The following is a 119,012-nucleotide window of genomic DNA, read 5'->3' as shown; positions in this document are numbered from 1 at the left end:
GAGCTGTACCCAAAAGGACAAGTTCTTTAAGGACGAGTACATCTTTCGATATTGATAAAATTGAACTGAAGTTTGTCCTATGAAGCTTTCCAAAGAAAATATTTATTTTTTTCATAAGTTGGCCACTTCTAAATCCTTAACCAAATATTAGTATTGGAACGATCCTTTTAAGAAACCAAAGCCTTATAAGCAAATTTAATTGAGAAATTTTTATCAGAGGAAGGTCTCCAAACAAGAACATTTTCATCCCCATGAGGGTTGGGAGGTTGAATAAGCACAATATGCCTTAACATCTCATGGTGAAGGTAACGACTTACGATGTTAAAATTCCATCCTCCTAAGGGATTACAAAAATATGAAACAATTGCATGAAGAATAGACTCAACACTAGGAAAAGCATATTTAACAAGTAGTTCTAAAAGAAGGGACCATTATTGTACTGGAAAGAAATTTTGTCTCCCTTACCAACTTTCCAACCAACATACATTATAAAATCATCCCAAACTCTACACATACTACTCCAAGTATAAGAGAAGGAACTAGGTTTGCAGACTATAGGAATAGTGGGATTAAGACATTTATATTTATCCTTAAGGATCCTAACCTATAGGCGATTAGGTTGAGTGATAAGACCCTAACAAACCTTTATGATGTAGACAATATTTTGAGACTTGAGATTTTTAATCCTGAGGACCAATAAATTTTTTCCTTAGTAACACAATCCCACGAAAAAGATAAGGTTTTTTATGACTATAAGAAGTATTCTAAAGAAAGTTTCTAGATTTTTTTTCCAGATCAGCCTAGACTTTGTTAGGAAGCAACATAGTCGGCATGGTGTAGCTAGGAATGGCTAAAAGAACAGAATTGATCAAGGTAGCTTTTCCTGCGATATTGAGAAAGTGGCTTCTCCAATTAGTAAGCCAAGAGCAAGTTTTCTCGAGTAAATGAGTAAAAGTAAACTCGAAAGCCTTATCATAGATAAGTGAAATTTCAAGATATTTGCCAAGATTTTCAGTTAGTGGAACTCCTAATTCTTCACTAATTTGAGTAGCTCCATTGATGTTGACATTTCTAAAATAAAAGAGCTTGGATTTCCTCATGTTGACTTTTTGTCTCGAGGCATTACAAAAATCAAAGAGGCACTGTTACATAATCATAGCTTGGTTGAGGGATGCTTTTGTAAAAAGTAATAGATCATCATCAAAAAAATAAATAAGAAATTAGAGGACCATGAGATGTTAATCTAATAGGCTTCCATTCATTTTTATCTATAAAGCTGAGAATACAATGACTAAGGCATTCAATATAAAGGATAAATAAATAAGGAGATAGAGGATCTCTCTGTCTAATTTCACAAGAAATGGTAAATTCATTAGTCGATTCACCATTCCAAAGAACCCTCATACATGATATGGAGATGGCAGTTCTAATTAATATACGAAAATGATTATTTAGATCGACGGAGAGAAGAGTATCATCAATGAAGTCCCATGAGAGTGTATTAAAAGCTTTCTCAAAATCAATCTTAAGAGGTACAAAGCCTTTAATTTAGTCTTGCTTCTCATGGTGTGAATAATTTCTCGAGCAATAATGATGCTGTCACTACTTTGCCGACCCTGGATGAAGCTGCACTGAGAATCCCTAATAATGTTGTTCACACATTGATGAAACTGATTGGAGAGAATTTTGGTAATGATCTTATAACTGACATTACAAAGGGATCTAGGCTAGAAGTCCTTCATGCAAGTCAGGTTATCAATTTTAGGAATAAAGGTAATGAAAGTATCATTACTCTCGCTAATGGTATCTAAGTTTATGAAGACCATTTTGATAAGATCAAATATGCTAGTTTTAAGGTTGTTTCAATATGTGTGTATTAATCCGGCATTGATACCATCAGGACCCAAAGCTTTAAAGGCACCAATATCAAAAGTAGCAATCTTAATTTCCTCTTCAGTCACCTCCTTATGGAGGGATTGAAGTTGAGTAGTGGAAAGGGGTGGAAAGCTCCTATTTGTAATGAATTTGGGTTTAACATGGGCATCTTCCTTAAATAGGTTATCAAAGTAAGAAGCAGCTATATTTTTTAAGATATTTTGATCTTGAATCCATGATTGATCACTCAAAACCTTTGGTCTCTACCCAGACCTGATAAAAAAAAATAGGATCACTTCTTATGGACTCGTTGAGAATGATTCTGATCTAGTTCATGGTCAGTCTTCAAGCCTCACTCAATTTCCTTTATATGTTGATGGCCAGTTCATTCCTATTTTCTAAAAGAATCTAGGATCTTAATTATTTAGAATACGAATACTACCAGCCTTATCCAAGACCGGATAAGCCATAAAATAGAGGGGTAAAGGTCAGAAAGCCTTGCATCCCTTGCTGGGTTACTATAATAGGTATTCCATCTCAAAAAATAAAAAGCAAAAATACCATCCTTTACTTAATCAGTCTCGATTCAAACCAAACTCGATAAGTCCTATTTGTAGAAGAGCATTTAATCGAACTGTTGACATGTATCATCATCCGCTTTGAGAGATAGGATTTGGTTTCTTTTCCTTTTGATGATAGAGGTTGCGTAAAAATATTTTATGTTTCAGTTTCAACCATTTGCATCTAGATTTTTGGAACCAAATCAGCTCCTCCTGTAAAATAACCTTATTAAATTCTTCCCTTTAGAAATTAATTATCACTTTGATTCCTTTGGTGATCAATTCCATCCAATCCATGAATGATCCTTGTCTTTTTAGAGGGTATGCTGCCAATATTGTTCTTATTCCACAAGGTAGCAGAGTTGGCAAATTTAATCTTGCCCTCATTCCAGTTATTGTTCTACCAAGATTCCTTGATTATCAGATGGAAAGAATCTTCAAGCATCCAAGATGCATGGCATTTAAAGGTTCTATGATATTGGCAATGGCGATCCCTATTTTTAAGAAGAATTCTGATTGGGTGATGATCAAAGTCGTATTCGAGTAAATAGTAGGTATTTGCTTAATCAAATTTGAGTCTCCACTCCATATTACAAAAGGACAATCCAGTCTTTCTTTAAAATTAAAAAACAAGCATTATGTGATGTAATTAGTAAATGGTAGGTATTTCCTTTCCCTTAAGTGAATCTGTCACCTAAAAAATTATGATCAAGAAGATTGGAAGAATAAGTGCAATCTCTGAATTGTTTCATAGCTCTCCAATTGTGCCTATAGCCTCTACATTTATCTTCGCAGGAAAGGTAGGTATTAAAATCACTTACAATGAGGTAGGGATCAAATATATTATTTGCAAGGGATGTGATGGTATTCTAAAGAAGAGTACGATCATACGGCTTAGGGTCACCATAAACACAGGATAAAAGATAGAAAATGTTATTAGATATAACATTAACCTCACAATAAAGAATTTGAACATTAAAGTGAATATAATTAATATTAACAGTGTCATTGTTCCAAAGGATCAAATACCATTAGCATAACTGGTAGCTTCAACATGGATTCAATCAGAGAAACCTAATTTCTTAATAATCTTATTGACTCTAGGTCCACTAGCTCTAGTTCCAATTAAAATAAGAATATGAGGATTATAAATATTTCTAATTTCTCTAATACGATCAGAAAAGTTTTTACCACAAGTATCTCTACAATTTTAGCTAATAATATCCATGAAAGAAAGAAAAGGAAGAGATAAACCTGGAAAGGGCAGATTATGTTTCCGTATGGGAGGTTAAATCCTCAGCCTCATCGATACTAAACTTATCATCTTCTAGATCATTATTGACGTGAGGATTATTATAATCTTCATCTGAAAGATCAATGGCGGAGTGGAGTAACGGACTAGCATAAGCCATGAATCTTTAAATTTTCAATATTTTATCAAGGGAAAAGTAATATATTTGTTTTTTAGATTTTATTGATTTCGAATTAGGCCCCTGTAATTTTATATTTCAATCAACACTTTACAACTTGATCAATTAAATATAGTAGTTTTTAAAAATTAAAATTATTAATAAATGATTTATTTTCCTAAAACAAAAACACTTTTAAAATTTATATAAAGATTGATTTAATACTTTTAACCAACAAGCAAAAAGAAAATTTGATTTAATATAATGTTTACATTTTTATTAATTTTCATGAAAATCATATATATATGTAAGTCATTCGAAAAACATAATCTAATTATATAAATACTCAGCTATAAAAATTATAGAATTAATTTTAAAGCTATATCATATTTTAATAAAAATATAAAAGTTTTTAATTTTATTTTTTAAGAAAAAATTCAAGAGTTTATTCTTTAAGAATTACTCAATTGAACTATAAAAGTTTGATTAAAATAAAATAAACTATAAAAATTTAACTTAAAATTGATGAAAACTAAAAGAAAATGCAGATTGATTTACTTTTCATCAATAACATAATAACGTAATGTTATATATTTCCCCTAAAATCCGTGTAAATATTTTATTATATATGCTTTTTACTCGTGTAATTTATAATATTTAAGAAAAATAAATTGAACGCCTGGTACGACGCGATTTACACATGTAATTTCACAGATAAATAGGGCGCACGGTATGTGACTTTCTTGGCACATTGATGTGAAATAAATAAAATATTTGTCCCCGCATAATCTGTGGCTCCGAAGGAGAAGATATATTAAAAAAAAAACAAAAAACAAAGGAACGCTAGAACCTAGAGCTATCAATGCTAAAGTGTTGACGAAAGTTTCATTTCTATTTTCACCTGCTTCCACTTTCTTATGAATGGGTCTAGGAATTGGCCTTTGCCTGGTACTATAATTCTCCGATTAATTCAAGCTGTCTTTTTATCAAAATAATGTTGATGAAGTAACTTGATCTCCATATCTGCAGTGCATTATTTTAATAACTCGTGTCTCAATTTTATTCATTAAAAAAATACTAATCTGGATTTGGATCCACTTGATTGAGACAGGCTCCAACCACGAACCCGCTATTTCAAATTTTCAACCGTCTATATTGCCGGTAAGAGAAAGTACATGTTGCTCATTCACACCGTGGGTTTAGATTCATTTGATATTTTATTGCGTTTAAAATTAGAAAATAATAAAATTTCAATTATTGGAAATAGGGGCCGATTATTCCAGGCTCCGGTCCTCGGCATTGCATTAAATTATACACGCACACAAAACACAAGCACATTGGACCGGAGAGTTGGGTGATTGTATTGCTACAATGAGGCTCACGGAAATGGATCTCGTGAGCTGTATCCTCTTGTCTGTCTTCAGCTACATCTTCATCCAAGCTCTTCGTTCGTTACATGGAAGAAGCAGCAGAGTAAACCACCAACTGCCTCCCGGACCTCCTCCTCTCCCCGTCATTGGAAACTTGCTTGAACTTGGGGACAAGCCTCACAAGTGTTTGGCCAAGCTTGCCAAAACTTACGGCCCAATCATGAGTTTACAGCTCGGCCAAGTCACCACCGTCGTCGTCTCTTCCGCCGATATGGCCAAAGGGGTCCTCCTGACACATGATCAGTTCCTGTCAAATCGAACCATTCCCGACGCTATGAGAGCCGTCAACCACCATGAATATAGCTTGCCCTTCCTTCCCGTTTCCCCTCGCTGGCGATCCTTGAGGAAGTTGTGCAACAACCAGTTATTCGGCAACAAGGTTCTCGACGCTAGCCAAGATCTCAGGCGTAGCAAGGTGCAACAACTCCTCCAGGAGGTCGAGCAAAGCAGTGTGGCAGGCGAAGCTGTGGATATCGGAAAAGCTGCTTTCAAAACTACAATCAATTTGCTGTCCAATACTATATTCTCCGTGGATCTGGTTCAATCTGTAAGTACAGCGGGGGAGTTCAAGGAGGCGGTGGCCGGTATCATGAAAGAGGTTGGAACGCCCAACGTGGCCGACTATTTTCCTGCACTCAAGAAGCTCGATCCTCAAGGTGTCAGAAGGCGCACCGCCATTCATTTTAGCCAGATCCTAGATATCTTCCACCGCTTGGTTACTCAACGCTTGAAGCTCAGAGAAACCACAGGTTCACTCACCAACAACGACATGTTAGATGTCCTGCTTTCAGAAGAGAACAGGCAAGAGATGGAAGGAGAGAGAATCCAGCGCTTATCACTGGCACGTACCATATATGATATAATTCTTGTGTTGATAATTAATCTGCTTTTGTCATTGCAGTATAGTAATCATGTACATGGTTATAATGAATGTAGGATCTATTTGCGGCAGGAAGTGATACAACAACATCTACGCTAGAATGGGGAATGGCTGAGCTACTCCGGAACCCAAAGGCAATGTCAAAAGTAAAAGCAGAGCTGGAAGAAAGCACTAGGAAAGGAAAACCAGTGGAAGAATCAGATATAGGTAGACTGCCATACTTGCAAGCAGTGTTGAAGGAGACGTTCCGGCTTCACCCAGCAGTTCCATTTTTGCTGCCGAGGAAAGCAGAGATAGATGTTGAACTGGGGGGCTACATAATCCCAAAGCGTGCACAAGTTTTAGTAAATGTTTGGGCTATCGGAAGGGATCCGAGCAGATGGGAGAATCCAGAAGAGTTTTCACCGGAGAGGTTCTTGGGCTCGGAAATCGACGCCAAAGGCCGGAATTTTGAGCTGATTCCTTTCGGTGCCGGGCGGCGATTGTGTCCTGGATATCCATTGGGGATGAGAATGTTGCTGCTCATGTTGGGATCTCTGGTAAACTGTTTTGATTGGAAGCTGGAAGGTGGAAAGAAAGCAGAGGAAATGGACATGGATGATAAATTTGGCATCACCTTAGCGAAGGCTCAGTCCGTGCTCGCGATTCCGTTTAGAGCCTGCTAATCATCGATGTTACAAATGAAAACCCAAATAACTGGAGTGTATGGACTGTGGAGGTCAAGTAATTGGATATGTGACATCATTATCTTGGAGATCCGTCGCCAGAAAATCGGTTTATAAGGCATTTTTAAATGTACTTGACATGACAGCGCAAAGTTTTAAGATGTAAGATTGGAATTCGGAACCTACAAATAAAAGCCATTTCCAAACCTCCAAATGATTTTTTGGTCAAAAAAAACACCTCCAAATGATTTTATTATTTTAAAGTTCTTGTATCTTTACTCCCGTTGTGAATGCACAGGATCCGACGTTACCGGACAACTTCATCATGTGTCCCGTCCTTGGAGGGAGGGGAAAAAGACGGGGCTGGATTTTAATCGTGTCACGTCTTGTCTCAAGTGGGGTCTCATCTTATTTTGGATTGGGACAAAATTTGAAAATCCCGGATTTTCTTAGTACAAGTGGCTATCTTCCTAATTTCTCTTACCGGCGTTTTTAAAAACCTTTAATTAAATTTTACATTATAATGAATCAATTAATTATCTTTAAAATTATGAAATTTTTTATTTTTTATTTATTAATTGTACTCTTAATTAAGAGTATTTTTGAAAAATTTTATTAATTGCGTACTCCTCCATTCCTTTTTATAAATTATTTTTATCAATCTTATTAATATCAATTTAAAAAAAATACAAAGAATAAAAGCATGTAGAATTTTAAATATATCCCTAAATAATAAATTTAAAAAATATTATTATATTATTTTTTCTCTCTCATAAAAAAATAATTTTAAAAATATTTTTTAAATATTACTTAAAAATCACGTCATAACTTATGAAGAGGACTAAATAAACTTTACAAAATAAATTTTATAAATAAAATGGGAGGGAGTATTAAAAAACTTAAAATATCTTGTATGTTTTAATATGATACTTTTAAAAAGAGAAACAAAAACTTGTATAATTAGTCTTACATGCTTATAATTTTTGTTTTCAATTAAATCAAAACATTTAAATTTTTTATAAATTATTTATTCTTCAACAAACTCATGTTATTAATATTATTAATATATTAAAATTTACTTGTTTTGATTTAATTGGATAAAAATATATTAACTATAGGGTAAATGTGTATTTTTATTCTTAAATTATTTCTTGATGAGCACATAACACCCTAACATTTTTATTAAAATAATTTTATTATTAAAATTATTAAAATAAAGTATTTTTGTCCTTTCTATCAAATTTTCTAACAAATAACATTGAAATTTTGATAGAAAAAGCAAAAAATTTCTTTTTACTAACTTTAAGAGCAAACGTGCTCTAATAAAAATGTTAGAATGTTGGGTGCTTTTTGAAAATTATTTTAAGGACAAAAATATATCTTAACCTTGAACTATAAAAGCCTAAATATAATCTTATCCTTGAAAATACCTTATGGAAGTAATAAATGAAGGGAGTATGATTTTTAGGCCTTGGCATTTTTAACTTTAATTTAAAATAACTAGAACAACCTCTTGCATGCATTAAGATTTAAGAGGGGATTTTGAGTTTATTTTAAATGCCAAAGATACAGAAAAAATTATTGATGAAAAAACACAAAGCCCAGTGTGTATGCAGTAACGTGAAAATTACAACATCAAATAACCCAACTTTTAATATAAATAAATAAATAAATAATTAGATAAATATAGATATAGATTGGAATACACTACGGTCGCTCTGGTACATTAATCTCTGAAGATTATTTGGCCAAAAAAAAAATCTCTGAAGATTAAATTTTTTAATAATTGATTAACTTACCAAAAAAAATACTTTTAATAATTGATTAACTATTGGCCCAAAAAAGCTTGATTTAATCTATATTTACATTTTTATAAAAAAATTATATGAATAAAAAATATTTAAAAGACATAACCTAATTATATAAATTTTGAGTTATAAAAATTATATAATTATACATTATATAACTAGCTCTAAAGTTATATAATTTTTTAATAAAAATATTTTATATTATATTTTATTTTTTTAAAAGGGGAAAAATTTAAGAATTTTATGTTTTTAGATGAACAAATCTAATGGATTATACCATGGTTTATAAAATGGAACCGGACTGGTCAGACCAATAAACCAGCAAATCGGCCGTGCGACCAGTATGGAATATCATTTAACCAGGTCTTCTGTTGTCCCGGATAACTTGATAGTAACTTAGTTAAAACCATGTAACTCTGTAAGTTAATTAGACTGGAAAAGATACAAAAAGAGGGGACGGACAAAAGAGAAAAAGAAGAGAAAAGAAAGCCCGAAGAAGACTAATGAAGATGGAAGACAAAGAAGATCACAAACTAAGAAGAAAGCCGAAAAAGAAGAAGAACGAAAAGACCAGAGAGGGAGAGAGAGATTACCGAGTGAAGAGTTTTTATGAGATCGATACGAGGCATATTGACTTTCATGTTATAAAAAAAAAATATTTTTTATAATATTGCATTTTTAATAATATTTATCTAAATATTATAAATTTAAAATTTAGTCTGATTAATACTGACTTTTAAATTTTTTTTATAAAAAATGTACATAAAAGTTCTATTTAACAATTAAAAAAATTTGTCTTATCATCTCTGTCTCAACTAATTTTTTTTTTTTTATCAGATATAGAACTTGGCTTGATAGAAGCCAAGTTCTATTTAATTTAAAAAAAATTAAATATATATCTCATCATCTCTCTCTTCAGTCAAGTTTTAATTAATTATTTAGATAAAATTTAAATCATACAATCATTATTTTAATATCATTAACTTCATTAAAAAATAAATAATTAATTGAAATTTCCAAAAACTCAAACTATATCAAACCTTAAGTTTTCTATCATCAAGAAATCAAAAATCAAAGAAAGTATGTAATTAAGAAAATATTTAAAATACTTATATAGTCTAAAAGAGTTTGAAATCATATTCAAGGTATCTATTATGGAGCCTTATTTTTAAAATTTTGCTCACTTTCTATCTTAGTTTCTCATTGTGCACCGAGCAAGAGGATGACGGAAAGAAAAAAAGAGGAAGTGATGCATGCAAAAGAAGAAATGGGATTGAAAATAATAAAATAAGTCAGTTGACCCTATATTTTAATATCCATTTTCTCTTTCCTCTTTGTTTTTTTTAAATCTTTTTCCTTCTTTTCTTTTCAAAAATTAATAATCTATAAACCCTCCCCTCACACACGTATTATGTAATTTTTATAGCACTTTCTTAACATCTTAAAAACTCTACTAGTGTATTTTGTTAAACACAATTTCTTTAATATTTATATGATTATAAATTTTTTATTTAGATTTGAGGAGTAAAAATAGAGATGTTAGAATGACTCAGTGTCATTCATGATATCCCGATTGATAATTTTAGAGATTCATGATAAATTAGTATCACTCACGGTATAATCTAAAATATGTTAATAATTTTATTATTTTTACTTATGATGACTTAGTATCACTCATAATATTTTATTTGATGATTTTAGAAATTTATGATGATTTATTTGATTAATTCAAGTGTCTAATGTTGTCTTAGATATTAAGATTTTAATTTTAATTGATTAAAAATTTTAATTAATTATTTAATTTTTAATGAAGTTAATGATGGTGAACAAGAGAGAAAAGACAGTCTTGAACAAGAGAGAGAATGAAAATGAATAGAACACGTTGAGAAAAGACAAGAAAGAAAGCGGAGAAAGTTGGAAGCGAATATTCCGCGAGCGAGGGAAAAAGATGAAACGAAAAGATGGAGGGGAAGTAAATTGCTTCCATGTGCGACTATATAGAATATATATGAATAATTAATATATAAAAATTATAAAAAATTAATAATAAATTAAACCTTTTAAGTTAAAATTTTTTTTATACCTTTTATAAAATTCTATTTTAAAAATATAAAATTAACTCTTTAAATCCATATTAAAATCTGTATATTCTGAATCTAATCATTGTCATAAATGTCATGTTATCCATCAGATTGGTGAGCAATATATAGGCTACCTTTTTTTAACACGTTTTAAAATGAAATTTAAGTTTTCACTTGAATTTCAAATTGGATGATAATTTCAGTTTTATTATCATTTTATCATAATTTTTTAAATGTCATTCATTGTCTTTTAAAAGATCATACTAAATGTATTAATTTTTAAATACTTTAATTCTTTAAATCCATATTTTTTATTTAATATTAACATGAAATTATAAATAAGTAGTGCACATACCTAAATAAATATTATATAAGTTACTTACATCATCTAGGATTAATATTTTTGTTAATGATTATTATTTTAAGTGCATGATTTAAAATACATTATTTTAATCATGATATCTTTGATTGAATTGAACTACTAACCCTTGAACCACTGTTTCAAGTAATTTAATAACCAATCTAATTTTTAATATTTTGAGTTTAATATATGTAGAGTTGGTAAGCAAATAGGCTTGGCATATGAGCTCGATCCTTATGAGCTCATGTCTAAATGATCATTTGTAACATCTTGAATTTTGGCCTAGAAGCTTGAGAATATGTTAGAATTTCATAAGCTACTAAGTTCAAGTAATCAAGAGTCCCTAAGATGCCCTGATAGGATAGAATGGTTTATAGGGATCAAATAATAATTTTAAAGTCTTTCTTGGGTATAAGCATAATGTTTTTACAGACTTTAAAAAAGTGTCCAAAACTAAAAAATAAGCAAGTTGAAGTCTAAAAGTATCCAGGATAGGCTAAAAAGGAATAAATAATGTCTATGAGGGCAACAGAGGTATTTAAGATTAGTTTTAGAGAATAATCAGTAAAGTTGTAGGACTAAATAAAGGTGGTGTTATTTGAAAACTTTATCCTTATGTCCTGAGTCTTCTACATAGGTATCGCAGTTAGATTCTAAAAATCATAATAGATCCAAAAAGGCTCAATGAGATCCCAATTAGATCTTATAGTCACAATAGACTGAGTAGAAAATTACTGAGCCATAATGTATGCGACAATTCTCTAGGAAAATGATGGTTTAGGATGAGTTTTGTAATCTCCTCCTATATCCACTCAATATAGAAGAAGATTATGGTATTACCACTATCTCACATCATTTACAATAATTAAATTTCATTTCAAAAGCTTTGGCTGAAGATTTGTTTCATAAAATTGATTAGTTCACAGTACAATCAGAGAAAAACACAGTGAGAGTAATTCACACACCTCAATTATCTAGTGGACATAACACACCAGCATTCCTATCTCAAATTGCATGCAATTCGGCACACAAATAAAACTGAATTTTGGTCCGTGCACTATGGCAGATGGTCAGTATGCCGCGACATGTGGCATAGAGCCACATGTTCGCCCTTTCTGTGTCGTGCACCATGGCATGTGTTACCATGCGCCACGGCGCGCCTGTCCGTTTTTCTGTTGTCATTTTGACAATAAAAATGATGAAATTTTGGTGTACGCCATTTTCTCATACGACATCCGATCGGAGTGATTCAAGCGCCCACACAAAGCTTAGCTTATATACTAACTAATGAGATAGGTTTGGACACAATTTAATAGTTCGATCAAAATTTAGACACCCGGGTGTAAAAATTCACTTTTTTTAAAAATTTTGCACACCCAAGCGCTCAATCGATCCCTTTCTCTCATCAGACCATACTAGGCCTTAAACCAAGTCCAAAAGGATCTAATATACTTGATTGACCACAATTAATCACAATCATGCTCATATATCAAAATTTGACCCTTCTACGGCCAATTTTCACAATTCACTAACTTAACATACTATGCCATTTCTCGACATAACTTAGCCCATTTGGCTATTTCTCAACTCATACATATGCAATTATATTCACAATACAATCTTAGCCTTCAAATTACTCATTTTATCATAATTTATCCTTTGACTTAAGATTCACCAACACATACAACCATTTTAACATAAACATATTCAAATCAAAGCCCTTTTGTCTCAAACAATACATATACACATAATTGGGCTTGATTTCACAAAAACTCAATTCAGTACAAGCATGCAATCCTATGGCAACTCATATACACTTATATATATAATGTTTCAATTCAGTTCATTACACAACCTCAGAGTACACGGCTTCACAACTCAGGCTAGTCCAAACTCTTTTCCCTTAGCCTGATCACTTCATGATCCTATAAACATGTAACTATGGGGGTGAGATAAAAATCTCAGTAATAGAATAACTCACTCCTATTGACTATCACATGCAACAATATGAAAATAAACATAGTACATCATTAAACCTCATAAAATAGTATTTACATCACATATCACATTTCATTTTCAACTTTTCATCATATCGCATAAAATACTAGCATGATCTCTACCAACCAGACCTCTAAATCACCCTGACACGAAACCATAGGCTCATCTCAAACCAATGTACACTTTTATTCATCTGCAGTGATAAAATCACCCTATCAAAGATGTTCTAACACATAATACAAACTATGATTTTTCCCCAATACACACAATGGGGCGTCGTTGACTCCAACCCGTATCACAAAGATACTAAGAAATCTCTCATCTCCAACACAGTACCTTAATAGGCACTAAGGAGATATTCTCTAATACTATAACTTTTAAGACACTAAGGAGAATTGTTTTGAACACCACACCCTAATAGGGTACTGAGAAAACCTTGCCATATAGTCTTTATCATCTCCTATATTCTCGGGTGAACTCCTACCCCTAAGATCATGTTTTCTTAAACCATTTAAGGTTCCTTTTTTACCATTTAACACTTTCTTATACATAACATATGATACTTTTCATTACAAACCACATTCCGGTGCTTATTTCAATCAAAAGCCATTTCATACACAACAATCACTCAATGTTATAATACATGCTCAATTCGAAATGATTTCATGCATTACATAGCATATTAACATACAATTATAGTAAACAGTCAAACAAAGGAAGTTATTCAGTTACCTCAACTCTTCTGTCACTAGAAAGGTTACTCGTAGATTTCTACTATCACTCAAGCTTATCTCAAGCTTACTTTCTCTACTCACACATTTAATATACAAATCTGAATACATTTGGCACATTTTAATCATTTAGTCAATTTTGACCAAAAACTCATTTTTACTACTTAGGGCTTTATTTATCGGTAAAATCTTTTTCATTTATCCATTCTAAATTCATGACTACCCAATTACTACTTTGCATCACCTCAATTGTCTTATTTTACTTAAGTCAGATTTTTGCCCTAACTTTCTCTCTCTAAAGGCTAAAATTGAGCCTCCAGGTTCAAAGCTCTATCGTTCAGCTCCAAACCAATCACAAAGCTCTAATTTAACTTTTGAGAATCTTTTTATTACTATTGAGCAAGAATCAAATCCCTCAAATTCCACCGATTCAGTTTTCCTATAACTTATTTTTAGAAAAATTTGTGTAGAATGGAAGGTAAGAGTTATATGTAACCTACCTGGTAAGTTACCGATCCAAATCACCTTTCACTACTCCAAAATGACTTAACGTAGCTTTTCAGCCCTTCTCTTAATCACTCTATCTCGTGTAGTTCTCAAATTCTCTCCTTTGACATTTCTAAAATTTCACAACTTATTAGGAAAAATTTTAGTCCATGCGCTGCGGCATATGCAACATAAGCCGTGGCATGTGGCATAATGAGATTTATTCTCACCACACGCACTTACTTCGACTCAAAATGCACTCCTATCACCCATATTTGTTTATACAACATACAAACAAGTCTAAATACCAATTAATCATCTAAATTTTTAATCTCACTTTAATTTTCACTTCACCCTTGATTAACTTCTAAATTTAAGATTAAGAAATTCAGGATATTACAAGTTTAAAATAGCAAGAGCTCTTAAATTTAGCTAGCTATTACAGAGAGGGTATTCTCAATTTTTTTCTTAGATAGCTCAAATACTAGCTAGGCTTAGAAAGGAAAAAGAAAAAAAGCGAGTAAGAGAAATAGTCTATCCAGGACTAGCACTAAGCAAACGAGTCACGGGCCAATTTGTAGGCTAGCCCATGTTGGTTAGGTTGGGCCAGCCCCCAACATAAAATAGGCTGAAAACCCCAAGCCAACCTATTTTCTGGTAGGCTGGCCTACAAAAATGTACTAATTTTTTTTAATAATTTAAAATTTATATAATATAAATATATACATTTATTCTACATTTAAAAAAAATTAGTAATTAAAGAACTTGTAAATAAATAAAAAAACCATAGATCTCGTGAGATTAACAAATAATATAAACCCATATATTTCTCACTAAGAAATAAAATTTAAATATAAACTCATATTATTTTTCTCAATGAATTTATATTTATGATTTCAATCAATAGATCCTATTAGATTAAAAAATAATATATATTTAAAATATTTTTATAAAAACTAATAAATTATTAATTTAGAAATTATAATAAAAATTTTCTTTGCAATATGTAAGAAATATTTACATTATCTTTCAAATGTAAAGAACATATTTGGGAGTCATAAATTATAGATTAGAAAAATATTATTATTATTGTAGATTTATAAGAAGATATATTATAATTAAAAAATAAAAAATATTTTTTTAAATATGCTAACTCATGGGCCAGCTTGTTTAACCTGCAAGCTAGCTCATTTTAGCTCGCTAATTTTATGAGTTGGGCTAGCCCAACCCATTTTTAAAAATAGATTAAATTTTTTAACCCAACTCGTCAAATTTGGTGAGTTAAATGAGCTAACCTGTGGGTTCAACCAGTTTTCTTGGCTCTGTTTATGACTTGATGCTAATTAGTAATGTTAAGAGATAATTATATGCAATTAAATATAATGAGATTATGAGAAAGTACCCAAAGTTAAATAAGAGTGAATATTAGTCTAGAAATATCAAGCTCAACCAAAGTCAAAGTATAATTTTTGAGGGTTTTAGGTTTAAAAATGTAATTATAAGAAATTACCAAAATTTAGGAAAAATTAAAGAAAATTAGCATACCAAATGAATAAATATTTGGAGGAATTATTTCAATTTTATTGGTTGGGAATTTTTCAAAGAATCAATTATAGAATTTATATCCAATTTAGTTAAGGAAAATATTCCAAAATTCATGCCTGATATTAAAAAGACAGTGAGAGGCTAGAGCCGGGAATAAGGGCTGGGCCTGAAAGCCCTGTTTAAATAAGAGTTTGGGCTTTAAAATTTTTTTAAAGTAACCGAGCTTGAAAGCTTGGCTCTGATAAGCCCTATAAAAAAGGGCTCGGGCTCGGAGAAGCCCTCTAAGCCCGGTTAATTTTTTTTAAGTGATATAAAATAATAATGTAAAAGGAAAATGTGAATTTTTTTTATCCAGTCCAATTCCAAACTTGCCAAGTGCCAGCAAAGCATGTGCATGTCTTACACTCTTACTTGGTCAGTCGGTCTAAAGTCCAAATTAAATTATCTCAGCCGCGTGCCTCACAGGTCACAGCCTCACTCGGTGTCTCGGTCAATCTCAGTCCTCAGTCCTCACACAGTGACACAGACACAGGCACACAACTCTCACAATCTCACTCGCCACTTGATCTCAACCTCACACAGTGAACCCTAAGACTTCTCACGCCGTCACCTCACACAGCTCTCAGCTCGGAGCTTCTCCCTTAGCCTCAAGCTGACGCCAGATCCCTCATCCTCGCCCTCGCTCCTCTGCCTCACAGAGTCACAGTCACACCTCTTGTTCTTGTCCACCTGAATCTGCTCGGATTTCCTTCTCTCCTTCTTCTCCGTCTCAGCTCATCGGCCATCGCAGCTCCCTTGATCGTCTGAATCTCCATCTCCTTCTTTTCCATCTTGCTCGTCTCCTTCCTCTCGTCCATACTCTACTCTCCTTTACTCCTTCAAACCTTCACGCCTCACGTCTCTGGCGCTCTGCTTCCTGAATCTTGTTTGTCCCTCTCGCGCCTCTTGGCTTTCACAGGTTAATTAATTTCTAACATATCATAGTTTTTTTAATTACACATAACCATGACTTAATTAGTTAATCACCCACTTGATTAACTTTGTTTAATTTTTTAACTTGGATTATATCATAGCAAATAATTTATTCACCTGATTAAATAACAATACTGTCTATTTTTGTTTTGATATTGTGTCCTGATTTTTTGTAAAATGATGATATGATGCTGTTGGTCTGAGACTCTGAGTTTTGATGCGTGATTTTTAATTTTGATAATGTGGTTTATGCTTCTTTGCACAGTATGTCATCCTCTAGTGCCAAGAGTAATGAAACTAGTAAGAAATCAGTTGAAGGGGATGGTAAAAGAGAATCAACTGCCACCTAATTTACTACATGTGGTCTAAAACCACCTAAGAAAGCAAAAGGTTTGACTTCACATGTTTGAAAATCTTTTTCTAGGGTGGTTAATGAAGAGGGGGTAGCAAAGGCCAAGTGTAATGGTTGTGGCACTTTATTAGCATGTGGTGGAAATTATGGCACTTCACATTTGATTTGTACTCGAAATTGGTTACATGGTTTTGTTCCACCATTATGTGGTAATTTTTATTTTGTGAAATGTTGTCTTGTGATATATGTGATTGTGTATGTTTAATAATAACACAATTTTGTTCATTTTTATTGTAGGTGAGGAAGAAGTGGTTAAAGAGTATATTGATATTGAAGCCCCTCCACCTTCAACAAGTGGACCTACTTCTGAGAGTTCTAATGTTTTATTTATAAATGATGAGGATGAGGAGGATTTATGTTTTGATTGATGAATATGTATTGTTTGGATTTTTAAATATGTTGTTTAATTTTTAAAAGATTGTGAGAACTTTAATTGTTTTTAATTTTATAATATTTTAATTAATTTTTGATTTTTGATTTTATTTTAATTTTTTAGATCAGGGCTTTCGAGCCCGGCCCTGAGCTCTGAACATAAGGGCTGGGTTTTAGAAAAGAGGTTGAAAATGAAGAACCGAGCTTAAGGGCCAGGCCCTTGAGGGCCGAGCCCGCCTATTTTCCTAGCTCTATGAAAGGCCGCTTAAGCCCATTTTGAGAACATGAATGGCATCAATTTGGACCAGAATGAAGGAAGGATTTTGACGACTTTTCTTAGTCCAAATTGATTAAAATTAACCATTGAAATAAGTGAGAAATAAAGATTTTAGATTTCAAATATCATAAAATTTGGTTTAAACCTCCACTACAATCAATGACACTTCCTCTTTCCATATGCTCATTTTCAGTGGTCAAATTGCAAAAATAGAGAGAGAGTGCATGAGCTTCTTTCGTGGAAGTTTAGAGAGAGAAAAGGAAAAGTAAGCAAAATCTCTATCAAAACCACATTTCTACCTTAAGGTCCCTTCACAAAAGTTGTTCTTCTTATCAAGAGGAACATTTTTATGGTTTTAGTCTTTCAAGAGGATGAGTTTGAAGTGGTGTAGATGGAGGAAGTAGTGAAGAAAGCAAGAATAAGCTTATGCATTGAGAAGAGGTATGGAAGAGCTTTTTTTAAGCTATTTTTTATAATTTTTGCTTGAGTATTCATGATGATGATGAGATGTTGCCCTATTTTTTAGAGATAATAAGGATTGATATTTTGATAATTAAATGGCAGGAAAGTGCATATAAATGGCCATATAGTTGTTACTTATTGATTATCAATTAATGGTAGCTTGAATTCAAGGTTGATGTAATTTTTGGATAGCCAATTTTTAAGGGAAAATGGTGCCTAATTTTCAAAAGAATTAAGCAATGATTAATTAAGCATTTAAGTTTATGGAATATGATTTAAAACCTAGCCTTGAGACATGTATACATGAAGCATGAAAATAGCTTGGAACCAACCATAATCTAGGTCTCAAATACTTATAGTTATTATCAAGGCTGGTTCAATAGAAAGGAGTTAGAATTTGTCAAATTTGAGTTTAAAAATAAGTTTCTTATGAAAAATTGAGTGGTAAAATGATTGTAAAAGAATTTTCATGCTAAGGAAAGTTCATATGAAATCTTGACACAAAGAAAGTAAGAATTAAATAAAAAATAAAGTTGTCATGTATTGATAATGTGATTATTGACTCTAACAATTGTCATAAATATTCTATGGCAAATATTTAGGGCCAATGAGTGTCATGGACAAGGAATTAGAGGTTTGATCATAAGGGATCAAATGGAAGCAAAAAAAAAAAAAAACAAAGAAGAAATACTAAAGTCAAAAGCTGATAAATTTACCTTTCATCGCATGCTTGGTATTTATGCCTGCATGATGATATGCATGATTTGTTTTCTTGATTTTATGAATCATGAATTAATGTTTAAAGCTCTGTTTTTAAGTGTTTCATGGTCCATGTAAGATGTATGAGCATGTAACATATCAATATGTTAGTTATGAAATCATGTAAAACAAGTATAAGTTATGTATGAAACTTTTGCCTTGCGTGCTTGAATGGTATTATTTACTATTAAAGTTCTCTCAAATCTCACCCCTAATGACTGACCATGCTAAATTATAAGCTTCTAGAGGAAGGGCTAGAGTAAGAAGTAAAGGTAAGTGGACTAGGAGATAATTTTTTCTATGGCATTACTTTTATAGAGATGAAAAATGTATAACTAAATCCATAAGCTATGAAAATTTATGATGAGGCTTTGGTATGTATGAGTGTATGTGTTGATGTAGATAGCCAATTTGGAGTTCTAATCTAGCCTTGAAATCATGATTTTAATATGTATGATTAGGATTGTCTAACTTAGGCCCTCTACAAAGGAGGGTTATTGTTTCATTGTGTAAAGTATAGTAACCTATATCCAATGATCATGAAAATTTTTATTGTAAAACTAAACACATAAAGCTTTCTAAAACGTCCTAAACCAGATCATTTGGATATGTAAATCTCAAGTTATGAATTTTTCAAGCTATGGCACAGATTCTATATGAAAAACATGGCAGCTTTGGAAAAATGAATAAACTATGCTATTTGGAACCAAAAAAGATTTAAAATGTATTTTTATCACTTAAATGACTCTAATAGCCTTGAAGATAATTGTAGAGCATCCTCATAAGAATTTTCTAGATTTAGTTATGAACTTTTAAAATTCAACAAAAATTTTGGACTTACTAAATGAGAAGTAACCCAATGATTAATTTGTGAATTTTAATTTATGGGCTTTAATTTTCATTTCACCTAAATCATATAGCTTCCAGTTGCACAAGAAAAGTTTTAAAAATCAGGATTTGACACAGTTACCTTAAAATTAATTTTTTTAAAGCTTGTCTTGGAAGCCTTTTTAATTTATTTGTATTTTTAATTTTTTTTAAATTCTAGGATTTTAATTTTTATGTTATAATATTATATATTCATCCTCTAAACACACAAAACAAAATATTCAAAAATTAATAATAATGTATGCAAATCATAACTTTAAAGTACAAACACATATTTTAAATCCAAAATTAATGTAAAAATTTAAAATATTTCACTCTTTGAGATTAATAATAAACGGGCTGAGCTTAGAAATATTTTTATATAAAATTATCCAGATTTTCAAAGTCCAAAGCTTAGAACGAGTAAGTCGATATGGTAGATGAATATTCCATAATTTGTCTAATTCCAACATCTGTTCGGGACGAGTAGGGCAGGATATTTTCGAGGGGAGCTTCTCTATTAATGGCTACTCTCACGCACTCACATCTTGGGGGGTGGAGCCACTAAACAAGTCTTAAGTTTTTGCTTGCAGCGGGTGGCCCAGGGTCTTCTCACAAAAATAGATTTTCCATGTCACATACTTTTGCTTATCTTCGCCTGCGTCTTCATCCCATTTTTGCGTTTGCCACATCGAGGAAGCAGAAGATGAAACCACAAGTTTCTCTCATATTTCAAGATCATTACTCTCTTTTTAAAAAATTAACTTATTGAGATATACAACGCACCTATTTATATAGTTAGAACTCTCTTTAAGTCTATTTAATATAAGACACAATGCCCTCGTCATGAGTGACCGACCTGAGGGACCCGACAACTAGGTAAACTCAAGTATAGCTTTGATATCACTTTGTTATGAGGCCATTACCCCCTCTTCAAAAAGTTAATTTATTAAGGTGTATAGCACACCCACTTATATAACCTGAACCCTTCCTAAAACTCTTTGATGTGAGATATGACATCCAGCTCCTCCTTTTCCCACAATCAAAAACCTACTCCAACTAAGGAACAAGCTTCATGTCACATTCTAATTTAAAATTTAAGAGTCAAATAAAGTTAGCATAAACAATAAAGAACATTTAAAAAAAAAACTTACCTTAGGATATAATTTGAAGTTATGATTTTTTAAATAAATAAATAAATATTGTTTTTAAAAAATATAATGAGTGAATATATATATATAAATTAATATTAAATTGGATCATTCATATAAAATCTGTGTTATCCAAATTAGTGATTAATAAGCTTATTAAAAATATTATATTTTTTTATAAATTTTTATTTTAAATAAAACGTCATTGTGTACATGTAAATGAGGAACTTTTTTATGTAGTCATTTTTCACCAGCTATTAAATAAAAATTTATGATTGGGATTTTCTACTTTCATCTATTGCATGGTTTTTCACTGCATATCATCCGTATTCGGCGAAGAATACTCAACTGCACTTCAGATGGTGCAAACATTCATGCACCTGACACAACTGCACCATTGCTGCATTGCACCTTATCCAATTGATGCTGCTCCCTTAGCCTATTTCCTTCATAATTTTAATTTTATTCTATTCTCTCCTTATTTAATGAGTGCTTCCTTTTTTTTTTTTCATTATTATCATTTTAGCCCTACCCACCCAAATCCTTGGAATTGTTGGGTCTTGGAAGGTATGCACTTGAATTGGTCACAGTTAATCTCTGTTCAAGGAGGAGGGGGATTCAAAGAATGATCTCACTTAAATAAGCCTAATTAATTACATGAGTTGAAACTGTGTTTGCATCTTTATTTACTATAACAATTATATATATATATTTATATATGTCAAAGGAAAAGTAACAAATTTTTTTATAATAAAATATGCTAGCTAAATGTTAGGTCAGGCACTTATCAAAAGTAATGTGTGATAGCAAAAAATGTTCGAGCATGATATATTATGATTTCAACCCGACCCTCATTAGACTTTGCCAAGGGATGATATTGGCCACCCAGTAACAATTCCCCTAGCAATCTTTTGACACGTCGTTTCTGCAAACTGCCTTCGAAAAATAAAAATAAAATCTATTACCATGACTTGAATCCATATTCATTACGAGTCAAACACTGGCCATCAAATATTAAAATCAGTGGGTTAAGATGCAACACTGGTTTACGTAACGATATTGATTCAAACACCATGTGTTTTAGACATATTAATTATCAAACCCTATCAAAACAAGATATGTTGACCATCCAACAAAATCAAGACAAGCATGGACATTAATGGGTATCGTAGAATAACAAACGTATGATAGCGAAGATAGATTTTTTTTTTTTTCGTTAACCCACCAATGACTACCAAAATAATCTTCAAAAGTAGACCATCTACAACTTTGAACAGCAAACGAGCATTAGAATACAATCCCTACATAATAATAAAAAATAGAGGATAGGAATCGAATATCAAAAAAGGGTTGGGGGAAAAACAATAACCCAAAACAGAGAACAGAAAAATTAAAGATATATAAAATGCCATATATACCTGACTGGTGAACAACAAACTTGAAGACAAAGAACAAGAAGATGGACCCACTAAAGACGCTAAGTCAGTCTCGCAGAAAGAAAGAGTCACACAATTGTTTCACCAACATTGATTCGATTCAACAGCCATGATTTAGTTTCAGCCACATAGAAAATTAGAGAAGACAGTAAAATGAGTTGAGAGCCACAAACTGTGAGTTTGTGACTGAAAATTGAAAGTTAAGGTTTGGAGAGTGACAATTAGAGACTGAAGAGGGAGATGATAGAAACTTGAGGAAGTAATGGAGTGAAAATAAGAAGGCGAGGTTCAGCAGGAAAATGAAAGGGGTTGTGAGTATTTTTTTTTCATTTTTATAAAAAAAGAAAATGTAAAAGCAATTATTATTAACAAAAAAATAAAGAAAACACTTTTTGTCACCATTGTAATAATTCCTCATTAAATTTTTAAAAAAATACTGGCAGAATTTTGTGACCCCTTAAAATCCCCCACTAAATTTGTAAAATTTTTAAGAAAACATTATATTTTTTACTATCTGTCACTAATTTGAATGACTAGTGAGTGATAGAGTACTACCCGTCACAAATTATCCATCTCTAATAATGATTTTTCTAATGGTGGAAGAGAAGTTGTAAGAGATAATTTATTAATAAAGTCACAAGATAATCATTTTTTAATTTGTGATCAATGATGGTTATTGTTATTTGTGTGATTATTAATATAATATTATGGGATGTTGAGAAATTATATTGATATGTTTATTGAAAAATTAGGGAGTTGTGAATGTATATATTTTAAAATGTTTTTTGCCAAATGGGATGTTATATTGTAATATTATTAAAAATGAAAAAATTGTGAAGATTGTAATGTTGTATATTTGTTTATTATTGATATGTAATTGCTTGACTCTTATGGAAGGTGTTATGAGACTTCTTATTGTTATTGTATCTTGTGCCATGTGATATGCCTCTATTGGAAGCTCAATAGGTGGCTTGTAAAAGTTCGAGTCAGTATACCTTTGACTGAGTGATTTAATATCGAGTAAAGACTACATTTGATGTTAGTGGAGGGAGATAAAGTTGATTGTTTGTCATATATTACAATATCTCTTATTTTTCTATTTGAATTAAAATGTTGTTGTTTCCCCACTTAACAAGCATATCTTATCATGAATTAGTATTGGTCATTGAGACTTTTAAATCTTATTATATGGTTAACAATTTTTAGAAGATGAGCCAACTGTGGCTCGTGGATAAGCTCTTAAGGCTTATTGTTGTGTACCCACTACCTTTTATGGATATTGTAATATACGATTTTAATGATATTATATTGCCAATACTATGACTTTTTGTTTATTGATAATTGTATAAATGTAATGGTGTGATCATGTCCTTAAACTATTTCTACCTTTGGTACACTTTAAATGATTGTAACTTTCAAGTTTAATTTATTTTGGATGGTTTGAAATGGCATAATTATAGAGTCATATAATTGGCTTGTTTTGGAAATGGATTGAGTTGTCTGTTTTGGTTGTTGGTTCATGATTTGCACTTGTTGGAAGCATATATTATAAGGTTGGAAAAATGAAATTTTGACCAAATGGCATATAGAAGGTTAAAATTTATTTAAGATATTATATTTGCAAACCTAAGCCAAATATTAAATATTTTTATATTGATTTTATTAATATAAATTGTATTGGGTGACTATAACCCAATTATAATTGTAAATGGATATGAGGATTGTGTTATTTGAAAAGATTGTTAGGTGGTTATGAGATTTTAAAATAAATAATTATTTCTATTTTTTTCTATTCTATTTTTTTATTATATTTTGGATTAATGAGTAAATAAAATCTTAAATTATTGCTCAAAAATCATCCTGAATTTTGAACTCTTAAAATATACAAAATAAATTTTAAAATTTTAAATTCATAGCAAAATAAATCATAACTATTAAATTTTTTAATATCATTAATATCCACATGGGTACTATAACAATTAGGGTTAAATTTATAAAAAAAATAAACCATAAACAGTTCATTTATTAGACTGATAGTTTATTTTGTATGAATAAACTATCACTCTAATAATGTTTTAAATTCATATTATTCAATTATTTTATTATTTTTGATTTAATTGTTCGGTTCATTTTTCAAAATATTATTAGAACGATAGTTTATTTATACAAAATAATATGAATTCAATTTACTCTTTAATAAATGTGTTTTTATTTTTTATGGCCACCCGTGACCCTCGTCTGCGAACAAAAAGCCTTAGACATGCATTAATGGCGAAGCCACAAATGGACAGGCGCGCAGCATGTACATCCCCTCAACCAAAAAAAAAAAAAGAAAAACATGTATTAGGAGCATAGGTTTTTACTATAGGACTTTATTTTTTGAAAAAATTTCACTAAAAACCCCTTAATCATAAATAATGAAAAAGAAGACTCTAAGATTTCTGATATCTTATTACAAGGCTTGAAACCTGATTTGATATTAAATTTTAAAGTCAAATGATAATATTGCTCCTAATTGTAAAAAATGAAAAGAAAAGTTGAAGTTGAATGAAGGCAGTGGAAGAGGCAAACAGAAGCACAAGAATACTCTCTCCCTCTCATCCCCTTTTTGCTTCTTTTGAGCACTGACAACTTGTTTAGCTTTGTCTAACACATCAACTTTATTCTCCAAAGTGTTTTTACTCATTCTTTTTCTTTTTATAATGAGATTACAAACATTATGAAAGTCATTTGAACTATTTCCTTGATTAGTGAGTGATTTTTTTATAGTTTTTACTCGAGTCATCTTCTTCAATGAATTGGACTTAGGATTAGATTGAATCATAAATTTAAGAGGTTTGCTAATAGATTAGGTTGAGGGTTTTGGGTTGAGAAAGTGCTTAAAAGATAATCACAGAGAAAATTTAGTTTTAGTGAAAAGATGGTGAAAATCGAGCGAGAGAATCTAAGTTTCCTACCAATAGTATAGGTAAGAATGAGATAGAAGCACCTCTTATAACACAGAGTCATGCCGAAATGTTACCAATTTATCGATGTGAAAAAGTAGTTGTTGGAAGTAAATTTTAAATGAACATATGAGATTAAAAGATCAAGACAGAGAAACCGTACCTATCATATTGGTATGTCTCTAATATATCGGTATGTGTAGTTCAAACTGGTATGTACTGGTTCCATCAATATGAGCTTGGGTTTCTGTAACAAATTCTATCATATCAATATATTGTGTTGATTCTGGTATGAATTATTCACAGTGGTATATAATAGTTCTACCAATATGAGTTTTACCTAACTTAAAAAATTTCAAGTGACTTGTTCGTCACCCTGCTATGTGTGGTTCATCACCCTATAATATCTTGTTAATTTCCTTACATCACTTCTTCACTAAAATTATGGGTTTCTATAACATCTTCTCTCATACCAATATGTTGTGTTAACATTGATATGAGCTTGTGTTTCACCTAACTTCAAAATTTACAAGTAACTTGTTCGTTACCTACTCACCCTACGGCATCTTGTTAATTTTCCGACCTTACTTGTTTATTACGATTGTAGGTTTCTATGATAGCCTTTGTCATACCAGCATGTTGTGTTGATACCATTATGAGTTATTCATACTGGTATGTACCGGTTCTATTGATATGAATTTGGGTTTCACCTAACTTGAAAAATTCTAAGTGACTTGTTTGTTGCCCTACTGTGTATGGTTCATCACTCTATGATATCTTGTTCATTTCTCTACCTCACTTGTTGGTTACAATTGTGGTTTTCTATAACAACTTTGGTCATATTGGTATGTTGTGTTGACATCGATATGAGTTATTCATACCGATATGTAATAGTTCTACCAATATGAGTTGGATTTGGATTTGATGACTGTACTTAGTACAGTGCCTGTACCATCTAAGTAGTTGAAATTTAGATCAAGATCAACATTTCAAATAAACTCACTCATTCATTAATCTCAAATGGAGTATAAACTCATAACTATTAATCTAGATTTTAACGGTTCAGATGTACTAAGTATGATCACTAAATCCAAATATGTATGAGTTTAGGTTTCACCTAACTTAAAAAATTCTAAGTGACTTGTTTCTCACCTACTGTGTGTGGTTCATCACCCTGTGGCATCTTGTTAGTTTCTTTACCTCATTTGTTCGTTATAACACTGATTTGAAAGAATTTCAAGTGTGTGTTAGTTTTGTGTTTGAATGATTTATTTGTCACTCTATTGTGTGTAGTTTATTACCCTACAAAATGTTGTTAATTTCCTTACCTAACGTGTTTATTACAACAGTTTGAATTGACATAAAACTACATTTTTATAGTTTATTTTTCCTGTTAAATACAGTTGCAAATGAGCGTGAATGACTAATTCATTCTTCTCTAATGACTTGTTTATGTATTCACAAAAAGAAAAATTCCAAGGTACTTCACGATAATAATAACATGCAAAAAGATATAACATTGATATTGTTAATAATTGGAACAAGTAATTTAACTTCACCTCTTATTGGCATTGTCAGTTGCAAGAAATTGCAACATGGCATCATGTTTGAAGTTCTTTTTGTGGTTCCCATCCAATAAAGTTGTAAATTGCATGTGAGTTTCTCTTTTTAAGGTTGACTTTATCATTAACTTGCTACTTTGTCAACTCCTTCATTGCTTCTGCTTCAGAAAATCTGACAATGAGGTTAGAGGCAATGGCCAACCTGTAATGACTTATTCAACCAGGATTCTTAGGTAAAAAGCTCGACAACAAAGGTTTCATGGCTAAACTTTGAGAACCTCACTATTTGCCTTGTCTTCTACGTGCTTGCAAGACCTCTTTTCCTCCTTGACGATTTTTCACAATGAGAGTAACTTTATCATTTCATTTCACAATTAATATCAAAGCAGGTCCCAAGTCTTGCAGTGAAATATCAAAAATCTTAAAGTTCTATTTTTCATTATCTTTGGAAAAGGATCTTGAATGAAATTTTCCCTTTATTTTTTTCATATACTGTACCCTCTATATATATATATATATATATATATTACATTTTATTTTAATATTTTAAATTTTAAATTCATTTTATGTTATTTTTAAACATGTCCAAGAGTAAAATTTTTTAATTCAACCAAGTAAATTTTAACCCACAATTTCATCATACCTAAATACAAGTATTATTTTATAAAAAAATCGTTTATAAAATAATTTATTATTATTTTTTAATTGTTAATATGTAAATGAATTTGTTGCCTGCCCAGGTCGACACTGCATGCACAACCTTGATAAATACGAACCAGAAATAAAATCCATTACACTCCATTCCCTCCCCCCTCCCCCTCCAATTCATTCTCTTCATTCTTTGGTTGCCCGTGTCACTTGAATTAGCAGAAGATTTTTGTTCTTCGCTAATTTTAGACCTTTCAAGCCGGTATGCGTCCAAATTCGGAGGTCTATTTCATTGTGACAAATTCGGTTAGATATTTTCAAAGAATTTAAACACCCATGTGCATCTCTTCAATTTATTCAATTACACCTGCCTTCCTGCTTGCCGCGTGTGGCCAGAGTCTCTCGCAGAAATGGATTTTCCTTTTTTGGTAGATAAGGCTAGCAAAAGTTAGAAACAGTAACTAAACAAGGAGAAAATTAACTACCGTGGGACATGCCCCTACTTTTATCAAACGAAAGGAGAGGGTTACATCCTCTAGGAGCTTCATCAATATAAATCCAACCACAGGAGAGATCTTCGGCTAATTTAGCCAGGTAATCCGCGCAGCTCATGGCCTCTCTTGGAGCATATAGGAGCTTGTAGTCCTTGTGTACAAAGAACATTCCTTATACTTCAGCTATGTCATCATAAAAAGGAAGGCAGAAGCAGAAATGGATTTTCTAATTTACATACTTTTGCTAATTATCTTCCTCTGCGTTTTCATCCAGTTTCTGCCTCTGCCACATGGAAGAAGCAACAGAGGAAACTGCAAGCTTCCTCCAGGTCCTCCTCCTTTTCCCATAATCGGAAACCTGCTCGAACTTGGGGACAAGCCGCACAAGCGTTTGGCCGAGCTAGCCAACGTTTACGGCCCAGTCATGAGTCTCCAGCTTGGCCAGGTCACCGCCATCGTCATCACTTCCGCTGATATGGCCAAAAGTGTTCTCCTAACCCATGACCAGTTCTTCTCGAATCGGACCGTTCCCGACGCCATGACAGCTCTCAACCATCATGAATATAGCTTGCCCTTCCTTCCCGTTTCCCCTCGCTGGCGAGCCCTAAGGAAGATATGCAACAATCAGCTATTCGGCAACAAGGTTCTTGATGCCAGCCAAGATCTCAGGCGTCACAAGGTGCAGCAACTTCTCCAAGAGGTCCATGAAAGCAGTGAGGTCGCTGAAGCTGTGGATATCGGGAGAGCGGCTTTCAAAACTACAATCAATTTGTTGTCCAATACTTTTTTCTCTGTGGATTTGGTTCACTCTGTTGGCACAGCCGGGGAGTTCAAGGATACAGTGGTTAATATCGTGAAAGAGATTGGAAAACCCAATGTGGCCGATTATTTTCCTGTACTCAGGAAGCTTGATCCACTGGGGGTCAGAAGTCGCACCGCTATTCATTTCGGCAAGATGCTAGATGTCTTCCACTGCTTGGTTACTCAACGCTTGAAGCTCAGAGAAGCCACCGGTTCACTCCCCAGCAACGACATACTAGACTCCCTGCTTTCTGATGAAGAGAACAGGCAAGAGATGGACGGAGAGAGGATTCAACGCTTATCACTGGTATTTAATATGTTGGTATTTAATCTGATTTTTATTATTGCAGTGAAATAATTAGTATGTCTGGTTATGCAGGACCTATTTGTGGCTGGGAGTGACACGACATCATCTACGCTAGAATGGGGCATGGCTGAGCTGCTCAGGAACCCAGAGGCAATGTCAAAAGCAAAAGTAGAGCTGCAGGAAACCATCGGTAAAGGAAAACCGGTGGAGGAATCAGATATAGGTAAGCTCTCTTACTTGCAAGCAGTAGTGAAAGAGACGCTCCGATTGCACCCTCCGGCTCCACTTTTACTTCCTAGGAAAGCTGAGATCGACGTGGAACTGGGGGCCTATACAATCCCAAAGGACGCACAGGTTCTGGTTAATGTTTGGGCTCTTGGAAGGGATCCAAGAATGTGGAAGAATCCAGAGGAGTTTTCACCGGAGAGGTTCTTGGGTTCAGAAATTGACGTCAAAGGCCGAAATTTTGAGCTGATTCCGTTTGGTGCCGGCCGGAGGATCTGTCCTGGCCAAAATTTGGCTCTGAGAATGGTGTTCCTGGTGTTGGGTTCTCTGATAAATTGTTTCGAGTGGAAGCTGGAAGGTGGAAAGAAACCAGAGGATATGGACATGGATGATAAATTTGGACTTACCTTGCAGAAGGCTCAGCCGGTGCTGGCGGTACCGTATAGAGCCAACGATCTTTGTCGCTAATCCAAAAATATACAGATTTGCCTGCCTATGCATGTTCGGAGATCGAAAGATGTTAGCCACGAAAAAGGAATCTTTATCAACTGTATTTGGAGTTGGAGATATCTTATAAGACAACCTATGAATACGGCGTTTGGAGATGGATTCGGTTCGTTGGAGAGAGTCCTTGTGTTACATGGCGTCTATATACTAAATTATGTAAAAAATCACTTGAGTCCAATATTATTTATAAAATATCACCGTTGAACTCAGTCTTGGACTTCGTATCAGATTTAGACTAAATTTTCTTTGTCATTTTTTTTTTAAGCAAAAATTGTTTCCGTCATTTCATTTTTTTTTTGAGCAAAAATTTTCATTGTCATTTCAAATTCAAACTTTTTCTTTGCTTACATTTAAAATATTTTTAAATTTGATGTTTTTAATTTTATATATCACATGCAACGTATGGCTCAAATTTTTTGTTATTATAATAATAGAGCTAGCAAAACTAGCCAAACCCATTTAACTAACCTGTGTAAACTTTAAAATAACTAAAGTTTGATTGTTGAATTAAAGAGTATAAATGAATTTCTGGTTAAAAGCGCTAGCCTTAATAGATTTAGAAATAAAAACGTTAGCTCTTTTATGTTTGATTATTTTTTTAAAAGAATTCAAGTTAAAATAAAAAAAAAATCTAATGTTTATCATACTTCATATCTTTTATCAACAACAACAATCACTTTTGATAATACATTTTATGTATATTTTAAATACTTCATCAATTAAATTTTTTATTTTCTAATCTTATTTTATTTTATTAGTATTTAAGTGATATTTCTTTAATCCTTTACAAATTATAATGTATGATTATCAAGACAATTATATGAGCATGTATGATTTTTTTTTTAATGGAGTATGAACTAGCAAATTATTTAAGTAAATCAATACTAAGTCTCATAATTATATTTGAAAGAATTACATAAGAACAATTAACATTAATTTTCAATTATTTCAAAGATAACTGTTGACATTCTTAGTATTCCAATCACTATTATAGCTAATGAATTATTTTTTAGTATTGATTTTCATATTTTGGCAAAATATTAAAGTTCTCTTCTTTCAAATAATGTTAAGCTTATTATTTATACTCATAATTGGTTACATAATTTTGATAACATTGTTATGATGTTAAATTAAATGTTTAAAATTTATAGATTTGTTGTAGATTTACTTAGATTCATTTTTAAACTTAATTTTATGTGTAACATCATTTTTTGAAATTACAAGTATATTTATCAGGGTTTTAAATTTAAAAAAAATATATTAGGGTTGAGGTCCGCATGGCCAGCCCTACAATCCTAAAAGCTGAGATCGGGCTTCAAAATCAAGAATTCTAAGACAATTGCAACTTGTTGGGCCAAGCCCTTTCAAGTTTTGGCGTTTCAATGGTTGGTGCTTTAGAGTTGGGCTGATCTTCTTTATGCAACCGTTTATAGTTTATGAAAATACAAAATATCATAAATTCAACTTATTTCGCAATAAAAGTGTTATTCATTCTCTAATCAGCTCAGGTCAAGCTCGTGCGTGCGTGCGAAAGGCATCGTCCATGTGTCGGCCTTATAAAAATAAATCAGATTTCTTCCGATGATATAGCGGGAAAATGAGAAGTGAATCTAAAAAGATCTCATTCGGCGGGGATCTTTTGTCCGTGATTGACAGGAGAGTTTCAGGACTTCAGATGATTTGGTTTTGAATTGATTAACAAGTAAAATTTGATGCTGAATGGTTATTATACAAAAATAATAATATTAATTTTTGTTGCAATAACTATCTGACATATTTTTTATAAATTACACATATTGAGAAAATGTGTAAAGAGCTATAATATTTGATTTTGATCAATTTACAATTCATGACAACTTAAACTTACTATTTCGGTTCAGTGTTAAATTGGAAGAATTCTTTTAAAAGCATCATGTTAAAAGTTAGAAGGTATTTTATATATTTTAAAATACAATTGATACATTTTTTGAAAAAAAAACAAGAATATAATTAATAAGATTTTTTAATTGAAAAAACATGCTAAGTAGAATGAACATGAAAAGAATAAATGATAGGAAAAATGATAAAAAATTCTTTTGAAACATGTGATTGGCAATGAAACCTCATAGAATGTCATAATGCTTTTTAAATTCCTCTAGACCTTTATGGTATTAAGGGTTTTCAGTGAAATGATTAAAATACCTTGGTTTAAAATAAAATTAATAATAGCTCTAATCCAAAAAAATAATAATCAATAATTACTTTATTTTAGGCACTGACAACTCTTCTTTTACCAATAATTATAATAAAACAAGTAATTACAACTTTAATCTTCTATGCAAATTTCTTTAGCGAAATAAAAAATTGTATAGAAAACGTTATAATTGATTGTTCTGTTTTAGTTATTACTATAAAAAAAGTAGTCATTTACTTAAACTAAGGTACATAGTTTAGTATATTTAATAGTTACGTATATTTATAACACTTTACTTTCAATGAAACAAAAAACTGCATAGGAGAATGTATAATTACTAATTCTATTTTCATTATTAATGATAAAAAATAGTCATTGTTTAAATAAAAATTATAACTAACATTTAGCTACTTAGACTTTATTGAATGAAAAATTTATATAAAAAAATTATAATTATTTATTTCATTTTAGTAGTCTTCTTATATTGTAAAATCCGTTGAGGGTACTGTAGATTTACAGTTGTTTGAATAGTAAAGTTCCTTTCTTGCCTTCTATTTTCATTTTTCATTTTTTATTTTTTATTTTTCATGAGCTATCCTTCCCAATTATTGGCCCTTCACCTTCCCTCATGTTCTTTTTTGCGTCCACGGCCTTCTTCGCCCACTTTGCTTCTTCTCCATCTTTTGTTATTTCTTCTTTATGATCTAAATTCTTTTCTTTTTCTTAAATTATTTATATTCAGTTAACATTAAATAACAATTAAGTTATCACACGGGTTGAATTCTAGTTGTTAAGAAAAAAAATTCATTATTTAAATTAAAATAATTAATATTTATAGTGCTTGAATTTCAATGAATAAAAAAATTACACATAAAAAGTTATGATTATTTGTTTCCTTTAGCCACATATATTTGAGGGGTGCATTTTGGAAGAAATTACATGAAAGTGGTACAAATTTTGATATTTTACTCCCTCTAGTCATAGGATTTTGTACCCCAATGAATCTCGATCATTTTTATTTGTATATTTTAACTAATTCAATAATACTTGATAACTTATTTTTGATTTTTATTGTTGATATGTACAACGATATTTAATCTAAAAGATATATTTATCTATTAGTTTTATTTTTTCTAACGTTAACAATGATTTTACATATTATCATTGGAATGGTTAAAAAAATCTCTTATTTTTTGCTCCAAAGATTGTAAAAAGTAGGCGGCACTATTAAAATAATAATTTAGCATGGTTATATTTAATGGAATACTTTTAATAACATCAACAATAAAATTGTTATATACTTATTACAAAGGAAAAAAAAAACTCAATTAAAAAATAACTATAAAATATGTGTTTTTAATTTAAAATTATTATTTTTGAGTTTTAAATGTTAAAAAACATACCGTACCCCCAGACTCAAGGTCTTAGTTTTGCTACTGCTTTCGTTCTAGTCATTGTAAACAAAAAATCATTATTTAAATTAAAATAGTCATTGATGTTTACTTTTTGACACTAGAGCAACTACTTTTCTATTTTAAATTAGCGGTATTTTTATAAATTTATCAAAAATCATTAATGTTGAAAGGGTCTACAAGGGCTTGAGAAAAATTGTAGTATTTCATAGGATCTTATTGTCATGCACATGCTTAAAAAGATTTTTTTTATGTCTTTTTCCCTAATGATTTAAATTAACTAATTCATTGGGTAACATAAATTAGCTAAAAGTATTTTTAAATGAACGGATGGATTATAATATATAAGAAAACATACATGTGAAATATAAGTAGTACATACATAAGTTAAGAGACATTTGATTCAGTTGATTGAGGAAATTACATCATTTTATTTTGAAGTCTCGAATTCAAGCCTCAAAATATATAATTATATTATATAAATAGGCCAAATACATTTTAGCTGTACTCATGAAATCATTGCTATCAATAAGAGTCCCATACAACAAAGTTTCAAGTTAGTTTGACGATAATACCTTCAGGTTTTAAGGATGCCAAATGATACAATAGAAAAAATAATAGATACATTTATGCATATAATATGTTTGCTTTGCATGAAAATAGGACCAAGAAATGGAAAAGGAAAGGGGAAATGAATTTTCCTTTGCTTGCTTGACACCAAACTTGATTCCAAGGAAGCTATTTTCAAGGAGAAGGCAATAATTTGGATTCTTGAGGTAGAGCCAAGGAAACTTTGAACCCAAAATTTAGGACTATTATGTCCTTATTAAAATTTCACAATTCCAAACATGCCCTTGTAAAATAAACCCAATCCTTTGACCATTTTTCACTTTGTACTATCTAGGAGGGGAGCTACAAAGCGGACGTTGACACAACAGAGTAAAGATATAGGCCAGCTATAAGGTGGACATCATCTTGACAGAGGTCTAAAGACCTATTTGAGTTATACAGCGAACGTTTAATGTGATAGTGATAAAGAAGGTGAGAAGTTGGGTGAATTGTGATTCAATTGTGAAGAGATCAAAAGTTCATCTTCATCTTAAACCAAGATTAAGATTGCAAATTGTGAAGAAGAAATTAAGGCATATTGTGATTCAGATCAAAGGTTCGAAAGTCATTATAACCTATATTTAAAGGTTTAAAGATTCTATAGTTTGTGCTCCATCAATTCAACTTATTTTTTTAATATTTTTAACTTGCATAAGATCTTGAGGTAGAGCCAAGGAAACTATGAACCCAAACTTTAGGACCATTATGTCCTTATTAAAATTTCACAATTTCAAATATACCCTTCTAAAATAAACCTAATCCTTCAACCATTTTTCACTTTGCTCTATCTAAGAGGGGAGCCACAGAGAGAACATCAGCATGATAGAGGAAAGATGTAGGCAAGCTATGAGGTGGACATCATCATGATAGAGGTTTAAAGACCTATTTGAGCTATACAGTGAATGTTTAACGTGATGGCAATGAAGAAGACAAGAAGTTGGGTAAACTGTGATTCAATTGTGACAAGATTAAAAGTTCATCTTCATCTTAAACTTTGATTAAGATTGCAAATTGTGGAGAAGATGAGCAATTAAGGCATATTGTGATCCAAATCGAACGTTTGAAAGTCACAACAACTTATAATTGAAGGTTTAAAGATTTTGTAGTTTTTACTCCATCAATTCTACATTTTTTTTATGTTTTCAACTTGTATTAGATCTAATGTGCATTGCAGATCTCACGTCTAAGGGCTGTTCTTGTTCATGCTTTTAAAATCTATTTGTTGTATTAGCCTTCTATAATTCAGATTTTTTTTGTTAGATAACTTGAATTTTTAGGTTGAGTTCTAGTAAATTTTTGCCTCGAAAAGCTGGGAGAACAAGGGGGAGGAATGAGGAGGTGAAGAAGATGATGACATTGTTGACTTTTTATATTGAGTTAATGATTATTTTTACTCCTAAATTATACATAAAAGATTATAAATGACTTTAAACTTAATTATAGGTCAATTCTACTTATTAATTTTAAAGATTCACTTTTTCATCATCTTGTTATTTTTTTAACGTTAATTGACTATTAGTTAGCACCACATTATATTTTTTTAATATTTTTTATTATAAAATATTTAAATTAAAGATGCTCATTGACTTTTCGAATAAAAGTTGAGAGACAAAAATATTTTTTAATCAGATAAAAATATTTAAAAAATGGTGGGACTCACTAATGACTAATGGATGTTAGGTGTTTTTAATGTCAGGGTGATGGCAGAATGAATCTTTAATGTTGAAAGACAAAGTTGACTTATAGTTAAGTTTAGAAGTTTAACCTTTTTGTATTATAAGACATAAATAAAATAAAAATAACATGATGATTCCATGCATTTCTTTCTATCATGCCAAATGAAGTTTAAAATATATTTTCACATATTTTCTAATTCCGCTTGCTATTCAATATCCAGCTCCATTTCTCTTAAATGGTTCTAATGAACCAAACAGGGACTAAGGTACTAAATAGTGTATTAATTATATTTTTTTAAGTATTATTCTCATTTAAATTCATGAACTATAAAAGTATACTCTATCTAATGCAAAATTTTTAAAAAAACTCAATAAAGATTAAATTAAAAATTTATTACCAAATCAATGAATTGATCATCTCTCTAATTTTAGAGAAATAGTTAAAGGAAAAATTTTAGGTGGGGAACCTTGACCCAATATAATGAAAAAGAGGATCCCAGAATTTTTAAAATTTCACTAAAAGACCTCGTATGAAATTTCTTCTGAATTTATAATAGAAATGATAAAATTATCCTCATTTAAATGAATAACATAAATGACTTGTTCATTTTCATACTATATATTATTTATTTACATATGAAATATTGTCTATTTTTTCTACTTCACTTGCTTATGACTCTTGAAATGAAATCAAGTAAAAGTATACTTATAAACAAGTGAAGTACAAAAACGAATAATATTCAGTAAATAAATGAGTAGCATATAATAGAAACGAATAAATTATTTATACTGTTTATTTAAATAAAGATAATTTTATTATTTTTTCATAAATTTAAAAGAAATTTCGTACGAATCCCTCAATAAAATTTTAAAAATTTTGAAATTTTTTAATATTATTTTGAATTAATGGTCTCCTGAAATTTTCCCATAGTCAAAAAGTCTCTTGTAATATGATATCTACATAACGTCCGAGGTGGATGGTCAAAAGAAACCTCCTGTTAATGCAATTGGAACTGTTCAATGCTTCTTCTCACCATTAATGCACATTAAATGAATTACGAAGTGTGTGCCAATGTAGATTTAATGCAAAGACTCCACAGCAAAAAGGAAAATTAATACAGAGACCCACGTCAATTAAAGTTTAAAAACATGACAGTGACACCGATATTGGCATACAGCCAAGCCACGGCAACCATATAACAGGAGACCCTTATTCCTGTGAGTTCGAGCTTCATCGAGTCGGTAAAGAAGATGGAGTTAGTATATGTCCTCTTAATCCTCCTACTGGTATTCTCCTGCACCATGGTTCAAGCCCTTCGTCCTAAAAGAAACGAGAGAGCAAAGTGCAAGCTTCCACCGGGCCCTACTCCGTTGCCGATCATCGGAAACATCCTCCAACTCGGCGAACAGCCACACAAGTCCTTGGCCACACTCGCTGCGATTCATGGCCCCATCATGAGCTTAAAACTCGGCCTAATGACCACCATTATCGTCTCTTCCGCAGAAATCGCCAAACAAGTCTTGCAAACCCATGATCACCTCTTGTCTAACCGTACCATTCCCCATGCTATAACGGGTCAAAACCACCACGAGTTCAGTCTGCCTTTCATGCCCACCACACCTCGTTGGCGATTCCTGAGGAAAATATGCAACAATCTCTTATTCTCCAGTAAGATTCTCGACACCACTCAGAAACGAAGGAGCTGGAAAGTGCAGGAGTTGCTCACTCGTATCCATCAGAGCAGCCTAACTGGTGAAGCAATAGAGATAGGAAGATCTACTTTCATGACTGTAGTCAATATGTTGTCGAACTCCGTTTGTTCTCTGGATTTGGTTCACGCTGACACAGTGAACGAGTTCAAAGAGTTAGAGTCGGATGTCATGAAAGAGGTTGGAAGACCAAACGTGGCAGATTACTTTCCTATTCTAAAGATGGTGGATCCACTGGGCATCAAAAGGCGCATGCATGTTTACTTCGGGAAGGTGTTGAAGATAATTCATGACCTGGTTGACCATAGGTTACAGTTGAGACAAGAAACAAGTAATGTCACTGACAACGACATGTTGGACGGCCTCCTCCGTATTTCTGAAGATGACACCCGCCAACTGAACACAACCATGATCGAACGTTTGTTAATGGTATGTCACCTTTAACTGGAATATATTATGCTAGTTAATCTTTATTGTTACATTGGAGACATTTACCACGAGTAACTTTGGTTTTGGACAGGATCTATTTCTCGCAGGATCAGATACAACTACATCTACATTAGAATGGGCAATGACCGAGTTAATAAGAAACCCGGAAGCCATGTCAAAGGCAAAAGCAGAGCTAGAGCTTACAGTAGGCAAAGGAAACCCGGTAGAAGAAAATGACATGGATAGACTCCCATACTTGCTAGCAGTATTAAAGGAGACCTTTCGTTTACACCCTGTAGTTCCACTTTTACTCCCTCGGAGAGCAGAGGAAGACGTAGAGCTATGCGGATACGTTATCCCGAAGGGAGCACAAGTTCTGGTGAATATTTGGGCTATTGGGAGGGATCCGAGCATATGGAACGAACCAGATGTGTTTAACGCAGAGAGGTTTTTGGGGTCAGAAATTGATGTTAAAGGTCGACACTTTGAGCTCGCACCATTTGGTGCTGGGCGACGAATATGTCCTGGCTTGCCCTTGGCCATGAAGATGCTGGTGCTCATCTTGGGCTCGCTTATTAACTCGTTTGACTGGGAGCTTGAAGATGGCATGACCCCTGAGGATAAGGATATGGAAGATAAATTTGGCATTGTCATGGAAAAGGCTAAACCCCTGCGAGCTGTTCCTGTTAGATTAAGCAAGTAGCGCAGTGACGTGTCTCCGTTCGTGCCTCTGAAACATGTTGACTCCCCTGAGAGATCGGAACAATGAAGTAATGAATGTTATATAATAAATTCCCTTTGGAACGAAAAGTTGGTTAAGATCAAAGTGAGATTGCATTGGAACATGATAGGATGGCGACAATATAGATCATTCACCCGCAAGACATATTCGTCCTGGGGGAGAATTGCACCTAAATCCTACGTGAAAAAATTTATTAATAAGAGGTCCTATGATATTAATAAAATATTTTTAAATTTTAAATTTTAATGCATTTATAATTTGATTAAGAATATTTATAATATTTTCTACTTTTAAATTTTATGCATTTACAATTTTAATTAAAAATATTTATAACTTAGCAACGGAGCATTTACAACTTATTATTTTTCTTTGTAAGTTGTAATTATTAATTGCTCAGTTATAAATATCTTTAATCAAATTGTAACTTGTACATAATTTAGGATTTGAGAATATTTTATAATTTTTATGAACCTCTTGATAATACATTTCTTTTTGTATGACCTAAATATAATTTTGCCAAAAAAATTGCACGGCATGGTATATAAATTTATTTATTTATTTATATCTCTGTTATAAAGTAACAAGATCAATTTAAAAAATTGGCTTGTGTTGGAAATTCTATTCTATTCCATGGAAATATTTATAATGTTTAATATATTTATTTAATAATTACTTGATGAGAAATATTTGAATGTTATTATTTTGGGAGAATCACATCCAACTATTTTTAAAAAGAAATATTCATAGATAAAAATCAATATCAAAATTATTTGTTATTAAAATGTTAATAATAATTTGTTTTTTTTAAATGGTAACTTAGTTGTTAATTATTATTTATGAATAATTCTCATAAAAGATCTTTGAATGTGAGCCCCTCCATTATTTTAGTTAAAGACGAGTATGAAATTTTATATTGAAAAAAATATTTTTCACATCATCACGTTTTGTTTCATTCTTTCTCTGTCCTATTATATTGCGTGTTTTTACCAGGGAGCGTGGCCCCAACTACCATTTAAATATATCGCGGACGAAGCTAGACTTAATTGCCTTTTTGCTGACCTGTTAGCTAGATTTTCTTCCTATATTGAGAGTAATTTTCGTCTTTTTTATCATCCTCGACCTGTGCTCTTGGAGGTGGTGGGTGATGATGGAGATTAATTGCCTTTTGACTCTTGTTATTGTTAGTGAAGTTCCAGTTTCTTTTTTTTTTAAAAAAACCTTATAATTGTTGAAAGAGGCTTTGTTTGTTTGAACCATGTAAAAGTAGGCTTTGTAAAAAGTGGTAGAAACATCGCAATCTTGGGACTTTGGTTTTAAGCCCATGACCAAGTGGGGCGCTTCGCTTTCCGAGGCCCAAATGATGGAAAGAGAAGAATGCGATCAGCAGGGCCGGCTGACAGCTCACTGTTGGGGACTAGACATTTACAAGATCCAAAGAAACGCATCAAACGGTTATGATAAAATAAAATACAAAAACGAATGCAAGAAAAATGAATAGATCCAAATCACAAGAAAAGATTTCCTGTGTTTGCAAGAAAACTCACATGGACGGAAGCAAGCGACGCTTGTTTATTACTACAATGCGTGGCGACCAGAGTCAAAGGTGGTGGATTGTGAAAACAAGAACGAGAGTAAGGTAGAATGTAGTCAGAATAGGCACTTACGATGCCACAAAAAGGGTAATACTAATACCCACATTGACAGCAATAACGCGATAAAGATTGTCCATTGGAGGACACCGACACAGTCTTTCCCCACCTTGGTGCCTCTCCCTTGGACAACGGTCCCCATTCTGTGTTGTTAATTAATTCATTTCCCATCCAACGCATCTGCTTCGGTCAGCCACGCCAATTCCAAAGCCTCGCCCTTGGATCTCAAGCGCCTTCTTTATTCCTCCTTCCTTTATCTGCATATCATTATTTATTCGTCCCTCTCCCCTCCCCACCACTCCTCTCTCACCTCTCTGCGTCTTAGATCTGAAGTCTTCTGCACCTCCTCCTCCTTCCCTCTCTCTCTCTCTCCCCGCCCGCCTGCTCGGGCATAGGATTTTTTGGAGAGAGCACATCGGGATTATTTGGTTTCTCTTGTTTGTCCATTGGCGATGGTGGAGGCTCAGACATGGACTACCAGGAGAATGAGCAATCCCAGGTTGCTGGATACGGCGGCGACTGACCAGCTCCTCGACATTCCGGCCACCCCTCCTGGAGATGTTCGCAACAACGCTTACAGTTTCGGATCCCGCCTCTCCCCTAATCTATCCACTGCACTCATCATTGCTTCTTGGTATTTCTCCAACATCGGTGTTCTCCTTCTCAACAAGTACCTCCTCAGCTTCTATGGCTATCGTTACCCCATCTTCCTCACAATGCTTCACATGTTATCCTGCGCCGCTTTCAGCTACCTCGCTATTCATTTCCTTGAACTTGTTCCTCTCCAGCAAATCCACTCCAAGAAACAATTTCTCAAGATCTTTGCTTTGAGTGCCATTTTTTGCTTTTCTGTTGTCTGTGGCAATACTTCATTGAGGTACCTTCCGGTTTCTTTCAACCAAGCTATTGGTGCTACTACTCCCTTCTTCACAGCTATATTCGCATTCTTGATTACTTGCAAGAAAGAATCTGGTGGGGTTTACTTGGCCCTCGTGCCTGTAGTTTTTGGGATTGTTTTAGCCAGTAACAGCGAGCCTTTGTTTCATTTATTTGGATTCTTGGTGTGTATTGGTTCCACTGCTGGGCGTGCCTTGAAATCTGTGGTTCAGGGCATTTTGTTGACCTCTGAGGCAGAGAAGCTTCACTCCATGAATTTGCTTCTCTACATGGCTCCGCTTGCAGCCTTGATATTGCTTCCCTTCACTCTCTACATTGAAGGAAATGTCGCGGCGGTGACGCTTGAAAAGGCTAGAGGTGATCCATTCATCCTGTTCTTGTTGATTGGGAATGCGACTGTGGCTTATCTGGTGAATCTGACGAATTTTCTGGTGACGAAACACACCAGCGCGTTGACGCTGCAAGTTCTGGGAAATGCCAAGGCAGCTGTGGCGGCCGTTGTTTCGGTTTTGATATTCAGAAATCCTGTCACAGTAATGGGAATGACGGGATTCGCCATTACCATCATGGGCGTGGTGCTTTACAGCGAGGCAAAGAAGAGATCCAAAGCTATGGCTCATTGACAATGATTCTCAACATTCTTTTGTTTATTTCCATAAACACGGTGCGCTTATTTTTATTTTTATATTGCACAATTTACCTCTGGTTTAACTCGATTTCTGTGAAAGATAGAAGGAATTGGATCAAATGACAGCAATTGGACTGTATAGGAAGAAGGTGAAAGGCATAGAATAATGTTCTTTTTCTCTATATTTGTTGTGGTTTAATATTCTTGGTAAAAGTGGTGAAGAGAACCCAAATTCTGTCTCTCTTTGCCGTGTGTAACTTTGTAATATGCTCGTTATCCATGGGCAACACACATAGAGGATTCAAAGACGAAAATCTTAAAAGTTCTATTTTTTTTCAATCTCGTACATATTCTGTTATTCTACGATTTGGAGCTTTTGCATATCTATATTCTTCGTATTTTGGCTTGTTTACAAGCTTGCAGGTGGTTTTGCTATAATATATTTAATCAAACAGCCTTCATTGTAATCTATCAAATTGTCACTTTGTTTGCTTCTGGAGGCTTGTTGTGGTCATCCTTGATCACAAGCTCATTTCTATGTTTGTTTATAAATGCAAAATCATTATGAAGCGAAATGTAAACTTGGTAATCTTGATGAACCCCAAAATCGTTTGTAGAAAATATAGCTTGGTTAATGCTAGACAAATGATCAAAATTAGGCACGCCTCAAATGGCCAGCGCAAGGTACTGGTTCTGCGTTCCAGATAAGCTTGTTGAGCACGTATATTGGTATTTGTATGTGTGCAGAGTGGCTTATGATAAAGGTAAGCTCGATGATTGATTTCTGGTCCTGTGGGTCAAAGCCTTTTTAAGTCTGATTATGCCTGTGCTTGAGGAACCATTAGTAATGATCAACTTCGAATGAGTGCATGAATAAGCTTTTACTTTTAGCTGTAAGAAAATTGTAATATTTGTTCTGTTGAAATCCTTAACTTGGAGGTGGAATATTATTATTAGCTGAATTAGCGAGAATGAATCTCACTTACATTCTTTGCTATTCCGGTTCAGTTCTACTGTGAATTTGTGATGGAGTTGAACCGAGCATGGAAAAAAGAAGCTTATCCTGAAGTCAAGGGAGCTTAAGTTAAGAGAATCTAGGTTGATTTTATGATATTTTTATCAACCACACAACATTTACGTGCTTTTTTACCTGATTTGTTGAGGAAAATGACAGTTGGAACTAGCACACGGTGAGGTCATTGTCCTTTTTTTTTTTTACTTACATTTCAAGTATGAGAAATACATTAAAGTCATATCATTTTCATTTTGGCAAAGATTATGATGTGTTGCCAAATGTGAATGGTTATAACGCTCACCAGTTTCTCCTGATCTCTGGTGTGTTTGACCCAATCTATTGACATTTCATTGGGTTTACTAGCATGCTATCTGCGTCAAGGCTGTTCATTGTTGAGAGAGGGGGGGGGGGGGGAAGAAAAGTGTTAGGCATCTGGTAGAATTGGAGTAGAACCTCACTCTTGTTTGAATTTTTCATCACTTTCAATTGTCAAAGTGCTAAAAGGTAGGGAATTAACCTACCCAACCCAAAGCAGGGGTGTTTGGCGGCTGGATGTGACTTTGATCAAGTTAATTGTGAAAGTTTTTAGCATGAGATACGAAATTTTTGTTGGATTCATGTGAATTATGACAAGAAAAAAGGTAAATATATATTTGGGAAAACTACACTCAAGTCTCTTTACAATAGGTTTAATTAAATAATATAAGATTCATTGATAACTCAAAAAAATGATTAATTTAACTGTAGTATTTAAATGTGTTGCTATTTTCATTGGGATCGACTAGTTAGTACAAGCAGCTGAACAATGAATGCATTCATTAATAATAAAAGGAAAAATGTCATTTTAGGTCCTTAAAGAAAAATGACAATCAAGGACCTTAAGTTGGAAATGATTAAATTTCAATTGGAAATAAGAAAATAAAAGCTCATTTGAAAATGGTTTGTTATTATTATTATTATTATTGTCATTATTTCTTACGAGATCTGAAAGTGTCCTTTTCCCTTCATAAAAACTGCAATGTGAATGTGACGACCAGGAAGGTCAAATCAAGCGAGGCAGAGTTAATGGCAATTGGCAAGACCTCACTTGCTGGTGGGTTGCCTTTGTTTCGCTTTATTAATGTTGTTTTCTGATTTAAAATGAATGGGCAACTTCTTCAAAAGGAAACATTTGTGTGTCTCTGTCATAAACTCATAATGCTAATAATGAAAAATGGCTCTAGAGGTAGCGGAATTACTATTTCCTTCATTTTTATTTATAAAAAAAATATTACTTTTTAATTATTTTTTATATAAACAAAATTATTTATTTTAATAAATATTTATTACACATATTTTAACTTACTCTTTATAATTTATATTAATAAAAAATAATTAATGCATGTTTAAATTGATTAATATAAAATATTTTAATCTATTTTTTTATTTTTAAATATAATTATTATAATTAATTTTTTTTAAATTATATGATATAATTTTTTTTAATATAAAAAGGGAGGGAGTATTATAGTGTTGGGTTGGGCACCTGACACAGTTCAGAGTGCCTAGGTGTGTTGGGGAGAATGCACAAACTACTTTAGACGGAAGTAACACAATAGGACATGCAATGTCCCGTTCTGGTTTCTTGCCTTTCCAGCTACTCGTAGGTGGCTCGGCCCATTTCTTAAGCATTCAAGCTTACATCATAATTCTCTTCCCCAAAAGCTAAATCAAATTTTAATCTTCAATTTATTGGATGATAAGTAAAACTTAGAAAATTGTTTAATCATAAAATTCTGGTACATTTTGAAAGAGACTGATGTAACTAATGAAATATATTTAAATTATATTTTTGTGATTTTTGAATTCCCAATTTTTCAAAAAAGTTTATAATAAATAATCTGAAAACTCAAATAATAGCAACATATTTTTGAAAAGATCCATATTCATTGATCAATTATAAGTAAATTTCCGACATTTCTCGTGCTCGACAATGGATTTTGAAATATCCCTAATGGACAAAAACGACGAAGAAATTAGCCACAAAGTTTAACTTTCAGTTGGGAAAAGAGTCTTGCCTCCCAAAAACACGAGTGTTATTTCGGAGGCTAACGGATTTGCGAAACTGCATAGAGGCAATTAGGCAGAGTCTCTTTCTTGTTGGTTAAAATGAGATGGACCAATATGGGTGAATCCTCGTGCCTTGTTGAAAACTCTGTTCCATTCCATTTACGATTTGTGAATGCTTACTTTCAAGTTGCTCTCAAGTCTCAACCCCTAGCCATGCTGTTACCTTGCAAAGCCACAAACTCTCTGGATCTTCCCTCACGGGAACTCCATATCCCCATCTCACCTTTTCTCACAAAGAACTGGCTTCCATTTCATCTCTGCCAAACATGCTTCCTTTTTTCGTCTCTTCTCGTGATCCCTCCTTCCCACCGCGCTTACGTTATGTATATATACCGCACAAACTTGGTATGACTCTCACGTAATCAATGTTTAAGATTTGATCTTAAGAGTTGAGCTAGTTTTGTTAGGTTTTCGGCGCAACAAGATGGACAGGAAACCAACAATCCTGCAGACTCATTTTGTGGATATGCATGAAGCCTTGCCAGAAGAAGACGAAGAGAGGATCATTCAAATGGAGGATAGCAATAATGTGGACAAGAAAATGAGTAGACCCATCAGAGTTCGGGAGGCCAAGAGACCCCAAAAAAGTTTTGGCAGGCAGCTTTCTCTTGAGACGGGATTCTCTGTGCTGAACAAAGAGTCAAAGGCTAATGATGAGAGGAAGGCTCTGCCGAGAAGTGGGAGAAGTTTCGGAGGGTTCGATTCGGCCAACAGGATGGGTTTGGAGGGAGGACGCAAAGGAGACTTCAGTATCTTCAAAACAAAATCCACTCTAAGTAAGCAGAATTCTCTCTTGCCCTCGAGGAAGGAGAAAGAGCTCGAGTCTCAGAGAAGTGATGGCTCTAATGGCCTTGATGAATCTGTTAACAGAAGCGTTCCCGTGGGTAGATATTTTGCAGCTCTTCGTGGACCTGAGCTAGACGAAGTCAAGGTGACCAATTAATCACTATTGCATGTTTAGATAGTATTGTGTATCAGTAGTCGATCATTCAAGTTGTTGAACAAAGTTATAGAAGGATCGCTAATGAACTGTTGTGACAGGAATCAGAGGACATTCTTCTGCCCAAGGATGAGAAATGGCCATTTCTTCTGCGGTTTCCAATAGGATGCTTTGGTATCTGTCTTGGCCTGAGCAGCCAATCGGTTCTGTGGCGTGCCCTTGCAACAAGCCCTGCCACCAAGTTCCTCCATATCACGCCAGTCATCAACTTTGGCCTCTGGTTATTGGCCATAGCTGTTCTAGTCTCAGTGTCAGTCACCTACATCCTCAAATGCGTGTTCTACTTCGAAGCAGTCAAAAGAGAATATTTCCACCCAGTTCGAGTCAACTTCTTCTTCGCGCCCTGGGTTGTCTGCATGTTCCTAGCCATCGGTGCACCTCCAAAAATTGCCCCAGGGACACTTCATCCCGCCATTTGGTGCGTTTTCATGGCACCATATTTCTTCCTGGAACTCAAAATCTATGGGCAGTGGCTTTCTGGGGGTAAAAGACGACTCTGTAAGGTGGCAAATCCTTCTTCTCATCTCTCGGTGGTGGGAAATTTTGTTGGGGCAATTTTAGCTTCGAAAGTGGGTTGGAAGGAGGCTGCCAAATTCTTGTGGGCTGTTGGATTCGCACACTATCTGGTGGTGTTTGTGACTTTATATCAGAGACTGCCCACTAGCGAGGCTCTCCCCAAGGAGCTCCACCCTGTGTACTCCATGTTTATCGCAGCTCCCTCCGCAGCCAGTCTTGCCTGGGAAAATATATACGGTGAATTTGATGGCTTATCCAGAACTTGCTACTTCATCGCTTTGTTTCTCTACGGTTCGCTTGTGGTGCGCATCAATTTCTTCACAGGTTTCAGGTACAGTGTTTCTCCAAGTTCCACTGGTGCCTTCATCAATTCCGTTTTACAGGTTTTATATCATCTGGATTGTTTGTCAGGTTTTCAGTGGCGTGGTGGTCATACACGTTTCCTATGACGACAGCGTCAGTGGCGACGATCAAGTATGCAGAGCAGGTTCCATCGGTAATAAGCAAGGGCCTTGCGCTTGGGCTTTCTTTCATGTCTTCCACGATGGTGTGTGTTTTGTTCGTGTCCACTTTTCTTCATGCGTTCGTCTGGCATACTTTGTTCCCTAACGATCTTGCCATTGCCATAACCAAGAGAAGACACGGTAGAGAGAAGAAGCCTTTGAAGAAGGCCTATGACATAAAGCGTTGGACCAAGAAAGCTCTCACCAAGAACACCTCGGTTAACAAGGACACTGCCCAGGAATAAACTTAAATTGAGACACAATGCCTTGCTTAAGGAAGCCTGACAACCTATTTACAAGCCTGCAGTTTAATCATGGATTTCCTTACTTTTGGGATTGTTTCCTTCGGCTCGGTTATGTGGTCTTCTACATCGTCAACGCTTTTTGCCTTTTCTCATATTCATTAAATAGTGAGATTGATGGGCGAACTCTTCGGCCGATCATTAGGTTGGTGTGAGGGAGATGAGGCAGCCTTTTGTTCTCTCTTGCATGCAAGTAAATTTGAGCTTACAGAATGTGACATTGGTATATATGATTCAATGCTAAAAAAATGTTAAAGATATTGAAAAGCTCAGGCTATACAACTCTTTCTAATGTATTTATTATACTATGATCAAGGGGCAGTTGTTCAAGATACATGATCATGGTGTGTTGATTTCTTCTGAGCTGAAGTATTGTCTTGCTTTTTGTACAAATACTTCTATACAGCAGTCGTAGAACTATCTTTCATCTGAGAAGAATTTTTACGCAATGTTCAGATTGAACTATGGACTCGTCGAACTTCCATCTCAACAGCAATTCGAATCTGATGCCTGTGACAGAAGCTTGTTTAACATTGCCTTCGTTTGATTTCACCGGATGCCCAAGCTCCTGGAACATCACAATTGGAAAGAGCTCAAGATCAACAATTATGAAGACAGGAAAGAAAATTCTTGCTGCGCACACATAAAACACTAACATTTTCATTCAAGCCTCTTTTTGTTTTTGTTTTTTGTTTTTTTGTTTTTTTTTGTTTTTGCCAACCATGTCAATTTTCCCTACATATAATATTTTGTTGGATATCAAACTTCCCAGCAATGATGCACGGAGAGAAATTCTAGTTCAGTAAACGATAACACTAGCACCAATAAATACCTCCTGGCACTAAACACCGTACTAGCTTCACTGCTGCAATCGTTACTTCCACATTGGTTTTGCCTTCCACAAAATATGGGATGCTTTTCCTACAAGACATGTGTCGGCTCCAAAATTGATTAATTGGTAAGTTTGATGTGCAATAATGAACAGAAATATAGGGTTTAAAATTGATAGATCAAATTAGTTATACAGATTACAAAAGCAAAGCCAACAAGTCATCTTTAGGCGGTGCCATTACTACCTTTCGCACTGGATGAACAGAACCTAATATATTTTCTTTTGAATCCTTGCACCAAGAAACAACCAACTCAGTGTGATGCTCAGGTATATGATAAATCATCCAAGACCATCGCATTCACTTTAAAGTTATAGAAGTTATACCCCTCTGAGCATGTTGGAATGCGGAGATAGTTTTGTCTGAGATCCATTATTTGGCTGGAGTTCAGATGTCAAGGACATCTAACAATTAAAAAAAAAAAACCGTATAAAAATAATGGGGTACGAATATCTTAATAAAAATCAAAATACTGAGTGAGTGAAAATTAAAATTCAAATCAAGTTGTATAACTGGCAATGGAGTAAATTTAAAAAGGGAAGGGGGGGGGGGAACATAGGAAGAATGGCATAAAACTCAATAACGGCAACATATATTCACCTTGCTAAATAGTTCGATCGGAGGGTTCGGTTGAACCCTCTTCTCTGTATGAAAATTAAAATCCTGTAGGGGTTGAAGCAAGATATGATTACACTCATCGGCAAAAATATTATGAAATGAAGGACCAAAAAAACACGTTTGCCTCACCACTGGCACTGTGGTTTCCTGCTTTCTGTTCCAGAAAACACCAATATCTCCTTTACTAGAAAGTATCTGCACTCAGAAATTTTTAATTTTTTTAAAATCTAATTTAATTTGATGCTGCTAGAGAATCAAGGGCTTATGGCTAGAGTCAAATATCTGATCACAGCTCATCCCCCAAGAGAAAATATGACTCAACTAAACAGTTCATTTCGTTACAAAAGCTTTCTCTGCATCTCTCCAACTAATGTCTCATTACCTTCTTATTTAGAGGCCGAGCTTTAAAATTATGAGTAAATTCCAAACCATCGTGCTTTAGGTCAGTCATGACTTTTGACCTGGGCAAACAAGAAGTTTTAACAAAGTTAACACCATTGCACCATGAACTATCAAGTAGGATGGTCATTTAACACGGTATTTCTTACCTTGTAACGTCCTTAATTCTATTTTCTTGAGCAGAGACAGTATTTGGTTTGTCAAAACACTGCAACCAAAGAATTTTAGTTTTCAATGCAGGTTAGTCATCAGAAGTATGCAGCTTATGCTAATTTACGTTTAATTTTTTTCTTTTCATGTACTTGGTGCATGAGAATGTTGAACCACACTACATGAGGCTGTGAAGCAACAATTTCACTCAAAATCAAATGAACTAAACCTTATCAAAATTATTGCACTGAAGAGAAGAGGATGAACTAGCTGATGTGTGTTGCATCGCCCTCTCTGATGTCTTCAGGTGAAATTCCTGTGAGAAGCAAGACAGGGGAGACGAAGTTTCAAAATGCGTGCAATGGACGACACATGCTTTTCAGATTTAACTGTTATTTCAATTCCTTTTTATGATTGTTGCAAGTGGTGATATATTTTGATGAGCTAAGAAAGCAAATATAAGGAGCTTACTTGAAATTCAGGCAACCGTGGAGTGCTCCTTTTGGGAAGTGGTAAAGAAGGAGCTTCAAGAATCTAAATTACTAACGTGATTAGGAGAACGATGGCAACTAAGAATAACAAAACAAAACCAATTTTATTGACAAAAAATACAAACTTTTCGGTTTAAAGGGCGTGCTTTGAATCTATGGACAGCCACTGCTGCATGCTCTGTCACTGCGGCATTTTTAGGCCTGCAAGACAAATTAATTTCTGGATTTCAACCAAGTCAACAAAATAATTGATCTTCATCAAGATTTCACTGAGGTTTATAACGTCTAACCTAATCCTTTGTGCTCTTTGGGCTGTTTCAAGCTCAGGTTCTAATGGAATAGTAAGCTTCAGCTTGGCTGGTGCAGCATTCTGTTCAACAGTTACAACCTGCAAGAATATACAAATATCCAGTCTCAAGAAATAGCTCCCTCCCCGTGAAGAATTTTAAACTGCTCTTGGTCTTCGGATATTTAACAAGGAGTACCCTTTCTTTAACATCTGTTCAATAAACCTCTACTCATTTCAATAGCATTGCAATTGGAGCTCAAAAAAACGATCAAATTTTGGTTTTAATTTTCATAATGAAATGGACCCTACCAAGTGGAATAAGGCTTCGTGTTGTTTTATGATGAAATGGGAAAAACAAAATACATAAAAAAGCTGACATTAGAAACAAACACCATCTTGGAATCAGAAGGTGTTTGTCAATTTCATCCAATCACTTTTTCGTAAGAGAAGATTTAAGTGATTTACAAAAGAATTCATACCGTCTTGGGTGCCTTGTGGAAAAAATTAGTTTGGTGCTTCACATCAGCAACCTGGCATAAAAAGACACAGAGCAATTTGGATCTCCAATGTAGCATAAGTGGTTGGTCAAAGTTATCTGAGATTCATGTAAGTTTCCGATTCATTTTTCTAATGCTAACAAGTCAAATGATCAGCTAAAAGTTTAGGACACACACACATGGTGGTCTAACATCTAATTTTAAACATTTATTTCAGTAATAACCCATGAAAAAAATTCTATCGCGCTATAGGATAAGTCCTGTGCATCTCTGATGCATAAAAAAGATGACAATCTCAATCAATCATCGCCATGTATCTAAGAGGTAAATGCAGACAAATTCAGCAGCTTCTTCTTAAAGTATCAGTAAAATCAGAGAAGAGAATAGCAAATTGTGGACCTTGCGTAATAGCCCACAATCCAGTTTCTGCCGCTTGGCAGCTTGACTTTCTACCCCAGAAGCAATAGATGATACACTCTTTTCATCGTTAAGTCCTGGCAGCTTCTGAAATCTGAGAAAAAAGGAAGAGTTAACAGATGGTACAAACAATTCTTTGGCAACTCATTCTCCTGCTTAAACATCACCAACTCATTCTCCTGCTTAAACATCACCATGAATTAGAGATCTAATCAGTTGCATAACAGCATCACGGTCATGCTAAGAAGCCAATATAGCAATATTCATACAGCCTTGCTGCCAGCCCAAAAAAACTTAGAACTTCACAAAGAACAGAGTACTCATCAAAGTTTGGGATAATTTAAGACAATGAACCTTAGTGAGGTAACATAAATCTAGCACAACACATAAACATGATACGTTTCACAAGCAAGCCAGGTATGATAATGTTATTCTGTTCACAGTTCGTTATTAACTACAAAAAAAAAATTGACATTTTGCCAAAATTCACCTGGAGCCAACAATTTGGGGAGGACGATTTTGCTTAGCCAACTGACTGGCAGTAGGTTTCATCAATGTTGATCTCTTTGAGGCAGCTGATTTAGCCTTAGAATTCAAATTGTCCCAGGCTGTCTTACTCTTACTGTAAAAGGTAAATCCTAGAGAGAGACATAAATAAATGTCAAGCAAAAAAGGAATAAAAAAGTCAAAGCAAAGAAAAAAGATAGAAGCTGACACTACCGTGATACAAGTGTTTGATTACAACTAAGTAAGGTGCATGTTAACGACAGCATAACAACCTCAGATATTCCACTGGTGAAGCCTAGGTTTATTTACACAGTTAATTAACTAATGTTTAGAAAATATCATTCACAAAAAGATGATAAGATGCTAGCTGCTGAGTCACTAACATTTTGTGGCAACATTGCATGTTAAACATGCAGTCATGCTATCTCATTGATTACCTGAAGTTACTCGTAATGGTTCCATAGCAACATTTTGTAGAATTCCACCCAATACGCCGGAGATATTGCCACCTTCTTTCACATCCACTAAAAATTAGAAGACATCATCAATGAAATTCAGAAGTTTGAACCACCAATGACAGCTTCGATGGGAGAAAAAAGGTCTCAATATTAAATGAAATAGGCCATTAAGGTAATCAATGTCCCAGTTTTGCCCTTTACTTTTGTTATGCTGTTGCAAGTAATATTGCCAACATAGCCTCCAGGGGTTTAGGCATTTGTACCAACTACAAAGTATGAATTACTGTTGCAATTAATTCAGAAGGGCAGGAATTGAATTCTTGAATGTGTGAACATTAACATGATGCTGCTAAGGCTAGTATAAATGCAGGCCTGGCACATCTTTTACAAGAAATCTCACATGGTCCACTCTGTAGAGCAGAAGTGAACATGCCAAAAACATGTCTACTATCAACAGATAAACCTCAGCTGTCAGTTAAAATCGTCGATGCAGCTTAATGCACAGCTCGTGAATGAAGTTTGGGTCCATAAGGATTAGCCACAAAGAAAGTTACCAGGGGCAGATGCGCAAAGAGTATGACATATGAACAAAATAGTCGTGCCTTTTTTTTTATTATTTTAATGTCACTGGTAACCAGTCAGTTTCATCATAGAAACAAATATTAAGGTATTTTATCATATAACGAGTAATTACAGATCAGTTTCTCTTTGACTTAGTTCAATGGAGGGGTCCAGTGATGGGAATTTGTATGCACAAAAGCAGTATAGCAAGCTCCTCTTGAATTTAGTGTACTTCACATATATCGAAACTTGAACTATACTAAAGCATGTTATAACGGAAGAAGAGAGATACACAGGATAAAAAAAATGCGTACCTTTATTGTCAATATCAGGCTCAGAGTATTCCATCGCCGACGGAACACTAACATTGCTATCATCCATCAAACTTGCGTACTCCAGATGTTTGGATTTCGGTAAGGCATTCGCATTGTCCATGAGAACGTCCTCTCCCATTACAAGCTTCGCCACAAAAGCTGAAACAGAGGCAAAATATGATTCCTAGGGCTATATGATGTTCGATTTCAGCAGAAACACACAAACGGTAGAGCAGTTAAAGACCAGCATCCTATCTGCCTTTCAAAGCAGAGCCGCTAGTTGTTAGAGAAAATGTAGCTATGTCTATCAGAATGAGGAAAATGTGACCAGATAATAGAAGTAAACACAGTGTATTCACCAAGAAAGAAACATAATGCCGCAGTCGTAGGTCAGTGTGATTTCAAATAGTAATTGAAAAATGGAAAATGAAATAAAAGGACCACCATCCAAATAAAAAGATTCAAGAAATGAAAATAAAGGTACGGACGTGAAGGAGGGTAGCTTCCAGCGGTTTCGAACCAAATTTCTGCTTGATGAGCTTCGGCAGAAGTCTCCGGTCGAGTGAAATCGAAGAAGCGAGCCGCGTCGAACTCGTAATCGAGGTCTATTTCATGAGCAACGAAGACGTGCTCTATTTCCATATCTTCCTCCATTTCTCGTGCCCCTCTCCCCCAAGCAACAGAAATGTATCACCAGCAGGATGACTCCGCGTCGGTTGCGGAGCTCCAAATCAGTCCCTAACCGATTAAAGAAGACGATGCGCGGTCCCAGGCCGGCACTCACACTGTAGCGAGATGGGTTCCGAGGGGTTTTAAATGGTTTTATCAAATTTCAGGCTCAGATTACTTCGTATTATATTAAACAGTGCAAGAAATACAATTTGAACAAGACAAAGTACAAATAGTTGGAAGCGAGAAAGAGCAGCTTTTTTAATTTCGATCCCAGTAATCTGTTTTTTTTAAAAAAAAAACAATATATATTTATTTGTTACCCGGGGCTTTTTAAGTCCGTAAACATCTAAAATTTGAATTGTTATTATGGCTCAGGATTTTCTTTTCTTGAGCAGCAGGGGAATCTAACACCATAGGACCGATTTACCCTTTGGACAGTGGTAGATTGGCGCATTGGGTTGGAGTGACCCCTGAAAATTGAATCACAAGTCGTGGATAAGACTGACAATTAGGGCGTTGGGGGTGGAGAGAGTGGGAGTATGTGATGGTGGACTTCGTGCAATGTTTCGGGGGGCGAAATCCTGTCCTAGACCGAAATTTCGGCGCCTCAGTTGTTTGCCTCTCATAATCCAATAAATTGCAAAATTGACACTAACGGTTCTCTACAGATTCAAAATGGAGAATGGGATATACCCAATCGCGGCGGGCCACGCTCCCCGCACAAGGGTATACCAATCAAAAACTCTCTCTCTCTCCCACTTCAAAATCTTTATATTTATTGATCCAGTCATTAATAATTTTGGCTCATTCCTTGGAGTATGTTTGGATACTCTTCGAAAATTAATTAAGGGTTCAAAATCTTAATTTTGAAAAAGTCGTTCAAACACCCACAATTTTTTAAAGTTCCATTTAACTTAATTCTTGAAACTTCACTTTACATAAACTGGCCAGCTACCTCCAATTTTCTTAAATTTCATTGGTTCATAAAATTCCATTTTGCATGAGTTAATATTTTCTCTATTTAGTAAATTGTTTTTGCAAAATCAATGTTAGAAAATACTATCCAAACACATGTTCTGTTAATCAATTTTCCATGATTGAAATTTAAATACACCTTCATAAAATCACGATATCAAATTTTATTATTAATGTAAAGATTTTATTTTACTCAAAAAATGTAAAATTGATGGATAATTTACAAGTATATTTGCATGTAATTTTTGAGCATAAAAACATGTTCTGACTCAAGTCCCTCAATCCAACTCAGCTAAATTTTTTGTCAAGAAAAACTATATAATTACTCCGTCCCAACTTTGAAAAATATAAAAAAGATGCAATAATAAAACTTTTATCCTCCATTTAGTTGAGATAATAAATAATACATTTTTAAATAATTTCATACCTACATTTATAGACCGAGGAAGTGTAGTATATTACGTGAACCAAAATAAATTTAATAAACTGGTGATGAGTAAATAATCGATGAACAGAATTATTACTGTGTGGCTCAAAGCTTTGTGCACTACTCATTAGCTGAAAAGAAGGAATAAATAAATGAATAGTACCTAAACTGCAACACAGTTCGGGTGCCATGAGGATAATCGATGTCCACATGTCTGCATTATGACTGCTATTATTTAGATTATAAATTGTTAAATTGGTGTTAGCCTCGTGGGTGACAAAGTTTAGGGATATTAGGTGAGGCTGTCGACCAAGGGAATGGGAATTGAAGTTGGAGAGTTCTTTTTAAAGAAATTTGAAATCATTGATTCACCCGTACAAAAAACTGAAACATTATTTTTAACACTTATACTTCAATGAAAGTCGAGACAGGTCGTTTGGTCCTTCAGAATTTCAGTCTCGCCAAAATAGTTTTGAGAAATAGAGAATGTATACACTAGCTGGTGCATTGATGGGATAGGCATTGAATTTGAATAGTAATTTTAATTCAGGCTAGCCACCTTTCAAGGGATTTCAGCTTTTAACATCCTCGACATTCAATGTGGTGGATGGAAAGAGATTCAGAAACATCAGCAACGTATAGCTATAATTAATGAGAATACAAGCTATGACATTGCTCATTCAATGACTCCTCTAGAGGACATTCCGCCCAACTAGCTTATGCATCACATATATACATGTTGTATGAAAAATCAATGACACAGTACACAGTGAATACCAAAAGGCGAAATAATTAAAATAGCTTTCTTTTTCTCTGCCTCTCCATGCACCCAAAAGCTAGAGGCTTAAAAGCCCAAGCCACGTATAAATAATAGCAGAAACGAGGAAAAATGGTCCGAGACGAGTTTAGACTAGACATTTGGCACCCGGATTTGTCATACAGTTGAACACGAGAGAACACAAATACTGAAGATTTCCCCCTACGAAAGGTAGCAACCTTTTAATTTTAAAGCTACTTTAATTTCATTAGCCAATGTTAAAAACCCACGCTATTTCAGACAAGCAAAATAATCCTTTTGCTGGCTTTGGGATCCAAGACTGCTCGTCATATCCAAAAGATAACGCCATTCTGTGTCTCTGTGTGTATGTGGGGTATTATATTAAATTAAATGAAAGCGAGTGTGTGTTGTGGGGGACTGAGGGTGTATGGGTGATATTTAATTTGGACAACAAAAACAAAGAATAAGCCAAAGGATGTCACGGTGAAAATTTTGCGGGATAGACAGATCTATATCAGTACGTGTTGTAAAAGGAGGATATTACTGGCACATGAAACAATGGGTCGAAAAGAGAAAAAAGAGGAGAGTGAGATTTCGATCGTTTTAATAATCACACTCACCTTTTCTGACAGGAGCAGGGGGAGGCTCATGAGGGTTCTTTGACTGCTAGCAATGTTATTCAGCAGGGTATTCAAAACATAAAAATTTGTACATACAGTCGAATAGAATTTAACAATGCATTGCAAACTCGAAGGCTTTTCTTATAATTTTATTACGGACGAAAAGATACATTTGCCATTATTTTAACATAAGGTCCATGTATATATAACATGATATTCTCAAATTTCCAACACAATATTAATGAATGCATAACACATTTGGTGGACATAATTTAACTTGAAATAAAATGTACAAGCAAGTAAAAGATGAACAACGCGATATTCATAAATACACCACATAATATTTATCAATTCTCAACACAGTAAACATATATAAACTTGCAACATTTGTACAACAAAAGGCCCATAACGAGCGACATACTTTTATTGAAACAACATACTTCTAATTAATGTCCACTAAATGTATTGAGCATTCATAAATACTATGTTGAAAATTCATAGACATAATGTCTGTTTTAACATTATCAGGACATAGCACGTAACACTATTATGATAACTAGGAATAAGATGATTCCTTATATTGGGTTATCATAACATAAGGGTTTAAAAAGTTTTAGTTTAAAAGTTGAGATCCCAGTAAACCCTTTTTGAAAATGTTTGAGCATCAAATAATAGTTCAAAACACAAGAAAAAAAGTAATGAAAGAATGGGAGCGTATATAAATTAATCCATATAATGATCAAAAGAGAACAATTTGGATACTTTTCAAACTGCACCGTCCTCTAAAGAGGAAAGTCCTCTCATTGTGTAGTGCACCACTATGCACAAGTCTTGTACCACGGCACATTGCTAATTTCATGATAACATCTTCGAGCTAATTTTTGAGATGCGCCCATTTTACCATCTGACATTCAATTTGAGTGATTCAAGCATCCACATGTAGCTTTTTGAACTACTCAGCTGTTAGCGTTCATTTCACAACTAAATACTTTACAATTTAAAAGTTGAACACCTGAGCACAAAATTTCCCTTATTTATTTCAAAGCTCGCCCTAAGGTATCCAAAACCACCAACTAAGAGCCAATGGCCTTATGATCACTTCAACTGACTCAAATATGCCATAATATAATTGAACAGTCATACATCAACAATTATATTCTAGACATAATTTGGCCATTAAAACCTTAATTCACAATAATCAAGGGCCATAAGCACTAACACAACCAACCAAACTATATACATCCATACACATACCAATATCACAATAATATTACTTGTGTTACTATCTTGATCTCATACAGCAATGTTATTATCCTAGGCCAAGATACCCATAAATTATATATTCTCATGCAAGTGATCCCAAAAGCATTATATGATCTTAAGTTAGTCATAAATTTATAAATCATTTGTTACACAATGCCAAAAGGGGGGACAGAGAGAGAGGGAAGGAGGGACAGAGAGAGAGAGAACTATACAAATACAAGTCTCTCAATTATTGGCAGCTCCCTTCTTTCCTTTGCCCTCGTCAAAGCTTTTACCTATAAAATATAATCACGGGAGTGAGTTGAAGATTTAATAACTGGATAATCTAATCTATTCACAAGTATATCAAAACAGCATATGAGTGTGTGAAGTGGTAAGTAAAATATTTATCGGATACACATAAATGCATGATTATCATATGCCAGTCCATGAAATGCATAATCAACATTATCCACCTTATATCTTCATTATTTTCTTTGACTGAATTTTTAAGCTAACAACACAATATGACCAAGTCTATATAATTGAACCGGCCTAAGTTCACCAATCATGAGAGATAGCCTTAGCCAAAGACACCTTTACCCATCTTGGACCACATATTCTCACTTTCTCGAATACCTGGGGTGTTATGTGCATAATCTATTTTAAATAGCACTAAGACTTTTATAAGAGAGAGACTGTGCATTGGGGCCTCCACAATGTCATATGGATTTCATACGATATCTCCTGAAGACTCTAGGGTAAACTTACACCCATCTCGTAATGATTTGCTCATTCAATACCAATGTTACATTGTAGGAAATGATCAAATAACATAAACTAAAATTTCATATTCATACCTGATTCACAAATGAGTATAATCAAGTTTCAAACATAGAAATAATATGAAAGTTTAACACCACTTCATGTAAGTTTATAAAACACCAAAAACTATATAACACACACACACACTCTCTCTCTCTCTCTCTCTCTCTCGCAAAGCACATAACCAACCAAACTATATTATATTCTAGACATAATTTGGCCATTAAAACCTTAATTCACAATAATCAAGGGTCATAAGCACTAACACAACCAACCAAACTGTATACATCCATACACATACCAATATCACAATAATATTACTTGTGTTACTATCTTGATCTCATACAGCAATGTTATTATCCTAGGCCAAGATACCCATAAATTATATATTCTCATACAAGTGATCCCAAAAGCATTATATGATCTTAAGTTAGTCATAAATTTATAAATCATTTGTTACATAATGCCAAAAAGGGGGACAGAGAGAGAGGGAAGGAGGGAGAGAGAGAGAGAAAACTATACAAATACAAGTCTCTCAATTATTGGCGGCTCCCTTCTTTCCTTTGCTCTCATCAAAGCTTTTACCTATAAAATATAATCACGGGAGTGAGTTGAAGATTTAATAACTGGATAATCTAATCTATTCACAAGTATATCAAAACAGCATATGAGTGTGTGAAGTGGTAAGTAAAATATTTATCGGATACACATAAATGCATGATTATCATATGCCAGTCCATGAAATGCATAATCAACATTCTCCACCTTATATCTTCGTTATTTTCTTCAAATGAATTTTTAAGCTAACAACACAATATGACCAAGTTTATATGATTGAATCGGCCTAAGTTCACCAATCATGAGAGATAGCCTTAGCCAAAGACACCTTTACTCATTTTGGACCACAGATTCTCACTTTCTCAAATACCTGGGGTGTTATGTGCATAATCTATCTTAAATAACACTAAGACTTTTAAAAGAGAGAGACTGTGCATTGGGGCCTCCACGGTGTCATATGGATTTCATACGATATCTCCTGAAGACTCTAGGGTAAACTTACACCCATCTCGTAATGATTTGCTCATTCAATACCAATGTTACATTGTAGGAAATGATCAAATAACATAAACTAAAATTTCATATTCATACCTGATTCACAAATGAGTATAATCAAGTTTCAAACATAGAAATAATATGAAAGTTTAACACCACTTCATGTAAGTTTATAAAACACCAAAAACTATATAACACACACACACACTCTCTCTCTCTCTCTCTCTCTCTCGCAAAGCACATAACCAACCAAACTATATTATATTCTAGACATAATTTGGCCATTAAAACCTTAATTCACAATAATCAAGGGTCATAAGCACTAACACAACCAACCAAACTGTATACATCCATACACATACCAATATCACAATAATATTACTTGTGTTACTATCTTGATCTCATACAGCAATGTTATTATCCTAGGCCAAGATACCCATAAATTATATATTCTCATACAAGTGATCCCAAAAGCATTATATGATCTTAAGTTAGTCATAAATTTATAAATCATTTGTTACATAATGCCAAAAAGGGGGACAGAGAGAGAGGGAAGGAGGGAGAGAGAGAGAGAAAACTATACAAATACAAGTCTCTCAATTATTGGCGGCTCCCTTCTTTCCTTTGCTCTCATCAAAGCTTTTACCTATAAAATATAATCACGGGAGTGAGTTGAAGATTTAATAACTGGATAATCTAATCTATTCACAAGTATATCAAAACAGCATATGAGTGTGTGAAGTGGTAAGTAAAATATTTATCGGATACACATAAATGCATGATTATCATATGCCAGTCCATGAAATGCATAATCAACATTCTCCACCTTATATCTTCGTTATTTTCTTCAAATGAATTTTTAAGCTAACAACACAATATGACCAAGTTTATATGATTGAATCGGCCTAAGTTCACCAATCATGAGAGATAGCCTTAGCCAAAGACACCTTTACTCATTTTGGACCACAGATTCTCACTTTCTCAAATACCTGGGGTGTTATGTGCATAATCTATCTTAAATAACACTAAGACTTTTAAAAGAGAGAGACTGTGCATTGGGGCCTCCACGGTGTCATATGGATTTCATACGATATCTCCTGAAGACTCTAGGGTAAACTTACACCCATCTCGTAATGATTTGCTCATTCAATACCAATGTTACATTGTAGGAAATGATCAAATAACATAAACTAAAATTTCATATTCATACCTGATTCACAAATGAGTATAATCAAGTTTCAAACATAGAAATAATATGAAAGTTTAACACCACTTCATGTAAGTTTATAAAACACCAAAAACTATATAACACACACACACACACACACTCTCTCTCTCTCTCGCAAAGCACATAACCACTCAAATATATAAGTAAAAGGATTAGATTATCTAATTATCTCAACCGTTTTATTATAAGAAGGGTTACCATGGCAATTTGGTTACTCCACAAGGTTTCACTAGTTCAACGAGACTCGATAAATATTTAAGCTACAAGATTAAACACTAATAATTAATTATAACTCTAATTAAACTCCCCTTTTTTTGCATAATTTTGTGCATCCACTATATCCAAATTCCTTTTTTAACACAATTAACACTTTTGATATGCTCAATAATTTTGTTTAACACCAAAACACTTAACTAACATCAATTCTTCACTCACATTGCTTTCAATTTTTCAATTCTCACTCAAGATTCATCCAAACTCTAGCCAAAAATCTCAAATCACTACAAAATCTTTAAACTTAGGCTTGAAAGTTTGATTCAACTCTTTAAGACCTTATCTAAGCCAATGGGTTCAATCAAAACCCAAAAGAAAATAAAAATAACACCCAAACCTATCCTACAACCTCAGAAATTTGAATGTAAGAGAAAGAGAGGGGAACTAAAACTTACCTAATGGTGTCTCAAGCTTGTCTTGCCCTCAAAAAGCTTAAATGATGAAGCCTTAGCAACCATGAACTTTGTCTCTGTTGCCCTTTTCATTTTCTCTTATTTTCCTCTTTAAAATTAAAAGTAGTTTGTGTCTTATTTAACACGAAAATTGGTCATGCGCTGCAGCATATGGCACAACAAGCCCATGTGCCACTTCAGCCTCCCATTCCAGCATGGTCAACCTGAACTCGTTCCTAGTCTATTTCCAAAGTTGTCTAAATGTCCAATAATCTCATTAATGGTTCAAGAACATCATTAACTTATTAATTACTCAATTTTTTTTCAATCTACCCCTTTTAATCACTAAAAATTCAAAGTTTGAAATCTAAGATGCTAGAGTGGACACCGCATTGTGCATGCATGGACATACTATTGAGACAAGGGCAAATAAATTTTTTCATCTGTAATAAAATTTGCAAGAATGACCCTTAGGCGTATGATGCATTTTAAGATTTTATTAGACCCTAAATGTAAATTTTTGTGTTCTAGGCGCTCTAAGTGAGATTCTCCCTATTTATTATTATTGAAAAATAAATAAACAAATAAGTTTGGCACTTTTACGTATGCCTTTTGGTTTAAATTAAACTATAAAATTTTAAAGAGACTTTTGTAAATATAGTTCATATTGCGAGACTAAAACAAGATAATATTTCAACATTTTTTATATCTTACATCGTGGCCAGTTTAATATTTATTATTGACATATTATTGTATGATGACCAATTTTGTATTTTTTTACTGAAATCTTATTATTAGTACTGTTTATCAATAATATATGGATACATATCAATGATAAACCATTAATATAGTGGCTATATAAATGATATCCGTATATCAATGGTTTGACTCTACTTCCAAATTTTCAAAAAATTGACCCATGTTTTATGCACAATAGCTATATTCTGGCCAATGAACTAATTTATCCAATTTTAAATTGTTAACAAAAAATGATGGTGGCTTGGTTTAGCTAAATTAGACTTGAGAACAGGTTCATATATATTTTCCTAGTTCTGCATTTTATTTATAGAGAAGTTGAAATTACTTTTTTATATGTGTTTGCTTCTAGGGTTGTTAGGAATTCAATTGATTAAAATTGATTATGGAAAAAAATTGATTACATGATAGAATTTCAAAATAGTTGATTATCAAATGAAGTTCTAAATAAATTCTCTTATGATGGAGTTTTAGAACCTAAACATAAACTATACAATTGGGTGTTTTGTTTTGTTTTTGTTTTTTTTCAAAGTGGAGTTTCATAAACTATACAATTGTTTATGAAGGAGTATTGAAACACACCACATATACATAGGTGTGTGTGTGTGTGTGTGTTCAGGGATTAATTATCAACGAATTATCAAAACACTAACATAAAATAGGACTTGAGAAGAACATCAAATTCTACTTAAAAAGTGACCTTTTAAATTCATTGAGAACGTGGGCTTATAACTTCTATTTAACTTTTTTCTTTCACCGGCAACCAATAACTTTTTTTAAGACCACACCAAGCCCCAACAAATCATACCACCTGTAGTTTGAGAATAATATGCTTCTGCAGAGAAAAATTGCAGGCCTCCTGTTTTATCCTATGCATTTTATATTGATGCATATAAAGTTATAGATTGATTTTATAATAAATTTTATATTTTGTGCTACCCATTATGGGTTACCAGGTATGGATAATGTGTATCGTATGTTGTAATGTTTGAGATAAAATATTCTTTCTAGTGCAAAATATAAGCACTTTCAATTCGCTAGTACTGATTCAAAGTATAACCAACTCAGCATGTGTAAAAAAATTTATAGTTTATTCCTTATATTTATTAATCTAAATATTTGTGTAGATCTATTTCTTATTCATTATGAAGTATATTGATAATTGGGGCTATGGATAAAAAGAAAAAATAATATATATTTTTATGGAAATGTAAACTCTATTGATATGCGAATTTCTTTTAAAAACTATTTATATTTTGATCTAGAGGGAGTAAACTATTAAGTCATATTATGAACAGTCAAGTGTATACTAAAAATTTTATATATTTTATGTGTATATATATATATATATTTGTTACAATATATTTTATATATTGAGTAGAAGCAAATGTTCCACTTCCTGGACATTTATCATCTGAAGAAGTGGGGTAAAAAAAGAAAGAAAGAAAATTTAAACCCGTTTCTTTTTTTGATGAACTCAAAATCCATATCGTTGCTTCTCTCCTTGCTGAGAAAACCCAAGTTCCTTATCATGAGGATTTCCACGAGAGGCCCAATGTCTTAGCACAAGCCCAAATAAATATTCATCTTCAATGATATGATATGAACAATTATCAAGGGAATTAGTTTAGTAAAAAAAATTAATCTCTCATAACATGATAAATTAATATTTAAATTTTTATTAAAAAAGTATTCATATTTAGTGTATGATGATATTTTGATTAGGATTACTTTTAATAGGAAGATACATGCAGGTAAAAAAAAAAAAAGAAATGGACAATTCAAAATTGCAATAATAATAAAGAGAAACTTGTCAACAAGGATCGTTGATCCCAGTGAAAGAGATTATGATTATTTTTACATGAAATCTTGAGTTTAAATCTGTGTGAATGTGAAAAACAAATATCTTTAAGAATGCTACTTCCAATTAAATTCAACGAGCTTGAATTTAATCTAGTCAAGTAAGCACATCAAACATAATAAAGAGAGAGCGGGTGCAAGGGATAACCACTTCAGCCTTGGCCTCGTCCATCCCTCAGCCTTAAACGTCCACATCCATATCCTTTTAAATTATTTACTCTTCCCTTATTTCTAGTCTCTTTCTCTTGCTCTCTAATTTTTAGATAAATTTGATACGTTATGTTATTCATAATTTATCTAATAAAATTGTATCAATTCAATTAAATAAAATTTCATGTATAATTATTTTTAATGGTTTTATTTTTATAATAGATTACCTGCTTAATTTTTTGTCTTTTTTTAACTATCATTAATATTATAATTAATTTATATTTAATGTGATCTGAATATTATATTTTTATTTGATTGATCATGAATGATGTGGTATATCAAATTTATTTCATTCTCTGGCTTTCTTTCTGTGGCAAGAGCAACATTTTTGTAGCCCTACTTGTAGCATGCCATACCCCGTCCCCACTTCGCGTCTCTCTCGTCAAATTCCGTTCGTTCAATTAATTAAGATAATTTCAAATGTCAATCTCATTAAATGGACTTAAGTCTGCCACACAAACTTATAAAGTCGCATGATTAAATGATGTTTCCAAGAAATTTTATAACTTTGCCATGGATTATATCATACAGTTGAGTGGTCTCTTTGTTTGGCCATTCAATCACTGAACCGAGAGATGTAAACTGGAACGATTCACTATCTCGCCATTTGGCAGGCTGTCACTTCAGAGCACCTTCATCCACTCAATCCTGTTTCTGTCTTCTGCTTGAATCGTGGCATCAGTCTCAAGACCAGCTCAATAATTTGTGGCCCAAACACTCCAGTTCAACCCTCAGTGAACTACTAGCAATTTTGATTCACAATTGTTCACGGATGTTTTGGAATGGATCGAGAGAATAAAGATCTATAACTAGTATGTTGTGTGTATGAGCGATAAGCTACGATCTTATTGAATGGTGCATAGACCAAAAGGGCCACCGAAAGGGACGGCCTCTTGGTCTCGGATATCTCAGGAAGAGCTACCTGTGAGATTATATAGCAAAAATGCGTGTGGTACGAGAGAAGATTGAGGGACATGACATGCTGTCTTTGCTTGGCTGGATTGATTCATGGTGAATGCCACAAACAACAAAAACAGTTTTGTCAGCAAGTGGAGTGATTTATGAATGATTCTGATATGTGAAGATTCCAAGTTCATTCCATTTTAATTGGGTATCCAGGTTTTGTCATGAGATCACGAAGTCAATCAAAGGATGATTTGTTTCCTTTAGCCGAAAAGAAGGGAAAAAAAAAGAAAAGAAAAGAAAAGAAAGGACGATTTATTCTGCATTATTACGGGGCACGGGGCCAAGCATGCCCTGGTCTACACGTATTCGCTTGAAAAAAATTCTCCCTGTAGTCGGAGAAACCTTCGTTTGTTGGTTTTTTATGAAAAATTACATACAAATTTTACTCAATGTAATTAATTATTTTTAAATTTATTGACAATTGAGTTTAAAAAAAATAATAAAAGTTGTTCATAAACCTATGAATAATTAATTGTATTAGATGGAATTTCAGAATGATTCTCTCTTTTTTATAAATAATATCACATATCTCAATAACTAGTTATTATAATTTTCTTAAATTATTTCATACAAGCTCCGTCATTTTCATTCACATAACAAACAATGAATGCAGCCTTATTTTGATTAACAAATGATATTTTAATTTATTTTTTTTATTTTCAGACATAATTATTATAGTTAATTAATTTTTTTAAAATTGTAATATACAATTATTTTCTCTTTTATATAGAAATAGAGGGAGTGAATACTCCTCCTTTCAATGTTATAAAATATTTTTTGAAGGTTTATATGTTTAAAAATATAAGGTATTTTTAATCTTTTAAAATTTAATTATTGTATTTTTTTTAAAATGTTCCTATTAAATAAATTATTTTATATTTATTTTAGAATGTTTATAGGGATAAATATAAAAATATATGGTTAACTTAAAAATAAGTAATTCTTTATTAGGAAATAAAATTTAATTAAAAATATTTTATATTTTTTTAACAAAGGGAGTATGATATATTGATTATAAAACCTTATTGTTACACATCCAATTAATGATATTTTTTAAAAATTCTCATTAGTTGCACAAAATGCATTATATTTTTTAATATCTTATATTAAAAAATGTCTTATATTTTCTATGAGAGGGATTATCATTTTGAGACATTTGTTTGTAATAATGTTAAAATTTTCGCAACTTGATTTTATTTTATATGGTTGATTATGTCAAAAATAAAATTAGTTTTATGTGTTATTTTTTTCACTGATTTTAAAAATTTCCTCGCTGCTCACATTAAATTATGCATATTTAATAGCATAGATAAAATGATAAAATTACAAATTTATTAAATTTTTAAATAGAAGTGTGAATATTAAACTCTTCTTGATTTCAATAAAAAAATATATTATTTTTTTGTCCTAAATTATAAAATAATTTTAAAGAGATTTTATTGTCTTAAAATATAAAATAATTTTAAAAATTAAAGTTTTGTTAATAATATTTTTTAAATATTCAAGTAGAGATAAAATTGAAATAATATCATAACATATCAGTGATCATTAAGCGTATAAAAGCATTTTTAAAAATTTATAGATTTATTTAAAATAAATGAATTTATAAAATGTTATTATCCTTTGCTTTTTGCTTCCGCATTCGGAATCCTAAAATATTGTGAATTGTATTAATTATTACATCTGTTATCCTTAAAGATTCGAACACTTATCCTTAGAGTGTTGGTCGTAATCCCTTGTCAATTCGAACGAGCGTCCATTGATTGTTATTATCATGCTTTATTGATACATGTAATATTATTTTAAATTGTCATATAACGCGCGACCAAGGAGAATTACAAGTCACTTGGCACATACACGATGGGATTAGGGGAGGGAGTATTGATTTATTTTTTCCCGCGTGAATTGATGGTATGTTGAATTACTGACCGATGATTGATTTCGCAGGAATGCATTGAAATTAGGGAGAGCTGGTGGCGAGCTGACGAACGGCGATCTAAAAAAGTTGACTAAAATGAGCGGCAGATTTTAGAGGTTATCTTGGTAAAAACACATAGAGATGGCCCCAAAAAAATCAGGAAATGCCTAGAACGGCGCACGCAATCAGATTGGAAATCTAAAATTTTAGTCTCCCTCCCTCTCGCTCCCTCCGTCTCACGTCACACTTGCGTCTTCTCCAATGCGAGAATTTCTGTCTCTTCTTTGTGCTCTTCGTCTGTAAGCCCATTTTCATCGTATCTATATTAATCACCTACTTTAAACCTCGTAGCGATTCAATAGTTCTAGTGCCGCTCCTCATGGTTCTGCAACCACAATGACCCAGAACCCATCGAGCCTGCAATCAGAGGAAGATAACAGGCCATATCAGGGTCGTCGTGGTGGAGGAACTGCCATGAGAGTGATTGTGCCTTTACAGGGAGTTGTTCAAGGCAGAGGAGGTCTCTTTTTGGGTTCTGTTATTCCTTGTGCCCTCTTCTATTTCCTTCAGCTCTACTTCAAGAGACCCCATCGCACTCCCCCCAACTCCCCTCCTCCTCCCCCCTCTTCGGACGCCACTTCTTCTCCCCTGTGTTCGCCGTCTTCTTCTTCCGATAAGCTTTCAGAGGTCGCTATTCTGCCCCGCTCTCTTTCTCGAATTCTTCTATCTCCCAGGGGTGCGTTTTCCCTGCCGAATCTCTCTGCTCGGGCTAATTCCATCGTTAAGGCCGATAACTCTCCTTATTTCCTGGGTCTGCACAAGCTTGCCGAGGATTCATACCACCAAATCGATAATCCCAATGGTGTTATTCAGCTTGGTTTGGCTGAAAACAAGGTGAGTGCTTCTTTGTTTTGCTTTCTCATTACTGGTTTCTTTTCCTCTTTCAATAGTCTTGCTTAGTTGTTTTGAGAAATGTGCTCGAGGATTTTCTTGCTTTTTGTAGATATCTCTGGATTTGGTTCAAGATTGGCTTGAGGAGAATGCGAGAGGGGCTATATTGAGAGGACACGAAGATTGCAGGGAGTTGAATATCCGCGGGATTACGGCGTGCCAACCTCACGATGGATCGGTGGAATTGAAAGCGGTAATTCAGACGGAGCCTTTCTCTTGGTTCGAAATGATATAATTTGTCATTGGCTTGGTTTATTGCTGCTTTTAAATGACCATAGAAGTACAGTCCAATTTGAAATCTCTGAACTATACTTCTTTTGGTCCTCTTTACAAGGCAGACAGGGAATAATTTCTTTTAGTCATATTTATAAGTTATGTCATTAAATTTTCATCATAAATTTTATTTTTTACAATATGTTATTGAAATGTGTATATTTAATAGGGATAGAATTGAGAATTTATTAAATTTTAAGACAGAATTAATGAGTTTTAAGATTTTTCTTGATATAGATGAAATATGTTGAAAGTAACTTATTAATAAGATCAGAGTAGTACTAATTAGTCACTATCCTTCACGCATGGCAGAAATGTGAATAGAGCGAGTCCTTTTGTTTTGCAATCATTCTGAGCTATGAAACTTGGTTGAATTTGAATTCAGTCACCGTTACGATGGAAATTGGGCTTCTTTTTTTTTTTTTTCCCTGTAAAGATTTGCATGAGTTGCGAAGTTTTGATGTGCCTCCGTACCTGCGGGTTTATTTTCTGTCTTTTGAAATGAAGTCCCTCTTGAACTCGTTATTATAGAAAAGGGGTCCCTCATTAATTCGGATGGAGAATGTTCTGAGGTTGTTGTTATTGCAATAATCCCTACTCGATGATCTGCATTATTTGACACGTATATCTAAATAATGCAACACTTGAGAGAAGGCAGCAATGAGTCAATGCTGCAGGTACTTGTTACTTGTTAGAATACTTACAAGGTAATAGGATGGTCCGTGAAAGGAGTGAGATGTGTTTTATGTGGCATCAAGCTGATGGAGACATGTTGATATGATTGTCTCTGTGAATCCTTAATGTTACTCATTTAGTGGTTTTAGACTTCTAGTAAAATATGGAATCAAAAAATTATTATCACCTGCCAATAGCTAGTTGTCCTGGTGGCATTGTCATCTCCTTATGAGCACGAAGTCCAACTTTTGAAACCTGCATTGGCATGTGGGTGTATGGGTTGTGTTTATTAATTGTTCGCTAAAAAAAAATAAAAATTACTATTACTTTAATAGTAAAATTGTTTCAAAACTAACTAGAATTGTCTCCTTATGTCTTGCAAATTACAAATATTAGCATTATGCGCTCTTCATTTAATTAGAACAGCTTTAATGTGAAAAAAGATTTCTTTTTTGCCTAATTTGTTTACTCAGTGATGGATGCCTCATTCTGCCGTCCTTTGTCTTCTTTCGTAGTATTTGTCACATCGAAGTGTCCGCGTGGAGTTTCATGACTTCATCTGTTATAAATGCTTAATATCTGGTCTGAGTTTGGGACAGACGTATTTTAAATGTACATCTTTAGGGACTACTTTTAGCTTAAGAATGTTTGTGCCCTAATTCTCTAATCCTGCAGGCTGTTGCAGGATTCATGTCTCAAGTTATGGAAAATCCAGTTTTGTTCAACCCCTCTCAAGTGGTACTAACCACAGGTGCTACCCCTGCACTTGAAATTCTTAGCTTTTGCCTAGCAGATAGTGGAAATGCATTTCTTGTTCCTACACCTCATAGCCCTGGGTAATTATCAATTTTCTAACTGAAAAGTCGTCATTTTGATACCTGCTTTGGTGCAAGAAGCTGAATATTTTGAACGCATGATGCAGCTTTGATAGGGACATAAAATGGCGAACTGGCCTGGAGATGGTACCTGTTCCCTGCCGTAGCACTGATAATTTCAGTTTAAACATAACTGTACTTGATCAAGCCTTCAAACAGGCAAAGAAACGTGGTCAGAAAGTCCGTGGAATCATAATAACAAATCCTTCAAATCCTGTTGGAAATCTGTTGAACCGGGAAACATTATATAATCTTCTGGACTATGCCAGAGAGAAGAACCTCCACATAATCTCTAACGAAATATTTGCCGGGTCTACATATGGTAATGAGGACTTTGTGAGCTTGGCAGAAATACTGGAAACAGAAGATGTTGACAAGGACAGGGTTCATATTGTATATGGTTTATCAAAAGACCTTTCTGTTCCAGGTTTTAGGGTAGGTGTTATCTACTCTTATAACGAGAATGTCCTGGCCACGTCTAGAAAATTGGCAAGGTTCTGTTCCATTTCTGCGCCAACCCAGCAATTGCTCACCTCCATGCTTCTTGATCCAAGATTTGTTCAAAAATTCCTCGAGACTAATCGATGGAGACTTCAGAAAATGTATGATACATTTGTGGCCGGTTTGAAGCAGTTAGGAATTGAGTGCTCTCAAAGTAGTGGCGGATTTTACTGCTGGGCTGACATGAGTAAGTTTATCCGCTCTTACAGCGAAAAAGGAGAGCTTGAGCTGTGGGATAGATTGTTGAATGTATCAAAAATCAGTGTGACCCCAGGATCTTGTTGTCACTGTATTGAACCAGGATGGTTCCGTTTTTGTTTTACTAAGTTGACCGAAAGTGACATCCCTGTAGTTATGGAACGAATTCGGAGAATTTCCCAAGCTACAAAATCCCACAGTTGATATGGCGTCAATTGTTTGCTGTAAATTTTGCTACATTATGTATTCTTTATTCTTTTGAAGATGCTCACAACTGTTTTACACTGCTGCTGCTGGGGCAACAATAAGCAGTTTGGTGGCAGTTGAATTGAATGATAAAGGGCTATGGTATTCGGTGAGTTGCCGGGAAGTAACGGATCGGTAATGCCTTTGCATCAAAATTTGTGTAGAACTGATCCTCGGAGTTTCCTTTGGATCGGCAATGCCATTGCATCAAACAACGGATTTCAGCTGTGACCGAAAGAATAATTGTTGTCCCCACGTAATTAAGATTCATCCAGTCTGTGAGTCTGGAATGAGAGAGAGGAGTCTTCACGACACGAACAGAAACTTGCGGCCATTTTATTTGATCACGTGAGATCCGGGAAAAATTGTCACAGTGCTAATGTCTAGCTCCTTTTGTGGGAAATACGTGTTCTTCAAGACCATTGCCGCGCGTGGCGTGCGTACAGTTCCAACCTCAATTGATGTTGTGGCTCTTACTCGTTAAGTTTTATTAACAAGTATAAATAAGAAAGGAGAATGGCATTTAACTCTTTTATAAAAAAAAAATTATTGACATTTTAGTCTTTACTTCAAGGAGAGTTAGTAATATTATTCTCCTTTCATTGAAGAATATAAAAAAAATTTTAAAGAGTTAGATGTTAAAAAATATAAAGCATTTTTAATTTATTAAAATATAATAATAATTATTTTTTCATAAGTGTTCATATTGAATAAATCATTTTGTATTTATTTTAGAGTAAAATACTTTATTAAATAGAAATAAATATGAAAAGATATAATTAATTTAAAAATAAGTAATTATTTTATTAAAAAGTAAGATTCAATTAAAAATATTTTATATTTTTAAATAGAAAAAAAAAATTATCAATATATGTTAAAAAAAGGCTATATGTTGAAGTGATTCAAGTGTTAATAATTTTTTTTACCAAAAAAAAAAGGATCGAAATATCATTCTGATTCTGTAAACAACACGAAAGGACAGTCAGGCAGGGAAGGATTAGCGTGTGGAAAGTGGACTTGAGACAATTCATGGAAAGTTGGAAACCAAAATTTAAGCATCTGAAATACTAAAGTTTTGCTCAATTCCAATTATCTTAAAACAAGAACGGATATTAACCCGGTCAAAACACTAAAACCTTAATTGGACGTACCTTGAAAATCAATTCTAGCCTCAAAATTATGGTTTTAAAAATTTTTGTTCAAACACTCCTATTTTCCAAAATTCCAATCGCCTTCCCAAACTTCATTTGAGAAAAGCTAAATTTTGTTTCATTTAAAAATTCATTTAGAAATCCAAACTCCAATTTTGTCAAAATTTTTCAAAATTTATTCAAACCTCATCACATTCTGATAATTTTTTCAATTAAAATTCAAAAAAGCCATAATTTAAATATGAACAAGTTAATGTTCAGCCATAATCCCCCATTGAAAAAGTTAATTTTCTATTATCATAGTATTTATTAAGCAAATGTATAATTAAATTAATGGTTATATATTCGTATAAGAATAATGGTTATATAATAATGGAATATAGAAAGGAAAAAAGAATGTAAGGCCTAAAAAATGAAGCTGTTTCGCTGATAAAATGAAACAAAATAAAATAAAAGGCTAAAAAAGTTTGAACCAGTAACAGATACAGTACTTTTTTTGACCGAGTTAGAAGTTCAATACAATTTTTGTTTTTTTGCCTAGTTCAATACAATTTTGACAATGCTAAGCAATACTAATGTCATAAATATAAAATACGAAATAATCGTGCCTACTTTTAACGTAACTATCTAGAATCTGGCATTAGCAGATTAAATTCAAATATAATCAAATCTAATCGGAGAGGTTTTTTATATTCACAAGATTTGGATCTCTTTGAATTATTTTTTTAATAAAATCATCTTGGTGCAAATGTAATAAAGAAATGCCTATTATTGCGAATATTACAATTTTTAAATTAAAAATGGTAATTTAAAAATGAATGCAAAAGAATTATTTGTCTTTTCACTTTTTCTGGGGAAACGCCCTCATCCCCCGAACCTTGTATGCACAAATTACCTTCCATTTCTGCTGCAAGGAAATCCTATTGGTCTGCCTGGTTAATTTGATTCCAATCCATTTCTGATAGATTCAAGAACCTGCACAACCTCAGCCATACTTGGTCTCCTTGAAGGATCCTCCGACGTACATATAAGCCCCAATCTCATCACCTGAATTAACTCGTTCTCCGCAAAACCCAGCAACCTCGCATCAAAGCACAGTGAAGCTGAGCCAGTCTCCAATAACCCTCTCACATAGTCACACAAAACCACAACCTCGTTTGCTGTAGGACTTTCTACAGGCTTCCTCCCTGTGACCAGCTCCAGAAGAATGACCCCAAAACTGTACACGTCACATTTCTCACTCTGTCTCATACTCTGAGCCAACTCTGGTGCAACATACCCGACAGAATTGTGGAATTTGGTCAAGCCGTAGTTGTCCAAAATGGGAAGTAACTTTCCCAACCCATAATCAGACAACTTTGCCTCGTACTTGTCATCTAAGAGTATGTTAGAGGACTTCAAGTTGAGATGAAGAATTGGAGGTCGACAGTCATGGTGAAGGTAGACAAGGGCTCTGGCAGTTCCAACTGCAATCTGGTACCTTCTAGACCAATTCAGTTCCCTGTTGCCGCTGCTAGTGCTGGTTCCAGGATAACCGAAGCCATGTAGATTATCGTAGAGATTCCCATTTGGGACAAACTCTGATAGAATCAACTGCATTGTCGAGGACCAATAGTAACCTTGTAAGGCAACTAAATTTGGGTGTTGAAGGTTACTTATTCGCCCAATTTCTTGCTCAAATTCATCCTGGTTTCTGATTCTTCCCAATGTCTCCAGCTTTTTCACTGCAATTGAGATCCCGCCTTCAAAATCAGTTCTGTAGACTGTCCCGATTGATCCACGGCCGATCAAAGACTCTTTATCAAGCAATGCTTTGGTACCTGCTTCCCAGTCTTCATACTTGGATGGTAAACTTTTGCTGAAGAGAACTAGCTTTCCTATTATAACATTTGATTCTGTAGATCCAAGGGGTGTACTCTCAACAATCACCATCTGCTCATCTTTTTTCCTACTACGAGCCTTGATATTCATGATGCTCACCAAACAAACGCCGGCAAGAATCACTGCTGCAGCAACGATTGCGATAATTGCAGAGACACTTAGTTTAGGCTTCCCAGAAGAAGTAGGTTGTGGTATAGTGCCGCTTACAGAGCAAGGGGTATCCAAAGGAGCACCGCAAAGAAAAGTGTTGTTGGAAAATGCCGAAGAACCAAAACTCAGTAGGATTGGAATAGGTGGGATGACACCAGAGAGATTGTTAGATGAGAGATTAAAATGTGTCAGGTTGATGAAATTCCCGAGGGAAGAAGGGATAGAACCAGAAAGTGAATTATGTGACAAATTTAAGTATTGGATCTTTGACAAGTTTCCCAGGCTTGTGGGGATGCTGCCATTGAGGTGATTTTGATGTAGGTCAAGGACTTCCAGGTTTGTCAAGTTGTTAAGGTTCTGAGGAATCTCTCCTTCTAAGTTATTACCCGAAACATCCCTGCAGTAACATAAAACACTATATTCAGATTTCATTCAGAGTGTTGAAGTTAATGGAAAACAGTTTATCAATAAGGTCAGAAACTCACAGCTCTAGAAGGAATCTACAATTGCTTATATCTTTGGGAATTTCACCGACAAGGTTTAGATTGTGCAAATCAAGGATTTCAAGCAGCTGAATATCGCCAAAACCTATGGGAATCGATCCACTTATTGAATTATTACCTAATTTAATAACTAGCAGCCTTCCCATATCTTTTATCCCAAACGGGATAGTTCCTTTCAACCTATTAGACTCCAAGGCAAATAGCTTGAGGCTCTTGCATCCTGTAATGCTAGAGGGAATCTCCCCATCCAAATCATTCCCTGAAGCATCAAAAATTTGTAATCTCTCGCTACAGGCAGGGATCTCAGGAATTTGTCCACTAAAACCGTTATATGATACGTTGAAATAAGTAAGATTCTTCGTCTCAACGATGCTAAAAGGGGCTGAACCAGTGAATGTATTATCTCCGAGATCCAGAAGTGTCAAACTTTGGCATCCCACAATCTTCTCTTTTACTGTTCCTGATAAGGCATTGCTTCTCAAGGACATATAGGATAAACTTGGAATATCACAAAGCCCAGAAGGAATACCCCCTCTTAGATTGTTGAAAGAAAAATCAAATCCCTCCATGTTCGAGCAATTCGCCAATGATGCCGGAATTATACCTGAAAGACTGTTGTGAGAAAGAGAAATGAACCTGGTTTTGTAACAGTGCCTAAACAGAGCCGAAGGGATCTCCCCAGTGAAGCCATTCTTGGATAAATCCAGAAAGCGAATGTTTTCTAAGTCACCAATGAACTCCGGGATTGAGCCAGATAATGCATTGGAGCTCAGATTGATCTTCCACAATGAGTGAATGTCACCGTATTCTTCCGGAATCTTCCCTGAAAAACGATTCCCGAACAGTGCCAAAATCCTCAAAAATTTCAACCCCGACAGAGCCGGCGCCAAGACTCCAGCCAAACTAGTGTTCCACAGTACGATTCTTTCCACAAAACCTTCCTGGTTACAGAAAACTCCTCTATAATCTTCACAAGGGTTTCCACTTGAAATCCACGAGCTCAAACTGTTTTGAGGATCGTCCGTAATGTTGCCCTTAAATTGAAGCAAAATCTCCTTCTCTGTCACGGGCGAGACCGCGATAGACGAAAGAAGACAAAGAACAGAGCACAAGAGAGCACGCGGAAGATGAAATTGACGATGCCTTCTCATGCTCGAAACAAGGGGCCGTCGGGGGACGTCTTTACCCGTTAGGCATTATCTTAGTTGGAACCAAATGTGCGACAACTTGTGTTTCCTCAGCTGCGGTAAACGAGGTTTCGCAAATGCCATTTCAATGAGAAACACGGCGACACGATCACGACCAATAGGGATCATTCTTGCTCAAGCTCCTTCCTTTTTCAAATGGGATTAACAGAAATTACAGTCACTGAAAGAACAAAGATCTGTGATTATCTTATAGTTGAGGGGGGGCAATGAGAGTGACAAAGTATGAGGTTGAGCTGAGAGATGAAGAGAGAGAAGAAATGGAAGGCAGGTAGGAATGGGAGTAGGAGTAAATGAAATGAGAATAGTGGAGACGGATGCTGAAGCTTTGCTAGAAGGAAAACAGATGAGACAGCGAGAGGCAATTTAATAAACTTCCTTTTTAATGGTTTTTGTAAAATGCAATAAATTTTAAGAGGTCGCCAGCAACTGAAGCTGAACCACGTGCACTCCAGTGCCGTCCCTCTTTCTCACTCTCTAGCAATGCAATGATACGCTTTTAACAATGGAAACCCAGACTGTGCCTGAGTCTGAGTTTCTCTCTCTCTGCACCGCCATTATCATCATCATTTATTCTTCCCCACCAACTGAGTCAGGACCAAGACCACCGTCAACGTCACGGCAATTACTACCCCAACACAAATGAAACACCAAAAAGTGCGAGAGAGTGGGGAGTGTGGTTTTATCTGTTCCCTGTACTGTCTTCCGGGTTGGGAGGGGTATGCTCGAGTTTTCCTTTGTCCGCTTCGTTGATTAGGGACTTTATTAGTTGGAATTGGTCGTGGTTAGCTTCTCATTACCACTTACTTTAAGCAAAAAGTAGTCACATCATAACATTTATAATGTATTCTATGCGTTCGTGATGTTCAGCTTACACGAAAGGAGGTTCTACAAGCTGTGATTTGCGGACAAGGCACGATGTGGCTAGAGAGAAAATTATAGAAAGCAAACAAAATGTTTTTAATCAATATTACTATTGTATTGTTTCTTCAATAAAATATCGTATTAACATGAGAATATCCTAACGCGTGAGAAAATCCAAACTCAGCAAGTGTCCTTCTCGTCTCATGCTTCTGGATGATGTGTTAGGTAATGTTGGCATTTTAGATTAATGGAAAAAGAAAGATGGGTCCTTGTCTTTAATGCATAACCTCTATCTGTAACGTTATTTCCCCAAGTTCAAAGAGTCTGTTGTATATTTGACCCTGCGTTTTTCTGTTTGGGTACTCTCTTTTGCTCCTAAGTCCTAATTAACGGTCGAAAACAGAATCTCGAGATACAACCACGCACCCACAAGTGAAGGCCGACAATCTGTGTAAAACGCATCGGTATCTGACGGTGATGTTATGCCACTATGCCTTGTTCGGAATGGATGTCAAAATACTCTTCTTTTTCCCCCTCTCCCTTTAACAGCCTTGTATTTTGGCCCCAAAAAGACACCTTGTATTATTATTTCTATTTGAAGTTTGAACCTCGACTTACATCTAATTATATATTGAATACCAGAGTTATTAAAAAAAAAAACAAACAAACAAAACAAAACAAAACTTCTTATGCGCATGCCAGTGGGATTTCGCTGTTGATCCACTGGTCCCCTCAAATAACGCAACTCGGTCTATTCTTATTTTTCATCATGGTTTTGGTTTCTTGATTATAAAATTTAGATACATTACATATACCATTGTCGTAAAAGTTGAAACTCCTGAAATTAATTGAAACTAAATGATTTTTTTATCATTAAACAGTACTTTTCTATTATTTGGTTAAGAGATAAAAAAACATTTCACACTCACAAAAGTACTCCCCCCTCCCAGAAATTTATTTACCGAACCAGGCCTAAAGATAACAAACAAATAATAATAATAATTTTCGATTTTGATGCAGTACACTCACCATGTTGAATGCTAGGCATAAAACAAGCAGGAGTAACCAAGAAAGCTGGAAAACAAATACTATTCTCGTTGAAAAATGTACAATATTTTTAACTTAATTTTATTTTAATAAAGTAATTACTTATCTTTAAATTAATTCTATCTCTTTATATTTACTCTTATTTACTAATAAAGTGTTTTACCCTAAAAAAATATGAAGTAATTTATTTAATATAATTACTTTTAGAAAAAAAAATAATAATTACACTTTAAAAAATTTAAAATGTCTTATATTTTTAAATATTTAACCTTTTAAAAAATATATTACATTTTTAAATGAAGAGATTATATTATTTCGTTAGTTATGGTGTTGAATGGTAAATAGGTTGCAACATGAAAATAAAGAGAGGGGCCAACTAACGCGAATGGGTGATAACCCCTCAAGCGTTCCCACTTGTAATGGCATGGAATTGGAATCTCATGATGTCACGTGACCAGCTGCTGAACTGAGTCTCAACTCTCCGCGCAAAGACAATCACTCGAGACTGTTTTGTAATCTGCTGACGACCTCTTAATTAGTATTCAACAAGTATATATCACTCAGGTCCTTGCATCTGGACTTGTTCATTTTGCTCCAAGCAAAGTATACTGTTAAAAACTAAAACTAGACACGCAGGAGGAAAAAAGTGCAGAACCATAATTGCGAGAGCCCTTTTTTATTTACCGTTGTAAATTATCAGTGTCGATGAGACGAGACCTTTTTCTTCTTATTTTAACTTTCCCTTGGGAAGTAGTCAAAACATTGAAGGCACGGCGTAATCTTTTCTTTATGAGGAAATAATATTAATATGAAAGAAGTCTTCATTTGCCAAAATAAAAGCCCCATTCAGCTGTGACAGGGAATCGTCACAGTAGGATAAGAACAATGTGCGGATCAAAATGGCTTTTTCATAATCTTCCATCCTTCTTCCAACGTCCCTTCAGTCTGACTCTCAACATGCTTTTTTGTCTAATCACTGCATCCAGTACAATGCTTACACCTAATGTAAAAGAAGCTTTGATTGTTATGCATGAGGTCTGTAAAGAAATTAGATCATTATCGGTCAAGCTCCGCGGAGACAACAAAAAGAAGGATAATCATTGGTCAATCTTATCTGGATAGTGGCTACTAACAACAAAAACCGCTGGCTCACAAGTCAATTATACGAGAGAGAGAAACTTTTGTGTATTTGATTCTCAGTAATTTGGCTGAGTCCAATCAATAGCATAAATGGTAGTTTCATTCATATACAATCATACAAGACAGAAGCATAAGAAATCATAAAAGTCCATTTCAGCAAACCCAAAAAAAAAAAAACAAAAAGAAAAGAAAAAAAATGATATGTAAATGCTGAACTAAAATAGGTGTTAGCCGTGTTAGCTGAATTCCTCCCATGGATGAAGTCGCTTAAATAAAACCTCACCCAACTGAGCACCACCTGCGCAGATGACCTGGTGTCCAGGTCATGCAGTGAACGTCAACGAAACCCAGGCCAAGTTACTGGATTATTGCAACAAAACCTCGTCTTCCTTCCCCAGCTCTTTCAACCATTTTTTAGCATAAAATGTGAAGAAGATTGTTGTAGCCACAGTGAAGCAGAAACCAATAACGTTAAAGATAATTTGAGGGGCAGATAGAGCGTGTTTTTCATGTGAAGCATCAGCTAAAGTCATTATCAAATTCCCCCTGCAGTAAGAAAAAGCCAGAGACATGTGAAAAGTAGATGAAAAACAGAAGAATGAAATTATGGTAAAGTCACAACACTTGTTAGGTAAATGATTGTTGAAGAGATGAAACCCTGCAAAGGTGGGGGTCTGGAGGAAGCCGAAAAGAGGAAGAACAATGAATCAACCATGAGAGCAACAGCAAACAGTATTTTAGCTGGTAAAAATCAAGCATCAAATCATGTCATGCTCCTACTCGTTCGCTCACATGTAAAGTACCTTTACCCTTTCTACGCTAGGAAGAAGTAAGGTCAAAATGTCAATTTCATTCCAAACAATCAAACAAGCTGCACTGTCACTGTGTTTTCCCTTTCTTTTCAGCGTGCCATCCTGCTCAGGCTAAAGCAGAGATAATACTTGGAGGAGACAGAACAAGTAGAAGGAATCTACTTAGGCCTACAGGTGATCAGTCAGTCACTTTACTAGTCCCAACATTTTCCATTGTGTTTAGGAGAGCTAGATTCTCATTTGCTTTTGTGTGCTACATTTTCCGTTGTTCTTCTGTGTAAAGTGTCTACTTAGACCTACACTGGAGAAGATTTATGTTAATTTGAAAATCATCAAGAGGATTCCATCACGACCGCATCAGGTTGCAGGTAACTACACAGTTATAAACCATAGTGCACCAGTTCCACAGATTTGATTTATGTACCACGCAGGAAATCAGATCATTCTCCTACCACTACAAGGTGATAGAGTAGTTGGAAATACCAAACCCAAGTAATCATATCCAAACTAATACTAAATGAGAACATACAATATGAAATCTTTAAGGAGTCACACTGTTAACAAGTCATAAACAATGTAACTTCTCTAAGACTCCATACAATCTTTATTTTTCCTCTTTCAACTTTCTCAACACATTCATTGAACCGTGTGATTTTGTTTTTATTTTTTCGACATTTATCCACATATTTGAATCAAGTTTGTTAAAAAGAGGAGCAGTCTTTGATAAACTTTGAAGTTATCCCTCGAGTTCATAGGACTGGGGAAAATATCTAATCTAAATATGAATAGATGCTGCAATGCCTCTCAGCAAATCAAGCGTCCTCCTCATTGTCATAGCCTCAAAGGTGGAGAACCAATTCACATGCCCAATATATTTCCCATGGTAAAGTAAATTTAAAAAGGTGTGTGAACATGAGAACTAAAGTGAAGATGACAACACATTCGGAGATGAAATCATTTTGAAGAGTACATTTATGAAGCAACAGTGGATGTGAATCAAAAAGTATAAGCTAATGACAGTAAAAACAATCACCCTTAGTAACCATTGACATTAAAGAATACTTGGTTTAGTTGGAAACATTGGCATTCAAAAAAAATCAGAAACAGAAAACAAAAGAAAAAATCAAAAGCCTCCTGTGGTCTGCCACCTCACACCTACAAAACTAAAATGATGTGAGGACAATCTCTTTTTTACCATAATTTTTAAGACTCTAAGGATAGATTGGATATCTACTCCCAAATCCACTTCTTCCCAGATTCAGGAATAACACTGAACTACAAAGACACAGAAGCAGATATCTACCAAATCTTTTCTACAATTCAACCAATTTCACAACAGCTGCTTAACTAAATCATTTGCCAATGAAATATTGATGGTAATTTATAAACCTCATAGCCAAGGAAGCAACATATTTCAACAAGGGAAATAATAAAAACTTGGAAAAGCAATATAAATAATTTGCAGAACTACCAATTAAATCAAGTATTGAAAGCATATCAACTTGTTCAAACAACTGATAGCTGTATCAAGACAAATATAAATAAATGTAATCTTTGAAATTTAATGGGAGGCTTAAGAATGTATACATGTCAAAGCCAAGTCCGGGTCAAGATAGCTATAAAATTTAAATAGTGATCGGGCATGGACATCACAAATTGAGGAAGACAAAGGTTACCCATGTATGTGAACACATTTTACAAGCGGATATCAGATATTCCAAAAACTGCCCAACTCTAGGCATGCAAAGAGGAAGAGAAGCAACTCATGTAGTAATCAATAAACAAAGTTGGTCAAACACACAGCTACACTCGTGCACACACATAGATACAGACACAGAGGGTGAGAGGGAGGGAAGGAGGGAGGGAGATCCTACGTGTAGATTGCAACAAATATTTCTGGCACCATTCCCACCAATGATCCCATTATGTAAGGTCCATACTTAATATTTGTAGCCACAGCACAGTAATTGTAGATTATGTAAGGGAATGGAGAAATCCTTATTAAAGCAACTGCTCGAAATTGATGAAACCAATTTCCTTCACCTGCAGATCTTAATAATGAGGCTTTCTTAGGATATCTTTCCAACCAACCCTGCATATAATGTAAAATGTTGGATCCTAGTCAGCTTAGACATGTAGACAGTGTATTAAAAAAAAAAAACAACTTGATTAATAACAAGGCACGTACTTGAATTTTTTGATGGAAGATTGAACCAATGAAAAAAGGGAGTGACACGCCCACAGATGCTGCAGATATTATCAGCAAGAAGCCAAAGCCATAACCAAATGTCATCCCAGCTACCCACATAGAAGGTGTAGATGGTAAAAATAGGGTTGGAAATAATGCTATGGAAGCAAATAGTAGAACAGTTAACACGGGAATGCTAAACGTGTTTCTCTCCCAGATTAGTATTGGAATGATCTCCTGGGAAGAAAAAATAATGAGGTAGGTTAAAATAACAATATAATCAGACAAGGGCAAAAGAATACAGTGAACTTTCTAATGCTTCAATCAGTTTCTGCAACTGCAAGAAATCAAGTCAACCTAGATATCAATGCACTGAAGTTCCAAATATCTCGCGTTAGGGGCAATCAACAAGAATATAAGATCCATTAGCCAGCAGCAGTCAAAATAAGCGTTTCCAATTACAAGACAGGAAACAAATTCAACTGCGCAGCCACAGGGTTTTATTCATTTCAAATACAATTCGTATTGCCAAGAGGTAAAATTGAACTGTAAAGTCGCCAAAGTTCATCCAGACAACAAGTATCCAAATACTCCACTCCATACCGTACAAAGTGACACCGTCCCAGCACTTTCTACACATTAAAACCCATTCGTCAGGCACACATGGGGGCATGATCAAACCAAGTTGGATAAACTGAGGTTGATTCCACAGCAAAGTGCTTTACATTCAGGATAATAGAAAACCAAGCACCTTAGGTGGCCTATATACGTGGTTATCCTAATTTCTCAGATCCCAGTAAATATATTGATAAAACATTTAAACTTAACATCGATTACAAAAAAAATATTTTCTTATTATTTAAGATACGAAATCACAAAATTTCATTTTTGTTATATCCAACAGTCTTTTAAATAGTTTCCAGATATATACCTAGGAAATTAATTATTTTTGAACCAGACAGAACCTCAGGTGACGATTTGCAGCCAGCCTGCATAATAAAAAATTATACAGCAACTGAACCCGGAAAAAATAAACATAGAGGAGTTCTAGGACGGAAATCATGAATGGCAAAAACCAAGTTAACTCCGGTACTCAATTGTTACCAACCATCTATTCATGATTTCTTTCCCAAAAGGCCAAAACTTTGATGGAGAAAAAAATGTGGGGCGGGGGAGCCTCAATACCCAAAGCATATGTGAGTCCAAGACTAACCAAAAGGACAAGGATTACAGCACAACAATAATTGACGCCAGTCAAGTTCGTCTAGAGTTCGATTGCAAGAAGAATACACAAGTGATCAAAAACAAACCTTATCCATGAAAAAGGGTCCGATCCACTTGAGGAATACAGCGACCAAGAGCCCTATGCACACAAACAAGACCACCAATTTAACCCAATACCATAAAGACCCTGCCCTCCCTGGCGGTGAAGGCTCCGCCGCCTCACCAACCGCCGTTTCCGGTTCAGCATCTTCCGGGCCCTCTCTCAATTTTATGTAATCCCCATTGTCGACATCATTGCAAATTCTGAGCGGGAGCTCCGGGATCACCTCGGCCCTACCACCATCGTCTCCATAGTAAGTCATCGAAAAAGGCCGGTGGCACAAAATACGCTCCCTCCTTGTAACCACCGGTTGAAAAACACCTTATCAGAGAAACATGACGGGAATTTTGTTCATAAGCGCAACGACCTATAATGGCAAGATGGTGGAGACGTATAGGAATTAGAAATGAATCAAGAACGGAGACTGGTAGATGCAGTGACGACGCCCAAAAGCACCGATTCAGGAATTTATGTGTTATTCGCCCCGTGATGAAGAAATCATTCGGAACTCAACGCTGTCGTTTTGCGCATCCAGCCAAGGCGGCACGCCATGCTATCGTTCGGATTTCAAGGACGGATGTGCAACGGCACAGATGATTTTTTTGAGCGATGGAATGCTATTCGCTTGTCATGCCTCACCATTACTGCAACGCAAGCCTACAAGAGATCAAGACCACTACTTCATTGGGAAAAAAAAAAAAAAAAACAGTTTTATTTCAAAATCATGTACTATCTTTTGTTCACGACTTCACGTTATCGATTACAGTTATTTAATTATTAATTATTACTATTATTTAATTATAAGCTAAACAACTTCCAAACGTGATTAAAAGACATTGAATTTCAAACTAATTTTATAATTTTAGGGAATTTTACTATATCTAGATTGTTTGTGTTGGAGTTGTAAGTGATTTCTATTTTTTCTTAACTTCATCATATGTTGCATATTCTAAATTTCATCGCTTTTTTATTGATACCTATATTTATTATCAAGAATGTGTTTTCCTATTAATTGATGATCGTTTATATATATATATATATATATATAAGCTGACAGTATTGATGTGTATATAAATTATAAGCGATGGGTTTTGAAAATTAAATATTTCTTCCATTTTAAGGAGTTAAATGTTAAAAAATATAAGACATTTTTAGTTTTTCGAGATGTAATCATTATTTTTTTTCAAATGTATCCCTCTTAATAATGACTTTATATTTATTATAAAATGTTTAATAAAGATGAATATAAAAAAAGATTAATTGAAAAGTAGGTAATTATTTTACTGAGGGTGAGATTTAATTAAAAATATTTTATATTTTTAAATGGAAGAAGTAAATGGCTAACAATTAGATGATTAAGCCATTTAATCTTGAGACTTTAAAATGACTTGATGTTTTGTTGTCTATGGAGCTTGAAGTTTTTTTTATTCATGGGAAGATTGGGAATAAAAGGCTATTATATTTAATTCATATTATGATCTTATAGGTGCAATTTTGGGTGTGAGGCTAACTAGAGATGCTCAATATACTCGAAAACTCAATCCTTCTGACCCAACCTAACCCCACCAAAAAATGCCCAACCTTAATGAAGGAAAAGCTGCTCAATTATTTTTTTAGCATGGTTGGGTTGAGTTCAACTATCAATGAGAGGTAGGGTTAGGGTTTAGGTGTTGGACAAATGTGCCTAACCTAACTCAAGGTTGTAAAAATAAAAAAAAAAAATATGTGGGGTGAACATGTTTTTGTTGTGTTGTTTTGGTGGGGAGCTAGCAGAGGGCTTTGATTTTGATTACTCATTTTGGCCCCCCTCCCCCCGACAATTATGCCTTAACTTTTACCCTCCCTTTTTGAAAATGCTATAATCCTCTCATCCACACTCACCGAGTCGCCTCTAACTCAAAGTCATAGTAAGCCAACTTACTCGTCGATGCCATGGTCTAGTTCACTTCACTCTTACTCTCCATGCCATTCAATTTGTCTCTTCCTCTGTTTCACTAACTTGTTGCTTGCTCAAAGTAGGTCGCCACTTGTAATACTTTAAAATGTTGAACTTATTTTTTGCAAACTAATAAATTATTCAACATTTATCATGGTAAAAAAAAGCTTGCCATGTTAACAAGGGAAAGACATACTTTTGCAAACCTACCATGGTAAGGAAGATTTTTACTTGCATTAAAGCCTTTTCACAAATAAGCTATCATGATAGAAAAAATTAAACATAATAAATTAACTCTGTCGTGATAATTAAAATAATAGCTATATCAAATGTACCTCCCCTTCGAATAACCAATATTTAAAATTTAATAGTTATTTTGAATTCACAACGAACATAGAAGCATGGTTCTCAAGGTGGCATAATTTTAAATAATATATCGCTACTCATGAGGATTTTCAAATACGAGTAAGTATACCTATGAAAGCAGATACTAGATTTTAACTGGATACAAATATTTTTTCCAAATGACAAATCTAAATAGTAATGCTCTATTGGGCCTAAACAATACTTTCCTTAATCTAACTTGTTATCTAAGCGAAGTCCACGATTCAGTTGTAATTAGTAATATTCCCAATCACAAAACATGCTTTTTTGCACTATTTTCAATGCTTAAACATTTCATCAATTAAATCAATGACTAAGAGGGACAGAAAAAATCCTCATTGCAAATACAAATGCAATTTAATCATCGCTTTTATTAAATTCTACTTGTTTAGGTTGGATACATTAAAAAATCAAACAATTTTTAGGTTTCTAAGTTAGTCATAAAATCCAACAAACAAGAACCAAGTCAAAATCTAAGAGAGGGCTCTCTGAATCAAATAGACTTATTCACCAAGCAAAAAGGTTTGTAATTTGCAGAACATCTGGCTTTAAAGACAGGCCAACACCAAATCATATGCATCGTACCCATGGGCAATGCAACATCCTAGAAAAATAAACTAGGATTAAGTTAAATTTAATGAGATTAAGTGTAAATTAGCATGGTGTGTGGCTAAAGACGTCTAACCAATATTTTTTGTTGTGGTTTTAGCTCTAGATTCAAATTCAATGTAAAGTTGGGTCACCTGGATATAAAAAAATGAGAAACTCAAAAGAGTTTGGTTTTGTGACACATGTTGTGGTGTGTACCATGTCAAACTGGAAGAGAGATAAGTAAAGTTACTCTTATTGATCCTTTGTGGTCTCTAAATATTATGATAATTACCAAACTTGTCAAATTATACAATTAGGATCTCAATTTTTCAATATTCAAAACTTCCTAAAAGATCTTTACAGAAAAAAAAATTAGAGTTTGATTGATTTATAAAAGCATGGGATCTCAAAAAGAATCAAGGTATTTGCTTAAAATTTAAAAACAATAAAACAGTGTAAGAAAGGGAGGCATGTGCCATGGCTTGTCACCACCTGCTGTGGCTCATGAGCCTCTGTGCCATGCACTACTACACATTGCATGATTTTGATAATAGATTTTGCTGTCATTTGACAACAACTGAGTGAACTCTTGACATATCCTAATTCTCCATCTGACATTCAATTAATGTGATTTAGGTGTTTATAGAGAGCTTTCTCTTAGATCTAGCTAATGACTTTAGTTTCACAATCAATTTATCTCTCAATTAAAAGTTGGACACTCTTTTCAAAACTCATTCCTTTTCAAAAATTGAGTATCCAAGATTCCCACTAAAAGCTAAAAGCTATAAATACCACCTAGACCATACTTAATAGACCAAAATGGATTTGTGCAACGTACCACGTTGCTATCAATACACATGAGACATATTTTTCATCGCTCAACCTTTTAACCTAAAAAATAATAAAGGGAGCTCCAATTATAATTTTCATCAATTAATCATTATAAATTTAAGTACCGTATATAAATCTTACTTGTATTAGTTTTTTAGCCCTGCTATAGGTCTCATAGTCAATACATATACAGCCATTGGGCCCAAAATACACTTTATAGTTTAACAAAATACAAATTGCAAGTAAGTCACAATATGAGTTATCTTTAGTTGGCAATATCATGTAAGAATATACACATTAATACTCAAAAAGAAAAGGAGACCTACTAATAGGATATTAATCCTATACTTTAGGCTATTTTCCTCTATCTTGTCCCCTTGAGCTAGTTCTTGTAATATTGAAGATAGTAAAGTGAGTACAACCACTCAATAACTAAGGTTCATTTGACTCATGCTAATACATATCAATCAATTTAAATGTAAGTGGCAAGATATTATTTTCAATTCATTTAGCATGATCAAGAAACACTAATCACAATTTTCATTCATATTAGCATATATTCATAAGATAATGACTTATTAACACATTTTCACATAGATATAATACTAATCTCATGCTTTTTTTCATTACTAGAGTTATAATACAGACAACTATGAGTTCTTTTATTTCTATATGATGATCACACCTTCTTTATATCCTCATTTTTCCTTTGACACAAAACTGTGATCTATAATACATTAGGATTGTCCGTAAACTGAGACTACCCTAACCAAAACACGCATGAGAGACTACTTAGCCAAGGTTTCTCAACTTGCTAATGGGTCACAGTTTTTTCTATTTTCTCACACTATAGAGTGTCATTTTTCCTTTACTAGCCTCTTTATTGGACAAGTGAATAACTAGCTAGGTTCGAATCCCTCGTTGAACCAGTATGACAGTCTATCGTTTAACAGGTGAGAAAATATGAATGATAAATTTAGGCTAACCATCGTGCTTTGATGGAAGTCTTACTTCGTGAATTTTAATTCTATACTCCTCTTTGTAGACGAACCCCTACCTCTCATGATCATGTAATGCATAAATATGCTATAACCCTTAACATGTAAGTGTTCACTACCTAAGCATGTTCAGTTATCCCATTGTACTATCATTACACATAATCATCACACAGTTACATTTAATGTGCATTATTGGACTTTACAACACATAATATGATTGAACTCCTTTGTCATATAATCACTGAACTCTATTAAACACAATCACTAAACTTCATCACAAATCATATCATTGAACTCCAAATAAGACAAGTCATAGAACTCTACTAACTCTACTAAATTGTCTAATTGATATAAAAATGTGCTGAATGATTTTTGTTCAGCTGTTGTAAATGCATGATTGGTCTGAGTATATTGAAAATTGTATGATAGGAATTTTTGTATGGTTGAGTTACCATGTGATAAGCCCTCATTGAAACTAATATGTGGCTTGTAACTTGGTTCAATTCAACTTTGGCTATGTGACTTGGCGTTTGAGCATGACGTAAGGAGGAATATAAGGTGTAGTTATGCTAATAAAATAATTGTTTGGATTGTTGTTTTATTTGCTTACTTAGCAATCGCATGATTAATTGTGTTATGCACATTATTACATATTAATATTTGATTATTGGGACTTTTAAATTTTATTCCCTGTGGTTATTAATTTTTCAGGAGCGAGTTTGGCCTAAGAAGTACTTGAGGCATAATTTGATATATGAGATATCGTTTTTTTAATTCAATCTCTTTATTTTCATTAATGATGTATATTACGTCAACCTATAATGGGGAGATATATATATATATATATATATTAAATATGTAGACTTTATTTATTATTGTACTTTATATGCCAAGAAAATTCTATCTGTCTCTCACGACCCTGGGTGTTTGTGAAGTAAAATTTTGATCAAGTATGCTCCTATGTGATAGTTTTTTGTGGTAATCAATGTTTGAAAAAGCATAAATTGGGGCCCAAGTCAGGTATTTATAATAAAAATATAGTTTGTAAAATGTTACTCAATTGACTATAGCTTTTTTTTTTTGAATGAAGCTCAATTGACTATAGCTTTGAAATTATACTAAGGGTGTATACTTGAAGTTTTTAATGATTGCTTTTCTTAATTACTATGGTAAAGTAAATTTATTATGTTTGAATCTTTCTACTATAATAGATCCTTTTTATTATGGTGGACTACTTGTGAAATATTTTTATAATTCTTTTTCTATGATGGTAAGAGTTTAAAATTATTAAAATAGTTTACCAAATTATTAATTTTTGAAGAATAAGTGTTAAAATTTAGGGTGTTACATTGACCACATAGTCATTAGTATTGTGGTCATGGTAACCTTTTGAAAAGTAAGTATACTTGTAAATGTGGTATGATTTCTAGTTTCATATATAATTAATTGACACGTATTTGTATAGACTATATTAACTTTTGCTACTGAGTGATTGTACTCACATCTCACTTCAATATTGCAGGGGTTAATTTCTCTGATCGAGATTGAGGGAAAAGACAAGAGGTGTAACACACCAAATTTTTTTTAATAATTTAACTCAATCATAGTTGAGTTACAGCCACCCAACACATTTTTATATTAATAATTTTAATATAAAATATTTTATAATTGGCTTCAACTCACACAATATAACATTTCAGATACATTTTTACCTCCCACATGCCATTAAGCTAAATCACGTTTGTTCATCCTTATACTCCCAACAAGTAAAATAAACAATTTAGTCAATTTTCAACACAAGCCAGTTATTTGGCCTCATAATCATGCCATTTTAATCAATCCAAAGTAAACTAAATATTAAAATTACAGTCATTCAAATTATACCAAAAATAAAAATAGTTTGAAAGGCATGATTACATTTATATATTCATATAATTGTCAATAAACAAAAAGCTCTAATATTGGTAATATAACACATTATAAATCATAAATCAAATACCCAAAAGAGACAGTGGATCTATGCCACTAAGCCTCTGGGACTCCTCCATGTGTCACTCGTGGCTCTTCTCCTAAAAATTGTTAACCACATAATGAGACTCAAAAGTCCCAGTAACCAAAGCCAATTTATGATAGTATATACCAACAGTTAAGTGTGTGCTTATTAAGTGAGAATTAAAAATAATATAATTCCAACAAATATAAGAAATATTACAATACACGCAAACAACTATCCTTATATCATTCCATTAACCTCGAGCTGTAGCCCTCACTCGGTACTAAATTATCTGGCCAAAGGTAGATTAGCCCGAGCCCTTACAAGCCACCTACTGAGCTCCAATAGGGGCGTACCACGTGGCACATAAATACAACAACAATAACAAGTCTCCCAACACCTCCCACAATAATCAAATAAATTCATGATAATATTGCACAATTATACAATATTACAAAATTCATAATTTTCTCAATAATCACCCAATTAACATGAAGTAACACTAATCACAAATTAAAAGCATGGTTACCTCGTGGTTTTTTCAATAAATTATTCCTTATAAATTTTTCTCCTACCACAATCTTCACCAATAACACAATCTACAAATAACATATTATTTATAAATATTAGTTTTAATTATTAAAACTAATAAAATAATTCTAATAATAGAATTAAAAAATATAACATAATTTTTAATCTCAATCTTAATACAAATTTAGAGTTAATACTATTAAGTAAAATTTTTAACTCCTCTTTTACTCATCAATAAACATTAATAATTTAAAAATTAAATTTTAAACTAATTTCTATTTTCAAAATTTTCTTTTTCTTTTATAAATTCGCACCTAAAATACCTAAAAATTAAAAATTGAGTCTCTAGCTTAGAATCATAATCCTATAACCATAATAATTCATTTCTCATCCTAAATAATCATCTAAACCTCAATAAATCAACTTATATTTTTAGATCTAGTTTAGAATTTGATTCATAAGCCACAAATTCAAAGATTATCAACAAATTTATACTCTAGAACATTTATTATACTACTAACAACCTCAAAAACTATATTTATTCAATATAAATTCATCCCTATTCCAAATTCTAAATTTTTTACCATCATAAAATCAGAAACCAAAGAGGAATGATGACTAAGAAAAAATTTTAAAACACTTATTTAGTCTTGAAAAACTTGAAATCACACCCTAAATATCCTATTAAAAACTCTTACCTTAAAAACTCAGATTTCCCGCATCGGCGACTCACGCTCACTCTGCCTCAGCTCGCGCACGAAGGAATGAATGAAAAAATGAAGGAAACAGGTGAGTTTTTATAAAAATTCAGTGGGTCCCATATTTTTTTATTATTTCTTCTTTCCTCTCTCTTCTTTCTTTCTTTCTTTTTTTATTATATATATATATATATATATATGTAATGATGGCACGCAAAAACGTCGAAAGCATCCATTCCTTCTCTTCTTCTTCTTCTTCTTCTTTTGACCTTTTCCCTTTTTTTATTATAATAATAATAATTTAATAATATTTTTTAATATTTTTTAATTTTTTAATTTTAATTTAGAATGATATCCTAAGTTAGATTTAATAATTATTTTTTACTAATTTACTTACCTTTAAATATTTTTTAAAATTTCTATTAACCCAAATTAACTATTAAAATTTAAATTGAGATGTTACAAGAGGCATAGAATTCTGTTGAAATCCTATTAGTAGGTCTTGTAGATTTATTTATGTGTATTCTATTGATAAGGTTCATGTGAGTTTTGATTACTCATATTGATTGAGAAATTGATTTGAATATGTATTTTGTGCCTTGTATTGTTTATGTTGTGGTTGTAAGGTTTTATTGGGCTAAAATATTAGTATAACTAGTGGGATGTGTAAATATATGAGTATTGTGAATTACATGATGATTTATGAGAATTTAGCTCCCCCTTATATTTTTTGTGATCAAAGGGTTAAAGCATTGAAAATGTGAGATGTGTTGTTTGGTTGTCATGATGTATCACATGAGTCCTATGTAGTTCTTTAATTGTGATATATGGGTTAGCAAGAGCTTTTGGCACTTAGTTGAATATTGGACAACCAAGTTATTGGGAAATTTTATAAAGAAGTGAGATTAGAAATAGGTGTTCAACTTGTAATTGAGAAATGATTTGAATGTGAAATTAGTACCATTAGTTAGAGCACGGAGAAAGCTTTTTTAAACACATAGACCACATCAATTAGATGTTAGACAAAGAAATAAGGCACATAAAAAGTTTGCTCCAAAGCTATCATTTGAGAGCTCTGTTGCAGTAAAATACGTGCAATGCATCATAATATATGGCATAAAGGCAAACGTGTCACGGAAAACCTCTATCTTTTTGTTGAAATAATGTTTTTCTATTATAATGCAAATGTATTATTGCAAATCGAATTCTCATGCTTTCATAGAAGTGTTAGCTTTAATTTTTATTGAATGAATAATCGGTTATAATGTTGTGAGTTTAAAAAACTTAGGATCCCGTTGATGTAATACGGGGCCCACTAATGGTAAATAAATGATGAGTTAACGATAAGGCGATGAAGGAGGAAATTTTTAATGTTAAAAAATAAAATTGACTCATAATTAAGTTTAAGATGTCCAATAACCCTTCGGGTAAAATTAAGTGGCAAAAAACACTCGTAATTCTTTTTAATACTATCTTTTTATTACATTCTCTCTCTTTAATATTTTTTATAAATAGAGTATTAAATGAATAGTATTTTTAAAAGTTTATATTTTTTTAAAAAAAATGAGATTGTAAAATTTATAATTTTATTTAATGTTTTTGCTAAGAAATGTTTTTAAATAACTTTATTAATATACATAATTTTATCTAAAAATATTTTATAAATTGGTACTGATGCTGTAGCAAATAGAGCCCAGACGAATTTAAAATGACACGAAGACACAGGTCGAAATCTGGATTCAAACTCCACGTAATGTTTAAACAAAAAAATCGTTCCTGGTTTTATGACAAATGGATAATTAGGAGGTCAGGAGCGACTCCATGAATCATGAATGTTGTGAATTAGTGAGCGTTATCCACTTATCCTTCACTTAAAAGTTCAAAACGCCTGCGTAAATCGTGCTTGTCTTCTCATTTGTGATCCTCTTCTGGTGGGTTTGATCCTTGGATAGCATTACCCCCAGAAGCCCACAATCCACTGAAACCCCAACCCAACCATGGCCGTCGTTGCCTCCTACTTACCGAAACTCATCTGCACTTCGAAAATTCCCACGCAGACGCATTTCTCTTGCCTTTCCCATTCAAAATTCATTGCACCTGCAGCTCCAACTCAGGCTGTTTCTGATATATTTCGGAACCCCAGGACCAAGGCGGCTCTACTCGGAGTGGGTTTGCTCTTCGCATTCGCGGAACCTGCCTCATCTCTGGAACTTCCTTTGCTCGGATCTTCACTCCAGCTGGATGAACCCTCCAATGCTCTCTCTCTGCCCACATGGACCGTGCACGTCTCCAGTGTTGTTGAGTGGTGAGATTACTTTCATGTATTTGTTTGTATACTCCAGGTAAATATTAGTATCGATTTCTTTATTAGCTTCTTATTCCCAAAAACCAGTGATGATTTGATATACTAACATTCAAGAGTTCAGTGCTATAGATAATTTTGGTGAAGTAGTTACCAGAACTAAACCCAATTCAAGTGGGTAGTTTCGTCTAAACTCTAATATGTTCCAAGTTCTAACGATGAAAATAAATAATTTGTTTTGGGTCAAGTTCCTGATTGTTGTTTTCTATTGAAAGGATTTCAGCCATGGCTTTGGTGTGGAAGTACGGAGAGAGATCGGGATATGAATCTTGGAAGGGGCTTTCATGGGGTATGGTAAGATTTCTTATTTTGCAATTCCTTCCATTGCCTTGCCTTGCAAAAGGCTGCACGTTTCAACAAAATTTTTATGCGATTAAAGAGTAAATGATATTTTTCTATCACTATTTTATACATTCATTTTAAGGAGTCCTCAAATGCTTCAGTTATTTTACTTGCGTTTCTTGAAAATTAAGCTTTAGATCTGTATGCTTAGAAAATTAAGCTCGATGTTGTTCTGTTTGTTATCATCTAGCAATTACCTCATGTCATATAAATATTCTGTGACCTATTCAAATATTTCCTTCCCTCATTTTCCTTCATCAGATCTTTTGGATTTTCATATCTCTATTCTCATTTAGACGATGTCTTTATTCTTCAGTGTAAGGTTGAGACAAGTTACTTAGATGATGTCTGATTCTTGCAGGTACCTCTACTAGGTGGAGCACTTTGCGCATGCACATGGCATTTCTTTTATAACTCTGAGTCCCTGGAGGTAGGAAGGCTTTTCTCGCCTCATGTAAAAATTCTGTACCCTGTAGTCGGAAAATTGTTCATGATAGGTCTATTTTAAATTTTTAACTGAGAGGATCTTGTTTTGTTTAAACATGGAACGATGAACTTGTCAATTTACATCACAAATAATCATTATCTAAAGATGCAGAGTTTTATGTATTTGTCTGGACAGTGCTTTTTATATATGTGCTAGTTTAGGAAAGATGCCTTCTGGCCAATCGTTTGTTGCAGCACATGGTCATTATACTCTGCATCCAAACTTCAGAATGTTCACAGTTTATCGCAATTTTCACCCTCCAACTTTATTTCTAGCTTGAACCTGCTCCTTAACTTCTCCATCAATAAACTCATGGGCCATCTGTACTTCCCGACCTAAGTTGCTTCATTTGAACTACTGAGTCGGGTTTGTGTTTTTGTTATGACTTCTGACAAGACCCTCTAGCTACGTAACAAATGTGGAGTCATGGTACTTTCATCTTGTGTTAATCCGATTAAATGAAATTAAGGTAGAAAGTCTAAAGTGATCCGGATTCAAATGAATTGCAGGTGCTGGTGGCTCTTCAAGCAGCACTTACCGTTCTGGGTAATGCTACAATGTGCATAGCTGCATATCGTATTTACAAATCCCGAGAAGGCACCAAGAATTTTTGAAATTTTGCCGCGTGGAAATCTGGAATTGATATATTAGACTGAGCGGACATCTTCTTTTTCTGCTACTTGGTAAACTACTCTTAATTTGTGGTCTAATATGAAAGTAAGAAGAGTCTTCTAATTTACAAAACCAATGAAGTGCCAAAGATGGTCACTAAAAATCCTTCTTTTCCGTATTAGTGTCATCATATCCTCTGAATCTCCTTGTCAATTTCTCGCAACAGGATAAACCTGCTGGTGCTGGAAGATGCCTGAGATCAAGATCATATTCATTAACGGTAAGCATTAATTATGGAGTTTGGATTCAACTATCAAGGTCGTCTTATAGCTGTATTTGGAGCCTTTGTATGCCTAAGAATCTGCAATGTCTAGCATGAATAATCACCCACTATATATGTCCGAACACCTGTTTGTTCTGAATAGTCATAACTGATAAAGAGTTTGGTATGCGGATCTAACATGTATTTTTTTTCAAGATTATTTTCCAGTAGTTGGTAATAGCATAATTATTGATATGATAAATAGCGCTTCTTATTTGATTGAATATATTCTGCTTTATTTGATCAAAGCCACGGTCATTTTCATAACGAGTTGACTGTAACTAAGTAGTGTGTTAAGGGTTTAGAAGGCCATTGTCGGACTTTTAATCAAATCAAATTAGAAGATGTTTTTTGTGACCCTGGATTAAAGTACACTAATTTATCGATTTTTGGTTCCGTCAAAACTGAGTTATTCCATAGCCTCATCAACTCGATAAGCTTTCCGATTGCACGCGCTTTTTCACGCATAAAACTGAGGCCATTGTCTATTGTGACCCTAGATTAAGATACACTAATTTATCTATTTTCATTAATCATGGACTTGGCAACATGTATTGCCTCAGCGTTCTCTTATATGAGATTACTGAATTAATCATCGAGTTTTTCTACATTAGTTTTCACATTCTTCATGAGTTTCCAAGCTAGCAACACGAGGCTTAAGAGATTCACCTGTTGGAACCTTACTTTTGCTTCACTTACACTTACTTTGAGTTTGCTCCTCTTATGCATGGGCTTGCTCTTATATCTCCATGCCAACAACATTTTCTTCCTCAATTGCCATTGTGCAAGACCTTCCTTTAAGCACAAAGGTTGAACCTGCTCTAATACCAACTATCATGGGGCTATTTTTTAACTTGCGTGGCACTTATACCTTTTTTGTTGGAAGATTCTAAGCAAGCCTCATTTGTTGAGAAAGTAGATGCTTGATGTTGAAGAATGAAAATCTTGAAAGCAAAGGATGAACGAGAAAGGTTGGGGAATGTTATAGTTGTGTTTTTTTCAAATACTCAAGGTGATTACAAACAAGGAACATGGAGGTATTTATAGGCTTCCTCTCGTATCGAAAATGTTTCCACCTCATTAATGGACAATGGAAATTGATTCGATCCTAAAGTTGCTACTCTATCTCTAGAATTTTTTATAAAAATATTTACAAGAAATATTTATATATTTACAATGACATTTTTAGAGATTATCTTCAAGATATGTTTGGAACACTTTAGATTATCTTGAAATATTTTAGATATCTTCACATCTCTTCAAAAGTTTTAGAACCTTCTTAATCTTTCTATATTACTTTAGATATTTCTAAATTGTTCTAAATGCTTTTGGAGTATTTTGAAATGTATTAGGTTCTTCTTGAAACTTACGGAATGTGAAAATTAGCCACCCTCACTGCTAATATGCCATAGAATAATTTCCTTGACTAAATTAAAAAAAGTATGTCTCGAGACTCTGTAACAGGTGACTTGGTGAAGGTTGCTAATAAAGGCAAAACTTGAAGGTTTTGGATAAATGATGGGCCACATTGCACCTTTGGGAACTGAGCCTATGTGCTAAAATAGGGCAACGTTCAGAGAAAAGTACTTGAAGAATGCCATGATTTGAAATGGCTGGACATTAGGTATGGCCCGAACACTTGCTCTTGTATAGAATTATTTTTATTAGTCACATGTCCAAGAGGATGTCGAGGCGTGTATGAGGACATGTTTAGTATTCCAGTAAGATAAGGTAAGATAATAACATCTTGTTTGTTTACTCGAACCTCTTTTGGTAGTTGAGAGACCATGGAAGAGTGTTTTAATAGACTTTATAGTTGCCCTCCCTAAGTTTAAAGGACGTGGCAACATTATGGTGGTAGTTGATTGTTTTAAATATGCCACTTTTATACTAGTCCCTGCAGATTGCAAGGTTGATGAAGTGGCATGCTTATTTTTCAAACATGTCGTAAAGTTATGGTGGATTTCTCAAAGCATTATCAATGACTAAGATCTCCAATTCATTGGAAAATTCTTGAGAAAACTTTTCAAGCTTTTGGAGATATACTTGAATTTCTCAACAATCTTTCATCACCATAATGATGGACTGGCGGAATGGATAAATGCTTTGCTAAAGCATTACCTTTGACATTATGTAAGTGCATATTGTGATTTTGTTTAGTTGCTTGATGTGGTTCAATTCTTTTATAATTTGCAACAAAGTGAGTTGAAGAGTTAAGAGCCTTTTTGAGATAGTTATGGGACAACCTTTAAGCCCTAGTGCACTTGCCTCTTCATATAATGGAAACAATCTCGCTACATATAAGTTTGCCAAAGATTTGCAAAGGGAAGCAAACATCACTTGAGTAAGCTTAGATAAAACCTCTTGAATGATGAATAAGTGGACTGATAAAAAGTGGCGTCCTAATGAATTTCAAGTTAAGGACTCAATAATGGTAAAGTTGCTACCAAATCAATTCAAGTCCTTATGCAAAGTGCACAAATGCTTAGTAAGAAGATAGAAAGTCTTTTTCTAATTGTCAAGCATGTTGGACAGATCGCATACTATGTGCAACTTTTGGCGAAACTTAAGATTCATCCTTTCTTTCATTTTAGTCTCTTGAAGAATTATTATAGGGATGAAGAAGTTCCATTTTAGAATATCTTTGCGAGAGCACCAACGGCAGTTATCATGGAATGTAACAAAGAAATAGAAGAAATTTTTGTTGACAAGGTGATTTGGAAGAAAAGAGTTCCCAACTACATCGAGTACTTAGTCACCTGGGAAGGACAAGCTAACTCCAAAGCAAATTGGAAATATGAAGATCTCTTGTGGAAATTCATTGACCATATCCAATGCTACAAGGTGGAAGGTGTGATGAGGATGTCTGAAATTAAGTGAGAAAGAATGTTACATTTTATGAATTTTAAGAGGTTAAAATGAATTGAAATGTTTTAGAATCCTCTAGAAGACACCAAAATAACCTTGAGAAATCTAGATTACTCTAGTCTGTGCAAGAACATTCTAAAAGAATGGGGACAACTCTAGAGAAGTTTAGGTAACTCTAACATTAATATCTTAGATAGATTTTAAATAAATTCATATAGATATCTAGATATTTCTTGTAAAATATCTTATAAAGAATTCTAGAGAATCAATTACAATATTTCATTAATGATATTTTTTTAATATTACCTTTTAAATGGAGAGAAAATTGAAATGAGATTGTAACATAATAATTAATTGTTTAGGGATATTTTTAAAAATTTATAGTTTTATTTTGAAAATATAAATCTATAAAGTATTATTATTGTGTTTTATTAATATGTGTAATCTTGTTTTAAAATATGTTATAATTTGAGATAGAGAAAGTGTAGTTTTTGAACCGGTAGATGAAGGTGCATAAATCTGTGTGCAGAAAAGTGTTAGGGGTGCCTAGGTACATGAGGTCCGACCAAAGATTCAGATTTGAGAAGGGCCCCTCGTCCGCTACTCCCACTTTCACATCAAGATATCACACTGCTCTTGTTAGCGAGAGTTGTGATGGTCCCAAAAACCAATTCGAAAAGAGGGGTGGAGAGGCCATAATCAACAAAATGAATCAAAATGTACATGCGAATCAGTACCTTGTCGAAAAGGCATGGAAAAATATATATTAAATTAAGCTTTATAGCTTTAGCCAGTGTCCCTAATTCTCTTCACTAGGTGAGCGTGGATCGGTTTAATGTCAAAATATGCAAAATTAATTAATCAAACAACACTCAAAATAAAAATTGAATTGAACCAAATAAAAATTAAATTGAAATTTGATAATTTAGCTTGGGTAGTTTTGAACTTTGTGTTGGTCTGTTTGGATTTGGGCTATTTTTTTAATAAAAGAGATAATGTTTATATATAAAATTGAGCTTGTAAGGTGATAGTAGTTCATTTTAATAAAAGGTTAAGATTTTAACTTATTAGATTATATATGTACTTTTTACTATAAAATTAAAAAGAATAAAATAAAATAGAGTAATTGATAAATTAAATATAATTTATAAATTAATGAATTATATATATATATATATATGATAATTTAGTTGATTTGATCTATTCAATTTTAAATTTTATTAATTGAATCAAACCAATCAATCAAAATATGTTTTTTTTTAAACTGAATTGAATTGAAAAATCAAATCAAATAACAAAAATTCAATTTGATCTTTGGTTTCAGTTTCAGTTTGGTTTTTCCCACTGCTAACTAATACTCCACCTATTTGTATCATAACAATATATTTTTATGCCTTTTTTACGAGAGAGAATTATGAAGAACATAAAAAAAAATGATGAAAATATAAAAATAGTGGAGGAGAAAGAAAACAAAAGACACTATAAATAGACGCCCCAACTGGACGAACCAATACACTCCTTTTACGTGATGGGAGTATGTGCCAACTATATGAATTAACTGGTTAAGTTTAATAGTCTAACATTGTCTGATACATACTAACAAGGCACAGAAAGAGCGATCAGTTGAAGCACTTCGATTTTCTTGTCAAACCAACTAAGCAACTCGAGCACGGAACAGAACATTCACATAATCGGACAAATCAATATTTAAGCGACACTCTAATATTATTTTGACAATTTGTCAGAAATATTAGAATAAGGTAAGTGGGATTATTCTATACTTTTTTCTCTAAAAAATTGACGAAGCTATACAGCAGAGATGCGGCAGCAGGAGCCCGTGCTTTGTCAATTATAATGACGGCAATATGAGGGCATCGGCGACCTAGTGAGGGGGCACACTCAACCCCGTCCTACCCTCCTCATAAGCGTAAGCTATACGCGCTGATGGGAAGCAAACAGACAGATGGATAACTCAGTCTCAGACTGGGACAGCGTTCAGTAAATTCTGTTGATAATCAGCGCTCGTCAGTCAAAGACATTGTTGAGTCCGCGTGGAATGAAACTCGTACGACTCGCGAGTCTCACGAGGCTCAGCGCCAGTAGGGCACCGTGCTCTCCAGCCGGTCCGCTGGCTCCGTTGTCTGATTCCACGGTACGCCTCGGGAGCACCCAACTTGCTGCGGAGCTAGAAGAAACTCAGCAAGCACGCGCTCTATCCCTATCCACTGTTTTTACCTTCCTAAAAATATATCCCCGTGGATTTAAAATAATGAATTTGGGCCTCGAGGCGGGCCCATTATCTTTGGCTAGCATTGAGACAACGAAGCTGGGATGACGATGCAAAATCTGGGGGTGCCGTGGAAAAACCAAACGATTTTTACTGGCAATTCAACGGCGAGAACTTGGTCAAAAAAAAAAAAAAGAAAAAAACGGCGAGAACAAGCAACAGGCCGAGTTTGGGCGCTGCGTCTCCCAACTCTTCCTTTTTAAAAGACCGCTTCATCGCTCTCTCCTTCACTTGCCATTCTTTTCCCTCATTCCTCCTTCCTCTGTTTCTACTCCCCAACGCCTCACTGCTCCCAATCTCATCTCTTTTCTTCCTTCTTCCTTTCTCAAGGTATGACCCTCTTCATTTTCCTTCTCTACTCTCCCCTTATCTTGCTCTTCTCTTGCATCTCTGAAACTTCATCTGAATTCGGGTCATTTCTTTTCTGTTCGTTTCTTTAAAATTTTTCAGAAGTGTTTTGAGATGCTTACGTGACCAGCACGGAATTTAACATCCCAATTCTGAAAGGGTGGTCAAAAGAAATCTTGTTTGGAAACATCTTTTTTTCTTCTCTTTCTTTACATAAAGCAAAGGGCCCAAGCCCAAAGCCCCAAACATGAATCTCTCCTGCGACTTTGCCTCCCCTGTATCTTTCCTCCGACTTGAGGATGCCCTTTTTTTTTTTTTGAAGTTATATTATATATATATATATATATATATATCTATATATCTATGAGAATATATTTTACCTTATCTAGGACTAGGATCATCTTGCAGACTTTTCAGTAACTTTTTATTTGGTGAGTTTTTTCAGATATTTGTTAAGGAGTTTTAGTGGGATCTTTTATTTTATTCCTATTTCAGCGGGATTTCAATCACCGTATGCAACATATATAACCATAATCCACGGTTCCACGGGACTCACGATCGAAGTCTGGTTGAACCCTAGGAAGAATTACCAATTTCCGAACATTCACCCTTCTCTTTTTGCTTGATAGCAGATGGGATCTCAACAGAATGATGGCACGAGCTACCAGCCTTCGGAGCCCAAGCCGTGCGCCAACAACTGTGGATTCTTTGGTACCGCCGGCACCATGAACCTCTGCTCTAAATGTTACAGAGACTTCCAAATCAAAGAGCAGCAAGCCGCTTCCGCTAAAGCCGTCATGGAGAAATCACTCAACCCTAGATCCGCTCACTCGTCTGATAAGGCGCTGAAATCGGACCCTTCAGCGCAATTCCTTTTTGGAACTCCTTCGGAAGCATCGTCTTCGTCGCCCGTGGTTCTCGGTGGCGATCAAGGGCAGCCGAAGGCGGCGAACCGTTGTAGCAGTTGTGACAAGAAGGTTGGGTTGGGTGGATTCACGTGCAAGTGTGGGAGCACTTTCTGCGGGACGCATCGTTATCCGGAGAAGCACGAGTGTACATATGACTTCAAGATTTCTGGCCGTGATGCGATTGCCAAGGCTAATCCAGTGGTAAAAGCCCCCAAACTAAACAAGATTTAGAATTTGCCTCCGTCCTGCAACTTGTGTTTTACTTGATTAGCGCATTGGAAAACGGTTTGGTTTATTTCTCTTTCATTGGCTCTTCTTAGCTACTAGCAGTTTGGTAGAATTAGATTGGACGGTCCAATAATAAATCTGATGCGCCTGCATAATTATAGTCACTGAATATTTGAAGTGGTTACCTACTTGTGCTTTCATCACTTTGCAGGCCTTCTATTATTTTTTGGAATCATTTGATTGAACTACAAGTCTTGTTACGCAATTAGTTTATTAGAAGTGGTAGTTGATAATATATTATGCAAAACGGAAACTGGATATCTGTGAAGAATACTCTGACATTTTCTGTTTTGTCTTTTTTTTTTTGGTACAACGTGCCTTTCCCAGTCATCTGTGTGCAAATATAATTTTTACTCGTAACCTCCTGAAACATGTTGCAGAATTTTAATTAATACCAAAAGGTGAATATTTCTGTATTTTTACCAACTGGAATGTGCCCTTCATTATTAGTCGTTGTAACTTAATAATTTGCGCTTCTAATTAGATTGTAATTTGCGTCCCTTGTGCTTTGGATTAGACGGTCACAATCTGTAAGTTGTTGTGAGGAACATTCTCAGTAGAGATGCGTTTAATATGCCTCTATGCCTCTTCTAGCGGTTGAAACAGATACTGGTTTCGCTGAAATAGGTTCTCTCCAGACTTTCAGAATTTGCCATCATCCTGATGGACCGTAGCCGTCCTTCTCTTGGCTTTTGCCGAGGGCATTTTATTTTATATGAAAGATTGATTTTTATATAACAAGAATAAGTTTTTTTTGGGAGTAATTTTTTTTTTAAATGAGATGATATTTGAAAATTAATTAAGTTGTCTTTTCAAAAGCATTTTAAAAAATTTATTATAGATATATAAGTGAGGTAAATAAAAGATTTTGATGTGCAAAATTATTAAAAAAAAAATCTATTATGAATACATGCAAGGGTATGGTAGTTAATGTATAATTAGCTCTGCTTTTTCCCTTTCTTAAATAGTTTCCCTCCCTTTTTTAAATTGAACCAAACACTAAGCAAGGTACTTGCATTTTCTCCTTAAATTTGAAGTAGTCTAGAAATTAAAAAGATAAAAATATGCACATTTAACTGTACGTGTCTTAGGTCAAATTTTGGAATTTGAAGTTCAGTTTGCTAAATATAAATTGGAAAAAAATACTTTTCTGCAAGCTTTTATTGGTTCGTTTTGATTAAAAAAGCAGCTAAAGGTGTGAATTTAAAATTATGCTAGTGAAATTAATCATATCAAGTTGGACTTTGACTTCTGAGATAACTTGACTATCAATGCCCATGCCTCATAGAAAGACATAACTTTGATAAAAAATAATACTTAGTTTGAACAACTAATTTTGAAGTTAAATGAAAATTTTAATACCGTCACAAGTACACGTATACTATCATTTTACTTTTCTACATTTTGTTTATTTTAAAATATAAGATATTATGTAGATGTTATATATATATATATATATATATATATCTATATATTGAAGTTAGGCCTTTCTTTTATTAAGTAATTAATGAGGATATTTTGAATAAGTTAAATTTAATTTGTTACAGTTAATAACATGATTAAAAAGATGTAAAAAATTTAAAAAATCAAAATTTTAACTAACTTTTTTTTAAAATATAAATTAATTAACTATAACTTACTTTCTCCTACCATCATATAATTCATTAGTAATTAATATATATTTTATGAAAAATATTAATTGGAATCTTATTTTTCTAATCACATTTTTGCATTTATATCCTTGAGCTTTCATAATAATACATGCATAGTCTTTAAATATGAAGCATTTGAAGATAAGGAATGTTAAAAAAAGGGGTATGCATGGTGAAAAATTAAAACATTTACCCAATACCTTATTTTGGATCAAGAAGTACTTTTAGAGAGTGATTTATATTATAGTTTGGAAGAAGTATATTGTAATCTTGATGGAATATCATTTTACGGTGCAACTACTTTTTTTCCTTTCCTTTTCTTTTTTTGTTTTGGATAAACGGGAAATAGTAAGTACTTCGGCTAGTGTCCATGCAATGCATACAGATCACGTTTAATTTATTTGTTATTTCGAAAGCACACTTGATGTATAGAAATTTGCTCTATTTTGCAGCCAAGTTTTTCAAAGATTTGGTTAATAATATATTTAAAGATTTTTCTATTAATAAAATATAATAATATCAAGTAATTCATGTTGCTAGTCCCGTATAGGATTTTCTGCTGTTAATGTCTTTTAGTTGTTATCCAAAATTATTATTTTATTTAAAATAATTTTGTTTGAGGTATTATTAGATACTAAACGGGACATCTCTCATCATTAGTTGGGGGAATTGTTCCAATCAAGTTTTTCAATTCCATAGAGAAGGGCTACTTCAACAGGGGCCTGAGATACAATAAAGATGTAGCCCATGAGTTATAAATTAATCTGGCCCTTTTGGTGGCAAAAAAGGCCCATTGGGTATGATGGAAAAATTTTTTTAAAGAGATTGAAAAAGTAAAAGGGAATTAAAAAATTGGTAAAACATGAATTTTTTTAATTTTCAATTTGGTATGTGTATTTATAATATGAAAAGAAAAAAGCATCCTTGGTAAATTAAAAGAATAACCCATCCCTATCAACCCCAAATTAGAGCACAAAAATTCGTCGTTGTTCGTCATTACGCCACCGCCAGGCATCAAGTCGCCATTGAACATCTCGGGAACAATCAAGAGGTGGAGGGTAATTTAAAAAGCAGTAATAAGTTTTTATTATTTTAATCTAATGATGCAAACTATTTTTACAGAAAGAGAAAATAACAATAAAATTTCACTAAAATATATAAATAACAATCAAGTTCCTTAAAATATTATAATTCCTTTAAAATCCTTAAGTACCTTTCTAATATTAATGATTTTAAATTAAATAATTAAATTGTCCTTGTTTACAATAAAAAAATAATGGGTTCATGTGAGAAGCTGTGATTTATTATTTAATTCTTGCCATTTATAAAATAAAAGTTATAAATAATTATTTTTAAAACTTGAACTTCAATTATCACAGAAATTTCATATGGTAAGTTATTATTTCTTATTTAATTCTTGCAATTTATAAAATAAAAATTGTAATTTCTTAAATAAAAGTTGTGATTGGTTATTTTTATAATTGGGACTTCAATAATAAAAGAAATTTCACGTGAAAAATTATAATTTCTTGTTCAATTTTTACAATTCACATAATCAAAGTTGCAATTCTAAAAGAAATTTAATTTGAAACGTTTTAATTTTTTTATTCAATTTTTATGATTTACAGAACAAAAGTTTTAATTGAAAAAATGGAGCCAGGCTTGTTAATTTTTTTTTCCAACAAGGGGCAATTTGATCATTTAATTTAAAATCATTAATGTCAAAACAGTACCCAGGAACTCTAAAGGAATTATAATATTTTGAGAGACCTAATTGTTATTTATATATTTTGGTTGGATTTTGTTGTCATTTTTTCTTTTCTTAATTTTTATCAAATAATTAAAAATGTCATATATTTTGGATTAAAAAAAATAGGATGCATGTTAAGATCTTTTGTCTGGATGTATGACAAATTGACAACTGAGATAATTGAATTTGCCAAAAATGTTATAGACTCCTAGTCCCTGGATTAGACTCCACATAAAATGATGTAAAAAAAAAAGAAAAACGAAAATATTAAAAACAAGTACTCTTCGTTTTTTATCAAGGAAGGAAGGAACACTGATTTTTATACCAAATTCTTCAACTGCACTGCACATAATCCTCTTGCATTGTTGCAGACTTGCGAGCTCCCTCCTTACAGGGAAACAGCACTTGCATAGCAGAATGTATAAGCACGCACCTTATAACCTTAACCATAATGCGAGACCTCTTCATAAGCAACGCAGACACGAGGCCTTGCTTTCACATTTTCTATCCATGTCTCCTCTCCTACACAAATACTATGGTTCTATGTATCGGAGCAAGAAGAGGTAATTAATTAAGCTGACAATGCTATGGATGTTTTGGGGAACTTCATGTTTAATTTGGGTGGACAACAAGTTTAATTAGGTTCATGGAATGTTGTGATTGGGGCATGGCTTCAATCAACTCTAGAAAGCTATATATATATATATATATATATTGATATAATCGATTACATGAGCAAGAGAAAAGCTACATCTTGGTAATGATTGCCTTTCGTGAAATGAAAACATTTCGTGACTGCCTCGAAAAAGAGCCCTGATCAGACCCTGCATGCGTGTTGGCCAGGCGCCAACGTTTACACGGACGCATGTATCTAGTTAACTACAAAAATTCCGTGAGTGTGAGTGTTTTTTTTTTTTTTTTTTTTTTGGGAGGGGGGGGGGGATGGTGCTGAAGTTTTATCATCATTCCTACTCTAGCATGAAAAATGAGGAGTGAAGGTCGACGTTACCCATTACCTGTTTGTTGTTTAGAAAATGAAGCCGAACATAAAAATGAGAAGAAGATGGAACCAATGAATAATGCGAAGCCACAGCCATAATAGTCAGTTTACAAAACACTTCATTCACTATATGAAGGAACAACAGAAATAGAGAGAAGTAGCTCGGGCCAACTTCAATCACTATTAGGTACGCATCTTTCTCTTCGTCTTCATCAATAATTCTCCAGTTATCTTACTGCTGCTACAACCATCACTAATTACTCTCCTACAACTTTTTCTAGAACCACAAGTACGTACCGCTTATTTCCGTAAAATCAAACTGACCAAAGGACCATCAAAAGCCAAGTGAACATATATGATCGTGTAATTAATCGATAAGCTAAATGACATACAAATCCTAAGAGAAGCGTACCAATTCATTAAGCTAGCTCAAGTGTGGTAGGCTCCTACGTCTGACGATTCTAACAGGTTGAGAGAAGTTACGATGGTTCATCCGAATGGAGGACGAGCGGTAGCCCAGAAAGGCTGATCAGATGGCATCTGCATAGAATTAAGAAGATGAGGAGGCAAAGCATGCATGAGTGGACCTGCCGCGTCCCCTAATAGCTGTTGCTGACTAACTCCACCTGTTGGTGACCCAATTCCTTGCCCTTGAAGCGCTGCCGTAGGGTCTTCTTCCTCCAGCGGAAGCCTCTCGTAGGCGGCGTTGCTAAACGACGCCGCCATAATCACCACCGACCCGGAAGCCGTAAGAGTCCCGACTACCGTCCCACCGACCACCTGACCTTGTCCGCCAGCCAAATATATGGTCAAACCGGAAGCGGCCGGAGGAGCCGGTGGCGGCAAGAAGGATCCTGCGAGCGACAAGATCTCGAACCTTCCGTGAAGTGTAACGACGGCACTCGAAGAAGCGGGTTGCCTCAGAGTGACATTGGTGACGGTGCCGGTTCCGCTCATGATACAAACCCCTCTCTGGCGTCGCCTGGCGAAGTTAGACACGCTCTCCATGATATCGCACCCGTCCCCTACCTCCATGACGTGGGTTCTCAGGGCATTTGCACTGTCTCGGGTTATGATGATGGGTGGTTTGGGTTTGTTCTTGGATCCCGCCGGTCTACCTCGGGGCCTTCTCGTGATTTCTCCACCCTCGCCGTTCATGTTCCCTTGATCGTTGTTGTTGTTGTGGCTGCTTTCTTCTCGCTCTCTCTTGTGGGAGAGGTTTAGGCCACTGCTGCTTCCGCTTTGTTCATCTTCTGTGTTTTGCTGCAGAGTCTGAAATTGATGCTCATGCTGCGATTGCTGGTGTAGATGGAATGGTGGAGGAAGAGAGTGCCCATGTCCTGCCATTGGATCCATTCCTAATCTTTTGATATTGATGGCCTTACTGCTTTGCCTTGTCACAGAAAAAATTATCCAATTCTATACTGCAATAAACAAAATCAGACTGGGACTACCAAATTGATCAGGGCAAAACTGACGCTACTTCTAAAGGAAACAAGTATTGGTATTTATGACAAGCTAGTCTCTGGTTGTCTCTCTTTCTCGCGATGAACTCCAGTAGGAGCTTCAAGTGGGGTGAGAGAGAGAGAGAGTTGAAAAGAAATTGAATAATTACTGATCTCGCGAGGTCTCGCAGGCACCACGCGAGCGCTCTTACGGATTTCCTCTCTCTCAGTGGACCTTCGAACGCATTCGTGTCCACGGTGGCGTTTGGGATGTTGTTGGAGTGGAATTGTATGGAAAAAGAGAGAAGTCGGAGGAGGAGCTTCTCGCATAAAAACTAGAGTGTGAGTTAGGGTTAGATTCATGAGGTATAGATACAAAGTCCAAACTTGTTTTGGTTCGGGTAAGATCCTGCGTTCTCGGGGGCGGCGGATGGGCCCCACCTTCTTCCCTTTCTCTGGTTCCCGGTCTGTATGGTCCATTCATTTTTGTTTTACATTAATTCTTCATGTATTATCTACACCGAAGAAATCTTTTGCTTTATATATATAACCTCTTCAACAACCGCTTCCATGAATTAAAAATAAAAATAAGTCAGCCCTAAATGATAAAAAGAAATGCCTAGCTATAACTCAAGCTAGCTTCAGATATCAACGAACACTTGAGCGGGCATCTCAAGATCATTATTTTCTCTATATATGCATACAATCAGCACAGATATATCAAACGCGTTTCCTTCTGAATGTGTCATTATGATTCTGATGAACAAAGCAAAAAACCATAACTAGGTGGCTAACTGGATGACAATGATCAGTCAGGTATAAAAGGTTAGGGGTTAATTAGAACATACATACACTCGGAGTGTTGCGTCGATGATTTAGATTATTCCGTTGGGACAAAGTTATGATATTATAATGAAGGAGGGACCATATTGGTGAATTAACCCATAATAAATCCGAAGTACTTTCTCGTGGTCGTTTCCTGATTTATATATAAACACGTTAAAACAGGAAACTGGGTGTGTTTTTCTTAAGAAAAGATCGTATAGCTGGCACAATTAAAACAGGAGTGTAACGCAGAGAGAGAGAGAGAGAGGAGCTTCAATTTTCTAGGAGGGCCACATGGACCCCCTGTGGGTCTCCTGCAAATTCCATGTTTTGTTTATATATTATTCCGCAAGTCCAGAGCTTTAACGGGGAGATCTACCTGGTGCCAGCCTGACGCGTGTCTCTTCCCCCCGCTTCCTCCGGGTCTATTCACTTTCCCTTCTTTCTACTCCTTCTTTGCCTCCATTTTGTGGAGTCTCACTGCTTTCTATATATGTATATATGTCTATGTTAGTGTTGTTTTTGTCGGACATGATGGAGCTATAGATAAAACATACACGGAGCAGTGGGGCATGAGAAGGAGGGAAGAGAAGCACATGCAGCATGTTATATATATATATATATATATATATATGTATATATACAGTTGTAAGGAGAACACAGACGGCTCAAAAGGCATGTATATGTACATATAAAGGAAGGGGCAGGGACCCATATATGCGGAGTTTGACTTGAAATTTGAGATGATGAGCGATCCACTCTATTTGAGTGTGGAGATCCAGTAAGGAGGCACTACCAGCACGCACTGTCATGAATGAGTCTTCCGAAAAGATAATGTAGCAGCAGTCCATTGAGCCTCGGAGATGGAGGCCCTCTTGTTACTTTTGTTTCTAATATATTAAAATATGAAGCTATACACGTCGGATATGGTATAATTTAATCAAAGTTTATGATAAAAGTTGAGGATGATGTAGAAACTTGGTCTAGTTTAGTTACAACATGCCCAATGCAAGGGACTGGAAGTGCAGACAAATGCGAAACTAGAAAAGCATGCATATGTGTCAATTTTTAAAGTTTAAAGGATACTTACAAGCACATTAATTATAGTATCCAGAGATGAAGTGATTACTGATTAGTGGAGCGTGAAATGAATTTCAACATAACTGGGGATAATGTATTTAGATCTCAAAATGAATGAAGGTGAAGGAATAGTGGCGGGGGCAGCGCTGACAGGGGTAAGCAGAGGAGGAGCGCCGGAGACGAAGCTGCTGTGTCTGGAAGATGCTCTTTGTCCCTTATGCCCCCACCCCCCTCTTCTTCCCTTCCTCTCTATTTCGTTTTTCATAATATCCTCCTTAAATATTGTTCACTCGCTGCCAAAAAAAAAAAAAAACGGCTCAAAGTCTAAAAGTTACTATTAAGATTCTGTTTGATTATTAGAAAGTAATGAAATAGCTTAAAAAAATTGACATAAAAATAAACTAAATCACTCTTCTTTCTCATGTTAAGCATGATAAAAATTATTAATATATATTATAAATGTGGGAATTATAACACTCTCCAAAAATTTTATGAATTATTATTTTCAACTCCATGAACTAAATTATCTCTCACCTCTTATGAATGTGGTTCACTATTCTATTCTATCATTTTATTTTTACTTTTAATTTTTCAATTTATTTCATTTTTTAGTAACCAAACAAGTCCTAAAGATTTTTACTAGTGATTTTTTGCCACAATAAAGTTACCATAAAAAATCTCATTGCTAATAGTTTTTTGTTGGCGACAAACTTTTAACGATGACATTTTTGCAAGAAAATAAAAGATTATCTTGTGCACCATACTCCATGTCACCTTGCCATTTGTACACCTCCTCATGTTGCATTACCTAATACCTCACTCCATGTCATCTCACAGCATGTGTGCTTTTTCATGTTGCATCACCTAACACCTCGCTCCACATCACCCAACCATGTGTGCATCTCATGTCATGTTACATATTTATTACAAAATATGTTAAAGTCAATATTTGAACCATTAATTTCTACTTTCAAAGCTTCAAGTCTTCTTTCTTTATTAGTTACATTGCAATGCATTTGTAATTATTATATATGAAATTAAATATATATTATTTAACTATATACAGGTATCTCAAATAATGTATTATTAAAAAGATATGCATATATTGCACAAAAAAGAATATACATATATTATATTATATTTTCAATTATCTTTGTTGGGAAACTAAATTTAAAATGAAAGAAATTGTAAAAATTAAATAATTTTTTTATAAACATTTTAATCAATTTTTAAATTTAATTTTTTAAAAAAATTTTGATAGCAACATTTGTCGCCACTAAATATAGACTTTTAATAGCAAAAAGCTTGTCGCTTTCCAAAATTATTGACGACGGTTGTCGTAGTGATGATTTTTTTTTCACTAAAAGTCTTTTGGACAAGTTGCAGTTAAAAGTGTTTTTTGATTTTTTTTTTTATGTATACACGGGTGCGTGTATCTTTCAATTAATGAATAGATTTGCAATAAAAAGGTTGGGGTAATTAAAAGTGACCCAAATGAGAGGGGAAAACTAAGTGCAAGTGAAAAAAGGACGACGAGACTCATCAATTTGATTTGAAAGCAGCCAGCATAGAAGATTTCAACTCTATTCTAACGTTCTGGAATGTCTGTCATCGAATAATGTTGAGGACGACGCCATCTCTATTCTATACTGGTATTTTTCTATAACTTTCATAAAATGGAGGAAATTAAAACTTGTGGGTGGGGGAGAGAGAGAATTTTTGTCCTCATATATTGGTCGACCACGTACGTGAACAATCCCTACTTACAAGTGATGAGAGTAAGATGAATATGAATATATATACATATATATTACAATTTTCTTTCATTAGCGGCTAACTTATGTAATGTGCAAAAGTCAAGTTTAAGAAATGAAGTGGTCAGAAACAAATGAAAAAGTGTAGTTGGTGTAGGATGAAGGATGCTACTAAAATATAGGAGCACTGATAAGAACCAGTTCGATTACCCAATCCTACAAGCAAGGGGACCAGCCTTACTTAATCAGAATCTATCACAAGATGCTTTTTCTGGTGTAGCATGCATGTCATTATTGCATATGTGTGTTGAGTATATATTTTCTTTTTAACATTGTTTTATATGATTAAAACTGCTGCACCAGGATGACATGTAAAATAGGCACGGGATGAGCCTTCCTTACAATTCCTATAAACTCTCTCTCCCTCTCTCAACACACACATCAATCGTTGTCGTTGTCTGCTAATGCATATACAAACAAATAAAACGGTCCGACTAGTGCGTCGTTGACTTAGGAATGAATGATGATCTGGATATAATGGCATGCGCGGTTGAATATGTATAATTTTCAAATATAATAAAATTGGGATTCTGCTGTGAAGAAGAAGATGATAAGGCTGATGAGGGCAAGAAAACTAACATGCTTGGTGCTACTATACACCGACTCAAATGAATATATTAAGCTCCATGATATATAACAGACAAAAACGAAAAGTCGTTGGAAACGCTTCTAAGAGTGGAGGTCATATATAGAGAAGCAAGTAATATGATGAAGGGGTTAATAAATAAGTAAATAAATAAATGAAAAAGGTGGGGTGGCATGTGAAGGAGCAGCCTTCCCAACACGAATATGGGTCATTGCATGCTTCTGCACAGAGCCAGATCACAAGGGACAAAGCCCCATGTTTCAGGTTCATAAGTTCATGTTCATCATCCATCAACCAAACTGCCATAATAATATTCACATGATATAGCCTATTCATTTAAGCTAAGCAGAGTTTTGAGCGTGAAAACGACAAAACTCGTGCTTGCACATTGTGAGTCAACGCTATTCATTTGGAATCATTTTCTCGGACGACGCTTCTGATTTTTATTTTTCTTTTTGACGAATAAATATTTTTCGTTTTCGTTTTCCTCTTCAAGATCGTGAATTGAATGTATAGGTGGACTCGTGTGTGGAGGTGACAATTCAATTGACGTGGGCCGAATCAGATCAGGCGGATCCCATTAGGAGCCCGTTTTTATAATCCGAAGGGCCTCATGTCATTTCAGGTTTCGTGAATTATTTGAATTCTTCGCATTTTCGGGTGAAGGATTAATGATGAGCGGGTGAAATAAAAAGTTATATTCGTATGATCGTATCATTGAATATCAAACAAGTTCTTGAGTTTTTAACCAGGGTAAATTATCATCCCCAGCACCAAAAAAAAAAAATCTACTACAATAATCTTCTACGTCAACAAAAATATAAATATAAAAAAATTATAAACAGCTGAATTCTAGTTATATATGCTTACACAAAATCTAAAAATCAACAATATTGTGAATAATGTGAGCTGTTGTAACTTTTATTATTATATATTGATATATAATAAAATCTGTAACAATTGTACTATTTACAAGTCATGGTAATATGACTTAATACTTAAATTTCCTGCAATAAATTAAAAAAAAAATTATCTAGTTAGAGCAACTTGAATTTCTAAAACTACAAGTCACTTCTTATAGTAACTTGAATTACTGGCCAGATAATGCGCGTAGCTCATTCCTATGAAGTAGAAAAGATGACTAGATTATCTATTAAAAAAACACTTATTTTAATCAAGCTACAAATTATTTTTCCTAAGTTGAGTGCGTCTTCTACTGCTCGCTTCCAAGCCGTTGGCAATAATGAAGAATAACTGATCTCAGAAATCACATTTTGATTGAAATAATATATTATTGTCAGTTTTATAGGATTTAGATTTACTCCTTCCCACTATTGAATTTCGAAGCCCTTGATGAATTGATAGCCATACTCTCCTTTATTACATATTATATATTATATATAATTGTTAATAGGTACAGATAATTGTTCTAGTAACAACACTATCTCCTTCATTTGTAAGATATCTGGGTTTGAATGTAATATTGACATGTTTGTGTGTGAGGATTTTTGTCCTCTTTTTCTCATGGGGAATGGTTAGGTTGGAGGTAAAATAAAAATATTATATATAATAAAATATACTTATAAAGCATTTTTTTAATTGCTGACAAAAAAAGCATATTTTTAATAAAAACTGATAAAGCATTGTAGATTTTCAAATAAACACAAATAACAGAACTCATTCTCGCGGGTTTCCCTTTTTGATAGGACAATTTTCTTTGGTCGAACCGAACCCAAGAAAAAAATAACCTCAAGTGAAGAAGCTGTGTGGAACAGAGAATCCATTATCCTGAAGAAAAGACACTTTGGATCACAGTGACATGATGATTGGAGATGATTAATTAGTGGGACTCGTCTTGTTGTACACACTCTGGCCTCACTTGCATGTACTTCAATCTTTTTCTGTGTGTTAGGCTCCATCTTTGAATTATAAAAGTTGCTCAAATTGCTGTCTCCAAAAATCTTCCTTTACCATCTTGACAAAGCAAAGAGGTACACCTCAATCTCCACTCAGACCCTTTTTTTTTTTTTTTTTCCTTCATGTATTTGGACGAAAGACACACCCGCACAACTCTCCATCTCTCATTCTCAATTATTTCTCACTTTCCAAATTGGTTTGTAACTTTCTTTTGTCGACATATGTTTCTTCCCTTTTAATATCAATATCACTTAATTACCTTTTATTCAATGATCAAGAAAGTATAGTAAATCGTATGGCTCTAACCGTTCTTTCTTTCCAGTGATTAATTTGGTGCCATATGCATGTATTTGCTTTGAAACGAGCTTTCTTCACCCTGACCCGCGTCAAGATCTGCAGGGTTTTCCACAATTATTGCACGAAGCTTTCTTTGCCATAAGTGCTTCCAAATTATGGAATATGATTGGAGGCCATATGAGTAAGTGGGACGAAAAAGATAACTACGTGATTAGCTTAGGTTATGTTAATGGACAGACCTTCCTCCCACCTTATCACTTTATAGTTTGTAGTGTGCACTGGGAATCTGTGCTTTAATGGAAAGTAGATATCAATCAACATTTTAAAACCCGAACCAAAAATAATAACAGATAACTGTTTTTATGGTTCAACTAGTTAGACCGATGGTCAAATTGATGATATAAAAATTAAATAAAAATAATATTTATATATACAAATATATAAATAAAATATTAATTTTTTTGATGGTGTTTGGAATCTCGACCCCAAAGGCTAGAAGCCTGGACAGCTGGAGTTGTAGGCAAAGGCATACCGACATGAGGTTGTGATCTTGAAGCAAAATACTAAAGCTGGAGGCACACTATTATATCATGATTCATGAGCTTTCAATCTCAATGCCAAAAGCTGGATTACTAAAGTTGGAGGTAGGTTGGAGGAGAGGTCAAAGATTGAGTCTAGATCGTGGAGGAGAAATTAAGAATGAGATAAGAGAAGATAGAAGAGAACTAGAAATTAAAAAAGAAAAAATGTAAATCTGAGCAACTTAACCTAATTTTTTTTGTTTTTTTCACTTTGAACTCAATTGACCTATTGCAGTTTTCAGGTCAAACCTAATTCTCTCAAAACTGACCAAGTCAACCCAATTCAACTGCTAGATTGGTTCATTTAGTTGGACCAGACTGTTTGGATCAGTAGGTGATAGTTGAACCGTTCGATCTAATCCAATTTTTAAATTATCAATAATGGGGGCAAAAAATAATGGACCCATGTCAGAAAAGATCTTGTAGGTCCTCAAGATTGTATTAGAAGTCCTCTAAGGAATCAATTAGTCTCACACTACTCTAATGTATGGGTTACAAATATTGCAAATTTTACATCATGACTATGCCTCTGTTGATAATATATTGGTGCCTATTTGGATTTCAATTGAATATAATAAATTATAAAAATAATTAATTAAATGATAAATTTTAATCATAATTGATTATGTTATAATATAATCTATTTGAATATTTATGCTAGTAATTTTTTTAAGGATTCAAAGTTTAAACTTTACTAAAAAAAAAGAAGAGAAGAGAGTTTTATTTTATTTTTATTAAATTTTGTACTTTATTATGTTTTTTTTCCTTGGACCTTTTATGTAATTTTTCCATATAACTTTGCAACAACAAAAAAAAAAACGCAGAAGAGCTGAATCACGCAGCTGTGGGAAAAAAATCAATTTGGGAAAAAGTTGTGTTTGGATAAATTTTGCATTAATCAATTTTTTTGCCCCTAAAATTGATTAATCCCTCAATCCAAACAGGTGCTTGATTGTGTGTTTGTTAAACTCGCACTTGTTGGGTATATTCTTATTCCTCGTGCCTGTATTTACCCTTTGAGATTCTCTCATATCCTCCAATGTCTTTTAGACTTCATCTCACCTTTAAAATTCCATTTCTTTTGCGGGGTATTATGCTTTTTTACGATATATTAGGGTCTTAGTTAATCACAGTACTCCACCCAAGAATATAATCCCTTTTTACTCTTTTTTAGTTTTTTTTTTTAAGCAATTGGACTGGAAGGCGATCTAAATTCTACTCTGCAAGATGCCAATAACAAGTTGCAGAGATTACTAGAATCAAGAATCTGCAAAACAATGGTCGGGACTTATTAAAATTAGATAACATAGGTATAGATGCATTTGCATTTCAATTGGGTATGATTAATTTTAATTATAATTGATTATATTATAATGTGATCATTTTAGATATTATTTTTAAAAAATTGATTTTCACAAAATTGACATAGAGAAGCTATTCCTTTAAGTTTATTCCAAAACGCAGTTACAACCCAAATAACTGATTATGAGTAAATGGAGGCGCTTGGGTTTATTTTTTTATCAACTATATGAGCAAATCCAAACCAGCACATAGTAGTTGATTCACAATTCCAAGTCCCAATGACCCAACCATGCCTTTAAGATTTTTAAGAGTCGTTGCACGGGTGCTTTTTCTATCTTATTAAACGATACTTTAAATAATTTTAAGGGGATTCAAACCTACTAAACTTTTGAGAATTAGGTATATATTTTGTCTTTCTATAAAGATAGCTTAAGTCAATTTGATAGGGCTCACTTTAATTTTATATACATTTAAGTAATATTTGAATTAGTGAATTTGGATTTAAAATCTCACCTTTAAATCTCAAATTTAAAATTCATATATTTCAAATTCTCAAAATCTAAAACCATAATTTTTTAAGTGTTCAAACAAAAAATTTAACTTAAATTTAAATCCAAATATATCTAAACATAACATTAATCCATTCTCTAATTAATCAATGTTTTAATATATTATAATTTTAATATTTCTCCTACTATTTTGTTTTTGTTTTTCCATCGTGTTATTTTCTTTATCTCTTCATCTTCCATTTATTTATTTTTTCTTTTTTCTTTCGCCTAAGCTATATTTTTTTTAATTCCCGAGACCCAAGTTCACAATTTGCATGCTTTTTTTAAAAAAAGTTTTTTCTCTTTATGTTTTTTCATCTTTCCTTTCTTTTCTTTCTTTCTTTCTTTTTTCTTTTCTCTCATCCCAGATGAAATAACTCTGATATCATATTAAATTTTAAAAAATTAAGTGTATGTTAAACTTATCTTCTATTAAAAAAACTTAATAAGCTAGTTTAATAGAACTTATAATCTTAATCTTATGAACAATCAATATCAATATGAGACTTTTTAATATATTCTAATATTCATCCCATTAATTTTTTTTTCTTTGTCATGTTTTCTTTATCTCTTCTTCTTCCATTCATGCAATTTTTTTTATCTTTCTTTTGCATGGGCTTATAGTTTTTGAGTCTCGGAGGACTCATGCACAATCTTCATTTTTCATTTTTTTCTCTTGATGTTTTTAATCCTCCCTTTCTTTTATTTCTTCTTTTTTTCTCTTGTCCCAAATCAAGTAGCTTTGATATCATATTAAACTTTTAAGAATTTGGTATATACTAAGTTTGTCTTTCTATATATCAAAAATAGAGTAAACCAGTTTAATAGAACTTACTTTAATCTTAGGGTTAATAAATATTCTAGATCTTAAACTATTGTGCGAATAATATTTTAAATCCTAAATTTTTAAAATATGTAGAAATTTTGAGCGTTTGAAACCTCATTGTTAAGTTGGAGAAAACACTTATTATTTTTAAAGGTCAAGTGAGGTTTCAAATGCTTGAAATTTAAAATTTGAAAAAGTTTTTGTGTATTTAAAGAGTTCAGGATTCAGCATGCTATTCACACAATAATTTAATATTTAAGATACTCATTAACCCTTAATCCTATATACCTTCAATTCACTCTTTAATTAATCAATGTAAGACTTTTTAATATATTCTAAAAACATTCGTATGTGGTGTATACAAAATCCTAATCTAAAATCTCGTAGCAGTATGTGTCAGCCCATGTCAACAAGAATATACAAAGAAAGAATAAAGCCTTTAAAGAACAAGTTTTAGGCACATTTATATTGGGAGATTCTCCTATGCATATGTGAAGAGTTAAATCCATTAATATAAAATTGGAGATTCAATGATATCGAGAACCATTCTTTAATTGTGTTGATAAAATTTTGTACTTTTCATCACTTTAAACGATTAGTTATCAACGTTATGAAAAAAGAGAAAACCTACCAATAGCACCCCGAAAAGTGCCAATAATTAAACATTATTACATTAATTATCAAACTCGTTACGGAAATGTTATTAATACATGTTTTATTCCAACATATACTAAGCACATGATTCCACTTTATTCCACGCTATAAAATGCAAGAATTTTAATGAACCTGATACTTCTCAGTAAAGATTCAAAGATTATATTCTCATATCTAATCTATATGTCATAGACTTGGTATCCTATCCATCGCATGCAGTATTCAGGTCAAATGGAGGTGGAAATCGCGGACGACGTTACTCCCCATTCTCTAGTACTGAAGGCATATAATATATTCCATTTGGTGATTTTATTCTTTCTCATTTTTTTTTAAATTTACAAAACGCTGTGACTTTTTATAATCAAATTGGTCGATTCATATACTTCTCCTTGTCTTTATTATAAAATATTTTCAATTACTGCACCAAAACTAAAAAATATAGTTAACTTATTAAATATGTCTAAAAATAAAAAAAAATCAATTTTACCCCTATCAAAAATAGGAAGAGAGATACACATTACATAGTATATGATGGGGAATAAAATTAAATTCATAATAAGCATAAAATTAACAATGATAATAAGTAACCTTCCATGTACTTTATATCAATGATAAAATAATCTTTCTTGAAAATGTCCAAAAATAAAGAATGGAGTGTGTGTGGTGACTTAGCGATTACAGTGTCACATGTATATGAGACTTAACGTGTCCTACAAACTAATTATGGGGTGCTAAGAGGTAAAAATTGGTTATACTCTCTCCATCAGATTATAAAATATTTTT

General features: G+C 33.8%; 12 protein-coding genes across 18 annotated transcripts; 8 read left to right on the top strand and 4 right to left on the bottom strand.

Annotated features, from left to right (window-relative positions):
• The first annotated feature begins 5,105 nt into the window (after positions 1–5,105).
• LOC129321726 (geraniol 8-hydroxylase-like) lies at positions 5,106–7,033 on the top strand. The gene is made up of 2 exons (XM_054967616.1): positions 5,106–6,115; positions 6,211–7,033. Exons 1-2 carry the CDS (start codon positions 5,216–5,218, stop codon positions 6,817–6,819), a joined length of 1,509 nt encoding a protein of 502 aa, XP_054823591.1. The 5' UTR covers positions 5,106–5,215; the 3' UTR covers positions 6,820–7,033.
• A 21,067-nt stretch (positions 7,034–28,100) lies between these two features.
• LOC129284502 (geraniol 8-hydroxylase-like) lies at positions 28,101–30,235 on the top strand. 2 transcript variants are annotated; one of them, XM_054920008.1, is made up of 3 exons: positions 28,101–28,286; positions 28,461–29,294; positions 29,367–30,235. In XM_054920008.1, exons 2-3 carry the CDS (start codon positions 28,611–28,613, stop codon positions 29,985–29,987), a joined length of 1,305 nt encoding a protein of 434 aa, XP_054775983.1. In that variant the 5' UTR covers positions 28,101–28,286; positions 28,461–28,610; the 3' UTR covers positions 29,988–30,235. The 2 variants fall into 2 exon arrangements, with proteins under 2 accessions (XP_054775983.1, XP_054775981.1); XM_054920006.1 differs by lacking the exon at positions 28,101–28,286 and having other exon boundaries at positions 28,293–29,294.
• Positions 30,236–37,198: 6,963 nt separating this feature from the next.
• On the top strand, positions 37,199–38,738 carry LOC129322022 (geraniol 8-hydroxylase-like). The gene is made up of 2 exons (XM_054968052.1): positions 37,199–38,035; positions 38,127–38,738. The coding sequence occupies exons 1-2, from the start codon at positions 37,199–37,201 to the stop codon at positions 38,736–38,738; spliced, it is 1,449 nt and encodes a 482-aa protein (XP_054824027.1).
• Positions 38,739–40,698: 1,960 nt separating this feature from the next.
• Positions 40,699–42,290, top strand: LOC129322698 (probable sugar phosphate/phosphate translocator At1g12500). The gene has a single exon (XM_054969035.1). It carries the CDS (start codon positions 40,879–40,881, stop codon positions 41,944–41,946), a length of 1,068 nt encoding a protein of 355 aa, XP_054825010.1. The 5' UTR covers positions 40,699–40,878; the 3' UTR covers positions 41,947–42,290.
• Positions 42,291–44,965: 2,675 nt separating this feature from the next.
• Positions 44,966–47,692, top strand: LOC129322954 (guard cell S-type anion channel SLAC1). Its single transcript, XM_054969422.1, has 3 exons — positions 44,966–46,006; positions 46,117–46,922; positions 47,003–47,692. The coding sequence occupies exons 1-3, from the start codon at positions 45,500–45,502 to the stop codon at positions 47,337–47,339; spliced, it is 1,650 nt and encodes a 549-aa protein (XP_054825397.1). The 5' UTR covers positions 44,966–45,499; the 3' UTR covers positions 47,340–47,692.
• On the bottom strand, positions 47,602–53,852 carry LOC129322955 (protein TPX2). The gene is made up of 18 exons (XM_054969423.1): positions 53,476–53,852; positions 52,988–53,146; positions 52,092–52,178; positions 51,638–51,785; positions 51,130–51,241; positions 50,713–50,763; positions 50,235–50,332; positions 50,070–50,145; positions 49,925–49,987; positions 49,683–49,769; positions 49,453–49,511; positions 49,287–49,365; positions 49,034–49,099; positions 48,887–48,949; positions 48,613–48,690; positions 48,473–48,517; positions 48,229–48,317; positions 47,602–47,964 (listed from the first exon to the last, which is right to left on the bottom strand). The coding sequence occupies exons 1-18, from the start codon at positions 53,639–53,641 to the stop codon at positions 47,946–47,948; spliced, it is 1,545 nt and encodes a 514-aa protein (XP_054825398.1). The 5' UTR covers positions 53,642–53,852; the 3' UTR covers positions 47,602–47,945.
• Positions 53,853–67,354: 13,502 nt separating this feature from the next.
• LOC129284395 (1-aminocyclopropane-1-carboxylate synthase 6) lies at positions 67,355–71,025 on the top strand. Its single transcript, XM_054919860.1, has 4 exons — positions 67,355–68,076; positions 68,186–68,326; positions 69,757–69,917; positions 70,004–71,025. Exons 1-4 carry the CDS (start codon positions 67,579–67,581, stop codon positions 70,857–70,859), a joined length of 1,656 nt encoding a protein of 551 aa, XP_054775835.1. The 5' UTR covers positions 67,355–67,578; the 3' UTR covers positions 70,860–71,025.
• Positions 71,026–72,799: 1,774 nt separating this feature from the next.
• LOC129321223 (probable LRR receptor-like serine/threonine-protein kinase At1g12460) lies at positions 72,800–76,382 on the bottom strand. The gene is made up of 2 exons (XM_054966918.1): positions 74,569–76,382; positions 72,800–74,480 (listed from the first exon to the last, which is right to left on the bottom strand). The coding sequence occupies exons 1-2, from the start codon at positions 75,735–75,737 to the stop codon at positions 72,989–72,991; spliced, it is 2,661 nt and encodes an 886-aa protein (XP_054822893.1). The 5' UTR covers positions 75,738–76,382; the 3' UTR covers positions 72,800–72,988.
• Positions 76,383–78,862: 2,480 nt separating this feature from the next.
• On the bottom strand, positions 78,863–83,834 carry LOC129322639 (uncharacterized). Its single transcript, XM_054968938.1, has 4 exons — positions 83,153–83,834; positions 81,843–82,079; positions 81,529–81,746; positions 78,863–79,388 (listed from the first exon to the last, which is right to left on the bottom strand). Exons 1-4 carry the CDS (start codon positions 83,426–83,428, stop codon positions 79,208–79,210), a joined length of 912 nt encoding a protein of 303 aa, XP_054824913.1. The 5' UTR covers positions 83,429–83,834; the 3' UTR covers positions 78,863–79,207.
• A 9,061-nt stretch (positions 83,835–92,895) lies between these two features.
• On the top strand, positions 92,896–97,434 carry LOC129322232 (uncharacterized). 4 transcript variants are annotated; one of them, XM_054968398.1, is made up of 7 exons: positions 92,896–93,433; positions 93,706–93,784; positions 94,194–94,286; positions 94,829–95,002; positions 95,158–95,211; positions 96,173–96,877; positions 97,148–97,434. In XM_054968398.1, the coding sequence occupies exons 1-4, from the start codon at positions 93,126–93,128 to the stop codon at positions 94,931–94,933; spliced, it is 585 nt and encodes a 194-aa protein (XP_054824373.1). In that variant the 5' UTR covers positions 92,896–93,125; the 3' UTR covers positions 94,934–95,002; positions 95,158–95,211; positions 96,173–96,877; positions 97,148–97,434. The 4 variants fall into 4 exon arrangements, with proteins under 4 accessions (XP_054824373.1, XP_054824372.1, XP_054824371.1 ...); XM_054968397.1 differs by having other exon boundaries at positions 96,140–96,877; XM_054968396.1 differs by lacking the exons at positions 96,173–96,877; positions 97,148–97,434 and having other exon boundaries at positions 92,897–93,433; positions 95,158–95,455.
• A 3,146-nt stretch (positions 97,435–100,580) lies between these two features.
• On the top strand, positions 100,581–102,095 carry LOC129322233 (zinc finger A20 and AN1 domain-containing stress-associated protein 1-like). Of its 3 annotated transcripts, none has more exons than XM_054968400.1 (2): positions 100,581–100,738; positions 101,389–102,095. In XM_054968400.1, the coding sequence occupies exon 2, from the start codon at positions 101,389–101,391 to the stop codon at positions 101,893–101,895; it is 507 nt and encodes a 168-aa protein (XP_054824375.1). In that variant the 5' UTR covers positions 100,581–100,738; the 3' UTR covers positions 101,896–102,095. The 3 variants fall into 3 exon arrangements, with proteins under 3 accessions (XP_054824375.1, XP_054824376.1, XP_054824377.1); XM_054968401.1 differs by having other exon boundaries at positions 100,611–100,738; positions 101,386–102,095; XM_054968402.1 differs by lacking the exon at positions 100,581–100,738 and adding an exon at positions 101,168–101,187.
• Positions 102,096–106,401: 4,306 nt separating this feature from the next.
• On the bottom strand, positions 106,402–108,261 carry LOC129323070 (AT-hook motif nuclear-localized protein 26-like). The gene has a single exon (XM_054969620.1). The coding sequence runs from the start codon at positions 107,708–107,710 to the stop codon at positions 106,844–106,846; it is 867 nt and encodes a 288-aa protein (XP_054825595.1). The 5' UTR covers positions 107,711–108,261; the 3' UTR covers positions 106,402–106,843.
• Between the last annotated feature and the right edge of the window lie 10,751 nt (positions 108,262–119,012).

This window comes from Prosopis cineraria, unplaced genomic scaffold (assembly GCF_029017545.1).
Source record: "Prosopis cineraria cultivar Desert tree isolate PC_DT_omini unplaced genomic scaffold, ASM2901754v1 PC10, whole genome shotgun sequence".
Taxonomy (NCBI): Eukaryota; Viridiplantae; Streptophyta; class Magnoliopsida; order Fabales; family Fabaceae; genus Prosopis; species Prosopis cineraria.
Note: the sequence above shows the minus strand (reverse complement) of the source record. Positions and strands in the feature narration are given on the sequence as shown.

Coding starts and splice junctions, on each gene's coding strand:
- LOC129284502 (XM_054920006.1), top strand. CDS start 28,404: ATGGATTTTCTAATTTACATACTTTTGCTAATTATCTTCCTCTGCGTT. Junction 29,295..29,366: donor GGATTCAACGCTTATCACTG/GTATTTAATATG, acceptor CTGGTTATGCAG/GACCTATTTGTGGCTGGGAG.
- LOC129323070 (XM_054969620.1), bottom strand. CDS start 107,710: ATGGATCCAATGGCAGGACATGGGCACTCTCTTCCTCCACCATTCCAT.
- LOC129321726 (XM_054967616.1), top strand. CDS start 5,216: ATGAGGCTCACGGAAATGGATCTCGTGAGCTGTATCCTCTTGTCTGTC. Junction 6,116..6,210: donor GAATCCAGCGCTTATCACTG/GCACGTACCATA, acceptor TAATGAATGTAG/GATCTATTTGCGGCAGGAAG.
- LOC129322955 (XM_054969423.1), bottom strand. CDS start 53,641: ATGGAGGAAGATATGGAAATAGAGCACGTCTTCGTTGCTCATGAAATA. Junction 50,764..51,129: donor ATTGTGGGCTATTACGCAAG/GTCCACAATTTG, acceptor TTTTTATGCCAG/GTTGCTGATGTGAAGCACCA. Junction 49,512..49,682: donor AGTGCAATAATTTTGATAAG/GTTTAGTTCATT, acceptor CTTTGGTTGCAG/TGTTTTGACAAACCAAATAC.
- LOC129284395 (XM_054919860.1), top strand. CDS start 67,579: ATGACCCAGAACCCATCGAGCCTGCAATCAGAGGAAGATAACAGGCCA. Junction 68,077..68,185: donor TTGGTTTGGCTGAAAACAAG/GTGAGTGCTTCT, acceptor TGCTTTTTGTAG/ATATCTCTGGATTTGGTTCA. Junction 68,327..69,756: donor GATCGGTGGAATTGAAAGCG/GTAATTCAGACG, acceptor CTAATCCTGCAG/GCTGTTGCAGGATTCATGTC.
- LOC129322233 (XM_054968400.1), top strand. CDS start 101,389: ATGGGATCTCAACAGAATGATGGCACGAGCTACCAGCCTTCGGAGCCC.
- LOC129321223 (XM_054966918.1), bottom strand. CDS start 75,737: ATGAGAAGGCATCGTCAATTTCATCTTCCGCGTGCTCTCTTGTGCTCT. Junction 74,481..74,568: donor TGTAGATTCCTTCTAGAGCT/GTGAGTTTCTGA, acceptor ATGTTACTGCAG/GGATGTTTCGGGTAATAACT.
- LOC129322022 (XM_054968052.1), top strand. CDS start 37,199: ATGGTTCAAGCCCTTCGTCCTAAAAGAAACGAGAGAGCAAAGTGCAAG. Junction 38,036..38,126: donor TGATCGAACGTTTGTTAATG/GTATGTCACCTT, acceptor GGTTTTGGACAG/GATCTATTTCTCGCAGGATC.
- LOC129322639 (XM_054968938.1), bottom strand. CDS start 83,428: ATGACTTACTATGGAGACGATGGTGGTAGGGCCGAGGTGATCCCGGAG. Junction 82,080..83,152: donor GACCCTTTTTCATGGATAAG/GTTTGTTTTTGA, acceptor TTTTCTTCCCAG/GAGATCATTCCAATACTAAT. Junction 79,389..81,528: donor ATATTTGTTGCAATCTACAC/GTAGGATCTCCC, acceptor TTCTTACTGCAG/GGGGAATTTGATAATGACTT.
- LOC129322232 (XM_054968398.1), top strand. CDS start 93,126: ATGGCCGTCGTTGCCTCCTACTTACCGAAACTCATCTGCACTTCGAAA. Junction 93,434..93,705: donor GTCTCCAGTGTTGTTGAGTG/GTGAGATTACTT, acceptor TTCTATTGAAAG/GATTTCAGCCATGGCTTTGG. Junction 93,785..94,193: donor AGGGGCTTTCATGGGGTATG/GTAAGATTTCTT, acceptor TGATTCTTGCAG/GTACCTCTACTAGGTGGAGC.
- LOC129322954 (XM_054969422.1), top strand. CDS start 45,500: ATGGACAGGAAACCAACAATCCTGCAGACTCATTTTGTGGATATGCAT. Junction 46,007..46,116: donor CTGAGCTAGACGAAGTCAAG/GTGACCAATTAA, acceptor CTGTTGTGACAG/GAATCAGAGGACATTCTTCT. Junction 46,923..47,002: donor AATTTCTTCACAGGTTTCAG/GTACAGTGTTTC, acceptor ATTGTTTGTCAG/GTTTTCAGTGGCGTGGTGGT.
- LOC129322698 (XM_054969035.1), top strand. CDS start 40,879: ATGGTGGAGGCTCAGACATGGACTACCAGGAGAATGAGCAATCCCAGG.